Source organism: Myxocyprinus asiaticus, chromosome 12 (genome assembly GCF_019703515.2).
Source record: "Myxocyprinus asiaticus isolate MX2 ecotype Aquarium Trade chromosome 12, UBuf_Myxa_2, whole genome shotgun sequence".
NCBI classification, from domain to species: domain Eukaryota; kingdom Metazoa; phylum Chordata; class Actinopteri; order Cypriniformes; family Catostomidae; genus Myxocyprinus; species Myxocyprinus asiaticus.
The window spans coordinates 28,145,846-28,290,024 of record NC_059355.1 but is presented as its reverse complement, the minus strand read 5'-3'; the positions used below and the strand labels follow the sequence as shown (position 1 = coordinate 28,290,024).

Below are 144,179 nucleotides of genomic sequence, written 5' to 3'. Positions count from 1 at the left end.
TTAGTCACTGTTGTGCTTTATGTGCTGTTATCCAGAGGATAGTGTGGTGATACAGGGGATAACTGAGCTTCCAGAGCTCCTAAACTATTCATGTTAATTTATCGCTCAGCTGAACACATTTACTGATTTATTTATTTATTTATCTTATGTAATGTTGCATTTAACCCCTGACTGACCCAGAGGCAGATCAGGTTAACCAGGTTCAACCCATGCATCTTATCACATGGCTTGTTGAGCGCATTGCCACGGAGACATAGCGCGTGTGGAGGCTTCACGCCACCCACCGCAGCATCAGCACTCAACTCACCACACGCCCCACCAAGAACGAACCACATTATAGCGACCACGAGGAGGTTACCCCATGTGACTCTACCCTCCCTAGCAACCGAGCCAATTTGGTTGCTTAGGAGACCTGGCAGGAGTCACTCAGCACACCCTGGATTCGAACTAGCGAACTCCAGGGGTGGTAGCCAGCATCTTTTACCACTGAGCTACCCAGGCCCCACACTATGTTGTTTTTAAGTTAGAATGCTTTATGGAGCACAAGTCATTACAGCAAAACTAAAGGTTAGGTAACCACGTACTAAATTAGCAAAGTGCAGTTACTCCATGTATTTGTTAACACAATAGTTAAAAGGAACTAACAATGAATAAACAATACTTTTACAGCATTTATTAATGTTAATTTCTACATATACTAATATACAATTTTATTATTAAAAGTGCAGTTTAACATCAGTTAATGCATTATGAACTAACATGAACAAACAATGAACGATGGTATATTTATAACTGAACATTAGCCAAGATTTATAAATGCTGTAAAAAATATTGTTCATTGTTAGTTCATGATACAAAATGCAGTAACAAATGTTAACGTATAGAACCTTACTGTACAGTGTTATTCAAAATGTTGACATGAGGCACACTAAACAGGAATTTTAGATTTTTAAAAAGGTTTCTCTATAACTCATTCTGCCTCTAGGTGCCTCTCTCTTGCAAATGTACACACACACACATTGATAATGATTAAAAAACCTGCTATTTTCAGGCACTGTGCAAAGGGTGAACGAGACACATACACAGTAACAAAGCCCACTGCACAAACACACACACACTCTAGACTTCTAGTGTGTTTGATTCACCTCTTGCACAGAGGCTCAGAATAGTAGCTTGTTTACATATGATCTCATTAAAAGGATTTCACACTTCAGCAGATTACTCAGGTGATGTGGGAGTTGTGTAATGTGGTCAACTATGTCTAGGGGTTAGATGAATTGCGCTCAGTTTACTGTAACACAAATACATGAATATAGATGTTCAAGTATGTATAAATAATACACAATTATATTTTTAATTATACTTTAATCAAACATTTAAATAAATTCTTATTTATTTGAAATAATAATAGAATAGAACAGAATAGAGAAATATTTAATATAATGTATTACTAATGAACATTTTAATAAAGGTTAATTATATTTTATTAAAGGGATAGTTCACCCAAAAATGAAAATTCTCTCATCACTTACTCACCTTCATGATATCCCAGATGTGTATGACTTTTTTTCTTCACTAGAACACATTTGAAGAAAAATAGAAACATATCTTAGCTCAGTAGATCCTCAAAATGCAAGTGAATGGTGATTCGGCTCCAAAATCACAGATTGTCAGCATAAATGTCATCCATACGAGTTAGCTGTTAAATTAATGTCTTCTAAAGCGACACAATCACTTTTGGTGTGAAAAAGATCAATATGTAAGTACTTTTTTTAACTCTAAATCATAGCTTCCGGTTAGAAATGTATGCCCGTGTGACGTAATCGCGTTGGCATGTGAAACACGCAAGAATTGACATGTGTGCGACACACATGGAAGAGTGGTGCTGTTTACAACTGAGTAGGAGGAACACTGTACAGAAGCTTCATTGGTTTTGGTTTAGATCTGTATTTATCTGATTCTTTACTCACAGTGGTGCATTTGTGTGCTAATCCTGGATGTCTCAACCAGAGGAGAACGTGAGATTATGTCCGCAACATGGCAACAAGAATACGTCACACGAGAGACAGCGTGATCTCCACCCTCTTGTATAGCTTACCGGAAGCGTTGGATTATAGTTAAAAAGTACTTAAATATTGATATTTTTTTCACTCCAAAATCGATCATATCACTTTAGAAGACATTAATTTAACTACTGAAGTCATATCGATGACGTTTATGCTTACTATCTGTGAGTTTTGGAGCTTCAAATGTCGAATCACCATCTTGCACTTGCATTTTAAAGACCTAGAGAGCTAAGATATTTTTCTATATTTCTTCAAATGAGTCCTGGTGGAGAAAGTCATACACACCTGGGATATCATGAGGGTGAGTAAATGATGAGAGAATTTTCATTTTGGGGTGAACTATCCCTTTAAAGGGATTGTTAAATCAACATAGAAAATTCTGTCATCATTTACTCACCCACATGTTGTTCCAGACCCATATGACTTTACTTTCTTCCACTGAGAGCCTCAAGTCACCATTCACTTTTGTTGCCTTTTCATTTTCTCCATGCAATGAAAGTGAATGGTAACTGAGGCTACCAGTCCCCCAGAATGCCTTACATCTTAAATTTTTGTTACACAGAAGAAAGAGGACATTTGGAATAACATGAGATTGATTAAATAATGACAATTTTCATTCTTGGGTGAACTATCCCTTTAAGAATATCAGAAAAATTCAGTAAAAAAAAAAATTAACTACCTAGAATGTACCTGGAACATTAAATCTGATTCAATTTGACATGAATGTATGTTATGCTGTCTGTGCTGAGTTTATGTGCTTTTGTGTGTAATTTAGGTATACAAAAGGAGAATTGGACATTGCCTACATCACCTCACGAATTATCGGTGAGTAAACAGCCTATACAACTTAGAAAAAGTACTATGGCAGAACCATGGCACTTTGATAAAGCCTGTGCCATGGCACTGACTTATAATCATCTTCATTAACCATAGTATTTACAAGGCACTTCAAAGTACTTCAAAAATACCATGACACTACCATGATGCATGTCAAAAGACTAGGGTAGTACCATGGTACCATATTCAAAAATGCATGGTAGTAGCATGGTACTCTTTGGTCCTTTTATGCTAGTGTAATTACTGTTATACACATGCAGAAAGATTTACATATAGTGTGTAATTAAGCAGTCAGTCAGTTTTAAGTTCATTCAGTTTTAATACAATTTAAAGTGTAGTATATCAGAAACTACTAACATTGTGTTTGTGTTTCTGCTATATGCACTAAAATGCACTGATATGTTGGTCACAAACTTGCTGAAAAGAGCTTTCAAGATCCTCTCCTAATTGTCTGTTTCCACTCCCCTTTCATTTTGTCAGTGATGTCCTATCCTGCTGAGGTAGTGGAGATGGGCTACAGGAACCACACCGAGGATATCCGCTCCTTTCTGGATTCAAGTCATGCTGACCACTACACTGTTTTCAACCTGTCACAGAAGAACTATCGGGGGGCAAAGTTTGCCAACAGAGTGAGTGCAATAAACTTGATTTCCTGACTTACCGTACTTTCAGTTCACCTTGCAAACCTAGTGCAAGTTTTCTCGGTAGTGCATGAACATATTTTGAAGTCACCCTAGTGTCAGAGTGAGTCTAAAAAACACATCTCTAAACATCAGTGTAGCATACTTATTTCTGACCAGAAATTATACTGGTGGCTATGGTGACTCATCTGGCCTCCTTTCATTAAATAAAGAACATTGCTTTTCTCATGTAATAAAATAACTCCAAAGATTAACTGCAGTACTCAGATATTTTCAGCTCATAGTTTGTTTGCTGTTGTTGTTAGAAAGTATGTATAGTTTCATTTACTTAAGTGTATTATTTTTAATAACAAAATGCCAGCAACATTGATATACTAGATTTTTAACAAGCCAGTGTGAATGGTACTTACCTTTGCAAAACTCGTTGCTATGATGCTAGGGTGTTTGGCCATGATGTTGCTATGTGGTTGCTATGGTGATCTGGGTGGTTGCCAGGGCATTGCTAGAATGTTTCGAAGGTGTTCTGGGTGGTTGCTTAGTATGCCAAGAGCACACCCCCAAGCTGATATGATATTCTGGAGAAAAAAAAAAAAAAGAAGAAAAAAAAGAAATAAAATATATATACTTAACCCAGATATGACTCTGGTCCCTGCTTCAAAGTCTTCAAAGGGATTTTTATTTATTTATTTATTTATGCCTGTTTTATTATTCACACCAGCCGAAAATCATGAGTCTGATCACTTAAAAAAAGTAATTGTTCACCACTCTTCAACAAGTGTTTTGAGGTGTCATTCATGCCCTTAGGACGTACTGAATGTTAATACTAAGGGTTGGGGGTTTGTTCAAATCCTTTAGTTTGCCAATTGCCTTAGCAAGCACCACTAAATATTTATTCTGAAGGTTTGGCTTTATTATAAATAAAGTATTTATATTATTGTGTATATATGCTTTGAATGGTTTTTGAAGTATTGTTCATACATGGTTCCTTCACTGTTGTAGGAATATATTGTTGTCTCTGTTATCTCAAAATTTTGCCACACTGTTGTCATACAATTTTCCAAACATGTTTAATTTTATCCATGGTTATCCATTTCCTTCCTCTTTTTCCTCACCTTACACTTATTCTGTGCTTTCTCTTTTTCTGTCTCATTCCTGTTTGTAATCTTCTTCCTCGCAGCGATTGACTCTTCTCGTTCATCTGTAGGTTTCTGAATGCAATTGGCCATCCAGACAGGCCCCGAGTCTACACAACCTGTTTGCCGTGTGTAAAAACATGTACAACTGGCTCAAGCAAAACCCCAAGAATGTGTGTGTGATCACATGCTCGGTATGAAGGCGTAACTCACTCCATACTTTTATTTATTCTTCACTCTTTTTCATATCACTCTATTTACAGTCAATTCTCATATATAATATTCTCAAAGCCTTTTTACAGTTTGTCCAATTTATAATTAAAAGTCAAGCATAGAAATTTTTTATTTTTATATAAAAAGTCCATACCACACTAAACGAACAAACATGCATTTCAGTGTGGTCATGGAGAGTTACCAGTAGCCTTCAGTCTTGTTCTATCAGGAAGACTTGCAGACTTGAGTAAAGTTTTAGATTACATTTATTTGATGAATATAAAACAGGAATGTAATGCCTCTCTTTGGTGTAAGCCTCGTCTGGCGGTCCGAAGAAGTTGTACTCGGAACCATCAGATCCTGCCAGAGATAGGAGGCAGGGGCGAGGAGCTTACCCCCATGCAGGACGGGACTCAACTGGTGGCGGTGGGGTGATGGAGGTTGCCATGTTAGCACACTGAAACAGCAATGTGATAGATTGTGAGCAGACATATAAAGCGATGGCGTACATGTGATTGCTAGGAGTTACCTAGCTAATGGTGCGATGATGTACAGCTGCTCGTCTTCCCGCTAGAACTTCGCTGCGCTTACATTTCTAATTTAGCCTTGACTGTTAAATCAGATTATTTACACTGCCAAGAAAGTTTCTGCTTTCCTGCAGGTTAATGATGATTTAATGTAAAAATACAACTTAAAAAAATGTGAATAAACTCACACAGAAAAAAATAAAAAATAATTCCAGACATTGTTAGCTACCTGTAATTAAAACTAGACATGTGATATTGGCCTGTTTTGGAACCCTTTAGCTTTAAGTCTGTGAAGTGTTTGACTGTTAATATTTACAGTTTGTTGCTGTTTTGCAAACTTTATATAATAACTTTATATTTGTAAATAATTTATCATTCTTTTCTAGGGTATGTATTGTCCAAATCTGTCCAAAAACCTGCTTTATTTGCCTCTCTTTTAGGATGGTAGAGCTCCATCAGGCGTGCTGGTCTGTGCCATGTTCTGTTTCTGCCACCTCTTTGCCAACCCGGTGCAAGCCATGCAACTTCTCGGTGCCAAGAGGCCTGGTTCTGGCCTGTGGCCCTCACACAGGAGGTATGGCCAATCAGCTTGTAGCTCTGAAAAGATTAAGGAAAACTATGTTGCTGCTATAAATGCTTAACTACTGTTTTGTCTTTCATACACCCCCAGCATTCTATTTGCACTTAAAATTCACATTATCCAATATCACATGGACATTTTATTAGAAGTCATTGTAATCATTAGTGATGTTTTTTTTTTTTTTTTTTAGAACTTCAACTTTTAAAACACGTCTTGAGGCACTTGCGTTTTGTTCAATCTATTGCACTGCTTCTAGTTTTTTTATTTTCTTTATTTTAGAATGTATTCGGTCTGAACAGCCCCTTGCCATGGTTTTTTCTTTCCATTGTCGCCTTTGACTTGCTCACTAGAACGTTTGTGGTGTAATTCTTTGTAAAGCTTCAGTGTAACAATATGTATTGTGGAAAGCATTATACAAATAAATTGAACAATAATGGTAGATGATAAACAAACTTTCAATTAAAAGTTGCTCAGTTCAAGTTCAGATCAAGTTCAGCATTAATAGATACCGAGCTTTTGGAAGCCTTTTGTACATTTTTAATTAATGTAACAGATTGCTTTGTGTGACTTGCAGACCCGCTTTTTCTAGGCAGTTTTGAAATGTCCATTTCTCTTCACGAGGGTTGTAAATGGAAGGAATGAAACCTCATTTTTCATCAAAACATATAGTATGTCTCTAGCCATCAAATAAGTTAATCCTTATGGAGAAAAAATGCTAATAGCCAAATATGCTTGTGTGTATGTTTGATTATTCAGGTACATAGGTTATGTGTGCAGTATGGTCTCAGAGAAGCCTACGGTACCACACTCCAAACCGCTAGTCATTAAAGCTGTCACAATGAGTCCTGTTCCTTGCTTCAACAAACAGCGCAGTGGCTGTCGGCCTTTTTGTGACGTACTTATTGGCGAGACCAAGATTTTTTCTACAGCTCAGGATTACGAAAGAATGAGGTAGGCTGTATTTAGTGTCTTACTATCTGCTGGTCAACTACGCTGGTTGACAAGCAATTTTTGCTGGTCTGGTGCTGGTCTACCAGCCAGATTAGCACCAAACCAGCACAAACCAGCCTGGACCAGCAAGGAAATTCATGCTTTTCTAAGTGTAACAGCTTTGAGTATCTCTTTATATTGTATAAGTTGCTCCTCTTCTCTGTGATCATAGGGAACACAGGATTCAGGAGGGTAAAGTGGTTTTTCCTGTGGGAGTAAGTGTCCAAGGAGACGTTGTGATTTCTGTCTATCATATGCGCTCACATGCACTACAAGCTAAGGTAGGAGACCAATAACCAACTTTACTATTTTAATTTGAAGCTTCTGTAGAGTGCGAAACTGTAAAATGGGCATGATTTCATTTCATTAACATTCATTACATTAATGCATTCATCAGACGCTTTTATCCAAAGCAACAGTGCATTGAAGAATGACATTTTATGTGTTCCCTTGGAAACACGCTCATGACATTGATATTGCAAGTGTCATACTCGAGCTACATGCTCTACCAGTTAAGTGTGATGAAGTTTTAAAGTTCTTGGCAAGATCTAAGCTGAGTAAAGTTAATTAGCAAACCTGCTCTCATAGTGAAACGTGACTCTATATATATTTTTGCAAAACTTGCTATGTGTCTCCAGGTACAATTCCCAGCAGTTTCCATGTGAAATGTTCACTAGAGGCGCAACAACAACTGTGTGTTTTACTCAAATCATGACTTTAATGGCTGATTATGACTTTATAAATACTTATTTAACTCAAGCCCTTCTATTTTATGATATTGACACACTTTTACTCTTTTGCATCTTTTGAAATAAATCTTAACGCTTGTATTACAGACCCACCTACAAATATACACTTATTCCAAGATGAGTAGTTTATGCTGTAGCTCACCTGATAGGGCACTTGACTTTGAGTTGAAGGACCATGGTTCTAGACCTGCTATGAACTCAAGCTGACATGTGACACAACAGAGTCATAAAAGCGGCACAAAATTAGGTGGTTTCTTCAGAAAATATACCTTATCATTTTGCTTATGCATTTTAAAACACCACTGGTTAGGTTTCAGCATTGATTAGGTAAGGATGTGTTTTTTAACATTTCATTTATATTTGAAAACACTAATGGTTAGGTTAAGGCGTTGATTTGGTAAGGATGTCTTTTTTAAATGTCTCATTTATATTTTTAAAACATTATTGGTTAGGTTCAGGCAAAAGTTTTAGGTTAGGGAGGTATGTTTTAAAAACATCCATCTAAAATCCACCTTAAAACCTCATCTGAATACGACACGATTTTACTCGCTTTTGGCGCCCCCAGCTGGATATTTCACTGGAAAACTGCAGCCAAACATGATATACAGCATGTTAATTTTGAATTGCAAAAATGTTGTCATGTTCACATAAATTTCATGAGATCAGGCTGTAATTAGCAACTGAATGGTTGTAAATCTTCAGCAAGAACAGTGTGTTGTAACATAATACAGTGGTTGTTTCAACATTGTGTTTAAATACTGGTGTGCCTGCAGGTAACAAACACCCAGATATTTCAGATTCAGTTCCATACCGGATTCATTGTCCCTGGCACCACAGTCTTAAAGTTTCTGAAGTAAGTGTGTCTTTCTACTGCTTTCGTAAGCATCACATTTCAGCAGAGTAACATATGGAGCATTTTATCAAGATTTTGAGTAGTTGACATGAAATGGCAGGCAGCGATAGCCGTGCCCTGCAATTTGGCCTGTCCACACTGAATGTGAAACTGATGTGGGATGCAACACAATCACAGCCAATCAGAGCATATTTGATGTTTAATATACAGCTATGTGGAGCAGAATTTTAGACCAATGAGATTTCATAGTGGGCGGGGCTACCTTGCTTGACTCTGAAGAAATAGAAACCATGTGATCAAAAAATGCCCTGTTGCTTTTTGCTTTATTGCGTCACACCTGGCTAGGACACGGTGTAAAATTAAAAAAATACTTTAAACCACAAATTAGTTATTTTCAATTTTCAAGTGATTGAAAATTATTCCGTAATTTATTGACAAAATTAATTTGTCACACCACAGGATTATGTGAACAGCAAACAAGCTCAAAGGTGACTAAAAATAGGTGAAAAACTTGGAATTGGTGTCCTGTTACAGCAACTAAAACACACACTTTCACCTCATTTGTTCATCTTAATTTTAACCATAAATATGAAAAAAAAAAAAAAAAAAAGTTTTTGAACATGTTATGGACATAATTTATAAACTACAAACTACCCGTTTATCACAGTATGAGTCTATACTGCTCTTTTCAGCTTTGCACTGAAGTCTGTGTGTGTGTGTGTGTGTGTGTGTGTGTTCAGGACAGAGCTGGATGCATGTGATTCTCCAGAGAAATACCCCCAGCTGTTTCAAGTGCTGTTAGACATTGAGGTGGAAAGCACAGAGAAACAGAAAGATCTCACCCCACCGTGGGAGCAGTTCCCCACCAAAGACCTGAGCCCCAATGTGCTTTTCTCCTGCCATCAAGAACACCAGGATGCACTTGCTGTTGCAGGTAAAATACACAAATTTGTTACTGATACAAAAAAGTAGGGTTTTAGCACCAATCAATTCTGTGATTTAAAAAAAAAAAAAAACTAAGTAGGTTTAATAAGCAGGCTTAAAGTTCTACCTCCAGGTTTTTTCAAGCCCACAGTCAGCGCAGCCTTAAAGTAACATTCCGGGTTCAATAAATGTGAAGCTCATTCAAGAGCATTTGTGGCATAATGTTGATTACCACAAAAAGTAATTTCCACTCGTCCCTACTTTTCTTTAAAAAAAAAAAAAAGTGAAAATCTAGGTTACAGTGAGCACTTACAATAAGTGAATGTGGCCAAGTTTTGGCGGGTTTAAAGGCAGAAATTTGAAGCTTATAATTTTATAAAAGCACTTGCATTCATTGTTCTGTTAAAACTCATGTATTTTTGAGCTGTAAATTGTTTAAGTTTGAATTTTTACAGTCATTTTAGGGTTTTAGGGTTTGTTGACATTATATCGTCATGGCAACAAAGTTTTTAAAATTAGCTATATCTTTACACAGAAAAGATTAGCAAGTGATTTTATCACACTTAAATCATGTTTGCATGCATATTGTTTATGTCTTGTGGCTATACTTTTAAAACAGTGAGTATTTTAACATTCAAAAATTGGCCCCAATCCACTTCCTTTGTAAGTGCCTCACTTTAAAAGATTTTTCCTTTTATTTTTTTTTATGAAAAGGAGCTGCAAGTCAAAATTAGTTTTTGTGGTAATCAACATTATGCCACAAGTGCTGTTGATTGAGCTTAACTTTTATTGAACCCGGAATATTCCTTTAAGCTGGTGTCACACTTACCGACTGTTTTGCATAGATCACACACTCTTCCGTCGGAGTTATGACATACTTGCCAATTCAGAATGGTGGAGGGGTTACAGACATAATGACTTCCCTCGACTCTCTCTCTCCAATTCCCTGTCACATGGAGCTTGCTGAAATAACAACAGGAATACCGTGTGAACAAATACAATTGTAACAGAGTGATTTAGAATGCGATTTATGGAGTAACTTTACCTTGTGAATGTGTGTGATTATGTTTTTATCCCCTTGGAGCTTGCTGTAGAAAGTGTATGTTCATATGTAGCTTTGAGTGAGTAAAAGATTTATATTCAACAAAAACAGACTTTTCTGCATCCGCTTTCTGATTTTATTATTCATTTTAGTGCAGGAGAACCCCAATAAAATGTTTGTCGACAATCTCTATAATAAGTGGTTGTGAGAGTGATCGCTGATGAAAGCGTTCAGATCAGCATGATGTCTTGTCAGTTCTTCAGTAAAAGAAGCCCATTGTTCACTTGACGAGACCACAAGAGCCCAGCGACAGAATGATTTTTTCAAACAAGTTTGATCTGCTTTTCCATTTGTCGGAGCCATTAATTCAGCAGGGAGTCCTGTTGGTCAAGGGATTAACAACCTCCCGCTGGCAGATGCTAATAAGAGGTCCCTCTCCCTCCCTCTGGCAGGCTATTATGTTAATGAAGCTTATGCCCGAAAATAACTTGAAAAATTGCCTAGTGTGATACCGGCTTTAGCTGCTACAACAGGCAACATACCTCATCAAACCACACTTACCGAGAACAGGCAGCACATATAGACCCCATTTCCACCTGGTATTAAGATGCGTTTCGGGTGATCCGATCACATGTGGTCAGGTGAGACACATCGCTGTTTACACCTGGTCATTTAAATGCGTCTTCTGTGACTACTTGTGATCAGTTTGGAGGGGTGGGACGTCAATACGTCAATCACTGTGTCAGTGTGTCAGTGTGTCAGTGTGTTCCTGCATGATAAACCGCAACAAAATCAGAAAAGACAAAGAAAATGAAAATATAATCTAGCACAAATGCAACATTTCGAGCAGAATTGCCCATTTTTTATTAATTAACCTGAGCTGCAGATAGTCATGCTTCTCATATGTGTCCCTGCATGTTGATATCAGACACACTGAAGAAAATTTGTGAAGTTCTCATGCTTGTGTATATATCCGCTTTTTTAAATGTTTCCGATTGGTTGTTTTTTCCTTTTTAAAACAGTTTCAACTCTTGTTTTAGTGCAGTGGTTGATTGACAGGTGAGGGAAGGCGCTTCGCTGCTGCCGGGACGCATTTAGGACGGTGTTACAACCCCAAGCTCGTCTAGGGGTGTTGGGGAGTGTCATTAAATGACATTAACAAATATTTGATGTGCTGGATAACAAATGACACTTACAAGAGGAAATATAGTGTTTACATAAGTGATTTATTATACAGGTGCTATGTGCAAGGTGAGCAAGTGGTAAGTGGAATGAAAATATAGATATACTGTATGTACAATATTTACAATACCTGATAATACCAGGACACAGGAAGGGGGGAGAGAAATGGACGCGAGTGGTGCCAAACAAACGAAATAAGCAAAAATCCACTAACTATTTGTAAACCTCTAAACTGACTAGAAATAAAAAGAAAAGATCTTCAGCATCCAAGACACCCTAATTAAACTACTCTTGATAGCCAAAACATACAGAGGGTGGCACTCACTCCTAACCTAGTGTTTTTATGCAGTCATAGAAATACCTACGTTTGCCCAATGTACGTCACATGACCTTCTTACCTGTCCGTTTTCCCTAGTATCACGCTGACAAACAAAATGATGAAATCAAGGAACCATGAAGTATGAAAACCAATAGGGAAAAACAAAACAGAGATGTACAAACTCAAACAAGATCACAAATTGGGTAGGTTAAGTACAGACGATCGAACAACGTATAACAGTCAAAAACTCTCTCTCACAACTTCCTCTAACTTTCCAACTCCAAGCTTCCTTCTCAAACCCAAAACTTCCTCCTGAATGTGTTTGTGGTGGGCTTTATATAGGCGGTGGTCTGTGGTGATTGGCGGCGATGATGATGACGTCATCGGGGATTCCAGCGGGAACAACCAGTGGAAGGTCTCTGTATGGTGACAGAACAAGACACACAGATAATGGCAAATAGCTACACACACACACACACACACACAGAGATGTAACAGACGGATTAGTGTTTACACCTCAAATGTGATGCGTTCGGATGCGTTTTTGACCACATACGTTTTTGACCCCGTTTAGACTTGTATTTAGCGCTGACCACATAAGATCCGATCACAGAAACGCATCTTAATATCAGGTGGAAACGGAGTCATAGAGTAAGGAGCTGTTCGAAAACAGCAATACAAAGCGCAACACAATGGAACATAACAAGGGTCTCAAGACACTTTTTACAAAGATGAACTAATTGTAACTTGACACAGCATGTGAACAGTGTGGTGCTCATGGCACGAGACACTGAAAAAAAGGTTGATGCTATTTGCACCCTTGTGCAAATAATGGTATATGCTATTTACACCCAAGTGCAAACAGTGGCAGATATTATTTGCACCACAACCCTGGTGCAAATAATGGTAGATACTAATTGCACCCTGGTGCACATAGTGTCAAATACTATTTGCACCCATATTTAAATACTAACATACAGTATGGGCATCACTGCAGTGTGTTTATTGAGTTAATTTAGAGTCCCAGAGACAAACTACATAACCCCTACCCCTAAACCTAACCTTAACCTTACCTTTAGAAAAAAATAACCTTGGTTTTACTACATTAACCATGGTTTCACCATGGTATTTTTTTGTAAATTTACAGTAGCCATAAAATTAACCATGGTTACTATATTAGCACCATATTACTGTACTAACACCATGGTTAATTGCATTAAATCTTGGTTTCTACCAAAAAACATGGTTACTACAATATTACTAAAGTAGGCTAATACAGTGATGCAATGTACACACAAGTGATGACGAGCCATGGGAACAAGTGCGATCAACAGACCCCGCCTCCGGATCAAACCCTTCTCTGCACTCCGCGACATTCATGTGAGCAAATCACTGCGATGAAATCAACATTTATATGAATTTTTATCTATTATATTAGGTAGTATTAGAGGAAATATTAAGAGTGGAAACAGGAAATCGGATGGGAAAAAGAACCGCGGTTGCTAGGACAACAGTACACATTCACACACGTCTTTACACCCCACGCCACTGCAGCGACACCTGTTGGTTAGTTAGTCATATATTTCTGTGGTTGCACCAGACTATTGGGGTGCAAATAGCTGCACTGTGTGGCAGATGCTATTTACAACGGGGTGCAAATAGACACTCCGAAAAAGAAAGCAATACAACGGTTAAAGACTGCATGCCATTGCAAAGTCTGCATGCCCATAAAGACCAAAAATTGCAAAATATTGCAGATGGAGAGATAGGCCCCCAAGTCTTCAGCCATTATAGGCTTATGTTCAATGATATGAAAATAAAACACACAATATATGAATTTCTAAAGCCACTTTTTGTAATATCAATCTAATGCTTTTGTGTGTCACAATAATACACTAATGAATTATCTTCATTTAGTGCCTTTTTCAGTAGATTTTGATATATGTAATTAATCACGATTCATTTAATGAATTAATTGGCAAATAGATGTAATTAAATGGATTAACATTTTGAATTGATTAACAGCCCCTCAAAAAAAGTCAAATGATTTCATTTTTGCTTTTTTAAAAGCTTTAGAAGATCATCATTTTAAATGTTTCTTTCTTTAGTATGAAGAAAAGACACTTGCTGTTTTCTCTTGTGTCATCATTGCATTAATTCTGAAGATGCTGCAGAGGGTGACAGGATGGCCCTGAGGAGTTTGCTCACCATTCATAGCTCTGTAGTTTGTTCCTTTAGTGAGCCATTTGAGTCAACTCATTAGTCACTCCGTGGCATTTTGTTGAGTTTCTGTTCACCATTAAACTAAACACCATCTGTTTAATGTACTTTTCATTCTCTGCTGAAAAGATGAAATGGAGGGCTTGGACTTGGAAGGTAAGACACAGTGTAGGAGGCCTGTGAGAGTGCACACTAAATAGTGGAATGTAAGATTTATAGTTGACTAGTGGATTTAGGCAATAATTTGATGTGTAGTTGAAATCTTGGTCATTTTAGTGGCATAGATGTGTTTATTATTGAACTGCAGCCACATTCATTTATTTTTGCTTTTGTTAAGAAAAAGATTTGAAAACAAATATTCCATGGTCAGATTTACTGGTATAGTTGTTGTGTAAAGCTGACGGCTGAGTAAATCTTTTATTTGGGGAAATTAGGCTTTTAGGCACTTTTGTAATGACTTTTTTTCTTATATGAATAGTTTCATCAAAAATGGAAATTGTGTCATCATTTAATCACCCTCAAGTCATTCCAAACCTGCATGATTTGCTTTCTTCAATGGAAAACAAAAAGAGGTGTTTAGAAAACATTGCATTTTCCATACAATGAAAGCATTCGGTAAGCAGAGGCTGTCAAGTAGTCCATAAGTATTCGGAAGGCATACCATTTCTTTTTGTAAGTAATAGTCTTAAATTGATGTTGTCATTCATTAAAAATCCTCCTCTCTGCCTTTTCTCTCAAATCTAATTCATACTTTATTGAACATAATATTCAAACTTGCCGTGTTGCATTCAATAACATGATACACCAGATTCAATGGTGTTCGGTATTATTGATGGAAAACCTGGCATGACATGCCAAGATTGACTATGTACATGTGCAAATGAGATTTGAGAGCTTCGTTGGATGGGAGATTTTCAGTGGCTTCAGGAGACTTGAAATATAGCGCACAATGGTGCTTCTCTGGTGATCTTTAGATTTAAAGGTCTTAACCATTTCCCCGGTCTGTCCTTTAGATCCAGCCCAGGGCCATGGGGGTTGTGGAGGCAGAGTGGGTCCGAATGAAGAGAGTGAACCCTCGGACGATGATATGCTCTCCCTGTCTAGCCAGCAGAGCAACACAAGCAATGAGAAATCAAAAGCAGCTAAGAAGCTGGAACTCCAATCTTCAGTGGCCCTTCCTCCTCCAGCAGCAGAAGAAGTGGATCTGCTGGGACTGGACAGGGATCCAGCTCAGCCTCCTTCATCCTCCCCACACCCTCCCTCCACCAGCACAACCACAGACCTGTTGGGGGATCTGTTCGGAGCTCCGCCCACACAACAGCCGGCCAGCGGCTCCTCCTCTGCTCAGTCAACCCCGCGGAGATCTGCACCCTCTTCATCACCCTGTCCATCACCTCGAACTGGAGGCAGTAAGCACTAGGGTTCACAACATACCAATATTAGTGAAATTTCATGATTATTCCGAATATGATTTTGATACTACCCATAGCCTACTAGCAAATTTCTGGTAACACTCTACACTCTACACAATGGTGGTGTCCATTAACATTTGTTACTACAGTAGTAACTACATTAGTTACCATGAACTAACAAAGAACTAACAAAGAACAATACTTATATCAGAAAGACTTGAGATTCTTGGAATAAATGCGAATAAAAGGATACCTATATCATTTGGTGTAAGCCTCGTCCTATGGTTCTGCACTCCGATGCTTGCTTGAACCATCAGATCCTGCCGGAGTGATGATGGCAGCGGAGCGGAGTTTACCCCCATCCAGGACAGGACCTAAACTGGTGGAGATGGGGTTGAATGGGGGTGTGAAAACACGGAAGTATGTGAACAAAGAGAGGCAGCTGGCAGGTTTATAAAGCGGAAGCTGTATTGTGATTGGATGAGATGCCTGATAGAATGAATCTTGAGATCTTTCTGCTAGAACTGCGCTTGCACTTAATGTTAATTGCAACATATGCATTTTTTTAATTAAAAGTTATACAGTATGTTAAGATTAATGCATTATGAACTAACAAACTAACAATAAACAATTGTATAGGGTATTCATAAATTAACATTAACCTATATTAATACATGTTTTAAACATATTGTTCCTTGTTAGTTTATGATACCTAATGCATTTACTAATGTTAACATATAGAACCTTACTGTAAAGTGTTAAAAAATATCTTAATTAAGTAAACATTGGTACAAGTTTCTAAACAATTATTCTAGACAATTAAGTAATTGGCCAGTATTAAAATAGGAACAAAGAAATTAAGGCATCTAACAGCAGTATGAAGTATTAAAGCAAACTTTCAGAAATTCAAAAAACTACTCTTCTGGATGATTATTAGATAATACATAAATATTTTAAAGTTAATACATTATACTTTATAGCTACGAAAGTGATTCAGACACTCGGTCAGTATTGTTGTTTGATAAATATAAATTACATAATAGGTCTATTAGGTGACATTCTGATAAATAATATTGGATATTTTGACACATATCTGATTTTCTGCCTGTTTACATTGATTTAAGACATAACCAACTGTTTAAATTAATACTTGGCCTAAACAGGCATTATTTTTTATCAAATTTTAAAATGTATTTGACCATTCAGAACCGGAAGCACTCTTCAAAGCGTACACACACACACATAGAAAGCAGCCACCTGTCAGTGAGACAGCACATGGGTGCAGAAATCAGGTACTTGGTAGGTAGTACTCAGTACTATTGATACTGCTTGAAGACTGGTCTAAGATTGGTCTACTGGTAACAAATAGGGCTGCAACTAATGATTATTTTGATAATTGATTAATCTAACGATTATTAGAATGATTATTCAACTATGCGGCGATTATTGCAACGATTAATCATTAGCTCTTAACCGATTATTCAGCTTGTGCTCGACTTAAATGGTTGTATTAAACATGCTTACTAACAATAAAGAGGACAAAATCATATTTTAAAAATATCTCTAAATGACATTCACTGAATTAAAGGAAAAAAATACTTTTTGTTAAGTTTAATTCAGTAAAGAAATTCACTGCAAAAAACCCTATTGTTATCAAGTGTTTTTGTCTTGTTTTCCATTTAAAATTGTCTAAAAATCCTTAACACAAGATACATTTATTTGAGAAGCAACATATAAGATATTTAGACTTGCTTTAAGAGAATTTATCATAAATATAAGTGTATTTTGTATATAAGTGTATTTATTTCACTTGTTATACTTCTGCGAGTGCAGTAAAGACAAAATACACTTATATTCAAGATCTATTCTCTAAAAGCAAGTCTAAATATCTTATATGCTGCTTCTCAGGTGAATACATCTTTTTTTAAAGGATTTTTAGGTATTTTAAATATTTGTATTTTCAATATTATATTCAACATTCTCAGATAACAATTTTTTTTCTTCTGCAGTATAGCTGCCAAAGTAAATGTATGATGTTTCAAAGGAGTTTTAGATATTTATATTGGAAAACAAGCCAAAAAAACAAAACAAATCAAAAACGTATTTTGTTGCAGTGTATAATGGGGCGAAGACCTCTCTCACCTTTCTGTTCACTTCAATCCATTTTTAACTCACAAAATCAAAGTCTCTCTTATTAATAAAGCTGCGTATTGTCAATTTTCTTCACAATATGAAATTCACAGTGACATATATTATGACTCATTAAGTCGCGAGCCATCACGTTATAATCTAGCTGCATTAAGCGTGTGTGCTCGAGGGATGTGCATCAGCCGGGTGCATTTCAATTTGCCCCCCTTAGATTGGGACATTCGCACAACTCACAGAAGAGGTGCTGACCGTACAGAGAAATGCCATTTTCAGAGTTTGTAGTTATTTATATGATCTGCTTCCTTATTATTTGAAAATTAATAAAGCTTTAACGCATTAAATATAACTGCATTTAAGATGTAACGTTGGGGTGTTTCCTTTAAAGAGCTCCGGCTCCGCTTATTTCACAACGAGAGTGCTTCTGTATTTACATATTTTGTATTTTTGTATAATAATTCCCTCATACTTCTGCTGTTTGGAAAGTTTAGAGTGCATCTGGACTGTGAGCTGTGTCAGTCAGGCGCAAACTATTAATTCTTCATCTATTTAATTCTTCAGCTTTTGACCCGTTTGGGTCTGGGCCCGCTCCTTCCCCAAAGCCGCAGGACTTCATGGGGGCTTTCCTGGGTCCAGGTAATGGGCAGCCAGACCCCTTCCTGCATGCTGCACGATCTCCATCTCCTACAATGCAGACCATGGGCATGGGTAAGGCATGTGCCTCTGCCACTCAGTGCTGCCAGTGTGTGGGCAACATCACCATAACAACCAGCGAGCCCTTTTGTGTTAAATCCTCCAGAAAGTGACAACAAAAAAAGAAAGCCTTGCATATTTTCCTCTATTAAATGTCTAGTAAACATAGTAAATATGCAGACTGTAGGTGTTTTGGAGAGAGTGTAATTGATATTGGTCCTTGAGGTTGAGCATTTGTTTTAAGTACAGTGAGTGTGGTCTGTAACAGCATGTGCGCTGTAAAGGAGAGCTGAAACCCAGTATTATGTATCTGGGAATATGTGAGGCAGATTGACATCAATACTAAATGCAAACAAAATTTTACACAGAATCACATCTGTTTCCACTAAGGAGCTAATCCTGTCATACAGGGCCATCGGTATGTTCTATTGATAAAGGCAATACAGTCTGGTTTATCTTAAAGGAACAGTTCAGCCAAAAATGTAAAAATAAGTCATAATTTACCCACACTGATGTTGTTATAAACCTTTATGACTTTATTTGATTCTTCCATTTGAATTTTGGTTTGTTTCTTACAAAAAGTTATCACATGGCTTCAGAAGACTAATGAACAAATATGGAATCATACTGACTGCATTTATGCCACTTTTATGTTACTTTTGCATCTGTTGTGAAGCTTAAAAGCTTCAGTTCATGTTAATTGTAATTGCAAGGAAAAGAGCCACCAGCAAAGTCTTCAAAAGTCTCATTTGTGTTAGGGATGTGCACAGATATTCAGTTAACCATTCGACGCGGCACTATTCGAATATCAGAATCACTGTTTTGTTATTCTAATGTGCAATACAGGTCTGCAACCTGACGAGCTCGACAAACCAAAAAGTGACTTTAGAAATTAATATATTGTGTGTTTTATTTTCATATCATTGAAGACTTTGCAGTCTTTGACCGTTGTATCGCTGTTTTTCAGTGTCTTGTGCCATGAGTACAACATTTTTCGCATGCCGTGTCAAGTTACAATTAGTTTTCCGGCCGGGTTTGGTCAGTTTTTCAAGAATAGAGCAAGTTTCGGGCTGTTCAAGCATGCTTTTGTGAGCATCTGCTCTGTTTTTCTATTATTGATCAGTGGTACTGACACGTGCTGGACGGACGTACATTGTGCTGGCTGAATCTCACTTTTTTCTTTCAGTGCCTCATTTTTAGACACAGAGTAAAGTTAAAAAGACTTTAATTTTTATAAATGCATCTCGAAAACACCTGCGTTGTTTCATTTGTTGCGCTGTGTTCTGAAGAAGAGTAGCCTACTTTAAATGACTGTTACACCATTTATCATGATTCCAGTTTGTTTTTCACCTAGCAACGTTTCAGCGTATGATAAACGGTAAGACAGTATTTTTCTCCTTTTGCTCTGGTGTGCATATTTAGTACAGTAATTAGACAAGTTCAGTGTAATTTGATTTTAAACCATTTAAAAATCGAAGCACCCTGAAGAGGCTATTTAACCGCATTAGTGGGACTCCACACACATGACAATACTGGCATTTGCGTCCTCACGGAAATGTGAACCTGCATGGGCAGAGCACATATACAGGTAGTGACAGTTTGATTATTTTTGTTTGACTTTAATGCGAGATTTTATCATTTGAAGGTGTATGCATTGTGTTATTTAGACTCATAGCTCACTATGCACTTTATTTGCTGCTGTTCTGAGTAGTGTTTGAGGAAATTCCATTACAATAAACATCCTTTATTCCCGCGTCCTGACTCCAGACGAAAAAGCGATTAACCGTTCATGAAACCACGCACTTAACCGAATTTTAAAAATGGTAACCGTGCACATCCCTAGTTTGTGTTCCACGTAAGGAAGAAAGTCACAGGGGTTTGGAACGATATGAGGACAGTGACAGAATTTTCAATTTTGGCTGATCTATTCCATTTCATTTCAGATGTAGTCATTTTTCTTTGGTGTTTGTAGTAGTTTGCATGCCTATGTAAACAGCATGTGATGTTGTATGCATTTTTTATTTTATTTAAACTAACCAATATTGGCTGCACGCAGATCAGGTCTTTATATAGCAAATCCCTGTGTATGATTGTGAAACATTCCACATGTGCCTAGAAACTGAGTAAGCAAACAGTTTTAACTCTGGATGACCTGCTTTGAAACTGCACTATTAGAACATAAAAAGCTGATACTTGTCTGGAACACTTGCAGTGTTTTTCTTCCAAGCAGTTTGCAGGAAGAGCTGAAAAGAGCACTGCATACCAAATACTGCAGATTATTACAATCTGTTACTCAGATATTAGATACAAGAAACTACAGAAGCTGATTTAACGGATTTGAGAAAGATGAATGTTACTATTATATAATAATATGTTCTTACACATTTCTTGTTTGATTGAAATATATGTTACAGAACCACATTGTTTACACTCTTTGGGGGAAATCAGCCAAAAAAATTGCACACTTCAGCTTGAACATTCTCAAAGTTTTTTCTGTATTATGAGCATGCTAAAATTTTGTCTTAAACCAAACTTAAGCATGCAATGAGTCCTGCAAGATAAATATGTTCACTCCACAGGCCGCAGTTCACCCGTGCCACCTACTACACCCACTGTCAACATCCAACAGCAGAACTCTATAGGAGCTTGGGAATGGAACAAACCAGCACCTGCAGGCAAGTGCAGTTAGAAATACAATATACTGTACACGTTATAGGGCCTTCTGGTGGACACTTATGCAATTGCATTTAAAAAAATAAATAAATGACTCACTCCTGATCTGCCATCTGGACTGCAGTGGTGAGCTCAAATAGCTCATAATTATTCACGTCTTTTGAAAATTATATAACTGCCATTGTGGTTTTTAAATCAGAAGAACTGGATACTTTTTTATTTTCAGAAAGGGATAGTTCACCCAAAAAGTTTTGAATACCTTTGTTCTCCCTCATGTTGTTCCAAACCTATATGACTTTCTTTCTTCTGTGAAACACAAAAGGAGATGTTAGACAGTATGTTAGTCGCAGTGACCGTTCACTTCCATTGCATCTTTTTTCCATACAATGAAAGTGAATGGTGACTGAGGCAAACATTTTGCTTAACATTGCCTTTTGTTTCATAAAAAAGGGGGTTTGGAACAACATGAGGGTGAGTAAATGATGACAGAATTTTCATTTTTGTATGAACTATCCATTTAACAGCTTTTATCATCATAAAAAAACATATTTATTTAATTCCAATGAAATAAATTAAGTTAGAACTTGGAGGTAATGATTTGTCTTATCAGTTGGAGGTTTGGGGATGGGAAGTAAATCCACCAGCACCAGTCCAACCAGCTCAGTTCATAGCACTCCCACCCACCAGCTGAAACCCAACACCCTTGACCCCTTCGCTGATCTAGCCAACCTAGGAGGCAGTCTGGGAGGTAAAGGAGAAAAACCTAATTTTTTTAGAGTCTTGTTTTGGTGCACTTATCATGAATTCAGTCTTATAATGTCTATGTGTGCATCAAAATTGCATTGGTTCAGGTTCAGGATTCTCCAGCAAGCCCACCACACCTACTGGTACAGGAGGAGCTTTACCGCCCATGGGCTCCCCCCAGCGTCCGGCTCCCTCCCCCCAGCACACTACCTCTGCAGGGTGGCACCCCAGCACTGGCTTCCCCTCATGGCAGGCTGGAGGTGGGGGTCCATGGCAGCCTCAGGCCCAGGGTGCACACCACCAGACTCCACCCAAAGCACCAGGACCATCTATGCCCCACACCTCACCACAGAACAGACCCAACTACAATGTCAGCTTCTCCACCATGGGCGGGTCATCGCTGGGGAGCACTGGGGCAAAAGCACAGCCTAACTTGGGTAACAGTACCTTAGGACACAGCCCTCTTGTGACTCAATTGTACAATCTGGTCTAGCATATTTTAACTAGGTTCTTTTTATGTTGTTTGGATGTGTTCTTTGAAAAAACAAAAACAAAACAAAAAAACACTAGGGCCCTGATTTTTTAAAGGTTTGCGTATATAAAAACATGTGCAAAATTGATAGCTGTGAGGATTCTGTCTTTTAAATGTGCAAAATGGCACATCTTTGAAATTTTTGCTTGTTTCCTTGAAATGAATATGCAATTAAGAGGCATGCCTCCAAATCCGCAAATTAAAGGGCAGTGTTGATGCAAATTAAGAAAATTAGCACCCGTTATTTGGGGTCTTAATAAATCAGAGCCTATGTGTGCTAAGGCTTCAACTAACGATTATTTTGATAATTGATTAATCTAACGATTATTAGAACGATTATTTGACTATTCTGCGATTATTACAACGATTAATCATTAGCTCTTAACTGATTGTTCAGCTTGGGCCCTGACTTAAAAGGTTGTATTAAACATGCTTACTAACAATAAAGAGGACAAACTCATCTTTTAAAAATATCTTTAAATGACATTCACTGAATTAAAGGAAAAAAATACTTTTTATTAAGTTTAATTCAGTAAAGAAATTCACTGCAAAAATCCTATTGTTATCAAATGTTTTTGTCTTGTTTTCCATTTAAAATTGTCTAAAAATCCTTAAAACAAGATACATTTACTTGAGAAGCAACATATAAGGTTTAAGACTTGCTTTAAGAGAATGTCTCTCAAATATAAGTGTATTTTGTAAATAAGTGCATTTTTTACACTTGGTTATACTTCTGCAAGTGCAGTAAAGACAATATACTTATATTCTATTCTATAAGATCTATTCTAGCAAGTCTGAATATCTTATATGCTGCTTCTCAGGTGAATGCATATTTTTTTTTAAAGGATTTTTAGATATTTTCAATATTTATATTTTTAATATTAAATTCAACATTCTCAGATAACAATTTTTTCTTCTGCATTATAGCTGCTAAAGAAAATGTACATTGTTTTATAGGAGTTTTAGATATTTATATTGGAAAACAAATCAAAAATGTATTTTGTTGCAGTGTATAAAGGGGCGAAGACCTCTCTCACCTTTCTGTTCACTTCAATCCATCTTTAACTCACAAAAAAACTAACTCTCTCTGATTAATAAAGCTGCGAATTGCAAATTTTCTTCATGATAAGAAATTCAGAGTGACATAGAGTTGTGCTCAAAAGTTTGCATACACTTGCAGAAATTGAGAAATTTTGGCATTGATTTTGAAAATATGACTGATCATGTAAAAAAACTCTTTTATTTAAGGATAGTGATCATATGAAGCCATTTATTATCACATTGTTGTTTGGCTCCTTTTTAAATCATAATGATAACAGAAATCACCCAAATGGCCCTGATCAAAAGTTTACATACCCTTGAATGTTTGGCCTTGTTACAGACACACAAGGTGACACACACAGGTTTAAATGGCAATTAAAGTTTAATTTCCCAAACCTGTGGCTTTTAAAATTGCAATTAGTGTCTGTGTATAAATAGTCAATGAGTTGGTTAGCTCTCACGTGGATGCACTGAACAGGCTAGATACTGAGCCATGGGGAGCAGAAAAGAACTGTCAAAAGACCTGCGTAACAAGGTAATGGAACTTTATAAAGATGGAAAAGGATATAAAAAGATATCCAAAGCCTTGAAAATGCCAGTCAGTACTGTTCAATCACTTATTAAGAAGTGGGAAATTGATACCAAGCCAAGGTCAGGTAGACCAAGAAAGATTTCAGCCACAACTGCCAGAAGAATTGTTCGGGATACAAAGAAAAACCCACAGGTAACCTCAGGAGAAATACAGGCTGCTCTGGAAAAAGATGGTGTGGTTGTTTCAAGGAGTACAATACGGCGATACTTGAACAAAAATTAGCTGCATGGTCGAGTTGCCAGAAAGAAGCCTTTACTGCGCCAATGCCACAAAAAAGCCCAGTTACAATATGCCCGACAACACCTTGACACGCCTCACAGCTTCTGGCACACTGTAATTTGGAGTGACGAGACCAAAATAGAGCTTTATGATCACAACCATAAGCGCTATGTTTGGAGAGGGGTCAACAAGGCCTATAGTGAAAAGAATACCATCCCCACTGTGAAGCATAGTGGTGGCTCACTGATGTTTTGGGGGTGTGTGAGCTCTAAAGGGATGGGGAAAATCTTGTGAAAATTGATGGCAAAATGAATGCAGCATGTTATCAAAAAATACTGGCAGACAATTTGCATTCTTCTGCACGAAAGCTACGCATGGGACACTCTTGGACTTTCCAGCACGACAATGACCCTAAGCACAAGGCCAAGTTGACCCTCCAGTGGTTACAGCAGAAAAAGGAGAAGGTTCTGGAGTGGCCATCACAGTCTCCTGACCTTAATATCATCGAGCCACTCTGGTAGATCTCAAACGCGCGGTTCATGCAAGACGACCAAAGACTTTGCTTGACCTGGAGGCATTTTGCCAAGACGAATGGGCAGCTATACCACCTGCAAGAATTTGGGGCCTCATAGACAACTATTACAAAAGACTGCACGCTGTCATTGATGCTAAAGGGGGCAATACACAGTATTAAGAACTAAGGGTATGCAGACTTTTGAACAGGGGTCATTTCATTTTTTTTTTTATTGTTGCCATGTTTTGTTTTATGATTGTGCCATTCTGTTATAACCTACAGTTGAATATGAATCCCTTAAGAAATAAAAGAAATGTGTTTTGCCTGCTCACTCATGTTTTCTTTAAAAATGGTACATATATTACCAATTCTCCAAGGGTATGCAAACTTTTGAGTACAGCTGTATATTATGATTTATTAAGTCGCGAGCCATCACGTTATAATCTAGCTGCATTAAGTGTGCGTGCTCGAGGGATGAGCATCCCCGCGCCAGAGTGTGCATCAGCCGGTGCATTTCAATCTGTCCCCCTTAGATTGGGACATTCGAGCAACTCATAGAAGAGGTGCTGACCGCACAGAGAAATGCCAATTCTGGAGTTTGTAGTTATTTACTTATTATTTGAAATTTAATAAAGCTATAACACATTAAATATAACTGCATTAAGATGTAACGCCGGGGTATTTCCTTTAAAGAGCTCCGGCTCTGCATATTCCACAACGAGAGTGCTTCTGTGTTTACTTATTTTGTATTTTTATATAATAATTCCCTCATACTTTGCAATCTACATCACCTGAAGCTGTTTGGAAGGTTTAGAGTGCATCTGGACTGTGAGCTGTGTAATTCTTCCTTTCCTCAGTCAGGCATGAACTGCAGTGCTCCTCTCGCGTGTCATCATTAGAGTTTAATGTGATCTCATGTTACGTTAAATGAAGTCAAATGACTGTTCGACAACGAAAATGTTTGTCGGCAATTTTTTATTGTCGCCATTGTCGATAATGTCGACTAATCGTTTCAGCCCTAATGTGTGCGATTATTAAAGGAATAGTTCACCCAAAAATAAAAATGTTCTTATCATTTACTCATCATCATGCCATCCCAGATGTGTATGACATTCTTTCTTCTGCAGAACACAAACAAAGATTTTTAGAAGAATATGAAACAGATCAATATTTAAGTCCTTTTTCACTATCAATCTCCACTTTCACTTTCACTTTCACATTCTTTCACATTTTGAAAGTGGAGATTTATGGTTTTATCATATTGCTTCTGAAGATATGAATTTATCTACTGGAGTCTTATGGATTATTTCTATGTGGCCTTTATGTGATTTTTGGTGCTTCAAAGTTCTGGTCACCATTTACTTGCATTGTGAGGACCAGCAGAGCTGAGATATTCTTTGTTTGTGTTCTGCAGAAGAAAGAAAGTCATACACATCTGGGATGGCATGGGGGTGAGTAAATAATAAGAGAATTTTCATTTTTGGGTGAACTATCCCTTTAAATACAGAATTTTCTCACCTTTTCTGATTGGACCATACCATTATTTTAAATAAAATCAACCCTCACCTCTCCATTCTTAAATACAATATTATTAAATAAATAAATAAGAATGACAGTTAAAATGATAGTTAAAACAAATGAAAAATACTACAATAAATAGAACAGATAAAAACATTTGCAAAAAAACTAAACAGAAAAGATATCCTTAAATATCTAAAATGAGTGGTTCCCACAGGTGCGCTCTTCCAACTGGTTACGCTCATTCGCTAAAAACAGGAAATCTAAAATTGCAAAACCCCAATAAATATTGCAATGATGAGTAAAACAAGAAAGACGTCCTTTAGACACATTAAAATCCCATGATGGAGACTGACTCACAGGCTCTCCATCACATACATTTATCTTGACAGCAGTATGTAACTTGTTCAGTTGAAACTGGCTCTTAATACATTTGAATATTTAATATAGTTATTTAAGTCAAATATTATTATTTAACCACTATTGTAAATAGCAACTAATAATTTATAATAATATCATTTGTTGAAGTCATCGGTGTAATTTTAACAACCTGGTCTCATAGAATCACATTACTATACTTACATTTGTGCACAATTATTTTATTGTGGCTTATTGTACGCATTGCAGCAGATTCCTGGTGAAATAAAACACTAGAGTTGCTACAACGACTTCTAATAACTTTCACACAAATCACCAGTAAAAGGAAAGATTATCAGTTCATAAACACTCAATGCTATCATAACACTCAATGCTATCTTATCCTCACACAATGCTATTTCATATGATATCCTCCTCATATAATGCCGCATAATAATCTTATGGCGCATGAATTGTCAGGCAATGCATTTTAATACGTAACCACGACATTTACAAGCTTGTTCCAGTGTGATCAAATTGCGTGCTAGCTCAATTGATAGAGCGGTGCTCTTGTGATGCAAAGACCCCTGAAAGTGTCATAGGAGCACCACACAATGATGTGGTTGCTTCAGCAATTGCATTTTCATCTCACGTTTGCTTTTATGACACTATTGGTTAGGTTTAATTTTAGGGTAGGGAGGTAGGTTTTGTTTATTTAACTCTATTAACTTTAAAAACCTCATCAGTGTGGGAGAACATTGAATTCACTTTTATCACCACACAGTGGACATTTCACCTTGGAAATGCCACGATACATTTAATGAACCATGTAACATCATTGTGCAAAAAAGTTGCTATCGTCATGTAATTTTCATGTGATCAGGCAGAAGTATAACCTTCTCATAAGTATCACACTGGAGTATTCTTATTCTATTCAACGTAAATAACTCTGTTTTGCTGCATGTAGTTCCCAGCCAATAATTAAAGCATGTTAATTGATTAAAACAGCTTCCTTTTTCTTGATTCTTCCAGGAACCAGGCCAAAAGTTTCCAATGCTAACTTTGATGACCTACTCTCCGGCCAGGGCTTTGCTGGCACTAAAGAGAAGAAAGGGCCAAAAACCATAGCAGAAATGAGAAAAGAGGAGATGGCGAAAGAGATGGACCCAGAAAAACTCAAGGTGAAAAACAAAGGATCAATGATATCTATAAAATAACCTGCACAAAGAAATACAAGCTGATACCTATATATATTTACTACAAAGCTGAATACCTGATTCTGACTAGTCAATTGTAGCACCTATAATGACTGCAAAACTGTAGAAGTGACCTTTATTCCAGCCATTCTGGGTTTCTTACATAGCTGAGCTGAATGCATGCCTCTCATACCACTCTGTGGTTCTTACATATAATTTAAACCCAAAACAATATTGAGTTCAAATAAAAATGTCCATTAATTTATTTATTTGGTAAGTAGCTATGTAACAAGTGGCATAATGTACAGTCAGCCAGTCATAACTGCAAAATAAACCCCATCATGTCTGGATACATGTCCTAATCACCCTGTTGGGGTTTTGTGATGATGACCAGCTGACTGTACATTATATCTTATATTATGCAGTCTTTAAAGATTTTGTTGTGGTCCTAGTCTCAATCACTTTACCTTTAATGGGATAGTTCAACCAAAAATGACAGTTCTTTAATAATTTACTCACCCCCATGTCATCCCAGATGTGTATGACTTTCTTTCTTCTGCAGAACACAAATGAAGATTTTTAGAAGAACATCTCAGCTCTGTTGTCCCTCACAATGCAAGTGAATGGTGACCAGAACTCAGAATTTCCAAAAAGCACATAAAGGCATCATAAAAGTAATACATATCACTCTGGTGGTTATGTCCATGTCTTCAGAAGCAATATGATAGGTGTGGGTGAGAAACAGATCAATATTTAAATCCTTTTTTACAATAAATCTCCACCTTTGACCAGCTCCGAACAGTAGTTGGCTGAATGTGAAAGTGAAAGTCACTTCCACACCAGAATGTGAAAGTGAAAGTGTAAGTGTAGATTTAAAGTAAAAAAGGACTTAAATATTGATCTGTTTCTCACCCACACTTATCATATTGATTCAGAAGATATGGATTTAACCACTGGAGTCATATGAATTACTTTTAGGTGGCCCTGATGCCCTTTTTGGACCTTCTGAGTTCTAGTCATTATTCATTTGCATTGAATGGACCTACAGAGCTGAAATATTCTTCTAAAAATCTTAATTTGTGTTCTGCAGAAGAAAGAAAGTCATACACATCTTGGATGGCATGAGGGTGAGTAAATGATGAGAATTTTTGGGTGAACTACTGTATCCCTTTAAAAATTATGTCTGTTATATATGACAGATCCTGGATTGGATTGAAGGGAAGGAGAGGAACATCAGAGCATTGCTTTCCACCATGCACACAGTCCTGTGGGAAGGGGAGACGCGCTGGAAACCTGTAGGCATGGCTGACCTTGTCACACCAGAGCAGGTGAAGAAGGTCTACCGCAAAGCTGCACTGGTAGTACACCCTGACAAGGTGAGAGATGTATTTGTTTATTCCTCATACTTTAGAGCACTGAAGGAAAACATACAATTTTCAGGAAACAATATATTACAGATTGCATAGGGCAGTGGAGGAGGGAGGATACTGAATTTTTTGCATTGGCTTTGGTGGTACCATGGTACAGTGATGGTATAATATGTTAATACCATAATACTTTGACATATACCATGGTACTGAATGATTGCAATAATCATTTACCATGGTATTTACGTGTTACTCCAAGGCACTTCAAAGAATGTCCAAAACATCATGGTAATACCATGGTACCATATCTCAAAAAACACAATAATGCCATGGTACTTTTTTGTTAGTGCATCACTAGTATGTTTTATGAAAAAAATCAGTTTGAAGATTTTCAAAGACAAAATGTGTGTTTTCTCTCTCTTCCCTATCTACAGGCTACTGGACAGCCCTACGAACAATATGCCAAGATGATTTTTATGGAACTAAATGATGCCTGGTCAGAATTTGAAAGCCAAGGACAGAAAGCGCTATACTAAGACTTAAAACCCAGAAACTGTTCTAAAGAGGCCCTGATTTTCAGTATATGATCACAACCAGTCAGAGATTCTTGCCCAGATCATCCTGCAACCCAGCATAGTCCTTGCACCCTTGTCATCACTCCCACCTCTGCTTCACAGAGACTTCAGAGCCTACATCTACAATATAGTTGTGTGTCTCTTTTTTGATTCATGTATCAGAACCGATCATTCTCTAGGCCAACATAACTACTGTTTTGAGAAGACTGCTATAGGAAAAAGTAACATTCAGGATTGTTTTAGAGCTCTTTACAACCTTTACTCTTTGTGTCCTAGGACTTTAACACCAACATAAAGTCAAGACCCTGTCTTTAAACAGCTGTGAAATACACTACAAGGACAAATGTATGTGGATCCCCAAACACCACACCCATTTATGCTTATTGAACAATTACTGTAATTTCAAAACCATTGGTTTGAGTTGGTCAAAACTAACAGCTTCCACTCTTTTGGAAAGGCTTTCCACTAGGTTGGAACATGGCTGAGGGAATGTGCTCTTATTCAGACACAAGAGCATCCGTGAGGTCAAGCACTGATGTTGGGCGATGGGGCCTGGCTCGCAGTTGCTGTTCCAATTCATCCCAAGGGTGTTCAGTGGGTTTCAGGTTTGGGCTTTTGTGCAGGCCAGTCATGTTCTTCCACACCAGACTCAGTAAACCACTTCTCTATGCTGGAAGCACACAGTTCTCTAAAATGTCACTGTATGCCTAAGCTATAAGATGCATCTTTACTGGAATTAAGAGGCCTAGCTAAACCCGTTATTTGAAAGGGGGTGTTCACTTTCCACATACTTTTGGCCATGAAGTGCATATCTACGAAGATTCTCAGTCATCCAGGTCTTGTAGAAATTATTCTGCAGCATCTAAATGAGTTTTCCATTCATCTAAATGCTGGGAAATCTACAGTGTTAGAGCTACTTGGATGAGAGGTATACTGTCTTTAACAAATGGAAAAATATGTCCAGATACTCCAGAATAATTTCTCCAAGACAGCTGAGAAATATTAGAAAATGCAAGTAGGAATCAGAGAGCTAAGGCTCTGTGGTTTCCCAGTCAGTCAGGGGCCAGAGGTTTAGGCCAATATGAACAAATAAAAGAACACTCCAACAAAAACCTGCAACAACTGAAAGAAAAGTTGTATCATGTCACATAACTTCTTTCAGAAGCTAAGCATTCACCGGCAACTGTGGTGAGCTTTAAATTACATTTGTTGCTGGGGGGCAAAAGCACAATAAGTGTGAGAGATTTGTATCGGAAATTGGAAGTTTTCTCATGCAGCTACTTCTATCACCTTACTGTGTAAACTGTGTTTTTGGGGATTATCAGACTGCATTTGGTGAAACATTGAACTTGACCTGTAAAAATTTAGTAGATAGACAATAATTTTATTCTTTTGTTTTTTACGGATCTGTCTGTATATGTTGCACTATAGCATACTGTTTACAATCATAAAGACTTAAAAATATTGTTTATTCATGACACTATTCCATTAAAAAAAGATATAAAAATAAATAGTATATGTACCTCAAAGTAAATATGACAAGGTTCTGATTTAAGCTATACATTGAGATCTTAACCTGATGTTGTACATTGCTTAACTGGTTTACAGTGCCCTGATGAACTTATCACAGTTGTAAGGCATATTAAGTTAGTTTTGATTACAGAAAATATATTTTTGTGCAAGTGCTTAGCAGTTATTATGATTCCAAAACAGACTATGTTTACTTTAAGTTGTTTTTCAAATGGAAGGATTGTGTTTATGAAGGGTGAATACAGGTAAAGTTGGACCCTAACACAAAACTATTTTATCTAGCTAAAGGTCAGCATGAAACTATACTGAGGAAAAGGGAAGAATTATTAAATACAAAAACTTGAACATCCCACTTTACCTGTATTCACTATATCTCTGATTATGTGTGTTAATAAGACTGTTCTTCTGATAAGGAATGTGATTGTATGGAAAATTGGAATCCGGTATCGGAAAGTATGTTCAATTCCCATTGTTTCATTTCTATTGGTGTCCTTTAAACAAACATATCATCAAAGTGGACCATAACATGAATATTTTCATAAACTGATTTTACAGTTCCAATTCTAGCATGAGTACTGCATGTTGACTGTAAGTGGTACAAAGCCAGACGAGGTTTCAAGAATGCGTTCCATTTCAAATTTGTATCCCCTTCTCTCGCATACTTCACTCCATCTCGTCACTGCTTACATTGCGCGAGTGTCCACTACTGGAGGAAGACGTGCAATGGGTTTAACTGGAACACCCTTAACCCTTGATCTCTTGGAGCATGTTGAAGGCTATGTCAATTTGTGGAATTATTTTGTGATTTTTGCACCTGAGAAAACAATGTTTTTAGAGCTTGATTTCAGTGGCTTGTGTATAAATGTTTAATTTTTTTTTATTTGAATGAATTGTTAGAAAGGATTAATCACGATTTACACAAACAAAAATGTGAACATAACAATGAACACATAAGCTTTAACAGTGTGATAAACAGTTTAAGGTAGCTACAAGTATTATGCTGTTAAATCTCAATATAACTTTTCTAAACTGATTAATTGACCTAACTTCACTTCCATCATACATTAGAGTCATGTGAGGATGGGGTTTATGAAGTGCAATCTGCTGTCACATCACAATTGAGTTGCATTGTAGGATATGGAGCTGCCTGAAGCATACATCAGAGTAGACTCGCTCCCTCAGTCAAAATCGAGGGGTTGAGGGTCTGTCAACAGAAACTACCCTTGCTCACTTAACAAAGTGGAACGGACTTCCAAAATGGCAGCAGAGATTCCCCCGAGGGGAAGTGCTTAGGGGAGTTAGCGAGTGGATGTTAAAAGTGAAGTGGAACACAGCCCTAGAATGCACAGCCACTAATCTGCCCTTTTTCTTCACAATATATTTGCACTTGAATGGCATTAGAGAAATACAGCATACTCGTGCTGTAACTTGCAGTACTTGTCGTTCATTTCATCCATGATTCGCCTTCCTCTTTTAGCACTTTTGATCATGCAGTTTAGAACAGTCTTCTCTGTCTTACATTTTACCATCAATTACCTTTCCCTTTCATACAATCCAGTTATAAGGACTTGAATGCACACAATGGATAAACATTGTTTTGATTATCTCAGATTAGCAAAAAACTGGTGCCCTATCAATGGAACTTTTCCACCCCCTCTTGTGGACTGAGCTGTTTATCTTTAATCTAAGGATATCATAAAGCTAACCACTACATACAGTAATGAAAGTGTGGTGTTCTTAATAATTCTGTTCTTTGTAAGGAAGTGATAAGGTTCGGATACAGCTCTGTGGTTGTCTGCTGTATCAGAATTATTGTGAGACAAATTTGTTTTCTGTCTTGTTTTCTGTTCCTTTTCTCCGTATGGAGCTGTACATATGATTATGTGCATTGCACAAATAAATGGGAAACAAAATGTATTCAACAGAGTCTCTTTTTTAAAGAGACATTTTAAAGCAAGCTTTGTTTGTGACGTAAGTTGATCAAATGTAAAATCTGTCAAACTTCTTATACAGTAACTGAACTTTATGTAGAAATAAACCAAGTGGTGTGTCATCATCACTCTTAAAAGCCTGTGAAGCATGATGCGTATTACAAAATGTCTAAGTTTACAGTGTTACACATAAGCAGTTAAGAATTTTATGAAATAACTGACTAATATTGCCATTGCCAGTCATTGTATCCCCTTTTATTGGCTGATTCATTGGGCCTGTCCTGTCCTCTCTGGCACATGTGTTCGCATTCACCTTTATCATGCAATGATCTTTGATTATTTGATCTTTGAAATAATAGGATGATCATTTGAAGAACAGTGTTCGGGGCCCCTAACCCTTTGTCCTAAGCTTCGATGGTTTGATTATAGAGAAGAAACTTGTGAAACTTGTTTCCCTCTGGCTAAACAGCATAAATACAATGCCAATAATATAGTTTGCGTCCATTGTAATCTGGGACGCTTACCATTCCAAATGAAGGACTTCACTATGCTATCAAATTGCTTGAAATAGGAGAGGGGGTCATCTACAGGGAGCGACTGTTGCAGGTAGTTGAAATATGGAATACAATTAATTTTAAAAACATTAACCTTCCCAATCATAGATAAATGTAATGAAGCCCACCTGCCCACATCGCTCGAAAACCTTTTTATTAAGGGGTCAAAATTAACTTACTCTTAAAATTATTAATCACACAAATTTGCTGGGAATAAAATGCCCAAATACTTAATGCCCTGTTTGGGCCACTGGAAGGCACCCGGCTGAAAAGCTGTTACTGGTCAGTACAATGTCAGAACCAAAGCTTTGGGTTTAGACCAATTGACTATGTTGAGAACTTAGAAATGGAATTAATAATACTATGGAGGCAAGGCACAGATCTAGTGGGGTCGGAGACGAATAATAAAATATCATCTGCATAAAGCTTATGCGCCATACCTCGCGCCACCACCCTTGGAAAATCATCTTTCTTTCTTATCGCGGCTGCTAATGGAGCAACAAGATTAAAGTTAATCTAGATTTACTGTGACATTTCAGTTGTAAGGGCACACATCAGACCTGTATAGTCTGCTGTTAGAACTGTACTGTATATTTGGCTGGGAATTGTTATATTTGGACAACAATTGGACTTTTAGAAATTCTGATCATAACATCTATACACTTTTTTCACAACATTTCTGTAAAACCGTTCAATGAGAGTGCTACGGCATTGTTTATAAATCTTTTTTTTTTTTTTTTTTAACCCAGTGTAATGCTCCAGACTGCCTATATAAACAAAACAGTGATTCTTAGCCAGAATAAGCTGCAGTGTGGACCAAATATTTTGCTGTTTAGATAAAGTTCTGGCTATGTGAGGGGGAAGGGGCTCATGAGTTATGATTAATCTTACTGGAATGCAAGGACCAGGGCATACCCTGTGATTAGAGCGAGTGCCCACAGGATGTCAGCAATACTGTGATCATCTCCTCTTTTCGACAATATACAACACTAGTTATAAAAGTCTTTTGGTGGGACAAATATATGTAGCATAATGAAACAACTTTTAGTTTAGGAGGATCAAGTTCTGAATAAAACATGCATACTGCTATGAAAAGCACTCTAGGGTGCTATAAACATGTAAGGATATTACAATCCAGCATAATGCACTACATTATTACAATCTTTTTTATTGCAGACAGAGTATGAAATGTCCGGTTTTTATTTATAGAAATTATGTGTTTTCACATCATAGACAAAGTTCATCAACTGGCCCATTATGAGAAGTGGGGTCATTCCTCAGTAGGCCCATAACAAAGAAGCTCTTGTGTGAGCATTGGCCTTAAAACAAGGGAACTCTGAGTCATCCCCATGTAAGTGGCTGTAATGGGGTGAAATTCAGCTCCATTCATGATCTGCAGCTCAAGACCACTTCTCTACCTTGTTATCTTTATAGGGCACACCTGTCCTTTGCTTTTCTCAGCACTTGGTTCAGTGTGTAGTGTCCTTCGCTGTGTTTTGTTTCTACTTTCTGCTTCTGAGTCTAGTTCTAAGTGTTTACATATACTGATCTCTGTTCTTGATAACTGTTTTTTTTTTTTTTTTTTTTTTGGCCTGCAGTTTCTAGATAATGTTAAAATGCCCCTTTTGGCCCTTGTTTGACTATGATATTGTTCTTGCTACATGAATTACAACACAGCACTTGAGTTTTTCTCTGTTTGTCCTGTCCATTACAATGATGGAATATAATATTTTATTAAAATCCTTAAAAGTGCACTGAGTATTTTTTCCCCATCATTTTAAAAAGGTTTTACCCCTAAAAATTAATAGAAACATTTTTACATGTTCACTTACGATTAAGCATAACTTGTATTCTTTTCATTATCTGACACTTTCCTCACAGAATAAATTAATCAAGTCTGACTGCAAAGTGCATTTCTACAATGGTGAACAAAAACGATTGCTTTTGTATTCACACCACTGGGTGTCAATATAAGTCCAAGATGACTGCCAGGGCAACATAAAACATTACTGACTGCACCTTTAACATGTTTATGTCTGTTTTCTATACTCTTCAAACTATTTTGAAATTACTTCTTTTCAAAACTTTTCATAAATGCAGAGGAAAGCTTTTGTTGTACACACTGATGTGCACTCCATCTCTTACCTAATGGCCGGTGGTTATGTAAATAAAGCTCACACCTAAAAATCAGAGAGGTAGAATAAATGGTGCAAAAATGGCTCAGATGATTTTCTGACATTTATTGCCTGATTTTCCAGTTGCAAAAGAGCATTTGATTCCCTGCTCATTTCTGTGATAATAACAAATCTCAGAAGTACAGCATAACAGAGTTTGAACAAGATGTCAAAACATTTTAATCATCATGCACCTGCACTATTGTGCACCTGCAAAACTGACATGTGCTTGCATGGGTGTTCATATGGAAATGTGTTGTTATTGTGAAGGTTAATGTCAGAACTTCATCATAGATGAGAATATGTAACTATCTGTGTCCTCCATTAAACCTATTGTTCAGTCCTATAAGTTGGCATTGCAGTCTCATTCATGTCAGTGAACTGTGTGGATGAAGTTTTAACAAGGCCAGAGATGAGTCAGACCAGAATAACTTTATGAGAGACAGTAAAATGAAATCTGCTTAGTGCAAAGTGGAAAATGATTTTATGTTCCATCAGAAACATGAATACAGCAGATGTCAGGTTGGCACATAGGGACCATCGTTGTGGCAGTAGCAAAAACAAATCTTTTTTGTAATTAACATTTTTTATTAAATCTTATATTAACAAGAAACACAAACACAAACACACACATACACACACACACACACACACACACACATATACATATATATATATATATATATATATATATATATATATATATATATATATATATATATATATATATATATACACACACACACACACACACACAACATTTAAACCCCCCCAACCCCGCCTCCCCAAAAAACAATCCTGTGGTCACACATAAGTAAATATATACATATATATATATATATATATATAGATAGATAGATAGATAGATAGATAGATAGATAGATATACATACATACATACATACATACATACAGACATACATATTCACACATAATAATCATACTCACTTAAAAACTATACTACAGTATTCTCTCCACACCCCACCCGAGAGCCCCCCCCAAAATTCCAAATACCTGCCCCATTTCCGGACAAACAAATCTAAATCACCCCATATTCTCAATGACACCTCCTCACAAGCCGCTACCCTCCCCATCTCTGTGCACCACTCCGGATATGGGGGCGCACCAGCTGACCTCCAACCCTTCAGAATAACCTGCCTGGCGATCATCACACAGGTCAGAACCCAGTTCTCAATATGGCCATCCCCCACATTGATGACCGCCCCATCGCCCAGAGCACAAAGTCTGGGGCAAAACGAAACTGGAGTGCCCACCACGTCACACACAAAATTCTGAACCTTCGACTAGAATTTCTGGATCTCGACACACCACCAAAAAAAATGGGCCATGTCTCCATACTCCGATTGGCATCTCCAGCAGGTGGGTGTGTCTTTAAGACCAAGCCTAGGGGTTCACATGACACCATGTAAGAGGCAGACGTGTGAGACATGAGCTCTGCGAACTTAAGCTAGTTTTTTAATTATTTTCATGTTGTGATCCGGTGAGATTCGATACACCCAGTTACATATTTGCTCTTTGAGGTAAACATGGCAAAGAAGTCAAAATCCTCAGACTCTGGAGACATTAAAAGACACTTACGTGTTCGAGCTGAGGCCTCTGACGGGACTGCGAGCTCAGCGTCAACTGTCCAACATCTCGGTGATGCTGACGAAGGTTGTTGCTGACTTGGAGGATCTCGCTGTAATACATCGATCGATTACGGCAATGGAAACAAAATTCTCTGAGTTGTTTACAAGAGTGACAGAAGTTGAAAAACTAATCGATTATCTTGAGTCATCGGAAAGGGAGTTATCCGCTAATCCGCCCGCGTCCAAAACAGATTTGGAATTAATTTTGGAAAAACTGGAATATTTCGAAAATATGAGCCGAAGGAATAACATACGAATTGTTGGAATTCCTGAGCATGAAGAGGGCAGAGATATGGTGAAATTCCTAGACGAGCTTTTCCTGAGTCTGCTCGACATAATAGGCCACAAGCTGAAAATCGAGCGAGCTCACAGAGTCCCTGCTCGGAGATCTGTTGAGGGAGACAGGCCTTGATCCATTCAGGCGAGGAGTAAAGGGAAGCTTTCTTGGAAGAACCATAATATTTTCTTGTTCCCGGACTTTGCGAATTCGACAAGAGAGAAACGTGATCGGTTCAGGGAATGCAAGAAACTCTTACACCAACAGAAGATAGCTTTTGCATTGATGTTCCCGGCCAAACTGGGAATTGAAACGAAGAATGGTCGCAAAGTATTTACATGTCCAAAACAGGCACTCTCCTTCATAAATACATTGGAGTAAGCCATTTGATGTTTCTTATATTAGTGGACTGCCTCGTGGTTGAGAACTCTATTATCTGAGAAAGCTGGGTGCCATTTTTGTTTCTTTTTTCGCTGGCTCCGCCTAGCAGCTGGATTTTGTTTTATGGCATGACTCCAAGAAACGTTTGCATTGACGGAAGATTTTTTTTATACTGAAGTTCCCGGCCAGATCGAGAATGGACACTACGGATGACCGCAAAATATCTACACGCTCACATAAAGGACGTCTTTTATAAAGTTGACGGGCTCAGTAAGTTATGGTGTTTTTTTTTGTTTTTTTTTTGCACGGCCTCCGAGTTAGTTTGGCTCTTGATCATCCGAGGAACCAGGATGCCGGTTTTGTTTTTCGTGCTGGCTCCGCCTAGCGGCTGGAGCTTGTTTTGTGGAATTACACTACTTCGGGACAGTTGTGGTTAAATCTGTTCGTTCTTTGTGCTTATGCCTCCTAGTTAAATGATTACCTCATCTGCTGCACTCATAACAGCCGGCTCACTGAACAATTGTTTGTCTGTCCGAGGAAACTGAACGGCTTTATATCAGCTGGAATTTATTTTGTGGAGGAACACACCTTCGAGACAGTTCTGTCAATGAATTTACATGTTTTTTCTGTTATTCTGCCTGTTGGCTGGGGTCTGTTTTACAAAGTATTTTCTGTTAATTTTGCCTCACAAAATTTTTGCAGAAACACCAGACTTGAATAATCTGATGGCAGAGTTGTCGCAGGGGTTCTCGCATGCGTACATGGACTCTTTGAGTTTAGAGGGATTGTCGCCGGTTGGCGCTGTCGTGCGCGGGGTTAATGCGTACGTTTTTCTTTTTTCTGTTTGTTTTGTTTGGGGGGAAGTTTGGGGTTTGATTGATGCGTTAATGGGGAATGTGGTCTGTGTAATCTTGTTTTTGACACACTCATTTTTTTATTTTTTATTATATCAATATGTCAAATGTTAATATGAATAAGTTGTCTCTCTCCACATGAATGTGAATGGGTTGGGGCACCCTATAAAAAGAAGGAAGATTATTTCTTTTCTTAAACGTAAGAAATATGATATTGTGTTTCTTCAAGAAACACATCTTTCCCCACAGGAAGCTGAAAAATTTGGTAAGATATGGGGTGGACTTGTTTTCTTTAGTGCTGGTTCAAGTAAGAGCAGGGGAGTCATTACAATGATAAATAAGCATCTACAATTCAAATGTCTCAAACATATTAAAGATAAATTAGGAAGAGTCATTGTTGTTTTAGGAGAAATTCAGGGGCAAAGGCTGATTTTGGCCCAAACTCCACTTTCTGAGACAAAATAGTATTATATCTATATTTCAATCGGGTCAATTCTCTGAGGCCATCAGATGACATACGGCGCTTCAGCTCTGCCTCTGCACTTTTAATATTTCCTTCCAACTCCACGAGTTCTCGTGCTTTGGATTTTTTGATGAATGAGGCATACTGTATGATCCGACCCCTAAGAACCACCTTAAGTGCCTCCCAAGCCATGCCCACAGATGATACTAAGGACCAGTTGGTCTCCATATAAACATTGATTTCAGTCATTAACATTTGTTGGAAATCAGGATTTTGCAAAAGGGATACATTAAGGCGCCAACTATATGATTTATTTTTCTCTATATGTGGCAACATCTCTAAACTCACTAGGGCGTGATCTGAGACTAAGATGTTTCCAATTGAGCAATCAACAACAGATGAAATGAGGGATTTGGATATGAAAAAAAATCTATTCTAGAATAAATCTTATGGACTGATTTTTTACCAGATGGGTTCAAAAGTCTCCAAATATCTGTAAGACTATTTACACATCCTGTGAAGCGTCAATGTTGCTCTAGGGGGCTTACACACTTTTGCTTCACTATGATCAAGGACTGAGTCCATCAAAAGACTAAAGTCTCCTCCCAAAATTATATCATGAGGGGTGCCAGTGGCTTGCAACATCCCTTCAAGATCTATAAAAAAAACCTGATCATCAGCGTTAGGTGCGTAAATATTAGCCAAAATCAGACTTTGCCCCTGAATTTCTGCTAAAACAATAATGATTCTCCCTAATTTATCATTAAACTGTTTGAGACATTTGAATTGTAAATGTTTATTTATCAATATAATGACTCCCTTGCTCTTACTTGAGCCAGCACTAAAGAAAAAATGTCCACCCCATATCTTCCCAAATTTTTCAGCTTCCTGCGGGGAAAGATGCGTTTCTTGAAGAAACACTATATCATATTTCTTACGTTTAAGAAAAGAAATAACCTTCCTTCTTTTTATGGGGTGCCCCAACCCATTCACATTCCATGTGGAGAGAGATAGTACACTCATAATAACATTTGACATTTTGATATAATAGAAAAAATAAATTGTGTGCCAAAAACAAAATTATGAAGACCACATTTCAACATTAATGCAATAATAAAACCCTGAACTTCCCCCCGAACAAAACAAACAGAAAAAAGAAAAACGTGCGCATTAACCCCGCGCATGACAGTGCCAACTGTCAATCCCTTTAAACTCAAAGAGTCCATGTACGCCTCCCGCGAGAGCCCATGTGACAACTTTGCCATCGGATTGCTCAATTTTGCCTCACAAATTTGTAAGGCAAAATTACATAACATCAAATATTTTGTAAAACAAACCCCAGCCAATAGGCAGAATAAACACAAAGAATGTGTAGACTCATTCACAGAACTGTCTCGAAGGTGTGTTCCTTCACAAAACAAATTCCAGCTGATATAAAGCCATTAATTTTCCTCGGACAGACAAACAAATCTTCAGTGAGCCAGCTGATGAGTGCAGCAGATGATGTAATCATTCCAATGTCCCACAAAAATACTCCACAAATCATACTCCAACCAACAGGAGGCATAAGCACAAGGAACTGACAGATTCATCCATAACTGTCCCGAAGTAATGTTATTTAACAAAACAAGCTCCAACCGCTAGGCAGAACCAGCACAAAAGGAAACGAAACACGCATCACGGTTCCTCGGATGGTCAAGAGTCAATTCACTCGGAGGCCGCATAAAAGTATATCCCATGATTTACACAGTCCGCCAATTTTATAAAAGACATCCTTTGTGTGGGCATGTAGATATTTTACGGTCATCTGTAGTGTTTATTCTCAATCTGCCCGGGAACTTCATTGTAAAAGTGATCTTCCGTCAATGCAAAAGTTTATTTAAAACAAAATAAAACAAACTCCAGCCGCTTGGCGGAACCAATGCAAAAAGAAACAAAAATGGTGCCCAGCTTCCTCCGAAAGCCAGAGTATGTACAGTGAGTCAATCCACTCACACAAGAAAAACACCCAATGGTTACTCACCCAATGTTTCAATAAAAGACATTGCCTGATTGGGACATATAAATACTTTGCTGCCGTCCTTGGTGTTTATTCTCAGTCTGGCCTGAAACATCAGAGCAAAAGTGATCTTCCACTGATGTAAGAGTTTCTTGTATTACTTAAACCGATCGGGTTTCTCTCTTGTCAAGTTCGCAAAGTCCGGGAACAAGAAAATATTGTAGTTCTTCCAAGAAAGCTTTCCTTTGCTCCTCGCCTGGCGCAACATGAGATCTTTATCGGATGATCTAAAAAATTTGGCCAGAATCGATCGGGGCCTGTCTCCCTCAGCGGATCTGCGAGCCGGGACTCTGTGAGCTCGATCGATTTCCAGCTTGTGGCCTGTTATGTTGAGCAGACTCGGGAAAAGCTTGTCTAGGAATTTCACCATATCTCTGCCCTCCTCATGCTCAGGAATTCCAACAATTCGACTGTTATTCCCATGGCTTCTATTCTCAAGATCTTCAAGCTTGTCAAGAACACGTTCCAAATCAACTTTGGTCACGGGCAGATTAGCGGCCAATTCCCTCTCTGATGACTTCAAATAATCGACTCGTCTCTTAACATCCGTCACTCTTGCGACTAACTCAGAGAATTTTTTTCCATCGCCGTAATCGATGGACATATTACAGCGAGAGCCTCCAAGTCTGCAAGTACCTTCATCAACATCACCAACATGTTGGACAGTTGATGCTGGATTCCCTCTCCCGCCGCGCCATCCAAATTGAGTCCCCGGTCCACAGGCCTGTCTGGGCTTTCATCTTGAACACATAAGTGTCTTTTAATGTCTCCAGAGCCCGAGGATTTTGACTTCTTTGCCATGTTTACCTCAAACAGCAAATGTGTAACTGGGTGTATCGAATTTCACCGGATTATATCATGAAAATAATAAAAAAAATTAGCAAAGTGCGCAGAGCCGTCTCTCACATGTCTGCCCTTCGCATGGCGTCACCAGGAACCCCTGCAAAAACAAATCTTGAGAAAGTTGTGCCACTTGTGCAGATTCAAACCTATACTGTAAAAAGTTGTAGCCTGCAATTGTTACCTGAAGGAGCTATTTCTACATCATCTTACCCTTAAAGTTTGTTTAACACTGTAAAAAAGGCTACATGATGTATTTGTGACATTAAGGAGCTATTTCAAAACTTCAAATTGTTTGTTGTTGGTGTAACTTAATTCAAGTAGACTTAGTCCTATTAAATAATATTTTTGACTTGAATAAAACCAGTTAATTTAGATTTACCAAATTTTGTAGGTTACCTGACTTTTTTTGTTTTGTTTTTTCAATTAACATTACATGTGTATTAGTACACATTTACACACAAATACAAACAATTTAGAAAATAAAAATCGTGTTTATAAGCTAATACTACATTATATTACTTCAATTACTATTATTAATAATAATAAAAAGTAAAAATATATCTTGCAAAAGTAAATGTTTTAAAGCTCTTCTTTCAAACAAACACACACACACACACATGTTGGTATTTGTGGTTTACGAGGGCTCCCCATCGCCATAATGTATTTTATATTGTACAAACTATATATTCTATCCCCTAAACCTAACCCTTCCCCTGAACCTAACCCTCACAGAAAACTTTCTGAATTTTTACATTAAAAAACAAACAAACAACATTTAGTATGTTTTTTAAGCCTTTTGGTGTATGAGGACACTTGACATGTAGTTTCAAGTACCCCACAGCACATTATTTTCATACAGTTTGTGAATGTAGCTGATATTGAACACACTTTTGAATTTGATCCAGGAAAACTAAAAATAGGTACAGTAGTTCTAAATCCTCTCTTCCTGTTAAACACATTAAGGATACATACTGCAGCTGCTGCGGAAACTAGTTTTAACAGTAAATAATAAATAGTTTGGGGAAAGTTTATTGGAAATGTCTCATCAGAGCCAAAATAACAGGTGTATGGATTTTACACAGTAGCTTTTATTTGGCTATTTAGTCTGTGCCTAAAGAATAGACAACTTTGACATTTAAAGATTACCTGATAGGGGCTGAACGGTGCAATGTTGTGAAATATTGCATAGGAGAAGAGTTTTATTCAGTGCTATTTTCAAAACAAAGGGATAGTTCACGTTAAATTAAAATTCTGTCATTATTTACTCACCCATATGTTGTTCTAAACCTGTATGACCTTTTTCACAAGAACCCCCCCTTACAGAAAGTTGCAGAGCAACCCATGGAAGCAGATCTGTCTTTCTTTAGTTTCAGGTTGACCTAGCCAAGCGCACACACACACACACACACAGAGCATGTATTTTCCAGTGGATGATCACTCTTAAAACGTAGTGTTTGTTGCCTAGCAAATTTCACAGTAGTTCTTTCCCTAAGTCAGATACACATACATTTACATGCACACATAAACATACTAATAGTTGATTGGTGTGTATTTCTGGCACTACCTCTCAGAATAGCCACATGTTTGCCTGGAGACCCACTGGGAGGGAGAGATGGGGTCTACAAATTTACTGGAACAAAAGCAAGCTCTTTTACTTTCCCACAAACATTTAGTGATTGGTTCACTTTTTGAGTCCACAGGCTTCATACAAACTTACCAGGTGAGTTCTTCAACTCTTTAGACAAATGGGAAGCATTTAGCTTTTGATTCAGACAGGATTGTTTTTGAGTTAGCAAGTTCTGCTAACACATCTGCTGTATTTTGCTAAGGTGTATCATTCAATTCTTCAGAAGCAGGACTCAAAGAAAGTTGGTGAATGTAAACGTATATTGGGAAGATGCAATCCCTCATGGAAAATTAATTTAAGAATTTATTGGATTTAGTTTTGGCTAACAGATCCAACCATACTGTACATATGTAGCTTTGACTGGGCTGTCCATTTATTCACTGATCCATTGCTTCAGTCCTTCAAACAATTCATTGAGCCAAACTGAAGCCCAGTTTACTGAGACTCATGTTATGTCATATGTTTGCTCAGTGGTTTCCTGCTCTTTGCTCTTTATGTCCTGTGAGAGCTGAGTATTTTTTTGTCGTCCTCTAACGACAGAAAAAGCGTGCCACAAAGACCGTGAGAGAGCCCTCCTGAGCTACTGATCTGGTGCTTGGTGCTTCAGAGCAGACTGTTCAAAATTATACCTAATTTAGAGGCCGGTAAAAGCACATTGTGCTGTCAACACTAACATGCTGATAAGTGCTGTTTTTTGGGAGCTATGATGACTTGAGGTATCACTAAATCATTGTGTAAGGTTGTTGTTCAGTTTCTCCTTCCAGGCTGGTTTAGACTGGTTAGTACTGAACTGGCTGCTGGACAAACCAGCAATGGGGATATCAGCACACTAGCATCCCATGCTGAAGACCAGCATTCAAAACTCAACATACAATAGTTGCAGGAAAAACTATGTTAAACCTTTTACCTGGATTTACCTGGATTTCTGCATAAATTGGTCATAAAATATTATCTGAACTTCAAGTAAGTCACAACAAAAGACAAAAACAGTCCGCCTAAACTAATAACACACAAACAATGATGCCGTTTACACCTGGTATTAAGATGCATTTCGGTGATCCAATCACAAGTGGCAAGCACTAATTACAGGTCTAAACAGGGTATAAAATATTTTGTGATCGAATCACAGAAAACACATATGGAGGTAATCAAAACACGTGACCACGTCGCATTTGAGGTGTAAACACTAATCCATCCTAATTGCGTCCCAGACAGCAGTGAAGCACAACCCCTCACCTGTCAATCAACCATTGTGCTAAAACAAGAGTTTAAACTTTGTAAGTTATGAGTGGCTTTGAAAGTAAATAACCATCTGATTGGAAAATTTGATAAAGAATATGCATGCACAAGCACGAGAACTTCATGGATTCTCTTAAGTGTGCCTAATGTTAATTTGCAGGGACACAGCTTACAGGCACACACATCTGAAGCACAGCCAACACAGGCACTGCACTAAACAATGGTTAATTTTGCTCTAAATGTTGCTTTTGTGCTTAGATTAAATTTCAACTTCATCTGGGAGAAACAGCATGCCGGATTTGTTCACAAATGAATGAGCGACAACAACCGCTGGCAACTAGATGTGGCCGTGTCCAGTGACTTCAGAAAGTTGAGAAAAGTTTAACTTGATGCAAATAAAGAGCAACTTTGAGGCAGCTACTACCAATAGGAGGGAAAATTGTGTCAGTGGAGCTCACGTCATCCATCTCCTGTGATATAATGTTGTCAAGTGTTTACAATAGTTCACTTCCACGCTGCGTCAAGCTGATGCCATGGGAAACACGAATTCGGTCATGATGTATGAAGCCCTATATAATCAACAGGTAATTAATATAATTTTTTATGCGGCTTCCCGCATTGCAACGGGCCATAGAAAACAACAGCGCTTCATCGAAGCTCACCATTTTCTCGCCATGAGACGCTATCCCCCGTCGATCCAGTTCTACGGCCACGCCAGTCAGACATGCTCGTAAGAGCTTGCATTCAGCCAAGCTTGGCAGTCATTTTCTGGCGAATAGTGCGCAAAAACCACGCACTTCACAGTCTGCTACCATTAGGAAATGCTGGATAAGAGGATTCGTTGTTAGATGGTAGAGAAGATGGACCCATTTTTCCCCTATTGTCTCTTTCTGTGTCGTTGTGAGAGGGCGCACATGGATGATGCAGTTTAGAGATGCAGTCCTTTCAAAGTCATGCACGGATGTTGCCGAGCCCTGTTACCATGGAGACATACCCGTTTTATGGAGTCAGGCATTTCGTTGGGACAGGTTTGTCACCGCGAGGTGATTACCAAAAATGCCTCCTCCGTGGGTTGGTGTGCTGTTTACGAAGGTCATGCAGCCTATGGAATTTGGACGGGTCAGTGGCTAAAATGGCATATACATGTAAATTTATGAAGATATTGGCAGTGTGGTTGGCAATGAGATGTTTCCTTCTGGAGATTCAAAGCAGACATGTCCTCATCTGGACAAGCCAACAGAATAGTATACTATATGGTATAGATAATATATACAGTATGTTATGGTAAAAGCTCATATTTTATTGGTCAGGGCATTTCATTTCCTGGCAAAGAAAAAAAATTGACACACTTTGTGTTAGCAAAGTGTCAATTTGCCAACAGAAAGTTGGCGCTGAACTTTGCAGATTTTGTTGGCATGCGATTCGGCTCCTGGTGTGAATGGCTTGTTAGGAACCCATTGCTTCAGTTTAAAATGTTGATCACGGTGAGAAATCTATAAGATCTATACAGAGCTGAAATATCCTTCTAAAAATCTTTATGTTCTGTGGAAGAAAGTCATACACATCTGGGATGGCATGATGGTGAGTAAATGATAAAGAATTTTAATTTTTGGGTGAACTATCCCTATCCAGCCACCAGTGGGGGATAGACGGTTAGTGTTGTGAGCACATTGATCAAGGTTGTCAGCGATGTTTGAGTGCAAGGAAACTCTGGCCTGGCCTATAAATTTAGGGTAATGCCAGAAACCGGTCTAGCTTTTATACAGTTTTTTAAATGTAACCTCCATTTTATGTACACTCTTAAACACTATTTATTTGCACATTTTGCTCCTCTACATATTAAAACAACGTTTTGGAACTTCATTCGTTCTCCATGGTGTGATTGTCCTTGTGTCTACCTTGGTCCCATAAGAATTTACAGACATAATATTTTTATTTGCATTTCTGTTTACAAACAGTAGCCTGAATGTGCTGCGGTGGTAGATATGGAGTCCTTCAGCATTTGTGAAATCCTTTGTGAAAAGATCAAATCTCCCAAAAGAACCCAGAAGTGTTGGAGCCAAGTGTTTGTTTGTAAACAGTAACTTCTATCTTTAATCTATTGGTTGAGCCAATGTTGCTGTGTCAGGCTGCATGGGCTGCTTAAACAAACAATGAGAAAAGAGGAATGTTTTGATAGCACACAACCACATTTAAATCAACCTTCAAATGGCTTTCTTATAGTTAACTCTACAATGTAAATCACACAACAGTTTTTACTGTGTATGAATTCTCTGTAAGGAACCAGTCTAAGCTTGGACAGCACAAGTTCATGCTTTCTATGACAAAGAGTTATCAGGATTTATTTTTATTTTATTTTTATTTATTTTTTTTTATAGTTTTTTCATTTTCTAGTTTGTCACAGAGGAGAATGGCTGGTATGATTATCTTTGCATGGTGCTCTTCACTGCATTAACACTAATGACTTCAGCACAAAAGCAGTGGACAGGGTGAAAGGCCATTTGTGCAGGATGTGATTGTTTTGTTGACGGGTCATCCAGTGATTGTTCAGCTGTTCCAGGAACATGCATGCTGCTTTATTCTAATGATCAATTAGCAATAGCAAATCAGTGCAATGTGCTCTCCATCCATTCAAGTGACAGTATAATCCAGTATGTGGCTATATTACTGTGTGTGCCATAATGGTCAAGCTGTCAGCCCATGTGTGGGGTGGAGCTCTAGTCAGGATCCCGTCTGAGCAGACCCAATACATTTCAACAACAGATAGTCACTGTTAAACATTAAAGCAATAAGCCACTCTAGGATGTTAATTAGATTTATTTTACCATGGGTAAGGGGTGTTCTCAGGCACTATGCAAAAAGTTTTTGATTGACCTGATTGTGGCTGTTTAGTTGCTAATCAACATAGCATCTTGGCACAGTAATAAGAAAAGTATGTTTAAAGGTACGATGGCTTCGAATGTGACAATTAAAATCAGAATTTATAGTGAGAACTATCCATTTAATATGCCTCTAATACCACACAACTCTTACTAGCAATAGCAAGAAGCTACACGTCCTTTGATATGTCCCACTCAACTTCCTGTTAAAATTGGAAATAGGTCAACACAGGAAGGAAAACTGCACTCACAAGCCATATTTTGGGGTCTTTAAGTTTCTCCAATGTCAGGATCCTTTCCAGCTGTTTAAGAAGTTCCATTAAATTGCCAACTCTTTGTTTTTCACTCCTGTCATATGATTTTAAAGCAGATTATGCTACACTAACTAATTTAATAACTGTGGTGCACTTTCAGGCAAAAAAATAGATTGCTCACACTTTTTTTTTTTTTGTATATAAATGTTGTCCCCCGTAGTGTAGGGTTCCCCCCATACACACAGTGTCAAGATCTCAAACTCATTCTGTGAGTAATCGCCCACTCGTGCCTCACACACCATTAGTTTTTTAATCTGTCTAAAACCTGAGCAGGTCATTCAGAAAAATGGAGCTGTGCTGCACATGAATGAGTCAAACAGGCCCTGCATTCCCCTGCCTGTCAGATGAATGGTGCTCACTTAAAACTGAATGCAAAGGGCATTATACAATGCAAACACACACGCACACATTCCCTTGTCATGCATAATGTAGGATTACGAGGGTGAATCCAATATTTGATGTTAGTTTATCAAGCCTGAAATTCATAACTTGCAATATGATTTAATCTTGTTTTATATGATGGAAGATCAATACTGCATTTAAGGCATTTTGCATACGCTTTTAGAGTTTACTTAATGAGACTGTTGGGATCAACAGATGGGAAGCATGCAATTTAGAACGTTATCATCTAGGAAAATGCATGTTTCCTGATGCACTTAACTTTATTTTTAAGACATGCTTCATGCTCTTACCCCTTTTTTTTTTCCACATATGAGACATGAACAACCTATGGGTAACAATTCTGAATGTTATCTGCTATGAAAAGATGTGCTTCCTCAGACACAATTTAGCAGGGATGGTCCACTTCTCTTAAAGTGAATGGGAGAAATGGGAAAGCCCAAAGACCAACGGATGTAGAAAAGGAAGTCGCGCCTTACAGGTGTGGCGAGCAGGGCGGGGCCTCGCTCTGCCCCGCCCTGCTCACCACAATAGGTAAAAGAGCCAATCACCTTTTAGAAACAGACATAGCCTGCAAATCAACTCGAGAATGCACATGAGCATTAGCCAATATGTTCTTTGATCATAATCTTGACTAACCCTTTTGGAAGTTTCTGCCTTTCCCCATTCAAGTTGATAGGAGATGTAATTGTATGCCACTTGTTTACATAGAAAAATAGAGGCCCAGCCTGCCCGAGAGCGTTCCAAAGACGGCTGCAGAGTGGACTGACTTGCTTTGAAAGACTCTTTGGCTTCCTGTATAAATACAAACAACAAGTGCTAACTAGTACAAATAAATCTAGTACAGATGCAATAAACAAAAACAACAAGTTAGGGGGAAGAAATGAAATTACTTTAATGTTAAAATACTTTCTCCTATCCCAGCTTAATATGCAAAGACAAGAATATGTAGGTTGATGTCCCCGAAAAGTTTAAATACAGTGGCTCTCTTAAACAAACATTGCTCTGTCATCAGATATGATGAAGAGCGCTGGACTGCTTCATAATAAAAATAAAATAAAAGTGCTGTTTTAATACAATTATATAAACAAATGCAGTGGCTTCTGAGTAAATCACAGAGACAGACTGCCTAACAATTTGCTAACAAACAAGGTCAGATGGTAGGGCTTCTGTTTTGTGTTTCAAGAAAAAGGCTCTGGTATAAACACATCTGGGAAAGTTTATATGCACAAGACATGATGCAATCTATTCAGTTGGTCAGTTAAAAAGTGACTTGTATGTGTATAATTAGTCCACCCGGTCAATGCCAGTGCTGCAAGAAATAATTCACAAGACAAGAAAAATTTGTGTTGTGACCGAAACGCTTAACCTTGAAAAAGTTCAATGTTTATCAAAGTGCTTTTACAATATTTATGGATTTCACAATGGATAATTGGTGTTTTTTGTCATGACGTGATGTGGAGTGCCAAAAACCCTCTTTCCCATGGTAAAAGCACTGTAACAGTTATGGACTGTTATGCTTTTATAAAATTGTGGCAATAGAAATATGATAAAAGATGCCCATATTCAATAAGCAATCCAATTTATTATTAATTATAGTCAGAATAAACAATGCTGTGGTGATGTGGGTGTGGCTGAGTGACGTCTGTGGAGAGCAAGGCTGGGAGAGGAAGAACGGTAAGTATTGACACCTGTTGGAATCACCTCTAACAGCTGTTTTGTGTTGCAGTGAGAGCTGGAGGGGGATAAGTGGGCAGTCCAAACCGCCGGAAGTGAGAGAGAGAGATGAACGCAGCTGAGTTCGTGTTGTGTGTTCAGGTTGTGCTGAAAAGCAAAAACTTTGTGTTACACTGAAAAGTGTTGTTAATAAAAGACAGCATGGATTGTTCACCTGGCTCCCACTTCCTCCTTCACGAAGAGAGTTAAAGAACTTGTCACAGTGGTGCCGAAACCCGGGAATTAGGAGGAATAAAATGCCAACATGGAGTCCTCGCCGCTGACCGAAGTATTCAAGACCCTCGCCAGCATCCACCAAGCCCAACATCAGTCTCTGCTTGAGCTGCGTCTGGAACAGGATCAGTGGTTCCAGGCACTCTTCCAGGCTAAAGCAGAGGACCGGCAGGTGCTACGGAGCTTGGTACACCAGGAGGGATCTTCCGCCATGACCCCAGAACAACCTATGTCTGTATCGCACATCACGCTGATGAAGATGGGACCTCAAGACAACCCGGAGGCATTTCTTGAGCTCTTCGAGCGGACAGCGGGAGCATGGAACTAGCCCAGCACTCAGTAGGCAGCCCGCCTCATGCCGCTGTTGTCCGGGGAAGCCCAACTCGTAGCCCACCAACTTACTGAAAGGGACAGCAGAGTGGGTCCAGTGCCACCGACCGGCAGTCCAGCTGGCTGAGGACCATATGGCGGTGTATTTGGGGGCCGGTGAGCCCCCTTCTTCTCTCTCTCTCCTCCCTCCCCCTATCCTTCCTCTCATCCTGTTCCTATTCCACGGAAACGTGGAATTCTGACCCCAAACCCGGTTCCCTGGTCCCGTGGGCTGCTCTCCCCCACAGGCTGGTAAATCCACTGCTGTGGGTGTGGGCATGAAGTCTGGGCCGGTCTGCTGGAGCTGCATGGAACCTGGACATTTCCAGGACCGATGCCCCGTGACAGAGGTGGAGACATTGGTCCGGATCTCTGACGCACCACAGGCCGTCCCCAATCGAGCAGGAGTGTACTGGATACCTGTGAGAATTAAGAGGGGTACATACCAATCCTTGGTGGATTCAGGTTGTAATCAAGCCTCCATACACCAAAGCTTGGTTCAATCCAAAGCTTTGGATACAAGCCATCGGGTGAAGGTAAGGTGTGTGCACAGAGATATTCAAAATTACCCTGTAGTGATGGTCATTATTCAGTTTAGGGGACAAAAAACATAGTGTCAAGGCTGCGGTTAGTCTTCGCCTCTCCCATCCACTAATCTTGGGTACGAATTGGCCGGCATTACAAATGTATTAAGGAGAATGTGTGTGGATGGGTCCTGCAACAAAACGTTTCGGTGTGTGGTGTGTGATTCGCTGGCTGGGGAGGCAGTGCCAGGGCCATCTACGTCAGTTCCACGTCAGGAGGACATAAGGGAGGGGGAAGTCTTGGCTTCCCCAGCCCTTAGAGGATTTCCGGCAGGGGATTTCCTTCTGGAGCAGATGCAAGACGAGACCCTTTGGCACGCCTTTGATCAAGTGAAAGTGATTGATGGTCAATGCCTCCAGACATTGCACTCGCATATCCGTATTTTATAAATTATCAAGGATCGGTTGTATCAAGTATCGCAGGACACTCAGACAAAGAAGGATACAACCCAATTAATAATATCGCGGAGCTGTCGGGAAATGTTAATCCAGACGGCTCATTATAATCTAATGGCGGGTCACTTAGGGCAGGAAAAGACACTGAACCATCTAATGGCCCGTTTCTAATGGCCGGGCATTCACGGTGATGTTCGCAGGTGGTGTGCGGCATGCCGTGATTGCCAGCTGGTGAATCCGCCAGCCACCCCTAGAGTGCCATTACGCCCCCTTCCATTAATCGAGGTCTTTTAACAATAGTTAAAAGTAAATATTAAAATTAAAAGTATTGTCTTGTTAAACATATATACATTTTCACAGTTAACTATACGGTTAATCATACTTTTACTTCTAAAAATATTATTTAAAATATTTTACTGTAAAATGTATTGTCTTGTTAAATAAAATATAATTTTTCACTGTACACAATAAGGTATATACCAGTTGACAAATTACTGTAACTGTTAAGGCTGTAACTGTAATTACTGTTTTATAATGTAGCATTTTTACATTATTTTTCTGTTAAAATTATAATAATTTTTTATAGTATAGAATGTGCTGTCTCCGGTGTGCTTTTACCAGACTGATCTCACAGTGAAATCGGAAACAGTTGGTAGACTTTTCCTCAGCTAAATTCGATCTGTACTTACTGAAATTTGAAACACTGCCCACAGTGGCAAAAGCAGTAAGTGTTCTTGGGCGTATTGGGCACGTGCAAGTTTCATTTTCCTGGTGTAATGTTCACAGAGGGGCGCCACAAGCGAGTTGTTTTCAGATAAAAAGGCAGTAATATTTTATAAACTGCACCCCCCAACCCAACCCAACCCAACCCCCAAACCTAAACCTAACTATCAGTGGAGTAAAGATGTAATGTTGGGGGGGAAAGTGCAACCTCCGAATTGCCATTGTCACTGATTATGCGGACGCTATTACTTCCTGGATTCAACGCAGGATCTAAACCCGGGTCTGCTATGCTGCTGACGCACCATGCTTCCAGTTGTGCTACAAGGGATGGAAAACACATTGGAGCCAGTTGTCAGTGAGTCAGCATATTGTGGCCGATCCTAGGGTACAGGAACTTTCTGAAACAACATGCCGACTTCACGTTTGATCATGTTGCCGTTTACAGTCATTTTACAATGGCTTTGAACATGGCTCACCCAATCTGATTACAGAGTTGGAACTATCCATTTTATTAATGGAATTTAATTTCCAGTCCTTCACAGAACTCAATTATTAAAATCGTTTTCAAATCTAATCTTAAAAATAGCAACAAAACAAAGACTAACTTTGTCTAACTTTTAAGCACTGTAATCTGTTGCTCTTTGGCTGTGGGTGAAAGAGGGGTTGGTGATTCAGACGTGTTTGTTTCAGAGTCCTTGTCGTCAGTCTTCATCACTTCAGTATACTGAATGCCTCAAAGGCAACACAATAAGCAGACTGATGCAGTTTGTGTGGTAATGTGAGCATGTTAGCCAGGGGAACAGTGGGGGAGAGAGAAATTTGTAGGGCCAGTAGGCTCACACTAATCTTACAGACATCATACAAGGAGACTATGCACTTCCTGGGTGGCTAATTTAGCATATTTCGTGTTGTATGTTGCACATACCCATGATCTTCTCTACCTCTCTTTGAGGCTGAGGCCAACGGGCCAATCCCAAGCTGAAAACAGTTAATATGACTTCAACTTAACACTCTGTGTAGGGATGCTGTGTTGATACGGTTTACTATTAACTAACCGCGATTATAAATGTCACGGTTAAAAATTTTAAATGCTTTATTTACACGTGGCAAAAATATTATATATAATGTATAAATATATAATATAAAAGAGTTTTTCGTAAGATTTTGTAAGCCTAAATGTGAAAACTCTTGTGCCTGTGTGGGTACTGGAGCTGTTGCTATGGTTACAGATGGTGGCTGCGTGGTGCTTTAATGGCCAGGTGTTGCAGACTGAACATGAACTTTCAATTCACATGAAACTGAAACTTAAACACACGAATTCCAAAATATAACAGAGGAATTCGATCTACCAGACTTACAGTATATCCATCAAAAACGCGACTTAAATTGGCTGTTTGGCAGCATTTAAATGACTAACTGAAGATGACAGATGTAAAACAAGCAGACAGAAGTCCTAGAAAGACACACATTCTACAAATGGGACAGGATGCTCCACTAGTCATCCAACAACAAATTAGTAAGTTAACTATTTTTAGCTGTGGTGATTTTAAACTGATGAATTAAAGATGCCACTTTTTGTAATGTTTAAGAGTGCATTTGTGTGTAGTTACTATCAGCAAGTAAACTTTGAAAAGTTGCGTCTTAAATCGTCCTAATTATTTAAAACATTGCTTCTGTAGCCCACAAATTCATCACGTTCAACAATAAATGTCAATTTCAATCATTGTCGGACTTTAAATTGCCTGCTGTTAGCAATGTTCCTGTTGTTACGCATAGTCCACAGATTTATTTGTAAGGTGTTGTGGACAGCATTTTTATAGAGTCTATTGCGATTCTTTATGTTGGGGTGTCTGACAGACAACAGATTGCTTTAATAAACTGATGCAGAAGAAAAAACTGTTGAATGCTGTGAACTATATGTTGTGCACCCACAATAATCGTACATGTACACGTTTGAAGCACTCTGGTTACATTAGCACATCACTGAGCTCGGGATGTGCACAAGCGGTGTCATGCCCTAGATTGGAGCATCTCTTATTACCTCATATTTTGTCCTTATCGTTAACCTGATCGGTTAACCGCAATTTTTTTCTCTAACCATCTAACCATCAAAAACTCACACGTGGCATCCCTAACTCTGTTTATCAAATTGAATTTCCCTAATGACAGTGCTGAACATGTCCATTACCTCAATCCTTATAAGCATACAAAGCACCAGTAGGGGTAAAATATTTCTGTAGGCTCTCACTCGGATATCACTCGACTAGTGATGGGTCGTTCGCGAACGACTCAGCTCTAAGAGCCGGCTCTTGTAGGTGAACGTGGGGAGCTGGCTCGCATATCAGAAGAGCCGAATCTATTTATAAAAAAATTAAGATATGAATAATCAAAAGATTTAAATGAATAGAATTAACGAATTCAAAGAATGAAAAAAGAAATAAAATAATATAGGCCTAAATGCTCAAGCGCACACACATTCGTTCTGACTGTCTGCTCAGACTAACAGCCTCACCTGTTGTTCCTGTCAATCAGACACGCAGTGCCAACCAATGAACCAAAGATGCATGAGGGAGGGCAGAGCCAACTTATTATGTTGTTCAGATTGTATTCATTTTGAATTGTTACATTTATATGCACTTTGTTTATATACATTAAAAAAGTTATACTTTAAATGCACATGTGTAATAGCATCCTTCTTTTTTACATTTATTTCAATTTGTGGGATGCTGCAGTTTTGCAAATTGTTATTTATTTTTCTTTGATATGGTGCAATATTCTATTATGCTGTTCAGATTGTATTTGTTTTGAATGGTTAGATTTACATGCACTTTGTTTATATACATTAAAAAGTTATACTTTAAATGCAAATGCAAACCAATGCATTTTTAAATACATTGTGGTTAAGGTAGAGCATGATTTCATTTAATAATTTAATTAGAATTGTTTTAACACCAATCATAGTAAAATTATCGCAAACTGTTTGACTTGAAAAAATAAAAAAAACATTTTTAAAGAGCCGTTTGGGAGCCAAAAGATCCGGCTCTTTTTGGTGAGCTGAGCCGAATGAGACAGCTCACTAAAAAAGAGCCGGAATGCCCATCACTACACTCGACCTGCCACTGTCACACAAGGCTGAATTCGGCTACTTGACCTCACACCAGTTATATCAATTCAAAATGTTTTTGAATGTGAAAAATAAGTGAAAAAATAAGTAGGAAGACCAATCAAAATTCATTTTAAAATGCGCCAGCCCATGATTTACTGTATATTACATCCATTACGTATATAGAATAAAACTTGCATTATGTAGAATGTAACTTTTTATTTTGTTATTAACACAGAATGTATACACTGTTCTCCAGGCTTTGCGTCAATTCAAAAATATGGAGGATACTGTATGTGATGTACAGGTGCATCTCAATAAATTAGAATGTCGTGGAAAAGTTAATTTATTTCAGTAATTCAACTCAAATTGTGAAACTCGTGTATTAAATAAATTCAATGCACACAGACTGAAGTAGTTTAAGTCTTTGGTTCTTTTAATTGTGATGATTTTGGCTCACATTTAACAAAAACCCACCAATTCACTATCTCAAAAAATTAGAATACATCATAAGACCAATAAAAAAAAAATTTTTAGTGAATTGTTAGCCTTCTGGAAAGTATGTTCATTTACTGTATATGTACTCAATACTTGGTAGGGGCTCCTTTTGCTTTAATTACTGCCTCAGTTCGGCGTGGCATGGAGGTGATCAGTTTGTGGAACTGCTGAGGTGGTATGGAAGCCCAGGTTTCTTTGACAGTGGCCTTCAGCTCATCTGCATTTTTTGGTTTCTTGTTTCTCATTTTCCTCTTGACAATACCCCATAGATTCTCTAGTTTGCTGAGTTTGCTGGCCAGTCAAGCACACCAACACCATGGTCATTTAACCAACTTTTGGTGCTTTTGGCAGTGTGGGCAGGTGACAAATCCTGCTGGAAAATGAAATCAGCATCTTTAAAAAGCTGGTCAGCAGAAGGAAGCATGAAGTGCTTCAAAATTTCTTGGTAAACGGGTGCAGTGACTTTGCTTTTCAAAAAACACAATGGACCAACACCAGCAGATGACATTGCACCCCAAATCATCACAGACTGTGGAAACTTAACACTGGACTTCAAGCAACTTGGGCTATGAGCTTCTCCACCCTTCCTCCAGACTCTAGGACCTTGGTTTCCAAATGAAATACAAAACTTGCTCTCATCTGAAAAGAGGACTTTGGAACACTGGGCAACAGTCCAGTTCTTCTTCTCCTTAGCCCAGGTAAGACGCCTCTGACGTTGTCTGTGGGTCAGGAGTGGCTTAACAAGAAGAATACAACAACTGTAGCCAAATTCCTTGACACGTCTGTGTGTGGTGGCTCTTGATGCCTTGACCCCAGCCTCAGTCCATTCCTTGTGAAGTTCACCCAAATTCTTGAATCGATTTTGCTTGACAATCCTCACAAGGGTGCGGTTCTCTTTGTTGGTTGTGCATCTTTTTCTTCCACACTTTTTTCTTCCACTCAACTTTCTGTTAACATGCTTGGATACAGCACTCTGTGAACAGCCAGCTTCTTTGGCAATGAATGTTTGTGGCTTACCCTCCTTGTGAAGGGTGTCAATGATTGCCTTCTGGACAACTGTCAGATCAGCAGTCTTCCCCATGATTGTGTAGCCTAGTGAACCAAACTGAGAGACCATTTTGAAGGCTCAGGAAACCTTTGCAGGTGTTTTGAGTTGATTAGCTGATTGGCATGTCACCATATTCTAATTTTTTGAGATAGTGATATTGGTGGGTTTTTGTTAAATGTGAGCCAAAATCATCACAATTAAAAGAACCAAAGACTTAAACTACTTCAGTCTGTGTGCATTGAATTTATTTAATACACGAGTTTCACAATTTGAGTTGAATTACTGAAATAAATGAACTTTTCCACGACATTCTAATTTATTGAGACGCACCTGTATTTATCATATTTCTAATATATTTGTGTGGGTGTTGGGGGGATGGGGGGGAGTGGTGGATGTCATCGTGGGTTAATATACTTTTGACAATGTCCTGTCCAGTGCATTTTAAGTGTGATTCAAACTTCCACTGAAACCACTACTCAAAGTTCAGCTGCCTCTCCGTCACACACACACTTTAAGAACGTGCAAGACGTAAGCTCCTGATTTTGCGTCAGATCTAGGTGAGAGCTGGATGTGACATTAACTGATCGCGTCTGAGAGCTGGCTTTGACGTTTACTGATCGCGTCTAAGAGCTGGCTGTGACATTTACTGATCACGTCTGAGAGCTGGCTGTGATGTTTACTGATCGCGTCTGAGAGCTGGCTGTGACATTTTCCTGATCACGTCTGAGAGCTGGCTGTGACGGTTATGGATCATGTCTGAGAGCTGGCTGTGACATTTATTGATCGTGTCTGAGAGCTGGCTTTGACGTTTACTGATCGTGTCTGAGAGCTGGCTGTGACATTTTCCTGATCACGTCTGAGAGCTGGCTGTGAAATTTACTGATCGTGTCTGAGAGCTGGCTGTGAGGTTAACTGATCGCCTCTGAGAGCTGGCTGTGACGTTAACTGATCACCTCTGAGAGCTGGCTGTGACGTTTACTGATCACGTCTGAGAGATGCTTGTGACATTTACTGATCGTGTCTGAGAGCTGGCTGTGAAATTTACTGATCGTGTCTGAGAGCTGGCTGTGACGTTAACTGATCACGTGTGAGAGCTGGCTGTGAGGTTAACTGATTGCCTCTGAGAGCTGGCTGTGACGTTAACTGATCGCCTCTGAGAGCTGGCTGTGACGTTTACTGATCACGTCTGAGAGATGCTTGTGACATTTACTGATCGTGTCTGAGAGCTGGCTGTGAAATTTACTGATCGTGTCTGAGAGCTGGCTGTGACGTTAACTGATCGCGTGTGAGAGCTGGCTGTGAGGTTAACTGATTGCCTCTGAGAGCTGGCTGTGACGTTAACTGATCGCCTCTGAGAGCTGGCTGTGACGTTTACTGATCACGTCTGAGAGATGCTTGTGACATTTACTGATCGTGTCTGAGAGCTGGCTGTGAAATTTACTGATCGTGTCTGAGAGCTGGCTGTGACGTTAACTGATCACCTCTGAGAGCTGGCTGTAACGTTAACTGATCTCATCTGAGAGCTGGCTGTGACATTTACTGATCGCGTCTGAGAGCTGGCTGTGATGTTTACTGATCGCGTCTGAGAGCTGGCTGTGACATTTTCCTGATCACGTCTGAGAGCTGGCTGTGACATTTACTGATCATGTCTGAGAGCTGGCTGTGACGGTTATAGATGGCGTCTGAGTGCTGGCTGTTACATTTACTGATCGCGTCTGAGAGCTGCTTGTAACATTTACTGATCGCGTCTGAGAGCTGGCTTTGACATTTACTGATCGCGTCTTTGAGCTGGCTGTGACATTTTCCTGATCACGTCTGAGAGCTGGCTGTGACGTTTACTGATCACGTCTGAGAGATGCTTGTGACATTTACTGATCGTGTCTGAGAGCTGGCTGTGACATTTACTGATCGTGTCTGAGAGCTGGCTGTGACGTTAACTGATCATGTGTGAGAGCTGGCTGTGAGGTTATCTGATTGCCTCTGAGAGCTGGCTGTGACGTTAACTGATCGCCTCTGAGAGCCGGCTGTGACGTTAACTGATTGCCTCTGAGAGCTCGCTGTAACGTTAACTGATCGGGTCTGAGAGCTGGCTGTGACGTTAACTGATCGCGTCTGAGAGCTGGCTGTGGCATTGATGGATCTAGGTGAGAGCTGTGTTTTGCTTTGACGGATCTAGGTGATAAGTTCCTTCAGCGCTATCCAGCATCAACGCTACTGGACTGGGAGGTTCGTTTACTGGTATCATTTAAAAAGTCTAACCCTAACCCTTTAACCCCACTGTATCCATATTAATTTCTTTAACTCATTATAAATTATAACTAAACTAATCTTTGTGAAGTAAACAAAAAAAGTTCACCCCAAAAAATAAAAATCTTTAATTATTTACTCCCCCAAATGCCATCCCAGATGTGTCTGACTTTCTTTGTTCTGCTGAACACATACAAAGATATTAGAAGAATCTGTCAGATCTGTAAGTCCATAGAATGCAAGTCATTACAGTACAAAACCTTTAAGCTCCAAAAAGCACATAAAGGCAGCACTCTTTATCTTGACATTAGCAGTGTCCTTGCTGGTCTTTCCTGTATATTGCAATTGCAAGATTTTTAGTGAAAAAGGAGTTACATTTTTGTCTGTTCTCACCCAAAAAACCGGTCTAATTTAAAAAAAAAGAAGTTATTAATTATTCATTGTACTTCATTGAGAAATATTCAATAAAGTACAAATTGTGACAACTAGCCCCAGTGTTCTCTATAAAGAACGTGTTAGGTCTGAACATATACCTAAATATACCTGTGTATATTTAAAGAGTGTTCTATGAGATGGTTTGATTTGTTTTTGTAAGATGCTCTTCGGGGGAAAAGGTAGAGAATGAAAATGTAATTATTTATGTTTTTTAACCAATCACAAAATGACACAACCTTAGCAGTTTCTGATTTCAAGAAGACTTAGGTTTTTTTTTTCTTTCTCTTTTTCTTACCTTTTTGGCACAGACCACTCTTAAATTTGCTCACTTCTGGGAAATGAGTATCAGAACTGACTGAAGTCAGCCAACTATCATCCAGTGGTCAGGAAAAAAGCCTCTGTAAAGCACGTGTCATGAATTTATAAATCGTACACATTGTACACATTATCTGCACATTATATCAATATCTGATCACACTCACTCACTCACTCACTCTCTCACACACACACACACACACACACACACATTAAGGCAGGTGCATGATCAAAAATGCACAAAATTCATTATAATAAAGGAGAAAACGGCACACTGCTATAAATGCTCCCATGTAATTTAATAGAAAAGAAAATGCTTTGACCACTTGGGTCTTCGTCAGGCAGTGATATAAATCACACAAACATTTTTTGAGGGCAGCTCTGGATTTCTTCTCACATGTTTTCATCAGAACCAGTTGCAGCTTGGAAAAGCATTAGCACACATTGAACCATAGACTGACAACTGCACCACTGAACAAAGAGTTTAAGACTAGCCCTTTACCTTCTATGACGTAAACAGAGTGATTAACCTTTAGGCTAGAGGAAATTTCCTTTGTTAAGAAGACAGCATTACTTATTGTCTCCTGTGGCCCCTAAACAAAATCTGATTATTGATTTGACGACATACATAAGGACCAACCCTCTACAGACACATTGGAGAAAGAATTGCCATTGGCAAGTACATTTTTGCTTTTTCATGTCATGTCAGACTTTTGACATGACATGAAAGCGACATTCAACTGAAAACTGAAAAAGATACCGTGCAAATCTGGATGGGGTTGTCTCACATATATAGTATTCATATACTGTATATAGTGTTGTCAAAAGTACCGGTACTTCAGTGCCAAGTCGATACTAAAATAAAAAAAGATGTTATGATGCCAGTGTTTCTGCAGTACCGGAAGTACCGAGCACCGACACTATCTGAGTTCAGTAAAGTTGGAAATATATTCACAGATTCGAACTTCCCAGATCAATAACTCATAAGCAAAACGTTGTTAAAACACAAACAATGCCTCTTTCCAAACGTAGTAAGGTAGACAATGAGCTACAACCTAATTTTCATCAAAACGAGCTGTCCTCCGAACTGTACAAATAACATTGGTCTCTATGTGCAGCCGGCTATGAGACGAGTGCGCAGGGACCGTCTACAATGTGCAACACCGAAAAGCGATACTACAAACATATTCAATAACTTCACTCTTACAAAGTGTAGTGTCACTCAGGGGCACCTGCATGATTTAATCTGAGGGTATGCTCAGAAATCTGCCTATTAAACCTTATATCTAGGGGGGTCCGGGGGCATGCTCCCCCATGAGATTTTTTTGTTGTTGTTGTAAAAAACAACACCAAATCATTCAATTCTGGTGAGTTTGAGATAAGCATTTGTTTTATTTTCTTGAGTATTGGCTAAAGCATTTCTTCTAGTAACCGTTCAGACAGACATGTTTTCGCGCTACAAAAGCAAAACGTACCACTTTTTAACTTGACACAGCGTCTAAAAATGCAGCGCTCCCATGAGAGATGCTAAAAACACAGCGAAACGTGACGCAGTTGTCAAAAGACATCCATCTAGCGAATGTTTATATGGAAAATTATTGAAAATCAGCACGAGCGGATGCAAAAACATGTTCAGTTTGAACAGTCCCTTGTTCACATGACATAGCACTAGCTTAAGTTTCTTAAAGTTACCTCTCAAAAAGACAGAATTTTGTTTCAGTTGACTGTTGTTACATTTACACTGTATCCAGCACTGTTTGTCCTCTGTAATCATAAATATCCCGATACTGTTTTACTGTGTGAGAAACCGCTCCAAATGATTCAGTGAGAGAGTGGTTCGAACGAATTATACTGAATCACGAATCGATTCAGACTGTTTTGCAAGCCTGTTTGGCCAATTCACTGAAAAGAACTGACTCAAAAGAATGATTCATTCACACATTGGGCATTACTAGTTCTTTTAAAAAGCTAACAGAAATACGGGACACATTTCATGATTGGTGAAATATTCTGAGAGTAAATATTTCTCAGTTCAGTCGGAGCGCTCATGGTACGCACAGTGCGTACGGCCGTACAGCTGCAGGCGCCACTGGTGTCACTAAAACCACTTCGTACATCAGTGGTCTCCTCTTGGTTATACTACAGCACTTAGGAAAAATGTGCTTTTGCATAATTTTGGGGAATTTTTATTTAGAAAATTATTCAATAACTTTACTCCTATACAGTGTACTACCATCAAAATCACTTCACACATCAGTGGTCTCCTGTTGGTTATACTACAACACTTAGTAAGGGGAAAAAAAGGCTTTTGCATAATTCTGGGGAATTTTTATTAGGAACATTTTTAAATAACTTTATTCTTATACAGTGTAGTGTCACCAAAATCACTTCACATATCAGTGGTCTCCTGTTGGTTATACTACAACACTTAGTTAGGAAAAAAAGGCTTTTGCATAATTTTGGGGAGTTTTTATAAGGACAAATATTCAATAACTTTCCTCTTATACAGTATAGTGTCACCAAAATCACTTCACACATCAGTGGTCTCCTGTTGGTTATACTACAGTACTTAGTTTGGGGAAAAGGCTTTTGCATAATTTTAGGGAATTTTTATTAGTAAAAATATTCAATAACTTTACTCTTAAGCAGTGTAGTTTTTAATGGTCTTAATGTTTTTTAAGATAAAGTGTAGTGGCACCAAATTCACATCAAACACCAGGAGACCCCTGATGGTTATACGAAACCACCTAGTTTTTAAAGATTTTTTGCTTAATTTTGCTTAATTTTAACCAGAATCTCTTTAGCATTGAAATCATGTAAGAAGGTGTCCTATTTGCTTTCCACAAACTAGAACATTGGTTTAGGCTTCTTTCATGAATTGACATACAGACTCAAACACACAATCCATCTTATATTTACTCAACTGCTTCTCTGAGAAGTATGAAAGTTTGGTTTAGGAGCCCTTCCCAGTGGTCAGTAATTGAAAAGTGGGGTTCACTCTGAACAGTTTATTGTTGCATTACAATCCCAAAATAAAATATATTTTAGGAAATTATTTGTGGACCTCCATTTGTTTTTATGACCAATAAGTGAAAAGATATACAATCATTTTTGACAGGTGTTGTCCAATTCTCTTTGTGGTGAGGATTCCAAGATACATTGGTATGAAGTATAATGTGATTTGGTCAAACTAGTGCAACTGTGGACCTATGCCATTTTGTATGGTGTATTTGCAGTGGTGTAGTAGTGTCTGAAGAGGTGGGCATACTGTGAATTTATGGAAGACCCATATATACATATATTTACGTTTAGCAGGGAAATAAATTTACAGTGCAAATTATGGTTACTCCAGGGATGCTTGTGCATCAGACGCTGGAAATGTCCTGTCCCTACTGAAACAGAAAATATTATTGGTTAGGAAAAATGAACGTTCTGATTGGTGGATCAGCTTAGTCGGACTGTCTTGCCCGTGCCATCAGTTGCGCTCCCGCAGCCCCGTGCACGTTTAGAGAGAATCTTTGTACACTTTAAAAACAATATACAGTATATATACAATTCACTCAACGGTGCTGTGGCATCGCATTAGTAGATTTAAAAAGTTCAGGGTCAAAAGCCTACTCGTTGTTCTGGCGGCCATATGTATCATCACTTATTTCACGTGGGCATACGCAAAATCCTAAGAAAGATACAGTTGAAGTCAGAAGTTTACATACACTGTAGCCAAATGCATTTAAACTCAGTTTTTCAAGTCCTGACATTTAATCATAGAAAACATTGTCTGTCTTAGGTCAGTTAGGATCACTACTTTATTTTAAGAATGTGAAATGTCAGGATAATAATAGAAATAATTATTTATTTCAGCTTTTATTTCTTTCATCACATTCCCAGTGGGTAAGAAGTTTACATACACTTTGTTAGTATTTGTTAGCATTGCATTTAAATAATTTAACTTGGGTCAAACTTCCACAAGCTTCTCATAATAAGTTGTTGGAATTTTGGCCCATTCCTCCAGACAGAACTGGTGTAACTGAGTCTGTAGGCCTCCTTGCTCACACACACTTTTTCAGTTCTGCCCACAAATTTTCTAGCAGATTGAGGTCAGGGCTTTGTGATGGCCACTCCATTACCTTTACTTTGTTGTCCTTAAGCCATTTTGTCACAACTTTGGATGTATGCTTGGGATCATTGTCCATTTGGAAGACACGTTTGCGACCGAGCTTTAACTTCCTGGGTGATGTCTTGTGATGTTGCTTCAATATATCCACATAATTTTCCTTCCACATGATGCCATCTATTTTGTGAAGTGCACCAATCCCTCCTGCAGCAAAGCACCCCCACAACATGATGCTGCCACCCCCATGCTTCACGGTTGGGATGGTGTTATTTAGCTTGCAAGCCTCACCCTTTTTCCTCCAAACATAATGATGGACATTATGGCCAAAAAGTTACATTTTTGTTTCATCAGACCATAGGAAATTTCTCCAAAAGATCTTAGATCTTTGTCCTCATGTACACAAACTGTAATCTGGCTTTTTATGGCGGTTTTGGAGCATTGGCTTCTTCCTTGCTGAGCAACCTTTCAGGTTATGTCGATAAAGGACTCGTTTTACTGTGGATATAGATACTTGTCTACCTGTTTCCTCCAGCATCTTCACAGGGTCCTTTGCTGTTGTTCTGGGATTGATTTGCACTTTTCGAATCAAATGTTCATCCCTAGGAGACAGAATGTGTCTCTTTCCTGAGCAGTATGATGGCTGCGTGGTCCCATGGTGTTTATACTTGCGTACAATTGTTTGTACAGATGAACGTGGTACCTTAAGGCATTTGGAAATTGCTCCCAAGGATGAACCATTTTTTTTTTTTCTGAGGTCTTGGCTAATTTCTTTTGATTTTCCCATGATGTCAAGCAAAGAAGCACTGAGTTTGAAGGTAGGCCTTAAAACACATCCACAGGTACACCTCCAATTGACTCCAATTAGCCTATCAGAAGCTAATTGGCTGATTGCCTAAAGGCTTTACATCATTTTCTGGAATTTTCCAAGCTGCTTAAAAGCACAGTTAACTTAGTGAATGTAAACTTCTGACCCACTGGAATTGTGATATAGTCAATTAAAAGTGAAACAATCTGTCTGTAAACAATTGTTGGAACAATTACATTTAGCAGATGCTTTTATCCAAAGCAACTTACAGTGCCCTTATTACAGGGACAATCTCCCTGGAGCAACCTGGAGTTAAGTGCCTTGCTCAAGGACACAATGGTGGTGGCTGTGTGGATTGAACCAACAACCTTCTGCTTAATAGTTCAGTGCTTTAGTCCACTACGCCACCACCACTCCACAAGTCTATAACTACACTCTACAACAATTACTCGTAAGTAGGTGTAAGTAGATGTCCTAAACAACTTGCCAAAACAATAGTTTGCTAATATGAAATCTGTGGAGTGGTTTAAAAATGAGTTATAATGACTTCAACCTAAGTGTATGTAAACTTCTGGCTTCAACTGTAGGTGAGCCTATGGCATATGCCTGCGTATGCCCTAGACTACACTACTGTGTATTTGTCTTGAATAAAAATATAGTATCACACACATCAAGAGAAGAGCGATCAAAACTAGTTCACTCATTTAATATGGACAGATGTTTATTTCAGTTGGCACAAATTTTGCAGCACAGCATTTTTAATCCTAATAAAAATTTCCTAAAATTATGCAAAAGCCTTTTTTCCCTAGCTAAGTGTTGTAGTATAACCAACAGCAGAGCACTGATGTGTGAAGTGATTTTGGTGACCCTACACTGCATAAGAGTAAAGTTATTGAGTATTTTTCCCAATAAAAATTCCCCCAAATTATGCAAAAGCACATTTCTACAAACTAAGTGTTGTAGTATAACCAACAGGAGACCACTGATGTGTGAAGTGATTTTGGTGACACTACACTGCATAAGAGGAAAGTTTTTGAATATTTTTCCCAATAAAAATTCCCCCAAATTATGCAAAAGCACATTTCTCCAAACTAAGTATCATAGTATAACCAACAGGAGACCACTGATGTGTGAACTAAATTTGATCTCCTGGGATTTTCACACAAAACAGTCTCTAGAATTTACTCAGAATGGTGCCACAAACAAAAAACATACAGTGAGTGGCAGTTCTGCAGATGGAAACGCCTTGTTGATGAGAGAGGTCAACAGAGAATGGCCAGAATGGTTCGAACTGACAAAGTCTACAGTAACTCAGATAACCACTCTGTACAATTGTGGTGAGAAGAATAGCGGGCTGGCACTGTTTTGGTGGCACAAAGGGGACTTACACAATATTAGGCAGGTGGTATAAATGTTGTGGCTGATCGGTGTATATATATATATATATATATATATATATATATATTATATACATATTTATATACATATGTATAGCGCTAAAATGGTACTGTCTCTAAGAATAGCAGCAGTTTAGCGAGATTCACAGAAGTGTTTTACCACATCTGTACTATGTGTGATTATAATTTATCTTTATTTTTATTTTTTGATCAACAACTGATAACAGAAAAGATATTAAAAGAGACATTATAAATGAAAATGGATTGCGTGAATCTCATCTTTGGATGCACATTACATGGAACGAGTCAAACCAAACTTTAACTCTCTGTAGCTATTGAAATCCAACAGATGCTTTACACTGGTCTGAAGAGCCATATGTGTTAAAACAGAAAATGTTGTGAAAACAGTCTGTTGAACAGTTTAACAAAAAGCAGAGTTGAAGTGAGTGAAATCTGAACATTTAGCCAGCGGCTAATGACAGACATTTTTTAGTCGCATTGATTGAAATTTGATGGCACATGCAAGGGATTTAAAGGGTTGAGGACATACTTTTGCATGTATTTTTTCTCACAAAACTGCGATGGAGGCTTAAAATATATTTATTTTATTTATTTACTCATTTATTTTTTGTTCCACAGTGACTGGACTTTTTTCAGTGGTGCTTTTGGTCAGTAAATACTTTAAGTTTAGTTCACACAAAAAGGAAAATTCTGTCATCATTTACTCTCATGTTGTTCCAAACCTCTATGACTTCTTCTTTCATGGAACACAAAAGGAGAAAATATTTCAAGCTTCAAAAAGGATGCAAAAGTATCAAAAAAGTGGTCCACACGACTTGTGTGTTGTATTCCAAATCTTCAGAAGTCATACGAAAGCTTTGTGTGCAGAACAGGCTGAGAATTAAGTCATTATTCACTGATAATCCTCCCCTATAGTGAGCTGTTAACTGCTGTGACCAAAGCACTGAGTTAATGAATAAAACTTGAACCGATTTAATCATTCAGACTGGTTTTGTGAACTGGATCTACAACCAATACAATGAAAAGTCTTGACCAAAAAAAATAAATAATAATAATTCAGATATCCTTCAGAAATCAGATGAGCACGGGGAGAGCGGCTTAAAAGAGCCACACCGCCAGCAGTCGGAGTGAGAGAGAAACAAGTGTGCAGCATTGTCAAACTGTTTCCATTACATGTTGAAGCTATTGAGTGTTTGTTTATTTTTGAGAGTAAATTATTGAACTGAGTGAAAACCCTGAAAGAGTGTATCTGCTGCACAGAAGAGAATAAAACACCTACCTGAACCAGGAAAGCTTGCTTCTTGCCTCCTCCTTCCATTGAGAAGTGTTACACTGGTGCCGAAACCTGGGATTAGTTCGAAGGTGGACGGAAGTCGCCCCGTAAGCCAGGAGGCTTGTTGCCGGCAGTTGTTGAGCCACGAGCTGGGCTTCCCCGGACAACAGCGGAATAAGTGGGCTGCCCACTGGCCGAGCGGCCAGCCCCAGATCTCGGCGGTGTGTTCAAAGAAGTGGAGGAACGCCTCGGGGTTGTCCGCCGTCCCCATCTTCTGTAACGCAGGCGGGGGCAATGGCGTTTGGATGTCCGGGGTCACGGCTGGGGGCACCTCCTGGCTGAGGAGGCTCCGGATCGCCTGCCGGTCCTCTGCTTGAGCGCGTAGGAGTTCCACAAACCGGTGATCCTGATCTTGCCGGAGCTCAAGCAGGGTTTGCTGGTGGTTCCGATGTAAGCCAGCGAGAGCTTGGAGGATCTCAGCCAACTGGGAGGACTCTACCGGGGCGTACAAACCTCATTCACCACCACATCGAGACCGAGCCAGGGGTCGTGGTACGTAGCCGCCCCTACCGATTACCCGAACACCAGAAGAAAATCGTTCGGGAAGAATTGGATGCAATGATCGAAACGTCTTCTCCACACCGTTTGGTTTACACCAGTTTGTGACACTTCCGTTCAGTTTGTTTGGAGCCCCGGCTACGTTTCAGCGGCTCATGGACCAAATCCTCAGACCGCATTCAGCTTACACCGCTGCCTATTTAGATGACATCATCATTTACAGCAATGATTGGCAGCGGCACTTGCAACATCTGAGGGCGGTTCTGAGATCGCTGCGCCGAGTGGGACTCACAGCAAAGCCAAAGAAGTGCGCGGTTGGGTGGGTGGAGGTACGGTATCTGGGGTTCCACTTGGGCCACGGGCAGGTGCGTCCCCAAATTGACAAGACAGCAGCGACTGCGACCTGCCCGAGACCCAAGACCAAAAAGGGGGTGAGACAGTTCCTGGGGCTGGCCGCTCGGCCAGTGGGCGGCCCGACTTATTCCGCTGTTGTCCGGGGAAGCCCAGCTCGCGGCTCAACAACTGCCGGCAACAAGCCTCCTGGCTTACGGGGCGACTTCCGTCCATCTTCGAACTAATCCCGGGTTTCGGCACCAGTGTAACACTTCTCAATGGAAGGAGGAGGCAAGAAGCAAGGTTTCCTGGTTCAGGTAGTCGTTTTATTCTCTTCTGTGCAGCAGATACACTCTTTCAGGGTTTTCACTCAGTTCAATAATTCACTCTCAAAAATAAACAAACTTCTTCACAAACACTCAGTAGCTTCAACATGTAATGGAAACAGTTTGACAATGCTGCACACTTGTTTCTCTCTCACTCCGACTGCTGGCGGTGTGGCTCTTTTAAGCCGCTCTCCCCGTGCTCACTGAAATTAGAGACAGGTGTTAGACATAATTTAGCTCAGGTGTAAGCGCCCTTACCGCTTTCTCTCTCTCCGGAGAGATGCTTGACCACGCCTCCGCTGCCACATTCTCCTTTTGTGTTCCAAAAAAGTTATATGGGTTCTGAAAGACATGAGGGTGAGTAAATAATGACAGAATTTTTATTTAAGGGTGAACCATTCCTTTAATGTCTCACTGTGATTAATCCAAGTCCTCACACAGATTCATTCATACAAGCCCCATCGAGGAACATGGCACAAGCCCAGCAACAATAGGGTGGAACACTAGCATATAGACCTTCCATAAACGCCCTCTCGTATGATTTCAAGGGGAAAAAATTGTTGTCCATGATTGGCACCCTTGTAGACATAAAAGGAAGAAAGGATCACGTATTACTTAGTTGCCCATCATTTCGCAGAAGTTGTTTTTCCAAAGGGGCCTACAGATCACCAATTGAAAGGGTTGGCACCCTGCAGCATCTTGGTGTTATTAGTGCATTGCTCAAGGACCCGATAACAACACAGCAAGAGGTATTAACAGGCTTTGCATTTGCAGTCTGGATCCTTAAGCATTAGGCTTCCAGCACCACTTCTTTCTCACAATATGTACATAATTGGAATCAAGCCTTATCCTGTGTTTATGCTGAGTTTCTTTCATGGAAGTCCTCTATTTCAGACAGAAAAGTCAAAATTTTGCCTTTGGTATAGGATTATCAGTAAATGCCAAATATGACGCCAGTTCACCAGTCATTCTTCAGTAATTTTTAGCTGAATGAAAATTAAGGTAAAATAAAATGATTCCTAAAATAAGTCACAGTGAAACATGTATGAATGCCATTTCATTAGATAAAATATAAAACCAAGTGGTATCTGCAAACTAACTTAATTTTCCTATTTATATTTTGCCATTACTTTTAACCAAGTGGTTCAAAGGCAATTTTTAGTGGGTGGATGTATGAAGTTCATAGTCAAGTTCACAATGGTGCCCTAGCAGAGTATCACACCGGATGAAGAAAGTGCCTAAATAATTCTTAATTTTGAACATTATCTATTATTTTATCATTTGAAAACCTAACACACAAACACACAAACAAACAAACAAACAAACAAATAAATTATAAACAGTCTGCAAATTACAGGAAACACTTCTGTACTCAATTACTGGAAACACTGCAACTCATCACAAATCTATAAAATAGTCTGACATAATATCACTATATCAAAAATGTAGCAAACATCCTCCTCCTGATCTCCACTGAAAACCCTTTGCATTCAGTGATGAGCCAAATGCTTTTATGAGTTAGCTCATCAGAGGGGGTTAATTGGAATGGTGACTTACATCTCAAATATGTGTCAGTTTTGTCTGGGAACAATGGCTTCATGTTCAGAATTAATCGTCTAAATCTGTTAACTGACCTTTTCAGGGCTTGCAGATCACACACTGCATTGCAAGAAGGAGATGCAAAGTTCAAAGTGTTTAAATTGGTTTCACAGATAATGCGCGACGTGTGCATTAGCGTTATGGTGTTGAGAAGGTTGATATCTAGTAAGAGGCATAAAAACATACCGAAAAAAGAAAACTTTGGGCATTAAAAAACAAGATGATCTGTATAAATCCTCAGATTGACCAAAGAGTCATTATTATATTCCTTCCATTATTATCTTCCTGTTATCAAATTATCTTCCTTTGTCCTTCGCCAAGAATACCCAATATTATATTATGTAACAGCCCTTGGTATGTCCACCACATGCAAGGGTTGGAATATATGATGCTTAGCAAACTCATTAAGGCAACTATACTTCCAATTAGTTAGTCCATAAATCGCACAGTTTTCCTCATAATAGATATCTCAATTCTGAGAAAATAAGGGCCCTTGCACAGTGAATGGTGCCTGCATCGGGTGCCAAAGGATTGTTTCTGTCATTGGTTGTAAATCTCCTTTAGCCTTACACTATTTTACACACTGTAAAATTCTCCTTCACCAATTGCATTCATTTCTTCCCAAGAAGGAACAAATCTCTGACAGAGCCCTCTCTGTTTACAAGGGCTTTGCTTTAATGTCCAATCATATATCACAGCCATGCATGAACATCTCTGAAGGTGGTTCTTGGAATAAAGGAGCAATTGACCTCCTTTATTTCCAAAACTAGACATCCAAATCTAGTGTTGGATAAATTTGTGATGAGTTAAAACATATGAATATTTCATCAATGCTGCATGTGGGAAATCTCTTTGGGATATGACATAGTGAGTGAATGACATCATGTGTTTAACCCTCCAGTATGATTGTGGGAGATAATGTCATTGACATCTTGCAATATTGTAACTAAAGGAATGTATAGTGCATGCCTTAATGTGAGCTTTTTTGTTTTCAACCATATGAAACATAAAATATTCTTACGTTTTTCATGACATCTTTAATTCTTTGATAGAACATTAAGTATAACTGTATCGAAAGTGTTACATACAGTAATGTAGTGATGTTCGTTAATGTTCTTAATGAAAACTATTATTACAGCATGCATTTTTTTTTCAGATTAGGTTTTATCAGTGGTTTCAGATGTTTTTTTTTTTTTTGAAGGTTTCATTTTATAACAATGACTGTATATCAGTGCAACAGTTGCTATGCAGTAATAATGCAGACTTTGCCATGCTGTGACTCATTCCAAATGTCTCCCTTGCTGTCTTGTCTATAATGCTCCTCTGCCCTCGCCATTCAGACTGAGCAAGGCCTCCCAGGCATTAGTGATTTATCCATAGCTCATGCTATGCATGACTAGTCTCATTCTTAAGGGCATTGGGATAGCATCAATCCCCCTACTCTCAATGTACACTCACTCTCTTTGAGATTCATGCAAACATGTCAGCACATACCCACACAGTGAGAAATCAGTTCTGCAGTCACTATTAACTGCACAAACACATGTTCCCCAAGGGGAGTCTATGTGGAAAACAAAATGAATTGTTTAAATGCTGTAAACAAACATGCATCTAATTGCACTGCATTACAGTTAATTTTATTCATGTATGCTGCAAATGTAGATGAAAATGGGACAACCTTTATACAGCTAATTATTTAAAGCCAGAAGCTTTTTACACCAAGTGCAAATAAAAATAGATGCTAGTTGCACTAAGTGCAAATAGTGTTAGGTAGCAACAAAAAGCATAAACAAACATGTGTCTAATTGCCCTGCATTGCACTGATTTTTTTTTTTTTTTTTTTACATCACTAAAAAATGATAAAGCTTTACCATAAGGTTGTATTTGTTACAATAGTAAATGCATCAGGTATCATGAACTAACAACGATCAATATTTTTACAGCATTTATTATTCCTGGTTAATGTTAATTTATGAATTAACATACAGTTGTTCATTGTTAGTTCATGTTAGTTCAGAATGCATTAACTAATGCTAACATTTACAACTTTTCATTTTAGAAAGTATTAGTATATTTTGAAATCAACATTAACCTTAACTAAATGAACATAAAAATAAAAAAATGCTGTAAAATTATTGCATTGCAAAGATATTAAGCATTAACTAATGTAGTTAAAGGAATATTCCGGGTTCAATTCAAGTTAAGCTCAATAGACACGATCTGTGGCATGATGATGATTACCATAAAAACTCATTTCGACTTGTCACACCTTTTCTTTAAAAAAAGCACAAATCTGGGATACATGGGGGCAAAAACCACTTAAAGGGATAGTTCAACCAAAAATTAAAATTCTCTTATCATTTACTCACCCTCATACCATCCCATATGTTTATGACTTTCTCTCTTCTGCAGAACACAAACAAAGATTTTTAGTAGAATATTTCAGCTCTGCAGGTCCATACAATGCAAGTGAATGGTGATCAGACCTTTGTAACTCCAAAAATCACATAAAGCAAACATAAAAGTAATCCATATGACTCTAGTGTTTAAATCCATATCTTCAGAAGCGATATAATAGGTGTGGGTGAGAAACAGAATAATATTTAAGACCTTTTTTACTATAAATCTCCCCTTTAACTTTACTTTCAGATGTAAAAGTGAAAGTGAAAGTCATATGGATAACATCTGTGTTTCCTTTATGTAATTTTTGGAGCTACAAAGGTCTGATCACCATTCACTTGTATTGTATGGACCTGCAGAGCTGAAATATTTCACTAAAAATCTTTGTTTGTGTTCTGCTGAAGATAGAAAGGCATACACATCTGGGATGGCATGAGGGTGAGTAAATGATAAGATAATTTTCATTTTTGGGCAAACTATCCCTTTAAAATGGAAGTGAACAGAGCAAATCCACAAATGTCAGAATACACTTTCAAAAGTATAGCCACAAGATGCGTGCTAATCTGACTTTAGTCTGATAAAATCACTAACTAACCTTTTCTGTGTAAAGTTATATCCAATTTTACAACTTCGTTGCCATGACGACCTAATATCGTAAACCCTAAAACAAATGAAAAATAAATGATGATTTAAACAACTTTACAGCTCAAATAATGCACAAGTTTTAACAGAAAAATGAATGCAAGTGCTTTTATAAAGTTATAAGCTTCACAATTCTGCCTTTTAAACCCTCCAACCATTGTAAGTACCCCACTGAAACCTAATTTTCTTTTCTTTTTTTTTTTTTTTAAGAAAAGGAGGTACAAATTGACATTATTTTTGTGGTAATCAACAGTATGCCACAAACGCTGTTGATTAAGCTTAACTTATATTAAATACAACCTTATTGTATTGTTATAAAACAAACAAACAAACAAAAATACTATTGGTGATCTGTGATGACCGTAAAGCTTGAAAATCATTGTTAGATCATCCCCCTATATGTTATAGTAATTTGCCACAGCTACATTATGGTCTAATCACCATAATGTCCCCTGTATTTTTGATCAAATCACATCATTTTTTTCTTGTTTGTTTCTATGGTAATGTATTTTAAAGTCTGGCTTTGATAAGCATGGGCGTGCACATCTGATTTGCATCCCGCTGGCAGTGTCCAAACTGCTGTGAGCTGCTGAGGGAGATAAATGGTGTTCTTGCTCTGTCACAGCATGAGAGGGGTAGCATAGTGCATGTTGTGCTTTTAAATAGTAATTGTGAGCACTGGCTGTAGCAGCATTGTGTTTACAGGGCTGGAAAAGGTTGATAAACATTTGGGCCTCTGAGCATCAGTGTTAACCTCTGTGCTGCTTTGGTGTAGTTATTTGTATGTCAAATAGAAAATGCTTTTGTGTACATTACAGTAAACAGCAGAATAGCTTGTGGGTTCAACATCATCCAAGGTCTACCAGATGTCAGAGGCAGAAATGAAAAGATTGCTGTTGTTATAATATTTAGGTTTAATATAATAGTGAGTTTATATAATGCTATGATAAGAGAGACATAGAAGTAAGTGTTATTAAATGTTTAATAGGTCAATAAATAGTGAGATATCGGATTAAGCATTATTAAATGTTCAATGAAGTCTAAATCTTATTTTAAAATTAACTTCTGTGGAGAGAGATAAAGAGATGTGTACTAAATTTAACTTCAACTCAGATGGTTGCTTGCTTACATCGTGTAAGAGCATGGCAGGTGAGGAAAGCATCATGTCACGTGGGGGGCATCCTCGCGCTGAGTTTAGAGGATGACAGCACGATGAGGTCATGCGGATGACGTAATGTTGCTAAACTGCAACATTACAAGTGAAGTCATACAGCGCGCCACCGTTTTCAAGATGACGTCATTTAGAATGAGCCCAGATTATTCAATTGCTGTTTATTTATTTTGGAAGCACTCTTAGGGGCCGTTCACACCAAACGCGTACTTTTGTCTAAAACAAGGTAGACGGACCACAACGAATGGAACGCAGGTGTCTCGAGACGCCTTTTTGAAAGCTGGCGTTCTTTTTAAACTGACAACGCGTCTAAAACGCGGCGCTCGAGACAAGACACGACGTAACGATAAAAGACGTTCGCCTAGCGCATGCGTTGCCATAAAAAAGAAGAACAGAAATAGAAAAACTGCGCCGACAGAAGCAGAAACGCATTATTATGAGATTGTAGGGTGAGTGTGAAATTTCAACTCAGCAAATTAAACATTTTCATGAGAAATTTGTCCTTGTGTAGCTACTAAGTATTAACAATTCAATAATAGGGTATAAAGAAATAACCCAAATGTTCAACAACATTCTCAGTAGTTTGAAAAGTGGGCTATTTTTATTTATTTATTTATTTTACAATGAAAAGGTAAATTCTTAGTTTATATAATGGGATAAATATGTACTTATATATAAGAAGTTAAGTTCATGTTTACATTTATAAAACAAGTGCATACCTTTTTTTTTTTTGTTTTTTTTGTTGCATACCTTCTTTCCTTGCCAAAAATGAAACAATGACGATGATGATGGTGTGACGCAACAAGCTCAGTAGATCGATGCCACTCCCTCCTCCAGGAAATTCAGCACATCAGCAGTGCTTCAGTTGAAGATGAGGATTCCACATCAAAGCTCTGAAAACTCACGCTGATGATTTCAGAAGTCACACGCCTCTGCTCTTTTGCATTCGCCTCTACAGACATTACATTAAAGGACGAAGAGCTGAACTTTTCACTGGATCGGGAACTTTGTCCTAGTTTCTGGGTGGAGAATTAAGACACGTAAGACTTTGCCAACACATTTCAAGCAGATTCACGGACAGTGTGCGATCCCAGGTGTGATATTCTGCACATGATCACAAGCAGCAGGAATAGCAGTAAGACTGTCCTGGACTTTTAGCAAGTCAGTATTCCGCTCGCGATATTTGAATCATATTCCTTTCCACAGCGAGTTTTTGTTTGTTTGTTTATTTAGTTATTTGATTGTTTGTTATTTTGTTTATGACGGGCTTTTGTATTGTACAAACCTGCATGATCGTTTGTCTCCAATATAATGTGCCAAATTTATTTACACGTAGACGCAATGTCTTGGTCTTTCTTCCAGAGTTAACTATCAGAGTAACGCTATTCTCATTCTTAGGGGCCGTTCACACCGAACACATACTTGTTGTTAAGTTGAAGCTGAGATCTTTTACTGAGATGGCACCATCCGCGTTTTTACCATAGGAGAGAGCGTAACCAGATCCCTTCTAATAATGGAGCTTGCAAGCTTAGCATATAATAGCATAACGCGGCGGACCCATCGACATCTGTGGCTGTACACTTGCGAGGAGAGTAGAGGCCGTTTTTTTGAATGGATGTCTGTGAAGGAGATGCTTCAGTGTGCTGAATAAACTGCTTTTGTGAGGAAATAGCTAATCAATTAATGCATTGACCGCCTGTCCGCTAATCTTCAACATGTTTAACTCAAAACAATCCTTTTGGAATTAACTATGAAGACACATACGTTTTTTGCGACAGGTAGGTGTCAGCTTACTGCTCTCATTTGTGTGTTATTCGCAAACGGTGACTTACTGCCATAATCTTACCCCCCCCCCCCCCCATTGCTTGAACGTATTACAAAACATGCCTCAATAAACAGCAACTTAATACAGTATTAAGAAATCCAAGTAGCAGCAAAACATATACTAAATAAATAAATTATAGCTTTAAAAAAAATAAAAAAAAAAAAAAATACAACAACTAAGGGAAGGGAAAAGAAGACAAAAGAAACCTACACAAGGGGGTTAATCATCAAAATACACCTCCAAAAGATTACACAACTTTAGGGCATTTTTGTTATGCATACGTTTTAACGATTTGTAGAAGACTTAAAAAAATCTACATTTATGTATATAATAATTGGCCAAAACCACAATATTATTAATAAAAAATTCAGCATCAGAATTCACTATCGTAACCATAGACATACAGGCTAGTTGACCGTTACCAGATACTATTTATATTTTTATTATTATTATTATTCATTTAAAAGACTTTGCTGTTAAGCTCTCTCCTATGATAGAACGGCGGAGGTTTCAGTTTCAGTAATTAAAAGAATCTCTGGCATAATGGTCATCTAGCGTTTTACGACAGCAAATCACCGTTTGCGGATACCATACAAATGAATGGTAAGAGCCGTAAACTGACATAGGTCTACATGTCACAAAATTGCCAGTGACAGTGTCTTCTCTTATTAAGCAACAATTTTATCAGAGTAAACTCCACATACAGTGGGTAATTCCAAAAGAATTTTTTTAGTGTAAAAAATATCAGTTAATTAAGTAATGAGCTGTTTCCTCACAAAAACAGTTTACGGCCTGTGGTCTCCTTGCCAGTGTACCGTCCATAGTATGTCTGGGGCCGCCGCGTTATGCATTTTATTGCTAATCTTGTAGGCGCTCGTTGTAGAGGGGCTCTGCTTGAAGTTCTCTTTAACTTGACACGACGTCTAAAAAACGTGACGCCGCTGCGAGATGCTGAAAAAATAAGTCAAATAAAACCGCATACTACCGCATGTTTACATAGGAAAAAGACAGCGTGGAAATTTGTTTTGGGGGCCTGAGGGCCCCATGCGCTTGGCTAAACCGACATCTTTAACCGTTGCTGGACTTTTCAGTGTTTTTCAGAGTCTCGCGCAGCAGCACCGTATTTATAGTCAACTTTTAAAAATGATTCTCGAGATACCTGCGTTCTGTTTTATTCGCTTCGCTGCGTCTAGGTTTTATTTTTTATTTATTTATTTATTTATTTATTTATTTATTTAGCCCAAGAACGCGTTTGGTCTGAACAGCCCAAGAGTGCTTGGCTTTCCCCCTTCTGTATCTGGAGAAATCTCAGGCTCCTTGATGTCAGTGTAGTAAGGAGGTAATTAATAAAAAAAAAAAAAAAAAAAACAAACAAAAAAAAATTGTGGGACTGGTGGAGAACATCAAAAGAGGAATTTAGCCCAAGGAGTGGGATTTCAGTTAAATAAATGATGTTGTTTAATACCATTATGCCTATGAGCAAGAATCTAGGTTGCTACAGGAGATGCTATCCCGGTATTAAGTAAACTTGCTTTTAATAAACGCATGAGCCTAATGATTTATTAGGGTTAAAATATACTTTCCCCCTCCTTTATTTTCCAGTTCTGTGCCAATTAATGCTCAAATGATCATGTAGGGTAGAACATAAGACCATGATTAACAGCATCTGGGCAATGTTTATCATGGCTTCACTAGATAATCAAAGTTTGTTTCTGCTCAAATAGTCAAACTATTGAGCTATCAGCTTTGAACTAGATTGGTACATGCTGCGTTAATAGTCATTTTGGTGAGCATTTGGTGTTATGTTGTTGATTCAAAATGGAACATCATCAAAGTTGTTTTGATATTTGAAACGAGGCTACATGAATGTATGATTTATTATCATAAGAGCCTTTCTGGAAAAAGGCTCAACTGGAGTGAATGGCCACTTGCCTGTTTCCCTCTATATTCATGTCTGATCTGTTTTTGTGTTTGATTATCTTATATGATGTTTGGTTCAGCAGCTGTCCACAATGCTCGAGGTGTCTCTGACAGATGGTGTGGAAAGCATTGCATTATGGGACCTGTAGTGGTGTACAGTATTTGCTGAATGCAGGGCAATGAAGCATGAGGTCTGATATACTGTACCTCTTAGTTCTCATGCATTGACCTCATATGGAGGGTGTCCTGATGAGTAGTTTTGCTCATTAGGGCACTTATCTGGCTGACACATTGTCACAGCATTGTGGAAATCTGAAACAGGTTTTAGATTTCGTAATATCATACAGAGTAAAATGCCAGGAAATTCTGTCTACACATGGGTGTTGCTGCCGTTGACAGGTTTGTGCAGGTATATAAACTAAACAATGTTGTGCATTGTGTATTTAACCTAGCATTTGAAGAAACCCAGAGGCACTGCTCACAGAAAAGAAAAGTCACAAATAAGATCTCCTTAACGTCTCAGTTGTTTCTCATAGACAGCCGGGAGATTAAAAACTGTTGCTTAAGTCTGCTGTTGCTTCTCAGAATTTTCTCCTGAGAATCAGACATCAGTAATCTCACACCTGTCTACAATCAAAAGTCAGCAATTTCAAAATGAACTCAAACACTTCTCTTCAAATTCTTCCTTGCTGGATTTTTAAATTACCGGAGCTTTGCTAATCACATTAATTTTATAGCTCTGAAGAATTTCTGTATATTAAAATGGTCTCATCTGTAACTTTTTCTTATTTGTTCTAAGGGATTTTATGAGAAACAGCTGAGAAAAAAATGATAATACATAACTGAGAACTCCCTTATGTCTCCATGAGCAATGAAAGAGCAATCTCTGAGCAGTAAAATTTTCAGCTCAGTGAGGAAATAAAGATAAAATGCTTTAAATTTGGTTCATCAAGGTGAAAACAGTGAAGCAGTCATGCTTTTCATTGACTTGAGCAAGAAATGTGATTTGTCTCCTTAGGGAGAGGAAGCCACTGTATTGAAAGAACAAAAGCTAATGTGATCGAGCAGAGTAATTCATTCCGAAACTGGTGTCATATTACTGCCTGATGTCATATTACTGCCAAAAAGTTTTTGTCCTTGCTCTGATAAAACCCTCTGTGCTGTATTGTTTATTTTCCATCAAGTGAGTCAGAAATGAGTTCTGTTAAGGCTAAGAGAGTAAAACTATAGTCCACATTCTTCTTCAGTATACTCATTCAGACTCAGTGTTCAATCAAAATTGTCTGTCTGAGAAGTTTTCCACACAGATGTTCTGCTCATCGCCATTTCTTTTCTGTTCTCTCTTTTACTCTCTCTTTCTCTCTGTCTGTGTCACTTTTTTCTCTTCTCATCGCAGAAAGATCTACTTCATCAACAAGAGAAATGATGTTCAGAATCAAGTGAAATGATGTAAGTGTCTCTAATTGGATTTTAATGATTGCCTTCAATTTGAGCATGGCTGCTTATGGCAAGCAGTAGACTATTAACTCTGTGTATTATTAATTACCTGTTTAGTGGTTAATGAATTGTTAATGAGAGGTAATTTTCCATTGCTGTAATTTAGTTTAGTTATTTTGAACTGTTCATGTGATCATGTGCACCTTTCATATTGCTCTTTGAGAAATAGAGTTTGTTGACACTTTCTCCTAATAATCTTTGTTAAACTCATAGGTTAGTTGTTGATAGTAAATAATCTTAGAAAGTTGACATGTCCAATGGTGTGACATGCTATACTCTTAACTAAAACTATTTTATGCATGCAGCTGTTATTAGCTCAAATTAATTTAGAGACTTAAAAATGGTTCAAACTTAAAAGAAAGAAGTAAGATGACATGTTACAGAACCTAAGATATGCACTTTCCCTTATACATTCATACTGTATACTGTACATTTACATCTAAAATTGTGATTAACAAATGTTAACCTAAAAATGTCCTTTTTGTGCTAAAATCTAAATAACTGGTTTTATTCAAGTAAGTAATTATATTTTACAAAAATGACAGTTCTCTCATCATTTACTCACCCTCATGCCATCCCAGATGTGTATGATGTTCTTTCATCTGCTGAACACAAACAAAGATTTTTAGAAGAATTTCTCAGCACAATGCAAGTGAATGGGTGCCAAAATTTTGAACCTCCAAAATCCACATAAGGGCAATTTAAAAGTACTCTAGATGACTCCAGTGATTAAATCGATATCTTCTGAAGTGGTATGATAGGTGTGGGTGAGAAACAGATAAATATTTAAGTTTTTTCTTCTTCTTGTTCTTTTTTTTTATTTCTTTTTTTAAATTTTTTTTTATAAATTCTCCTCCCTGCTCAGTCAATCTCCACTTCACTTTCACTTTCTAATTCTTCTTCTTCTGTTTTTTTTTGGTGATTTACATTCTTCGTGCATATCGCCCCCTACTGGGCAGGGGGAATAATTTATGATAAAAAATGACTTAGCCCAAAGAATGACACCTTTCATTACATGTCTGAAGATATGGATTTAACCACTAGAGTCGTATGGATTACTTTTATGCTCCCTTTAATTAGATTTTGGAGCTTCAAAATGTTGGCACCCATCTACTTGCATTGTGAGGACCTACAGAGCTGAAATATTCTTCTGAAAATCTTACTTTCTGTTCTGCAGAAGAAAGACAGTCATACACATCTGGGATGCTAGGAGGGTGAGCAAATCATGAGAGAATTTTCATTTTGGGGTGAACTATCCCTTTAACATCACTGAATCAACCTGAATTTAGTAGGCTTTTAAAATAGGTTTCCATTTTTAAGAGTTAGATCAGATAGAAATAGCACTTTAAGGTAAGAATCGCAGGTTGCCACTTTTTACAGTGCATACCCAGGTACAGGTTCATATTTAATATATTTTTGGCACAAATCGCATTATTCACGTATACAGTATATCACATATATTTAGAGGTACATCATACTTTATGCACCTTTCTCTGATCAGTAGTGATTCTAATGTCTGATGATCAATACTGATTTCATTCCTAGACAAATTAAGCATTCTTAAACTATAAACAGTGCATTTGAATCAAGATATCATTTTAAACGAGTCTCTGCAGCATATATGAGTAATCCGAAGAAGAACACTGTCACGCTGCATGAACTCAAAGATTTGACCATCCCACGGTGGAAGAAGATAGTGAGTCATATCCATATTGAACCATTTTACAGATGCTCTCTCTTTCCCCCAGGTCTTTATTTATCAGGCTTGCGCTTCTTGTGAATTTCATTACCATTTCACAAGGTGAGTGGGTTCTCCATTTCCCTACTTTGCTGAACTTTATGAAGGTAAAATTGTGCCTAAATGATTTGCATGCGCAGAGTAGATTTGTGAAAGCGTAAATCAAATTGCAAGCGTAAAAATAAATTGCATGCGCACAGAAAGTTTTGCAAAGGTGTAAATCATGTTGCAAGCGTAAGAAAAAAATATTAGCAATACTTTAATGCTTTGCATAAGTCTAATTCATGTGTTGTGAATCTGTAATTGCGTATTAACACAAAGTAAATTTGGTTTGTATTCTTCTGAATTTTGGCACTGTTTTTCCACCTAAACATGGCCAAAAACATTGCAAACCTGCAATCAGAGATATGCAAGCAAAGAAAGGGTGTCACGAACAGCAAAACAAATTGACCGCGTATATTTCAGTTTAATAAAAGAGAGGAGAGATACCCAGAGGAACGGTGCTGAGCCATATGAAGAACAAGCGGTCTGTCACATTATTAAACCAATCAGGTCAGAGTAAACGGGTCAAGGTAAACCTAATTTGATTGGTTACTAGAAGCAGGTAGACCCGCCTTCCCCCTTGTGCTTGCAAAACTTTTTTCAGTGAGAAATTCGTGCCAAAAGTGTGAGCGAGTGCAACAAAAGGAAGACGGAACAGTGTATATCGGATTATTTCTGGAAATATTTATGCCACAACACAAGTCATTTACACATTTGCAGTAGTTTATTTTACATACAGACTGATTCTATGCAGTCAATCCATTTTGCTGTTCATGACACCCTTTCTTTGCTTGAATATCGCTGATTGCAGGTTTGCAATGTTTTTGGCCATGTTTAGGTGCAAAAACAGTGCCAAACGTGTAAGCGTAAAAAAAAAAAAAAAAGAAGTCAGAAGAATGCACACCAAATTTACTTTGTGTTTATATGAAATCACAGATTCACAACACATGAATTACACTTATACAAAGCATTAAAATATTGCTAATATTCTTTTCTTACGCTTGCAATTTGATTTACCCTTTCTCAAATCTTACTCTGCACATGCAAATCGTTTAGGCACTATTTTAAGTTCATAGAACTTACTCTTCATCTTTTTGATCTAATTCAGCGTGTCGTAACCTGACCAACAATCCAGCATTTTTTCATTGTTTTCCATTTCCCATTTGCTGCCGAGGCAACAACCTAAAAAGTGTCCTGGACACCCACCAGCTGTCAGCAATCCCTCTGCCCACCTCAGAGATGCATTAGTGTGGGATATGGTTAAGCGCACATAGAGCAGTAGGCTGATGAATGAGATTAGGATAAACAGATGGGGAGAGAAAGTAAGAGAGAGAGGAGAGAGGTGATTACACCCACATCATGAATCAGATACATAAACTTTTAATGATCAGCAAGGGGCTTCACATATAAACAGATGCTCTACAGACCTGCAGGGTAACAGCGTTTTAACTGGTAACTGAATTGTAAAAGGGGTCATATCATAATTTTAAACACTTTCTCTGGGTCTGCTCATACACCAGCTGCAGGTTTTCTGTCAAGTCCAATGTAGCTTTTAATTCAGTAACGGGGAAGGGGTATATAGTGTGACAGTTAAAATTATTATATGTGATTCTTATAATAGAATCTAGTTGCTCGATTTCCAGAGGATGAGCTTAAATAGTGGTGCTCTTGACTAAGGGATACTGGATGTAGTATATTTCTGAGATTCAGAGAAACACCATAGTGGGATGTGTTCCTCTATATAGGCTATTCAGATCAGTAGTTTATTACAATTAATATGTCAATAAAAATTATTGAAAATAAAAGTATTATTTTTTAATAGCAGGATATAAGGAAAAACAAATTCCTTACCGGACAGGGGGTTCAGGGTGCAAATGGCCAGTGAAGGAAATCACGATGGTGTTGCAGCACCATGATTTGTCTTTTGCTGAATGCTTATAGATATAAAAATATATAATTTTATCAAATAAGTTGTTAAAATTAAAATAATGAATTAAATTCATTGTGCGCTTTGTGTTGAAATAAAATGCATTGAAATGCTGTTGATCCAAAAAAAAAAAAAAAAAAAGTATTAATCAAAAAAGGTAATATGATTTTTCAGCAATTCTACATATTTATGTATGGAAGCAAAAGGTTACTAGCTGATGTGACAGCCATGCATAGTGTTTTATACTTGAACGAGCAGCTTTCAGATGAACATTGCACTTCCTAGAATTGATTCTGTCAATGGATGTTTCACAAAGGGCATAAGAATCTAGACCTGCTTAGTCCCCCCCCCCCCCCAACATGAGGTATTGAATTATTCTTGAATAAGTTTCTATATGTTCATTTTTGGCCATAAGACAAGGCTTTAGGAAAAAAATATATATAGGTTAGGATCTTGTACAGTATATATTAGGATATTGTTTTAAAACACATAAAAGCACGTCACTCACATCGAGATCCATATGTTGCAGTTCTTGCCGCTTTGAGTCCCGCTGATGGTGAGGGTGGTGTTTATGAAGACCTTAAGTGGAAGGCTCAGCTATGCTGTGGGCTGCCCTTAGCTCAGACAGTGGGCAGTGAGCTTACTACTGTCACCAGTGGTCTTTCCGAAATCCCACCCACAAAACAGTGTCAACTGCTAGATGCTACAAACCCGGAACCTTCAAGTAAATCGCAAACCCTTTCTGGTAAAACCATTCTTGCTGATAATACAATGATCAAGTCATCAGTTTATTTGAAGTTTCAGCTTCCCTGCATGCTCTTATTTATTATGAGGGGTTATCACATTAACACTTACATTTTCAGGCTGAAGTAGGATTATATAAGTGCTCTTTTAGAAAAAAAAAAAAAAAATGGGAAGTATTATGTCTAGAACATTGTCAACATTGGCCACATAGCCACTGCAAAGTTTTAAGAGCGACAACCCCAAAATAGTAACTTCCGAAATTTCGGGAGTGTTTGCAAACAAGAAATATGGCATTTAAGCCGTTCAGCGTTAATTATTTCTGACCAAAGTAATATTAGCGACTAGAGACATGTTGACTTCCAGCAATTTTTAGTAAACTGCCATCAACAGATGCTCTGCCTTTATGTTTGTTAAACTGCTGCTTTTAAACAGCATGCTCTGTGTAAGACATATACTTCTGTCTCTGAGTTTTGCTTGCAGCACTCCAGGAGAAGAAAGACATCTTAGATGCAATTTTAAGAACATTAATAACAACTAGTTGTGTAATTTAATTCTGTACACTGCAAGGATTTAACAAAAAAAATTTTGTCACTACCTAAGTTTTCGAGAGTGAATTCTCACAAATAACTGAACAATATGTACGTTGTCATTGTTGTAAGCAATGTGTCAGTTTATCCAGATATAAATTTTTTTTAGTATTTCACTAATACAGGCCAGTAAGAAAATGAAATGCGATTTATCAATTAGTCTTGCCATTGCTGTTTTGAGACTTCTTGACATTCTTAAATACAATGGATTGTTTTCATAACTCAGGGCTGTTTTATTTATATTTGCATAAATTAATGTTGTTAATTGGGTGGAGAGGTCTTGTAAACTTTGGCGCAAAAATGCACCGAAAGAGACTGTGTAGTGAAAGAAGGTGAACAATGTGGGTGAGAATTCACTCCTCCAGGCAAGTATCGGGTGCTATAATGCATTAATTCTCATTACTTTCTCCTCTCTAAGGTAGGCCTCAGGACAATAATTAAATATTAATAAATGTATGGCATTAAATTTGAAAATGAATAATCCTTTTAAAGTGCAAAATGGCTATTTAGAAAGACAAGGAGTTTGATGCTTTTATTTTCTCTGTCCTAACATTATGAAGCATTCATACAGTAAAGCAGAAGCAATAGTGAAAGCATCAAGGAATAGTTTACAAAAATGAAAATTCTGTCATAACTTACTGACCCTCATATCATTCCTTGTCATGTGAGAAGCTCATTCACTGCGGCTTGTACTGTATGTTCATTCAAGAACTTGCATTGTTTAGGGCAAAAAAACCTGCAAGTTCTCGCATGAACACGTGTCACTGTGAACAAGCATCTCTCACACACTCGTGATTGTGCAATGGATGTGCAATCTTTTTTTACATTTTTTAAAATAAATTTCTGGTTATCTCTCACCAAAACTTTATGCCTTCAGAAGACTTGACACATAAATCGCACTACTTTTAATGACACCTTTGGGTAATTTTTAAGCTTTAAAGTGAGGCACTATCGACTGACATTGTATTGAAAAGACATTATTTAAACATCTCCTTTTAAGTTCCTCAAACATTCTTGTGTGAACTATCCCTTTTTAAGAATTTAATCTTTCTTGAATCTCAACCAGACTCTTGGATGTTACCATACTACCCTTTTGCTTGATTTAAAGAATGGTGTTTGTTTCTTTCACATTATCTGCAGACCATTTAATGAAACTGTGTTCTTACAGGAATAATTTGTTAGAAATAGAGGCTTGTAATTGCAATAGGCTGTGAAGAATGACACTAACAAGTCAATGCAATCTGTTTTCAGGACACTGTTTAGAAATTCTGTGCTGGTTCGAAAGTGATCAGGCAAATATGATTTGTAATGCAAAGAGCCACAGAGCAGCAGTTCCAGTCACTGAAAGTCTGGTCACTGTTAGCCCACAACAATTAGTGTAAGTCTCCTCTCTTCATTCACCTCTTCACTGCACATTAAATGGCTGCTGGTGCATTGCTGGTCCCATTTGTGCTTAAATAGGATTGGCTTGGTGGGATTGGGGTGTTTGAATGCCTGATGCCCATGCAAATAATGCATGTCGTCTCTATACTGTTAATGGCTTACCTTTTTTCCCTCAATTTCTATGCCTCTGTCTCAGTAATACAGTGCAAAATAAAACAATTCATAAAACAAAATGGCAAATCCAAAAAACTAAAGAAATCAGAAAACACAATGCCAAATCCTGAAATACAACGCCAAATCCTGAAGCACAACGGCAAGTCAGAAAACACAACAGCAAACAGAAAACTCAACAGCCCAACTTCTCACCTGTTGGCTGTGTGGATGACACCTAATCCTTTCTTCTTGATTGGTTCACTGATTATTTTAAAATCCATGGGGAAAGCTGACTGACTGAAAAACTTAATCATTTGGAGTGGTTTCTCACTCAGTAAAACAGTAATGGGACACTTAAGAACACAGAGCAAAAAGAGCAAGCGGGATAAAGTTAGTTTGAGGTACAATATTCACCTACGTTGAAGACATAAGGGACCGTCTAAAAGTCCACAAACTATGATAAAACATTGGTGCCTTCCAAGCATACATTCAGTTGACTTGCATGTTCTAATTTAAAGGGGTCATCATGACATGCCTTTTTTTATTATTATTATTTTGTGCCTTAAACTGTAAAAAATGTCCTCTTAGATTTACAGTAAAATTCTGGCAGCAATTTCACCAGCAATTTACTGCATATATACAGCACACCTAATGTAAAGCTCAAATGCAGCTTTTTACTGTATCAAATTCTGGCAGCTGCTGTTTTTTTAAAGTAATTTACAGTACTGTTCTACAGTACTATGTTGTTACTTCAGTTCCCAGCATGCACTGCGGCATGAAGAAATTACATGAATTTCTTTTACTATTTACTGGTTTATTTTGCTGTTGTTGTTGTTGCAGTTTTAGTTACTTGTTTTTTAAGGGTCAGATTTTACTTTTTATCTAAAATTATGATTGTTAATTGGCACCATTGTTGAGTTTTGTATGCTGAGTGTTAATATCTGTGTGTCTAGTTGACAATTGACAAGTTAACCATTAACAGTAGACACGTAGTATGAAAATCTGCATTGCAGAACTCTCTTTGAATGCTTATAATTAAATTACTTATGTATTGTATAATGACATAATGCTATTGCCTCATTTAGTGGCATTTGCAAGTTATGATCAGGCTAATAGTCTGACCGTAAGTTCAGCTTTTGTCCTTCCCAAGTAACAGTGCACATGATTGTATATAACTACAGCACATTAACACTGGCTGGAAGAACATTAAGTAAAAAAAAGAAGAAAGATCATCCCAGTCCAAGGGAACACCAATCACCAAAATGGTGACTTTAAACAAAACAACTATTTAGGATAGATAAAAAAAACTCTAAATAGTGATAAGAACTCTATTAATTCTGAATTAAAACTTCTGTACATGTCTTCATAAAACCCTGATGCATTACCCAAGCATAAAGTACTTATTCAAACGCAAGGCCTGATCTGTATTTCACAATTTTAGGATCCCACAATGCAGTGCAATACTGTTATTTTACATTTATACTGTATTTTTTAATATAAATTTTAAAAAAGGTTTAATTGTACTTTTTTAATTGCATTTAGACTAGTGAAGAATGAGTGTGACAGGGTTGGATCCAGTAATGTATTTATGTGTCAACAACATGAACATTGTCAGTAAGCCACAGATCTATACTACACTTTGGGTTTTAAAATATATGTTTCAAAATGTCACTAGCTTTCACCAAGATGGCACTAGGATTTTTAATGTTCATCTTCCCAAAATGCTTTGCAAATAACAGGATTTACTGTTAAACTAGTCACTTCACAATGAGCCTGCTCTTTATCTCCCAGAATGCAATTCTTTTTACAGCAAACTGTTGTATTTAAGAATTACAGTAGATTGCTGTTAGAATGCAGCCGCAAATTTACAGAATTTTCAAAGTGTATTTTAATATGTTTCTTGAGGTTCACTTATAATAAAAGTTTATTGCACAAAAAAACAGTCCCTACCCTCATTCTGACCATCTGTTAGAAACGCTCGGTTTTGAAGCTACTTTCCTATAAGACTTGATAGTAAACGGACAATATTATGATTGACTCGTGACTGACTAGTCAATGTTTTGTCTGACTTTTCGTTTTCTGTTTTCTGTCGTGCTGTTGTGTTTTCTGACATTCCGTTGTGTTTTCTGATTTGTTCTTTTGTTTCCTGATTTGGTGTTGTTTTCTGATTTGTTCTTTTGTTTTCGGATTTACCGTTGTGTTTTATGATTTGTTGTTGTGTCTCTGAATTGTTATTTTGTTTTCAGATTTGCTGTTGTGTTTGTAGATTTGTTGTTTTGTTTTGTTTTGTTTTGCTGTACTTTTCATTTCTCATTTACTTAAGAATGACTAATGTGGAAAATCTCTTCTCTATGTATAGATCCTGGCTTTGAGATTATTTCCCACATGATTTGACTGTATTGATCCCACACTTAGGACACCATATTATAATAGCTTTTATTTTTTTATTTCTGTACTGTATACAGTCCCTATTAGTTATATGTGTACTAACAAATGTCAAATGAAATGAAACTACTAAATGAAACAACTTTTTTCTCATTGCAGTTTAGAGATGGGTATACTCTCAAATGAAACAAAGCATACTGCTCAGTGTGCTGGGGAAGAGACTGCCACGTGCTCTACTTCTCTTCATGGCAATGAAGAAACTGTGTCACTATTCATCAGTATATCTGTGAATGGGACTTCTGTGCTCTCACCAAAGATGCTAATCAACACATTTAATCTACGTAAGTCTGTCTGGCTGGCTGGCTGTCTGTCTGTCTGTCTGGCTGGTTGGCTGGCTATGATGTTCTCTGTAATATCATTAAGTGAAAGTGCTTTATGTTGCATAACGTCTTTTCACTGAACAGGAAGTTAGTTGAAGAATGTTTCTGACGCGGAGGCTTTGGCTGGGCTTCCTCCTTCGGGTATGGTCGCCCAGTTTCAGGCTGACGCGGAGATGACGGACATGCTTTCCCGGGCAGCTGTGAGCGTCGGGCTAGAGTGGAACCCTCCATTCTCCCCTGAACCCTCGCAGCTCGATGATTGGTTCCTGGGCCCAGAGCGCCGCTCACGGCCGTGCCCCGCCCTGGTCTCTTTCTTCCTGGAAGTGCATGAGGAGCTGACAAGATCGTGGGGGGCACCTTTTACTACCCGATCCCGATCTTTCAGCTCCCCTGCTCTCACTACCCTCGATGGTAGGGCGGCCAAGGGGTATTCGGTGATTCCCCCAGGTGGATAAGGCGCTTGTGGTGCACTTGTGCCTGCAGAGCGCCACCACCTGGCGTGGGCGCCCGAAGCTCCTGTCCAGGGCCTGTAGGTTTACATCATCTCTGACGGCTAAGGCCTACGGTGCCGCTGGACAAGCAGCCTCCGCCCTGCACGCCATGGCTCTCCTGCAGATACACCAAGCCAAGGCACTAAAAGAGCTGCACAAGGATAGTTCTGACCTGGGATTGATGCAGGAACTGCGCTCGGCGACCGACCTTGCTCTCTGGGCGACAAAGGTAACGGCGCGGTCTCTCGGGCAGGCGATGTCCACCCTGGTGGTCCAGGAGCGCCACCTTTGGCTCAACTGGTCAAGATGAGTGAGGCTGACAAGGCACGGTTCCTTGACACCCCCATTTCCCAGGTTGGCCTGTTCGGCGACACCGTCGAGGACTTTGCTTAGCAGTTCTCAACGGTGAAGCAGCAGACGGAGGCTATTCATCACATCCTGCCCCGGCGCAGCTCAAGACCCCGCACCCCGTCTGCTCATCGCCAAGGGCATTCTCCTGCAGCAACAGCACCGGCTCTGCCGCAGCCGGCCCCCGTGGCCTGGCCCGGCGTGGAGCCCACCGCAGGAAGCAGATGCCACACATCTCACGGCCGGCCGCCAAGAACACAAGGAAGGCTTCGAAGCACCCCTGAGATGGGCGACTCAGGGATGAGGAGACCCGCTTCTATTGAGCTGGTAGACAGACCACTTCATCCACCGGTGGAGGGCCGGGAGGAGAATCTTTTGTTTCATTTTTCGCCGCATGCCCAATAGGCTGCGGTACCCAAAACTTCAACAAAAGAGTGGTTTTCTTGTTCCTTGGGTCACATGTCAGGTGCGCACAGCTGTCGTCACGACCGCCATCCACTGTCCCATTTCGGCATGTTCGGTGCTCCAGCGGCGGACCCCTGCCCCTGTGCTCCGCCTGACGCGTGGCTCGCGTTTCCAACCCGTTTTACAGCCCCTACTTCATCGGACCGAAGAAAGGTGGTGGGTTGTGGCCAATCTTGGACCTGCGAGTACAGAACCGGGCCTTGCACAGACTCCCGTTCAAGATGCTGACGCAAAAACGTATTTTAGCAAGTGTCCGGCATCAAGATTGGTTCGCGGCAGTAGACCTGAAGGATGCGTACTTCCACGTCTCGGTCTTACCTTGACACAGACCCTTCCTGTGGTTTGCGATGGATGCCTCCAAGACGGGCTGGGGCGCCGTATGCAACGGGCACACAGCCGCCGGCACCTGGAATGGCCCGCAGCTGCGTTGGCACATCAACTGCCTTGAGTTGTTGGCAGTATTACTCGCCCTGCTGAGGTTCCGACCGTTGTTCCAGGGCAAGCATGTGTTGGTCCGGACGGACGACATGGCGATGGTAGCGTACATCAACCGTCAAGACAGTCTACGCTCCCGTTGCAAGTCACAACTCGCCCGCCGTCTCCTCCTCTGGAGTCAGCAGTGCCTCAAGTCGCTGCGAGCCACTCACATCCTGGGCGACCTCAACACCGCAACAGACACGCTGTCACAACAGGTTACGCTCAGGGGAGAGTGGAGATTCCACCCCCAGGTGGTCCAGCTAATTTGGAGTCGATTCGGTCAAGCACAGGTAGACCGGTTTGCGAATCCTCCCACTGCCCACTTTGGTACGCCCTGATGAGGCACCCCTCGTTATAGATGCGCTGGCACACAGCTGGCCCCCGGGATTACGCAAATATGCGTTTCCCCCAGTGAGCCTTCTTGCACAGACCCTGTGCAAGGATGGGACGTGGAACACCTAAGTGGCCTACCACCCGCGGTGGTAGACAGGATCACTCAGGCTAGGGCTCCCTCTACGAGGCGCCTGTATGTCTTGAAGTGGCGTCTGTTTGCTAAGTGGTGTTCATCCCGACTCGAAGACCCCCAGAGATGTGCAGTCGGATCGGTGCTTGCCTTCCTGCAGGATACCTTAAAGGTGTATGTGGCTGCCATTTCGGCACATCACGATACAGTGGATGGTAAGTATTTGGGGAAGCACGACTTGATCATCAGGTTCCTGAGAGGCGTTAGGAGGTTGAATCCCTCCAGACTGCGCCTCATCCCCCTGTGGGACCTCTTTGTAGTCCTTCGGGGTCTATGGGGAGCTCCCTTTGAGCCCCTGGAGTCAGTTGAGCTTAAGGCACTCTCTTTGAAGACTACCCTCCTGACTGTTCTCACTTCCATCAAGAGGGTTAGGGACCTGCAGGCATTCTCTGTCAGCGAATCCTGCCTGGAGTTCGGTCCGGGTTACTCTCACATGATCCTGAGACCCCGACCGGGCTATGTGCCCAAGGTTCCCACGACCCCTTTTAGGGATCAGGTGCTGAACCTGCAAGCGCTGCCCCAGCTTTGGCGTTGCTGTGTCCGGTGCGTGCTTTACGCATCTATTTGGATCGTATGCAGAGCTTTAGAAGCGCTGTCTCCAAACAGAGGATCGCCCACTGGGTCGTTGACGCCATCGTGATGGCATATCACGCTCAGGATGTGCCACCCCCCATGGGGTTACGAGCCCACTCTACTAGGAGTGTAGCAGCCTCCTTGGCCCTGACCAGTGGCGCCTCTTTGGCAGACATCTGCAGAGCAGTGGGCTGGGCAACACCCAACACCTTTGCGAGGTTCTACAATCTCCGGGTTGAGCCGGTTTCATCCCGTGTATTGTCAGGAACGAGCAGGTAAGTTCCGGGACAGCTGGCCGGATGTACCGCTTGCGCATAGTGCCTTTCCCCTCCCTTGAGGTGAAGAAGTGCGCTGTTGACCCCCAGTCGTGTTCACAAGCTGTGATCCCTGGATGACATTCCTCCTTAGCCCTGTGGCAGACGAGTTTGCGGAGAAACTCACTGCCAGCCCAGTATGTGTGCTAATTAGGCCCTGTGCTGGGGTAGGTGCTCCACATGTGCTGGTTCCCTGTAGGTGACCCCATGTGATATCTTCTGCAAAATCGCTTCCCTGTCGGTAAACTGCGTCTTCATTGGGCAGAGACCCCTCTGCCCTGGTCACCATGTTTGTAGAAACTCCTCCCCCCTAGGGTAGGAACTACCATGCGACTTCTCCACATGACATACTTCCGACAAGACTCGGTAAGACCACGTGATGTATTTCCATTCAAAATACCCCTCCCTTCTCTGGGCGGGGTGTGGTCTCCGCGGTGTCTTACTCTTGAGAGTGACACCCCCCCGACGTAGACATTTATGGCCCCCAGTCGGTTAACAAATTCCACTCTTTTTGGGGAGAAAATAGAGGAAAAGAGGCCATGGCTGGGCTAGCCTGTCCCTATTTATTGGGCAGTCGACTTGTTCCCAAAGGACCATTTGATGCTCATAAGAGCGTTGGGGGAGGTTACGTGATGGCCTGGTGCATTGACTATGAGGCACACAGCGGTCTGCCCATCTCGCACCGCCAGTCCACGTAAGTTCAGCTAGTTGTGGTGTTTTGTATAGGGACCCCTAGTGTCACTACATCGACACAACATTGAGTGAGTGACAGATAGGGAACGTCGTGGTTACTTTCGTAACCTCCGTTCCCTGATGGAGGGAACGAGACATTGTGTCCCTCTTGCCACAACACTGAACTACCCACTGAAATGGCCGGACCCTGTCTCGGCTCCTCAGCACAAAACTTGAATGAGTGGTTGCATACCAGCTCCTTTTATACCCGTATGTCCGGGGAATGGCATGCAAATTCCACTCGCCAATTCCCACTGGCCTTTTTTCAAAAAGCATAGGTGTTTGGGGCTCCCAAGAGTGACCCCTAGTGTCACTACATCGACACAACGTCTTGTTACCTCCATCAGGGAATGGAGGTTACGAAAGTAACCAGGACGTTTTCATGATGAGTGACCAAATGACTGAGTATATACTGTAGCTTGTAACACACTGAAAAAGTGATATTTTTTACTTTATTCACACTTTTAAGTTGTTAGAATATACTTAAGTGAAATTAATTTTCACAGTCACCTGTAAATGCATGATTGTAGCCTAAATGTTACTATGAAACACATGGACTGTTAAACACAAGCTCTTGGTGGCAGGTACCAGCGTGAAGGGTATTTTATTAGGGTGTGTTTGTTCTGTGTAACTGTGGGTTGATAGATACAAATTTGAGTGGCAAGCGGTTTTTCAGTCAGGCAGTGGATTACAATGAAATTTCACTGAGGTATGGTTACATGGTTTGTTAGAGGGCGAAACCTTATCAAACAGTTACACTGTAAAGGAATAGAAATTTAAATTCTCACATCATTTACTCACCCTTGTGCAATCTCAAACTTGTATGACTTGCTTTCTTCTGCAGAACACAAACAAAGAAGAATGTGTCATGAAATGTTTTTTGTTTTTGTCCATACAATGTAATTTAATGGGGCAAAGGCAGCATAAAAGTAATCCATAAGACTCGAGTGGTTTAATCCATATTTTCTGAAGCAATACAATCACTTTTGAGCACTTGCATGTTCACGCAATAAGGAAGTCAAGCTTTTTGGTGAATAGGGACTGAATTTTTGTTTTATTTTCTTATCCAAAGTGATTAGATCACGTCAGAAGATATGGATTAAACCACTGGAGTCGTAACAATGCCTTTATGTCTTTTTGGAGCTTGAACGTTTTGGATCTCGTTGCCAAAAACACCTCATGTGTCCTTCAAAGAAACAAAACAAAACAAACAAAAAAAATCATTGTTTTCCACAGAAGTTCAAAAAGACATTCGAGTTTGAGATGGCATAAGGGTGAGTAACTGTTGAGAGAACTATCCTTTCTGGGTGAATTATCCCTTTAGGTTTATTTTAAACAAGTTGTCCTGACATTTTCTTATCCTTCTTTTCTCTGAAGTGCATTGAATGCTTACTGAGAAGAAGAAAATTAGTCGATCATTAAATGAATAAAAAGTCCAGTCAATGTAGGCCCATTTGACAGTAGTCATTTACTCATAGCAGATTGTGTGTCAGTGTGCTTGAGATAATGCCTTTTAATAAGGACTGCCTCAGCTGATTGGTTATAATGGTATCGCTATTGCTTTGACTTTTTCACTGTTGAGGGCATTTTGCTATAGACAGATTTGAATAATTTCTATGGAACAAAAAATACCTTGAATATAGGAACTAAAATATACTACAAAAAGCATAATACCATGGTTTTATGTTGGAATGATTTTAATGTGAAGTGTGTAATTTTTTCAATGTTAAAATACATGTCTTAGCTTAAAATGCAAAAACAACTGTACAAGTAAGCCATTTGTAGTTTGATTTCCTCAAAAAGTGTAAATATGCTCTGTGGCCCTTTCAAATTTTCGGCTTCTTGTGAAAACGCATAAAAAATTCTAACAGACATTCAGTGCTCAGTCTTGATTCCCGTTCAATTGATCTTTCACAACTGATCTATTGTTCTTTTTTTCAGTTGTCACACAGTCATTATTTGCTTGTAAAAATAATGGATTTAATATTACATTATATAGACTGACCAACCAACTGACTAAATTAAAAGAGCACTTTTTCCCTGGCCTTCGAAATTGTGATAGCTTATATTGAACCATAAAAGCTATGCTGTATGCTTTTTATTGAAGAATCATAATAATTTTGATATAGGTTATTCTTACCAAATAAGAATCTTGACCATGATAACATAGTAGACTAATACAACCAAAGGCGGTGCCGGTGACCTGCCATAAAGACAATAATGTTAACGGTATTCCAGAATCTTAAATGGCTTGTGTAAGGATCACGTGATAGAACATGAATTTGTTAGTTTTGTGAGTTGAGATGTGCAGTTTCATGATCGTTTCTGTGTTATGTGTGCAGGGGCTGCAGCTACAGCAATTATGGAAGTTCTTTATATGATTAATCAGTATCGCTGATTGTTAATGTTTAAGAGTGATAATTAGGCAGTCATGTGCATAAAATTGATGTTGTTGGATTAATATATTGAATGTCATTTTCAGTGCTTTGTTCATTTTTATTCCTAGCATCATTACCAGATTGCATGTGGCTGGTTTAAGAAGCCCTCATGACAGTGGTTTAATATTTTGTGATTTGCTGTCTTTTTACAGGAAAACCAGATCCGCCAGTAAATCTGCATTGCAATGTAACAGCTGAGGGTCAAGTGATACTTCGATGGAACGGTACACAAACTGACAGTGATACAGTAAACTATGAGGTCCGATACTCATCCAACTCTTCACTTCATCATTGGGAGGTATTCAGCCTCATTTGTTTGGTGTGATAGTATGAATGTGATTCTCAAGTGTTGTAGTTGTATTACGCAGTAATGTTTGTGAGGTTTACACAGAAATTGCGCCCATAGAATTCCACAGAAGGCTCAGCAGAATTGGAACACCCGTCATGCACAAAATTCTACAACCCAACCCCCCCACTCCAACCCTTGCTTGTTTTAAGAGTTATAAATATATGTACATTTCAGAAACAAATAAGAGTGCAGTACTCTTACCTTTGTTAACTACGGAGCCCCTTAGAGAACATGGTGGGAATTATTTTTCTGAAAAACTTTTTCATGCCTTTGCAATAAGTTTTGCGCTATCTCACAATAAGTTTTGCATTTCCCCGCTATTAGTTTTGCTTGCCCTAACAATATTTTTGTGTTCCCTCTGAATACATTTACCATAGTTTTACTATAGTAGTAATGTAGTCTATAGTAAGCATAGTTTTTAATCGAAATATTATAGTAACTATGACTGTAGTATGCTAACCAAGGTTTTGTTTTTGCGGAAACCATGATTTTACTATAGTAATATTGTAGAAACTATGAAAAGTAACCATGTTTTTTTGGTGGAAACCATGGTTTTAATACAGTATACTGTATCCATATAGTAACCATGGTTTCACTTTAGATTAACCATGGTTAATCTTGTGGTTACTATGGCTTTACTACAAATACCATATTAGTAGTAAAACCATAGGAAATACAAAATTATGATTTTTATTACCATAGTTTTTGTTTTCCTGTAATATTGCTATGGATATCTATTAACTGATGATTCTTGATATATCGATTTCTACATGTACTAAAACTGTTTGTTTTTTTTTACATTTAAAGTTACTTTAAAGGGGTCATGAACTGCCTTTTTTATTTTGCACTGTTCTCTGAGGTCCACTTATAATGTTATCAAGATTTTTACATCGAAAAACATCATAATTTAGAAGTAATTGGCTATTTTCTGTCCTGTTTTGACCCCCTCATCGTAACACACCGTTTGAATAGGCGTGGCGGATTGTAGACTCGGCAGTAAACGCCCACTGGTGATGATTGGCTAACAGTTTTGCATATTTAAAAAACCTTTGCTTTTATGATTAGGTCCCAAAGTTCCAAAGGACAGCTGTGTGCCCACCGATGTAAACTTCTGCATGTACAGGTGCATCTCAATAAATTAGAATGTCGTGGAAAAGTTCATTTATTTCAGTAATTCAACTCAAATTGTGAAACTCGTGTATTAAATAAATTCAGTGCACACAGACTGAAATAGTTTAAGTCATTGGTTCTTTTAATTGTGATGATTTTTGCTCACATTTAACAAAAACCCACCAATTCACTATCTCAAAAAATTAGAATACATCATAAGACCAATAAAAAAAACATTTTTAGTGAATTGTTGGCCTTCTGGAAAGTATGTTCATTTAACGTATATGTACTCAATACTTGGTAGGGGCTCCTTTTGCTTTAATTACTGCCTCAATTCGGCGTGGCATGGAGGTGATCAGTTTGTGGCACTGCTGAGGTGGTATGGAAGCCCAGGTTTCTTTGACAGTGGCCTTCAGCTCATCTGCATTTTTTGGTCTCTTGTTTCTCATTTTCCTCTTGACAATACCCCATAGATTCTCTATGGGGTTCAGGTCTGGTGAGTTTGCTGGCCAGTCAAGCACACCAACACCATGGTCGTTTAACCAACTTTTGGTGCTTTTGGCAGTGTGGGCAGGTGCCAAATCCTGCTGGAAAATGAAATCAGCATCTTTAAAAAGCTGGTCAGCAGAAGGAAGCATGAAGTGCTCCAAAATTTCTTGGTAAACGGGTGCAGTGACTTTGGTTTTCAAAAAACACAATGGACCAACACCAGCAGATGACATTGCACCCCAAATCATCACAGACTGTGGAAACTTAACACTGGACTTCAAGCAACTTGGGCTATGAGCTTCTCCACCCTTCCTCCAGACTCTAGGACCTTGGTTTCCAAATGAAATACAAAACTTGCTCTCATCTGAAAAGAGGACTTTGGAACACTGGGCAACAGTCCAGTTCTTCTTCTCCTTAGCCCAGGTAAGACGCCTCTGACGTTGTCTGTGGTTCAGGAGTGGCTTAACAAGAGGAATACGACAACTGTAGCCAAATTCCTTGACACGTCTGTGTGTGGTGGCTCTTGATGCCTTGACCCCAGCCTCAGTCCATTCCTTGTGAAGTTCACCCAAATTCTTGAATCGATTTTGCTTGACAATCCTCATAAGGCTGCGGTTCTCTCGGTTGGTTATGCATCTTTTTCTTCCACACTTTTTCCTTCCACTCAACTTTCTGTTAACATGCTTGGATACAGCACTCTGTGAACAGCCAGCTTCTTTGGCAATGAATGTTTGTGGCTTACCCTCCTTGTGAAGGGTGTCAATGATTGTCTTCTGGACAACTGTCAGATCAGCAGTCTTCCCCATGATTGTGTAGCCTAGTGAACCAAACTGAGAGACCATTTTGAAGGCTCAGGAAACCTTTGCAGGTGTTTTGAGTTGATTAGCTGATTGGCATGTCACCATATTCTAATTTTTTGAGATAGTGAATTGGTGGGTTTTTGTTAAATGTGAGCCAAAATCATCACAATTAAAAGAACCAAAGACTTAAACTACTTCAGTCTGTGTGCATTGAATTTATTTAATACACGAGTTTCACAATTTGAGTTGAATTACTGAAATAAATGAACTTTTCCACGACATTCTAATTTATTGAGATGCACCTGTATGTTTGACAGCCTACATCCTTCATAGATGGAAGCTGCTGTGATTTAGATTAGTAAAGCAAAAATACTCAGTACATATCAAACGATCTGTAATAACAGACAAAGCAATAGTGACCACGTAATAAAAACAGTTACTCACACTTGTATGGTGCGACATTACTGTCGGATCCAATATAGTCGGCACAGCATCGTCTTTTAGTTTCAATCTTTCTGAAAATCCTGCATCGAATTTTGCCTTGTTTGTAAATGAATCTGCAGTAAAATGAAGTGAACAAAGGACCAAGTTCTTACTGACATGGTCTGGAACTTCATTAAAAATAAAATTCATTCACTCTTTCCTAATGTTGGGATCAGAAGGAAGGCAGTGCAAATACTGTGTTTTTCCACAACTTGGCAATGCACAGCATCTTGTTGTCTTTGGAGCCATCTTTATCGTTTGGTTTCTGCGTAGACCTGCGTTTGCCTCTCTCGTTATTTACGTACTACATGCGTGAATTGGTGGGCGGGGCTAAACAGGCAGTGATATAGAAGCAGGCATTGATCTTCTTCTGTGGAGGCGGTGTTTAGTCCCACTTTTACGTAAGTGGCACATTCCACATCCTGTCGTTTTGGCAGATTGGCTTCAATATAAGCTGTTTTTAGACTAACGAGAAAGTTTTGAGTTCTGAAACTTATAGGATGTTTTTATAGTACAATGACCTCTTATATGTCAAAAGATCAAGGGAATTTTGATTTCTCAGTTCATGACCCCTTTAAAGGAATAGTCCGGGTTCAATACAAGTTAAGCTCAATCAACAGCACTCATGGCATAATATTTTCGACTCATCCCTCCTTTAAAAAAAGAGCAAAAATCAAGGTTACAGTGAGGTAATTACAAAGGAAGTGGGGGCCAATTTTTGGAGAGTTTAAAGGCAGAAATTGTCACGATACGCCAAAGCGTAAAGTGAGGGAAGGTTCCAAATGCAGGAAGCAAGTGTAATAGGCTTTATTTAAAAAAATAAGGAATATAAACAAAACCTCTCACAAGGGAGGGAATCTGAAAATACAAAAACAAAACCAACAAGAAAGAAAACTAAAACAAAAACTGTCACAGGAGAGAACAAACAGAAAGCAAAACATAAACCGAATGAAGACAGGACTGAACAGGAACTGACTGACTATGACTGACACAAAAACAATCTGCACAAGACTGAAAATGAGAAGGGTTTAAAAAGGGAAAAAGGAGATAGGAGACAGGTGCCGCCGATCTGTTAATGAGCAGCGTGAACCAGCTTATTGTGCTGCTGAGTGGCACCTGTGGGAGACACGAAGGAGTGAGAAAACACCGCACATGTACAAACATAACCAATGGGCAGAGGAGGCTGTCATGATCCCGCCACAACAAGATTAAACTAAGACTAATGTAGCGAGGTCAGGTGGCTCCAAGACAGGAGCAAGGTCAGTGTCAGCGACCACAGGAGAGAGCTCAAAGTTGGCGGTGAACACCAGAAGCATTGGAGACCTTGAAAAGGCCTCCATGGCCAAGGAAACTGGCAACAGGGAAACAACCTCCATGGCTGGGGAAACTGGCAACGGGGAAACAACCTCTGTGGACGGGGAAACTGGCAACAGGGAAACAACCTCTGTGGCTGGCGAAACTGGCAACAGGGAAACAACCTCCGTGTCCGGGGAAACTGGCAACAGGGAAACGGCCTCCTTGGCCATGAGCGCTGACAACGACTGGGGAATGGCCTCCAAAGCTCCTTTCTATAAACACCAATGGGGTAACCGAGCTGAGAGCAGAAACTGAGAACCTGGGTGGTGTCTGGAGCTGGGTTCGAAAGAATGCCCATGTTGCCTCTGTCAAAATGTGGCCAGATTGTTTCGATACGCCAAAGCGTGAAGTGATGGAAGGAACCAAATGCAGGAGGCAAGTGTAATAGGCTGTATTTAAAAAGTAAAGAATATAAACAAAACCTCTCAAAAGGGAAGGAAACTGAAAATACAAAACCAACAAGAAAGAAAACTAAAACAAAAACTCTCACAGGAGAGAACAAAAAGAAAGCAAAACATAAACCTACTGAAGACAGGACTGAACAGGAACTTACTGACTATGACTGACACAAAAACAGTCTGGCACAAGACTGAAAACAAGAAGGGTTTAAAAAGGGAAAAGGAGAAAGGAGACAGGTGCTGCGATCTATTAACCAGCACTGCTGAGCGGCACCTGTGGGAGACACGAAGGAGAGAGAAAACACAAGCACATGTACAAACAACCAATGGGTGGAGGAGACTGTCATGATCCCACCACAACAAGAATAAACTAAGACTAAAGTAGCAGGATCATGACAGAAATGTGAAGCTTATAATTTTATAAAAGCATTTACATTAATTCTTCTGTTAAAACTTGTGGATTGTTTGAGCTGTAAATTTGTTTAAATCGCCATTTTTACAGTCATTTTAGGGTTTGTCGACATTGTCATGGCACCAAAATTGGCTATAACATTACACAGAAACTGTTAGTAAGCGATTTTATCATACTAAAATCATGTTAACATGCATAATATTTGGACTTGAAGAAGTTGTTGCGGTCAAACTAATCAAAATAATTTGGCTTCTGGTGCGTAGAGCCAAAAAGAGTGAGTCAAATATTAAAGTTGCTAACCGCACACTGAATTGAAAAACAGACTGAAAAGGGTCTAGCAAAAAGATATAACTTTATTAAATTTGCATTCTAAAAAAATTTGCCAAGTGAGTTAAAAGCCAGTCTGGCTTTTAACTCACTTGGCAAATTTTTTTAGGATGCAAATTTAATAAAGTTATATCTTCATGCATAATGTTTACATCTTGTGACTATACTTTTCAAGTTAAAGTTTCAAGTTTTATTGTCATTCCAGCCAATATACAAGTATACAGTGGAATGAAATGGCGATTTACCAGGTCTGCAGTGCACAATTACAGACAAAACAAGGCACACTTCACAAACATAATAAACAAGAGCTTAAGAAACAAACACTATGAGCAATATAAATCTATATATACATTTGTACGTATACATATATACAGGCTGAAAGTAGTGCAAACTTTTTTTTTCTTTTCTTTTTTCAGTCAGGTTTAAGTTCTTGTCCTGGAGGTGGTAAGATGTGTCAGGGTGTTGAGGAGCCTGACAGCCTGAGGGAAAAAGCTTTTGCAGAGTCTTTGTGTTTTGGCCCATATGCAACGATATCTCTTTTGAGATGGTAGCAGGTCAAAGAGTGTGTGGGAGGGGTCCACTATGATGCTGTGGGCCTTGTGCAGACAGCGTTTTTGGTACATGTTTGTTATGGATGGGAGTGAAAGTCGGATGACTTTTTCCACTGTTTTCACAATGCGTTGAAGGGCCTTGCGATCTGAAGCATTGCGGTTTCCAAACCAGACGGTGATGCAGGTTGTTAGAATGATTGTTAAATACTCACTGTTTTAAAACTGAGTATTTTAACATTCAAAAATTGGCCCCCATTCACTTATTTTTAAGAGTCTAAATACATTTTTGTGGTAATCAATATTATGCCACTAATGCTGTCGATTGAGCTTTACTTGTACTGAAACTGGAATATTCCTTTAACATTAGTTTATGTACTTGTACTAAGAACTTAACATGAACTAACAATGTATAATGGAACATTTAGATTAATAAATGCAGTAAAAAATATTGTCCATTGTTTGTATATAATACCTAATACATTTACTGTTAAACGTATAGAACCTTATTGTGTAGTTAACAACACATTTTACCGCAGATTTCCCCCATAATCAGCACAGACATTGTTTTCTTCTAGTTTCTTTATTGTATATAGTGTCTAGTCTGGCAAAGTGATTTATCCAACACATTGATTGAAATGAGTCTGTGTGAACTATGGTCCTTTTAGGTGATGAAAGTCACAGGTCGTTCATGGATGCCTCTGAATGAGCTCAGTTCTGGGATCAGATACATGGTTCAAGTGCGCTGCCAAAACCAATTAAACTACTGGAGTGAATGGAGCCAGACTTTCTCTTTCATACTGGATGGTAAGGATTCTGTAGTATAGAAGAATTTTACCTCTACCCTGAAAGCTTTAAATGAATAGTTTACCCAAAAAGTATAATTCTGTTATAATTTTACCTGTATGACTTACTTTTTTCTGCTGAACACAAAATGAGATGTTTTAATGACTATTGTGGTTCATCGTTTCAATACAGTGCCTACTTTAAAATACTTTAAAGCTTAAAATAGGACCCAAAAGTATCATAAAATTAATCCATGTGACTTGTGCATCATGTTTCAAGTCTTTTAAAGACATAAGGGAGAAACAACCCCAAATTCAAGTCATTTTTCAGTGCAAACCTTGAAGTCTATTGTGCGTTCATAAGCGCTATGAGAGAAGCTTGTTCACAGTGACTTGTGTGTTCACGTGAGAACTTATTTGTTGTTTAGTCCTAAAAATAGTGTTTAAATAAGTTCTCACATTAACTTGTATGCCTTCAGAAGACTTGGAATATGACACACGAGTTGCATGGACTACTTTTATGAAAATCTTGCATCCTTTGTTGTGTTGAAAAGACGGACCGAATATTAATTTAAATATCAAAAGAAAGAAAGTCATATGGTTTGCAAAGTTTAAATTATGTGTAAATTATGACAGATTTTTATTTTTGGGTGAACTGTTCCTTTAAATACTACTTACCTTTTTGCTCTGTGTACATGTGTTTGAGCTATTTGAATTAATTGAGTTCTGTCAATTTTGTAAAAGTTAAATATGACCTCCCCCAATTTGGACGGCTAATCAGGTATAGGAAAATATTAGAAAATGGGTAAATATATGCAAATATGATATTTGTGAAAGGGTACTTAAAATGATCCAGCCTAATCTGCTCATGTTCCATTTACATCCCATCACCTGTTCTCAAGAATAGAGAGTACAGGTCAACTGATTTACCCTAACATCATTCAGAAACAGTCTGGCAGCCTGAAAACACACGTCTGGCTTTTGCTGTACGTCAATGCAAGAGAGTGCTTTTGCTTTTCCAGTTGTATTCAGGTTGTTTTACTAAGCCTCCACTTTAAAATCATATGTTTAATAATTACATGCATGTCTACTCACTGCTACTCTGTACAGTACTTTGACTCTGAGCATATTTCTTTGAAACGTTTTCCCAAAAAAAGTACCAATAAGTAATTATCCTTAGAGCTTTTCATTATTAATTGTTATGCTAAACAGTCAGTTTTTTATGATTTTGTACTGGAGCTTTTATATGTCTGTGACAGGTCTCAGGTCAATCACAAGGAAAATGAGGAAGCGGGAACCAGCTCACACTCTTTAGCGTCGTTTATTTCAGGTCACATTCCAGTGCACACACCAACACAAAACACTCTGTCACTCAATGATAACACAAAAGTAATTCTCCTCTTTAACATAGACAGCATTGTCTTAGAACTCTGGCTCATCTCCCCCCCAACTGCGGCTCTGGCTGCTCCTTTATCTCCCTCCAGCTCTCACTGTAACACAAAACAGGGTTCAGAGATAATTTTCCCCAGATGTCAATCCTTACCACTCTCTTCTCCCAAACTCACTCTCCATTCACAAATAGGCACTCGACCACGCCCTCACCACCACATACACCCCCCCCCCCCATTTTTGTAGTGGAAATCCGCCACAGCCATCTATGCCCCCGGCCTGTGGACCACCTCGAACTCGAAGGGTCAGGACCACCCACTTGACGGCCAGACACTCCTTCTCGATGGTGCTGTACTTCGCCTCCCTCACTGAGAGTTTCCTGCAGATGTACAGCACTGGGTGCTCCTCTCCCACATCCACCTGGGACAACACGGCCCCCAACCCCCCCATCCGATGCATCGGTCTGTAAAACCAAAGGAAGAGAGAAATCAGGAGAGTGTAACAGCGGCCCACCACAGAGTGCAGCTTTCACTTGCGTGAACGCCTGCTGACACGGCTTCATCCACTGGACCAGATCTGGTGCCCCCTTTTCAGTCAGATCAGTCAGCGGGCTGGTGACGGTCGAATAGTTAGGCACAAACCTACGCTAATAGTCTGCTACCCCCAGGAACTGTCTCACCTCCTTTTTGGTCTTAGGTCTCGGGCAGGCTGCAATCGCTGCGGTCTTATCAATTTGTGTGATCCACACAAATTGACCCTCAATAAAGTTTTAAATTCTGGCCAATTCGTACCCAAAATTAGTTGATGGGTGAGGCGAGGACTAACTGAAGCCTCAACACTATGCTTTTTTCCCTGAAATTTAATTATGACCATTACTAAAGGGTAATCTTGAACATCCCCGTGTACACACCTTACCTTCACCCTTTGGCCTGTACCCAAAGCCTCGGATTGAACCAAGCTTTGGTGAATGGCTGTTTGATTACAACCTGAATCCGCCAAGGCTTGGTATGTATCCCCCTTAATACTCACAGGTATACGGTGCACTCCTGCTTGATTAAAGGGCGGCCTGTGGTGCGGTGGGGATCCAGACCAATGTCCCCACCTCCATCGTGGGGCATCAGTCCTGGAAGTGCCCAGGTTCCCCACAGCTCCAGTAGACTGGCCCAGACTTCACGGCCACACCAGCGGCAGCGGATTCACCAACCTGGAGAAGAGAACAGAGAGAGATGGGGGAAACCGGTGGGTTGAAAGATCCCTGGCCCTGGGAATGGGTTTAGGGGGCACACCTTACCATTTCCAGGGAGTCAGAACTGGATGAGGACAAGAAGAAGGGGAGGAGGGAGAAGGGGAGAGAGAGAGAGAGAGAGAGAGAAAAGAGGGCTCGTCGGCCTCCTGACCCACTGTCAAGTGGTCCTCAGCCAGCTGGACGGCGTCATCCAGCGATGCCGGGCAGTGGCACTAGACACATTCCGCCATCTCTTTCGGTTGCCGGGTGATAAACTGCTCCAGCACCACCAGATCGACTACTGTCATGGCATTGCGTTCTGCTGCCAGCAACCACCACAGGCAGGAGTCACGGAGCTGCTGAGCAAAGGAAAATGGAAGGCCGAGCTCTCCAAACGTCAAGAGACCGGAAATTCTGGCGGTGAGGTTCGGGACTGCGATGTCCTGCTGCAGGAAAGCTCATCTCAGGCTCTCGTAGTCCAGGAGGTCTGTCACTGAAAGCTGTTTGGCCGCGAGTTGGGCTTCCCCGGTAAGTGGCAAGAGGCGGACCGCCCACTGGTTGTTGGGCCATCCCCAGAATTCAGCCCCACTGTGACAGGTCTCAGGTCAATCTCAGGGAAACTGAGGAAGCGGGAACCAGCTCACACTCTTTAGTGTCATTTATTACAGGTCACATTCCAGCGCACACACCAACACAAAACACTCTGTCGCTCAGTGATAAACACAAAAGTAATTCTCCTCTTTAACATAGTCAGCATCATCTCAGAACTCTGGCTCCTCTCTCCCCCCACTGCGGCTGTGGCTGCTCTTTTATCTCTCTACAGCTCTAACTGTAACACAAAACAGGTGTCAGAGATAATTTCCCCGAGGTGTCAATCCTTAACACTCTCGTCTCCCGAACTCGCTCTCCATTCACAAACTGGCGCTCGACCACACCCCCACCACCACAATGTAATTTCTTAGTAAGCCAAGGTTAGACATTGCATTGGTTTAAAAATCAAACCAAAATCATTTTCATACACTTAAGAACTCAACATTGGCCCCAATCATCAAAAAAATGTGGTCACAAGATATCAAATAAAGGGCACTTTTATTTCTTGTGTGCTTTATATAAGTTTGCTTGTGTGCTTCGTTGGCATATTGCAAACTTTTCCTCTAGTGCAATTGGTTAGACACACCCATATTTAAATGAGGCTTTTGTGTGTGGTCATTGTACCAAATGTTAGCCATGCCGCTGACTTACACTTCACAATAAATACCATTTTATATGATTAGTTTATTTGATTTGATATAATCTATATGGGCCTTTATGAAAAAAATGTATACAGCATAATAACAATAAAAAAAAAAAATTCCTGGCAATATAGATTTATAATGTAAATATACATTTCTGTAATTTACATTTATATCCAGTTATGTAAGATGAATATTATTTATAGTAGGCCTATATTCATTTATATGATGATATTATAACATTTATAGTGCTTGGCGTACCTAATTACAACACTGCTGAACTGATTTAAGAATGATTGCAGAGTGGAGGACGATGTGACATGAACACACAAAGACAAAAAATCTGTACAATTAACACGTTCATGCCATTGCATCATGCATTTACCTAAAAGAAACCTGAATTTCAAATTGAGTTTCTTATGTCCAAAATCCATTGTTTACAGGTCTATTGCGTTAGCTATAGTATACATGCAATACACTATTAATTATTGTACATTTAAATAAAACATTTAAAGAATTACATGCATCTGACTACTGTGATTTATTTGTGAAAGGTCCTATAATGGCATCCAAGCAACTTTTATGACTCTGAGGCTTAAGCTTCTGTATTCAGATGTGCACCACACTCACATCACCTCACAGTGATTTAGCAATATGAATTGATAAGCATTTTGAGAAGCTTGGAATCTTCTAATCTCTCTCTCTTACACAAACTCCCACGGTAGAATAGAGTTTCATTTGTAAGCTGAATACTGACACTGTTCAGGTGGGTGTTTCTTTATTGTGTCTTCTCCTGCTTTTGAATGCCCACACAAAAGCAGTATACATGAGCAATGTAGGAGACGGCCAAATAATACCAATAAAGTGCAGTAACCACACCCAGGCATTGTTTTCAATCAATGCTGCACTTAACAGTGAATAGGTCGCTCAGTCTGCATATTAGTTAAAGTTTCAGCTTTTTCAGCTTGATTTAACATCATGACAGCCTCAACACCCTGTCTACACTGGGCGCATCCATTGCCGTGCTGCGCCACTACGGCTTGAGGCTGTATACACGGGATGCGTCAGATACTCATTATTGTGCATGTTCCTTAGTGCTTTTCAAGGTAGTTCATGCACTGATTGCTGATATGCTGGGTTATATGTTGGGTTGTAGTATATTTTCAAAATCCATGTTGCACAAGTCACCATGCCAACCAAATTGAAGGCTGTAGGTTGCTCACTAGCATTATAATAAACATCAGTCTCACTGCTCCAAGGGAAAAATAAATGACTCTACAAACTGATTTGAAGTGGTGGTTGATCAGTTTTGGTTTTATAATTGTCGATGCTGATGCCAGTATCTAGGGTGCAGGGTGACCAATGGCAACCTGTATGGCTGATATACACATGCAGACATTTGTTTGTCTGAAATGTGAAGTTATGCACTAAACCTCAGCTTTACAGTTTTCTTCATCTTTCCCTTCTCCTCAAAGTTAGTTACATTCCTGCTGAGGTCTTTACCATACCTGGGTCGGAAGTAACTGTTTACGCCATCTTCCACAACCGCAGCTGGAGTGCCAGCAAAGCTGTGTGGATGCTGAATGGGCAGGTAGAGATTCCAGAAAGCCAGTATAAGGTCATCAATGAGCAGGTTAGCGCAGTCACACTGAAGGCGGACCAGCCAGGATTTCATACCTTGATGTGCTGCTACTCATTAGGAAAGGGGATCAAAGGCAGCATTGCCTATGCCAAAATTTATACAGAAGGTAAGGACATCTCTAACCATACAGTTAATGTTGCACTCACAAATTTTTTGTTTATGTTGAGCTGGCAGAGTTGCTTTGAACTTACTCTGACTCCTAACGACGTGAATACAGCATAATGTAAAAGCAGTTTTCATTTTCCAGTGCCATTGTAGAAATTGCATATTTGCAGTTAGGCTGCTTATGTGATCTTAACATGTCAGCCAACATGAGGCGACCTAGCTGTATTAGGCCACTGATAAGACTAAGTCTTCATCACATGTAAGTGTTTATGATTAAACCAGGTCTGAAGATTTAACGCATTAATTTAGCGTGATTAATTATATTAAAAAATAACGCGTTAAAAAAATTGACACAATTAATCAAGCCCCCTGTCTCGTACGTAAATTCCTTAATAAAAGTACAGATTTTTCTCAAATATGAGCAGTTCAAACTTGTAATACATCTGTTTTTACGAGCCACATCAATAGGTGGCAGCACGCCTCAACAAACCTCATAAGCAGCGCAGTCACAGAATTAGTGATGGGAAGATATGATTATTTTACTGACTTGGATCTTTGAGTCTCGTTCAGAAAAATGAACAAATCTTTATTCAAGTCATTTCGTTAATTTGAGCAGAATTAAATTAAAATGTTACATTTTCAATAGCCAAATCTCCCCAACGTGTCTACTTAGGCAAACTTTGATTATAGTCCCAATAAGGAAAAAATTATAATGCAGCCGAGGACAAATTATGAGAAACAGAAAGATTAGTTCACCTCTGGAATCTTCTGGTCCGAGTCCTTCGTTCTTTTGTCACGTGACAGCCAAAACAACGAACTACTCGGACCAGATGACTCGAGGTGAACTATCATTTCTGTTTCCTGTGTGAGCAATGCATAGCGAATACGGCTGTCACGTGACAAAAGAACGAACGACTCGGACCAGAAGACTCGAGAGGTGAACTAATCATTTCTGTTTCCTGTGTGAGCAATGCATAGCGAATACGGCTGTCACGTGACAAAAGAACGAACGACTCGGACCAGAAGACTCGAGAGGTGAACTAATCATTCCTGTTTCCTGTGTGAGCAATGCATAGCGTATAAGGCTGTCACGTGACAAAAGAACGAATGACTCGGACCAAAAGAGTCGAAAGGTGAACAAATCATTTCTGTTTCCTGTACATCGCAATGAACAAATCGTTCATGAACGATCCATCACTACACAGAATGAGAACCGCTTTCTTAGCACAACAGAATACAGGAATCTTGAGATGCGATTTTCAAAGTTTCCAGTACTTTTAACTTGACACAGCAGCCTAGAAATGCGTCGTTTATGATGCTAAATACCAGTGACGCTCCAAACGTGTCCGTTTGAGGCATGTGCATAGAGCGAAAACTAAAAATAGCGCAGATGGAGTACAAGATCATGGAATGTGAGAACTGCAAAACAGATTGCTGTCAACTGGCTTGTGCAATGAAATGAGAATATTTTGTATTGTCTAATCAATGCTTTATTCATCTGCCACAAAAATGCACTTTATTTCAAACTGAATTTCAATTCGTACTATATATTTATTATAGGCACTACATATTATATTTATAAATATTTGAATTTGCATTATTTATATGAATTATCTTTATTTGGGGGCCTTTCTCAGCAGATAATGATGTATGCGATTAATTGCAATTAGTTTGAGTAATTAATCGGCATGTCATGTAATTAATTTGATTACATTTTTTATCAATTGACAGCCCTAGGTTAAACATTATTTTATTCAAAAGTACTATTAATTTCTCTGTGTGCAAAACATTTTAATGAAGAAATAATTTAATGAAACATTGCTGCTTGTTTGAAAAGCTGGCCAAACATTTGGCCCCAGACAACATTTGTGCAAATCTCATTAGTCTTGGTGTCTAATTTCAAATAAAAATATGAAGTGTCTCTTTGTTTTTAGGGATGTTTAATGCAAATATTACCTGCCAAAGCAAGAATTCAAAGGTCGACACCATGACTTGTGAATGGAATAAGAGTCCTTGGGCAATGGTCAGATTCCTTTACAGGTATGCACACTTAATTTTTCATCAGTTTGCTATAGACCTTATTCACGCTAGCGCCATATTTGATTTTTAATGGGAATGACAATGAGGCTGTGAGGGATAGACTTACTATCTTTTCAATGGCACAAATGGTATAAAGCTGTATAAAGCTCCTAGATCACATCTGATTTTCCACAACTCATGTTGTCCTGAGTTTTTTATATACTGGATGTTCTTGGACAGATATTTTATCAATGTTTTGTCCGTGGAATGACACAAAAACACTTTAAACTGCAGTACAGCCCATTGAAGAGACTGTAAGTCTATCCCTCAAAGCCTCGTCATTCCCATTAAAAATAAAAGATGGCACTAGCATGAATAAGGTCTATTGCAGACAGGTTGTTTGTTCTACAGATGACATTGTGAAGATCCTAATTTGTTATATTTTTTTGATAGACAATATAAATCAATGTGTGAAGATATACCAAAGATTGAGGATGGTGAAGAGTCCATGTCTTTGATAAAGGAAGGCATAGGACCAGGAGACCACAGAGAGTGCACTTTAAGCAACCTTAGCCTGTTCTCATGCTACAAAATGTGGGTGGAGGTGGAAGGTGGGCGTGGCAAAGTGAGGTCATTTCCTGTCTATGTTGCACCCATTGACTATGGTGAGTTCCAAGGTTTTCCATCAGTATTCTGTTGACTTTAGATCACATACCTTGTCATTCTATTCACCTTGAAAAGCAGGCAAACTTTTTATTTTATTTAGATTTTATTTAGTTATTTTAATTTGTCTTTTCAAGTTAGTTTTTCAAGTTGTCTTTTCAAGTTAGTTAGATATATATTTTAATTTTAGTATTTTAGTTGGCTTTGAAGTTGAGTTAACTAATATAAATGCTGTATAGTGTAATCACTATCTAGTGTCATTTTCATGTTTAATGAAGGTTATATTTTAATTTTTAATTTTTATTTTAGTTGGTTTTGGAGCCATGAAAATGTATTTAAGTTTAGTTTTGGTTCTTGTAATAATGTTAGTTTTTATTCATATTTAAGTTAACGAATATTTAGTTTTTGTTTTATTTTGTGTTAAGGATAATGACACCGTTGAAAAGTATAACAAAGTTAGGCGAATTTCCCTCTTGTGTTTTTTCCAGTGAAACCATCGCCTCCCACAATATTGAAAGCAATCACTTTACCCAATAAAACCTTAAGTCTGTGGTGGAGACGCCCCTCTTTACCAGTCTATGACATGCAGTATGAGCTGCGTTTCGTGGCTTTGCGTGGGAAGGCTGATATGCAATGGGAGGTAGGAAGAAGATTCTGAAAGCTTGGGTGTCAGGTGGTCAATAAAACCAGGATACCTGCATAATATATATTTGAGTGTAAATGCATAGTTCAGTCACAATCAAAGATGAATATGATAAAGTTCATCGATCGAAGCTAAATGTCCCCCTTATGTGCAGTTATATGCCCACACAACCAGGGGTGGAAAGAGTACTGAAAAATAATACTCAAGTAAAAGTACTGTTACTTCTTAAAAAATTTAGTTTGAGTAGAGTAAAAGTACCTGTCCTAAAAACTACACAAGTAAGAGTAAAAGAGTAGCTCATTTAAAAGTACTCATGAGTATTGAGTACTGAGTTGCGAAAGCTATGCCCCTTTAAAATAAAAACTCTATGCTGCAATTTAAAAATGTATCACACATACCGTAATTTACATTCCCTTTTATGGCTGTTTGCCAGAAAGAATAAAAAATGTAGGTATTTTATAGGTGTTTGTGACTGACAACTTTTAAAATACGTAACTTATGTATGATAAATGCTACATGAATCTGAGTCCCAAAAAAATAAAAGGGAGACATGATTACAGAAATGAAAAGATGAAAAAGTTATTTTCAGTACACTGATCACCATTTTAAATCATAATGTATGAAACAATTTCATTAAAATCAGTTTATGTGTAATGTCTAAATTTCACTTAATGTTGACAGAGAGAGTTACTGTTGCGCATAAAACATAACAATGCAAGGAATGCAAAAAAAAAAAAAAACCCTACTTAAAAAAGCAGGGTCACTTGGTGCGTCATGTCCCACACAATAGAGGGGGTAGAGCATTTGTTTGGTACAGGGGCCACATCAGGCTTTAAAGGAATAATTCACACTATAATGAAAATTCTCTCATCATTTAGTCACCCTTATGCCATCCTGGATGTGTATGACTTTCTTTCTTCAGCAGAACACAAGTTAAGATGTTTAAAAGAATTTCTCAGCTCTATTGGTTCATAAAATGCAAGTGAATGGGTGCCAAAATTTTGAAGTTCCAAAAATCACATAAGTCAGCATAAAAGTAGCCTAATCTATGTGACTCCAGTGGTTAAATCCATGTCTTCAGAAGAGATATGATAGGTTGGGTGAGAAACAGATCAATATTTAAGTCAATTTTTACTATAAATTCTCCTCCCTCCTCGGTCAATCTCCACTTTAACTTTCACTTTCTTCTTTTGTTTTTGGTGATTCACATTCTTCATGCATATCGCCATCTACTGGGCAGGGAGAAGAATTTCTAGAATAAATGGACTTCAGTGTTGATCTGTTTCTCACCCAAACCTATCATATCTCTTCTGAAGACTTGGATTTAACCACTGGAGTCATATGGATTACATTTGTGCTGCCTTTATGAGCTTTTTGGTGTGTCAAAATTTTGGCATCCATTCACTTATATTGTATGGACCTACAGAGCTGAAATATTCTTGTAAAAATCTTAATTTGTGTTCTGCTGAAGAAAGAAAGTCATACACATCTGGGATGGCATGAGGGTGAGTAAATGATAAGAGAATTTTCATTTTTTAGTGAACTATTTCTTTAAGTAGCACATGGGGGGCCACATTGTCCTCCTTTTGAGATACAATATTACACATTAATTTAGTTCTTGTATCTTTTAAGCCCAGAAATAGTTGTGTTCTCATTCTAATGCATGATGCACAATTTTCTGAAGTTTGTGACTGTTGGAATGTTCTGCCTGAAGTATTGCTCTACAAAGGTTGATACTTTTCTATTAGGCATTAGAAAAAGCATGATAAAGGCTAAGCATAATTATAAATTATTTTATCATCTCTACTTTCCTGGTAATTTATTATACAAATGAACACACTCTCTACATCAGGGGTCAGAATTATTAAAAAAACTAACAATATTATAAAAAAATATTGTTATTAAAAATGTCACTGTTTTATTCTATTACATTAATACTTTTAAAGATACTCAAGTTATTCAGCCAAAAGTAGTGAGTGGTTTTCTCATTTCCTTGTTATTGTTGTTTGATTAATAGCCTTTATATGACATAGCCTACTAGACAGTGCTCAGTTCGGTTACATGTACACTTCAAGTCCAACATTTTGATGCAAATACGCTTTTTGTCCCAATGTTTACGTTCACTTTAGACCAAACCGACTGCGTTTACAGTAATGCCTCACCGAGATGGGCATTGGTGGAATTATAAAGTGTATTTGACCATTAAGGCGCGTACCCGCATTAGCGCACAAACATTAGCCATCTGTCAATCAAACAGCATGCAGCTACAGACGTCAGGAAATAAAAAGTCAATCTTTTATATTTTATTTAGATCAACCAACCAGTGGTTGTCTTGCTATCGCGATCGATGTAATGAACACCCCTGGTCTAGATGCAGAACATAGACTAAGTAAAGAAAATTATTCAAATGTTTATCATCAATATCGAGGTCATCTCTCTCTCTTTCAGATAAACATCAAGATTGTTTTATCGCCCAGCCCTATTGATAACTTTGCCTTAATCTCTCACATCAACCCAATAATCTCAGTGATAGATAGCTAAAATACAGGCTACATTATAGACACAGAATCTAGTAAGCAGAAATATGAAATTTACCTCAATATGTTTCTTTAAATTAGAGGCAGGATTAATGCAGATATCTGGCTTGAGCAAGTGAAACTCACATGACACAATCAAACAATTGGCCTTTTTCACTGCGAAAAGCCCTTTCAGGTGCGGCCATGATGTTCAGGTGTTGAAATGTGTTTGAGGCATCCTTCACATCCATAACAGTTGGCGCTGATCTACAGCTGCCATTCAAGTTTTTTTTTACGTGTGATTTGATTTGACGGGAGTCTCGAGACTCTCCCTAGCCAAACATGTTGATGGATAAAAATAAAATCAGGACAGGGAAGTAGTGGACACAGACAGTGGGAAAATGGCGCATTAAAAGTACAGTTACAGCACTTCAAATGTATTCAAGTAAAAGTATAAAATTTTTAAACTACTTAAAAAAAGTACAATTCCTGGGAAAAACTACTTAATTACAGTAACGTGAGTATTTGTAATTCGTTACTTTACACCCCTGCATACAACATCTTCGCTTTTCTACTTCAGTTTTATTTCTAATTAATTTTTTCCCTTGTACACTTTAGAGGAATGATGGTACTTTGTACTCAACAGGGTTGCAATTTTCTGTAGCATTTACGAATGAGTGTTATGTCCCTTACAGGTTATCGGTCCTCTATTAGAACTGCAAGCAGAGATTCTGCTTGAGCAGTCCTGTGTTCGGTATAAGGTACAAGTGCGCTGTAGAAGACTCAATGGCTCTGGATACTGGAGTGACTGGAGCAAGAGTCACACTTCCATTGTTTACAACAGAAAAGGTAATGTTATCAATTTTTATGTTAATATTTATCATTTATGTTAAGATATACACAGTGCTGGGTAGTAATGTATTACATGTAATCTGGATTATGTAATCAGATTATGACAATCAAGTACTTGTTATTGGATTAAATTATATTTTAAAATACTCGTAATCAGTCAGAATACAGTTCCTTTTTTAAGGATTACATGATTTCATGTTAATTAGGCAATGGCAGTAAATTGTTCATAATTTATTGATCACCATAATTTTTCCCTTTTTTAAATTTTAAAATTTTTCACTATAAATCAGCCTACCTAACATATATATTCAGTAACTCTTTGAGTGTGAGGACACACACCTGGCCCTGAATCGGGCTAGTCAGCCGGGAGGGGGATAAAGACGAGCCGGAGGCACCAGTTCAAGAGAGAGAGAGAGCCACATGTGGCCGCTGTGTGTGTGTCCGTGTTTGTGTTTAAATTGATTTAAATAAATTTATGACATTAAAACTAACGTTGACTGTTCAGCCGTTTCCCGCCTCCTCCTTGCCCACCTTACCCTGTTACATTGGTGCCGAAACCCAGGAGGGAGGTGGTGGGAACCGGCTGAACAGCAAAGTAAATTTAACTCAAAACATAACATAAAAGTGCTTTGCAGCAAACAAAACAAAGACACACACACGCAACACGTCTCTCTCTCTCGAACTGGCGTCCCGGCCCCTCCATATCTCTCTCCCGCTGATTAGACAACTCAGCGCTAGGCGTGCGTCATCATGGCCCGGCCACGACCTCCTCCGTGTCACATTCATATTTCATAATTTACATGCACATGCATGGTTAGTGCACATTTAAACAATTTCATAAGGAGCTGTTTTAGTGAAGCTCTTTTTGTTATAAATAAAGATTGGAATATATTTTCCTTCCTCTTTGTATGTTTATGTTAAAATTGTACAAGAATATCCTGCTCAAATGCAAGTGACATCAAATAAAAGAGTTAGGTTGCACAGAACCGGGCCTTGCACAGATTCCGTTCAAGATGCTGACGCAAAAACACATTTTAGTGAGCACTCTCGGGATGTGTTGTGTGTGCACAGGGACCTGGTGCTCACGCACCTCAGCCGACTGTGGCTTCGGGTCAACTGGGAAAAGAGCAAGCTCTCCCTGGTTCAGAGCATCTCTTTTCTTGGCTTGGAGTTGGACTCAGTCTCGATGACGGCGCGCCTCACGAACGAGCGCGCACAGTCAGTGCTGAACTGTCTGAAGGCATTCAGACAGAAAACAGCGGTTCCACTGAAACTTTTTCAGAGGCTCCTGGGGCATATGGCATCCTCAGCGGTGGCCACACCACTTGGGTTGATGCATATGAGACCACTTCAGCATTGGCTTCAGACTTGAGTCCCAAGATGGGCATGGCGCCGTGGGATACATCGCGTGGTCGTCACGCCGATCTGTCGCCAATTGTTCAGCCCTTGGACCGACCTTGCATTTCTACGGGCAGGGGTTCCGCTAGAGCAGGGATCCAGGCACATCGTGGTTAAGACGGACGCCTCCAAGATGGGCTGGGGCTCCGTATGCAACGGGCACACAGCCGCCAGCTCCTGGACTGGCCTGTGGCTGCGTTGGCACATCAACTGCCTCGAGTTGTTGGCAGTACTGCTCACCCTGAGGAGGTTCCGGCTGTTGATCCAGGGCAAGCACCTCACGCTCCTCGCGACAGCCCAGCCCCCCCCCCAGCGAATTCCCCTGAGGAAGGACCTTCTTTCCCAGGGATGGGGCACCATCTGGAACCCGCAACCAGACCTCTGGAATCTCCACATCTGGCCCTTGGACGGGACGTGGAAGACCTAAGTGGCCTACCACCTGCGGTGGTAGACATGATTACTCAGGCTAGGGAACCCTCTACGAGGCGCCTGTATGCCTTGAAGTGGCGTCTGTTCGCTAAGTGGTGTTCTTCCTGATGCAAAGACCCCCAGAGATGCGCAATCGGATCGGTGCTTTCCTTCCTGCAGGAGAACCTGGAGGGGCGGCTGTCCCCCTCCACCTTGTGTATGTGGCCACCATTTCAGCACATCACGATGCAGTGGGTGGTAAGTATTTGGGGAAGCACAACTTGATCAGATTCCTGAGAGGCACTAGGAGGTTGAATCCCTCCAGACTGCGCCTCATCCCCTCGTGGGACCTCTCTGTAGTCCTTCGGGGTCTACGGGGACTCCCTTTGAGCCCCTGGAGTCAGTTGAGCTTAAGGCACTCTCTTTGAAGACTGCCCTCCTGACTGTTCTCACTTCCATCAAGAGGGTAGGGGACCTGCAGGCGTTCTCTGTCAGCGAATCGTGCCTGGAGTGCGGTCCGGGTTACTCACGTGATCGAGCCCACTCTACTAGGAGTGTAGCGGCCTCCTGGGCCCTGACCAGTGGCGCCTCTTTGGCAGACACCTGCAGAGCAGCGGGCTGGGCAACACCCAACACCTTTATGAGGTTCTACAATCTCCGGGTTGAGCCGGTTTTGTCCCGTGTATTGTCAGGTATGTGCAGGTAAGTTCTGGGACAGCTGGCTGGGTGTACCACTTGCGTATAGCGCCTTTCCCCTCCCTTGAGGTGAAGACATGCGCTTTTGACTCCCAGTCGTGTTCACAAGCTGTGATCCCTGGATGACTTTCCTCCTTAGCCCTGTGGCAGATGAGCCAGCCCAGTATGTGTGCTAATTAGGCCTTGTACTGGGGTGGGTGCTCCACATGTGCTGGTTCCCCGTAGGTGACCCCATATGATATCTTCCGCTAAATCGTTTCCCTGTCGGTAAACTGTGTCTTCCTTAGGCAGAGGCCCCTCTGCCCCCGGTCACGATGTTTGTAGAAACTCCTCCCCCCTCGGGTAGGACCTACCATGCGACTTCTCCACATGACATACTTCCGACAAGAATCGATAAGACCATGTGACATATTTCCACTCAAAATACCCTCCCCTTCTCTGGGTGGGGTGTGTTCTCCGCGGTGTCTTCCCCTTGGGAGTGAACCCCCCCACGACGTAGACAGTTATGGCCCCCAGTCGGTTAACAAATTCCACTCTTTTTGGGGAGAAAAAAAGAGGCCACGGCTGGGCTAGCCTGTCCCTATTTGTTGGGCAGTTGACTTGTTCCCGAAGGACCATTCGACACTCAGAGCACTGGGGGAGGTTATGTGACGGCCTGGTGCGCTGGCTACGAGGCACACAGCGGTCTGCCTGTCTCGCACCGCCAGTCCACATAACACAGTTCAGCTAGCTGTGGCGTTTTGTATAGGGACCCCTAATGTCACTATATCGACACAACGTCGAGTGAGTGACAGATAGGGAAAGTCATGGTTACTTCCATAACCTCCGTTCCCCGATGGAGGGAACGAGACGTTGTGTCCCTCTTGCCACAACACTGAACTACCCGCTGAAATGGCCGGGACCTTGTCTCGGCTCCTCAGCACAAAACCTGAATGAGTGGTTGCAAACCAGCTCCTTTTATACCAGGGAGTGGCATGCAAATTCCACTCGCCAATTCCCACTGGCCTTTTTTCAAAAAGCAGAGGTGTTTGGGGCTCCCAAGAGTGACCCCTAGTGTCACTACATCGATACAACGTCGAGTGATTGACAGATAGGGAACCTGCTCTCCCAGTCTTAACCGTTTTCAACAGATTCAGAGTTATGATAATTTCCAGTGATTCATGCACAATGCATCACACAGTGGCCCTAAAAAGTGTTAGTACAGTTATGCCACAATTACAAATTTATGCATTTTTGATTGCATTAGTTTAAATATCATATATCATAAAATATATAATAAAGTGGCATTTGCACAAAAATGATGCTAGACCTTTTCTGTTGGTGCAACTTAATTTGTCAGGTGTATTTAGTCTGATTATATAAAATTTTTGACTTGAATGAAACCAGTTAATTTAAGTGACCAAATGAATTTTTTTATGTGACCCGACAAAAAAAACATTTCAGTGTAATTTCACATTCCTTTTTTTAATTACATTTAACAAACTGATTTCAAGGTACATTTCTGGTGTGTATATGAAGTCATTTCCCTTAATGATTACAGAGGTGCCCTTGCAGTGTAACTAGAGGTGTAGTTCAAGTCTAGAGTTTGATGACCTGGGGCCAGTTGCATAAACATAGCCATTAACTTAAGACTGTGTCTGACAATTTGTTTGACTAGCTTAAGACAACATAGAAAGCCTGTTGCATAAAACAACCTCACAGTTGTCTTCAGTAAGACAGTCTAATTCACATTACAGTTTTCATTTGCTGAAAATATTTGCTTATTAGAGGACTACAGTGCTTCAAAATTAATTCTAATGAACAAATGTAGTGATTTTAACCCAAATAATAAAAAACACATGACATTTTGTTACCATTGTTGAAGTCAAAGTCTTCTACAAAGTCTCTACTGAAGCCCCTTCTATCCCTCAGCTGAAGCCCCCATTGGCTCAGCTGACAGTTATTTTCCATGGCAAACAAAAGTTTGCCTAGGGGTCTGCTGTCTTACATTTTGGTCTTAAATTAGACTGATCTAAGTTTTTATGCAACTGACTGAAAAAATGAAGACCAACATTTTAGACGACTAACTAGTAAGACTAGTCTAAAACAGTTTTATGCAACCGGCCCCAGGGCTGCGTTTCCAAAAGCATCGCAAGCATAAGTTGATCGTAGAGACCATTGGCACCAATGGTTTCTACGATCTACTTAGGCTTATGGTGCTTTTGGGAAACGCAGCCCAGACTTTTTAGTGTGGCTATTTGGGACCACAATATACTTTATATATATATACACACTGTATTTTAAAGATAATTTTGTAAAAATCCAAATAACTTTACAGATCTTTATTGTAAAGTGTTTAAACAATGTTTTCCATGCTTGTTCAATGAACCATAAACAATTAATGAACATGCACCTGTGGAACGGTCGTTAAGACACTAACAACTTACAGACGGTAGGCAATTAAGGTCACAGTTATAAAAACTTAGGACACTAAAGAGACCTTTCTACTGACTCTGAAAAACACCAAAGGAAATATGCCCAGGGTCCTTGCTCATCTGCGTGAACGTGACTTAGGCATGCTTCATGGAGGCATGAGGACTGCAGATTGGGCCAGGGCAATAAATTGCAATGTCCGTCCTGTGAGACGCCTAAGACAGTGCTACAGGGAGACAGGAAGGACAGCTGATCGGCCTCGCAGTGGCAGACCACGTGTAACAAATCCTGCACAGGATCGGTACATCTGAAAATCACACCTGCGGGACAGGTACAGGATGGCAACAACAACTGCTCGAGTTACACCAGGAACGCACAATCCCTCCATCAGTGCTCAGACTGTCCGCAGTAGGCTGAGAGAGGCTGGACTGATGGCTTGTAGGCCTGTTGTAAGGCAGGTCCTTACCAGACATCACAGGCAAGTTGCCTATGGGCACAAACCCACCTTTGCTGAACCAGACAGGACTGGCAAAAAGTGCTCTTCATTGATGAGTCGCGGTTTTGTCTCACCAGGGGTGATGGTCAGACTCGCGTTTATCGTCGAAGGAATGAGCATTACACCAAGACCTGTACTCTGAAGCGGGATTGATTTGGAGGTGGAGGGTCCATCATGGTCTGGGGCGGTGTGTCACAGCATCATCGGACTGAGCTTGTTGTCATTGCAGGCAATCTCAACATTGTGTGTTACAGGGAAGACATCCTCCTCCCTCATGTGGTACCCTTCCTGCAGGCTCATCCTGTCATGACCCTCCAGCATGACAATGCCACCAGCCATACTGCTCGTTCTCTGCATGATTTCCTGCAAGACAGGAATGTCAGTGTTCTGCCATGGCCAGCGAAGAGCCTGGATCTCAATCCCTTTGAGCACATCTGGGACCTGTTGGATCGGAGGGTGAGGGCTAGGGCCATTCCCACCAGAAATATCTGGGAACTTGCAAGTGCCTTGGTGGAAGTGTGGGGTAACAACTCACAGCAAGAACTGGCAAATCTGGTTCAGTCCATGAGAAGGAGATGCACTGCAGTACCTAATGCAGCTGGTGGCCACACCAGATACTGACTGTTACTTTTGATTTTGACCCAATATTTGGTGTGACCACCTTTGCCTTCAAAACAGCACCAATTGTCCTAGGTACACCTGGATACAGTTTTTCTTGGTTGTTGGCAGATAGGATGTTCCAAGCTTCTTGGAGAATTCACCACAGTTCTTCTATCATTTTCGGCTGTCTCAATTGCTTCTGTCTCTTCTTGTAATCCCAGACTGACTCAGTATTTAGTGGGGGGCTCTGTGGGGACCATGCCATCTGTTGCAGGGCTCCGTTATTCTATTCTATTCTATTTGCAAAAGAAATGTTAGGGAGTCTTAAATGTATATTTCTTATTGACACACTAAAGCTGAAAATATAAATAACCATGCACAGCATCAGCCACATCATTAAAACCACTGACAGGTGAAGTGAATAACATCGATTATCTTGTTACAGTGGCACCTGTCAAGGGGTGGGATATATTAGGCAGTAAGTTAACAGTCAGTTCTTGAATTTCATGTGTTGGAAGCAGGAAAAATGGGCAAGCTTAAGGATCTGAGCGACTTTGAGAAGGGCCAAATTGTGATGGCTATATGACTGGGTCAGAGCATCCCCAAAACGGCAGGTCTTGTGGGGTGTTCCCGGTATGCAGTGGTTAGTACCTACCAAAAGTGGTCCAAGGAAGGACAACAGGTGAACCGGCGACAGGGTCATGGGCGCCCAAGGCTCACTGATGCGTCTGGGGAGCGAAGGCTGTCCTGTCTGGTCCGAAGAGCTTCTGTAGCACAAGTTGCTGAAAAACTTAATGCTGGCCATATTAGAAAGGTGTCAGAACACACAGTGCATCGCAGCTTGCTGGACTGCGTAGCTGCAGATCGGTCAGAGTGCCCATGCTGACCCCTGTACACCACTGAAAGCGCCTACAATGGGCACGTAAGCATCAGAATTGGAGCAATGGAAGAAGGTGGTCTGGTCTGATGAATCACATTTTCTTTTAGATCATGTAGATGGCCGGGTGCGTGTGTATCGTTTACCTGGGGAAGAGATGGCAGCAGAATGCACCATGGGAAGAAGGTAGGCCGTCAGAGGCAGTGTGATGCTCTGGGCAATGTTCTGCTGGGAAATCTTGGGTCCTGGCATTCATGTGGATGTTACTTTGACATGTACCACCTACCTAAAGATTACTGCAGACCACGTACACCCCTTCATGGCAGCGGTATTTCCTGATGACAGTGGCCTCTTTCAGCAGGATAATGCGCCCTGCCACACTGCAAAAATTGTCCAGGAATGGTTTGAGCAACATGACAAAGTGTTCAAGGTGTTGATTGGCCTCCAAATTCCCCAGATCTCAATCCGATTGAGCATCTGTGGGATGTGCTGGACCGATCCATAGAGGCCCCTCGACGGGTGTGTGCACAGTGGCAAGTGCTTAGAGCTTCAAATAAGCTCATAAATTAAACTTGCCAAAACCCACTTCTGTATCAATTCATATAATTTATAATAAGCACAGTAGTGTGATGGTGTGTACTCGTAAATTAACATTTGTGCTATTGTGCTATAAAACACCTTTCAAAACTTAAACATATTATAAATGCATACATCTGCAAATCATTTTAAACTCCTTTTACAATCACTTTTTGGATGGTTAAAACAAAACTCATGTTCTTTCTTAATTTCAGTTTTGCAACTAAAGTGCTTGTTCACCCAAAAGTTAATATTCTGCCATTAAGTACTCTCATTGATGTTGTTCCAAACTTGTATAAATTTTTTATTTTTGTTTTTTTTGTGGAACACAAAAGGACATATTAGATTACAGAAGTTCCATGTTTGAGATCTTCGTCACCATTCACTACATCTTTTTTTTTTTCATCGTACAATGAAATGAAGGTGACTGAGGATGTCAGTCCCTAACTTCTGTAATCTAATATGTCCTTTTGTGTTCCACAAAAAAGACAAAAAAAAATTAATACAAGTTTAACATCTCCTTTTATGTTCCGTGGAAGAAAGAATGTAATGAGGATGAGAGAATCTTTATTTTTAGGTGAACTCTCCCTTTAAGCATTGTTTGGTGGAACAATTTTGAGGGGTTGGACATAAACTGTTGTGTAAAATGATAACTGTTTGGTATGTAATTTCAGCACCAGAGATGGGACCAGACTTCTGGCGCATTATTCAAGAGGATCCTGAAAGGAACGCGACAAATGTCACATTGATCTTCAAGGTTGGTCAAGATGCTGTGCATGATTTAAAGACTGAAAGGGATAGTTCACCCAAAATAAAATTCTGTCATCATATCCTCACACTTTTATGTTGTTACAAACCTGTGTGACTTCTTTTATTTTTGGAACACAACAGGAGATGTAAAGAAGAATTATAGCTGCAGTCACTGTTCACTTTCATTGCATCTTTTCTCCATACAATGAAAGTGAATGGTGACATTTAGGTGAACTGTCCCTTAAATATATGTGAAAATTCGATAAAAAGAAGTACAACAGTATCTCAATGTGCATTTGTCCTTAAACAACCCTCGCAAACTTACAGACCACTTATTAACGCAACACATTATATATCTAAAAAAACTTGAGTTTGATTTAAAAAGTCTGCTTTCTTTGAGATTTAATGTTTTTCACCATACTTTTTGTAGCCTGCTCCAGCAGGAGATCCATACAGTTGTGTGGAGGGACTCTTGATTGTGCACCAAGCCTCAGGGGGAGCCGTGTGGTCGAATGAAACAACCTTGGTTTCATTTCACTCATTCCAGTGGAAGGAGGATGCACACACAGTCACTGTAATGTCTCGCAATGCTCTGGGCATATCTACACGGAATAGCAACATGACACTGTTGCATCAACCAAAACGTGAGCTGACATGCTTTACACACTTCCTGTCAGTCACACATCTTTCACATTCACCCAAGCTTCTTCAGCATTTTCAGTCCCCATTAGATTTTTCTTTTTAATTTAATATATATATATATATATATATATATATATAAAATTAAAAAGAAAAATATATATATAAGGGCTGTAATTACATGGCATCGATTAAGGCCCCCAAATAAACAAAATTCATATAAATAATGCATAATAATTTAAATAAATATAATATGAAGGGCCTATAATAAATATATAATAAGGAATGAAATTCAGTTAAATAAATTGCATTATTGTGTCAGATGAATAAAGCATTGATTAGACAATACAAAAAGTGGCTTAAGAACTCAATATATTGTTTGTTTTATTCTCATATCATTGAACAAGCCAGCTGACAGCCATTCATTTTGCAGTTGAGTTTATCAATGTGTCCAGTTCTCACAGTACGCGTTCTTGAGTTCTGTCTGCGCAGTTTTTAATTGTCACTCTATGTAATTTTGCGTGCCTCAGACGGACACGTTTGGAGCATCTCACTGGTTTTCAGCATCATAAATACCACATTTTTAGGATGGTTTGTCAAGTTAAAGTAGTGGAAACTTTGAAAAGCATGTCTCAAGATTCCTGTATTCTGTTACTGTGCTTCCTCCTAAGTGAGTGGTTCTCATTCTGTGGCTGCATTGCTTGTGAGGTTTGTTGAGGCATGCTGTTACCTAAAAACAGATGTACTACAAGCTTGGATTGCTCATATGCTCGTTAATGCATTATTATTATATAATTAATTGCACTAAATTAACGTGTATATATATATATATATATTGTATTTTGTAAGCAAAATATGTTTCCATTTTTGTATATTTTTGTTGATGGCATTCTCTATTTTATTTTACCCAGATCTTATTTTACTCTCTAATTGCTTTGATTGAAGCTTTGTGTTGTTTTGATGGAGAATAGTTTGTTTCTCTCAAAATAGTACACTCTTTCTTCAAAAGGTTTTGATGAGATATTAGATGTATCCTCATATGTGTGCAATCACAATACTCTATTCCACATAGCAATGATAAAACTTATCCTTTGAGTTAATAGTGGCTTTCTTTTTTTTTTTTTTTTTTTTAGGACGATGTGTACGTTCATTCAGTGTGGTGGCAAATGCAAGCTGTGTTTATCTCTCGTGGACCCTACTATCTGATCAACCAATGCCTAACTCATTTGTCATAGAATGGTTAGACCTGAACAAAGACACTGAACAGGACAGGTCTCTAACTGAAAGAATACAGTGGGTCAGAGTGCAGTCCACCTCAAGGGATCTCTCTCTTTGCCGTATGCTATGTACCTTTATTTTTATCCAAACATTTTCATATCAGCAAATGACAAATTGAAAGCTAATTGAAATCACCTCCTTACAAATGATCAGTGAGAGAATATTTTTTTGTTATACAGGACGTTTTTACGGCTCAGAGGAGTTCACCTTGTATCCCATGTTTGTGGATGGTGAGTGGGAGCCGGTACGATGCACAGGTGGGCCTGATAACATTGATATCAGCTCATGCAGTCATTGCATAATGTGCTCTAATAGTTGACATAGATGCACAGAGATATTTGGAGTCATGTTTAACATTTTTAAAATGCAATGTAATCTAGAATGTAATTTTACGTAGGCTCTTTTTGAACAGATGGCACTTTAAAAATATTAAGTAATAAGTTTATTGAAATGAAATGTATGGAAATCAAGTTACAAGTACAAACTGCATAAATGTTTCATCAGGTACCCCCCCCAAAAAATGTGCTGATATAAAAACATCTAATTTAGCTGATTTTATTTGAGTCAAAAATAATGGTAAATATGACTGAACCAATCTTTCTGTGGTATGTTAGGCCAACAAAAGTAAATGTTAAGGGTTTGATCATGTACTGTAGAAATAACTGCATGTTACAACTTTTTTATGTATTTTTTTAGGTCAAGTTTAACTTCAGTGTCTTGTTTTGTCATGCAGCTACTAGGGGAGACCCTGCAGCGTACATGCTCCTAATGATCATTGCATTCCTGTCAGTGGTGCTGTTCGTCACTCTGATGATCTCCCAAAACCAGTAAGGCCTGCAACCATCTTCTTATAGTCATGATAAATATGGTTACTGTATTACGTTATGGGAGTCTAGAGAGGAGCAAGCACAAAGTGAAACCGTTCTTTGAGAGTAATGGATAAATCTCAAGAGGAACCAAGGAAAAAAGGGATCCTTTTTTGGATGGCCCTTGGAAAAGTTTTTCCATTGGTCACTTTTTGACCAATGAATTTCCATGACTTTTCCATGACCTTACTGACATCACTATGGCTTGAAAACAAGTTTTACTCTAAACAAGAGCAGTATTTAGCTGATTAAATTTTTTTGAGCTGAACATATCTAGATTTGTTTTTTATATTCACTATAAAATGTTCTATGACTCAAGATTTTACACATTTTTATGACTTTCCTATCCTGATTTTTTTGTTGTTGTTATTAACCATTTTTATTTTGATCCATTCATAAAACAAACAAACACAACATAAAATACGGAATCAATTATATACATTAAACCCCTCCCCCCGAACAGGGTGCCCCAGCCGACTTCCATCCCCTGAGGATGATCCGTCTGCCGATCAAAACTCCGGCTAGGACCCAACTTTTTAAATGTCTGTCCCCAATATTAATGACTGCCCCAGATACAGAGTCTGGGGCAAAATGAAAATTGAGTGTCCAATACGTCACATATAAAGCTCTGAACCCTCAACCAAAATTCTTGGATCTTAACACATCCCCAAAAAATATGGGTTGTGTCCCCGTCTTCTGATTGGCATCGCCAGCAGGTGGGTGTGTCTTTAAGACCAAGCCTATACAATCTAGAGGGGGTCCAACAGAATCGATGTAAAATCTTAAATTGCATCAGACGCATCTTTAGATGTAGACTTGATGTTTTTTAGAATCCTAGCCCACACTCCCTCCTCCAATACCAAGTTTAAATCTTTCTCCCATAATCTCTTGAGAGAAGTTGAAGCTCCGTCCCCCAGACTCTGAATTAACAGGGAGTAATACACTGATGCCTCGTGACCTTTTCCAAAAGCAGTAATCACCGCTTCCAGAGTATCTGCCAGTTAAGTGTATGCTACTCCCAAAAATAGTACAGAGCAGGTGGCACAGTTGTAAATACCTAAAGAACTGAGATATGGGAATCCTAAAATGTTGAACCATATTTTCAAAGGAACTCAACCCTCCACTCTCATATAGGTCACCGAGCGTATTAACCTCCCTCACAATCCACTCTGACCAGCAGAATGGGGACTTATTAATACATAATTTTGGGTTCAGCCATATGCTTGAGGCAACATTTAAATAAATGTCTGAATTAAACACTCTGGACACTTTTGTCCATACCGCATGCAAATGCGAGATAACAAGGTGTAACTTAACTTCTCCGGTTAGTTTAGTAGAAAGGCTTTGCAATGGCAAAGTAGGGGCAAGAACTTCCTGTTCAATACAGTACCAGAGAGGAGCTCTCTCAGGTGGAAGCAACCAATGAGCCAATGAGACCAAATGCATAATAATAAAACAAAATCTTGGGTAGGCCTAGCCCACCTTTGTCAATCGGCCTATGTAACTTATTGAAATGTATCTGGGACGCTTACCATTCCAAATGAAGGACTTCGCTATGCTATCAAATTGCTTGAAATAAGAGAGGGGGACATCTACAGGGAGAGATTGTAGCAGGTAGATGAATTTTGGAATACAATTAATTTTAATAACATTAACCTTCCCAATCATAGATAAATGTAATGAAGCCCACCTGCCCACATCGCTCAAACCTTTTTATTAAGGGGTCAAAATTAACTCTAACTAAATCACAAAAATTTGCTGGAAATAAAATGCCCAAATACTGTGGCCCTGTTTGGGCCACTGGAAGGCGCCCGGCTGAAAATGCGTTACTGGGCAGTACGCTGTCAGAGCCAAAGCTTCGGATTTAGACCAATTGACTCTGTATCCTGAGAACTTAGAAAATGAATTAATAATTCTGTGGAGGCAAGGCATAGATCTAGTGGGGTCGGAGATGAATAATAAAGTATCATCTGCATAAAGCAAAAGCTTATGTGCCATACCTCCCGGCACCACCCCTGGAAAATCATCTTCCTTTCTTATCGCGGCTGCTAATGGTTTCAGGGCAAGACAAAACAATAATGGGGAAAGAGGGCAACCCAGCCTGGTGCCCCTATCCAGAGTAAAAGAATCTGAAATTAATCTATTTGTTTGAACCGCTGCTACCGGGTGTCTATAAAGTAACTTAATCCATCCAATAAAAGTATTCCCAAATCTTTTTCCAAAATTTTAAAAAGATAATCCCATTCTACCATATCAAACGCCTTTTCGACGTCAAGTGAGTTGGCAGCGACCGGAGTCTGATCATTCGCCACTGACCACATGATATTGATGAAACGCCTAATGTTATCAGAAGAGCTGCAGCCCCAAATAAACCCCACCTGATCTATATGTAAAAGAGATGTCATAACTTTACTTAATCGGTTAGCCCAAATTTTTGACAATATTTTTTACGTCTAGCTGGATCAGGGAAATTGGATGGTAACTCTTACACTCGCTTGGATCTTTGTCCTTTTTAAGAATCAGACAGATTTGTATTTGTGTCATGGTTGGTGGAAGCTTTCCAGTCTTTAATGAATCCGTTTAAACTTCTAACAAAAGTGGAGCCAGTTCTGTAGCATAAGATCTAAAAAATTCAGCGGCAAAGCCATCTGGCCCCGGAGACTTGCCTGTAGGCAAGGCCTTAATTACCTCGCAAAGCTCTCCAAGTTTATCTCAGAATCGAGATAATTTTTTGCTCAGTCGTCAGTTTAGGGAGATCTAATGGTTCCACAAAGTTTCTAATATCTTCGTCAGTAGACGAAGACGTGAAACTATAGAGATCAAGATAGAGTACTTTAAAAGCATTATTAATATAATGGCTGAGGTAAATATTTCACAACCAGCAGATTTCACTGAGGGAATGGTAGAAAAAGACATTCTCTGCTTTATATATCTAGCCAAAAGCTTCCCTGCTTTGTCCCCAGACTCAAAATATGACTGTCTTGCCCCGAAAAGCCAAAACTCCACCTTCCGCAACAAAATAGTATTATCTGTATTTCAATCAGGTCAATTCTCTAAAGCCATCAGATGACATTCTGCGCTTCAGCTCTGCCTCGGCACTTTTAATATTCCCTTCCAACTCCACTGCTTTGGATTTTTTGATGAATGAGGCATACTTTATAATCTGACCCCTAAGAACCGCCTTAAGTGCCTCCCAAGCCACGCCCACAGAGGATACTCAGCACCAGTTGGTCTCCATATAAACATTGATTTCAGCCTTTAACATTTGTTGGAATTCAGGATTTTGCAAAAGGGATACATTAAATTGCCAACTATATGATTTCTTTTTCTCCATATGTGGCAACCCCTCTAAAGTCACCAGGGCGTGATCTGAGACTAAGATGGTTCCAATTGAGCAATCAACAACAGATGAAATTAGGGACTAAAAATCAAACTTTGCCCCTGAATTTCTGCTAAAATAATAATGACTCTTCCTAATTTATCTTTAATCTGTTTGAGACATTCGAATTGTAGATGCTTACTTATCAGTGTAATGACTCCCCTGCTCTTACTTAAGCCAGCACTAAAGAAAACATGTCCACCCCATATCTTCCCAAATTGTTCAGCTTCCTGCGGGGAAAGATGTGTTTCTTGAAGAAACACTATATCATATTTCTTATGTTTAATAAGAGAAATAACATTCACATTCCATGTGGAGAGAGACAATCCACTCATACTAACATTTGACATTTTGACATATTAAAAAATCTAGACTGGGTCAAAAATAAAATTATAAAGACCATATTCCAACATTAGTGCAACAATCAAACCCCAAACTTTGCCATCGGATTGCTCAAGTCCGGTGTTTCTATACAAATTTTGTAAAACAGAATTACACAACAGAAGATAATCTATAAAACAAACTCCAGCCAATAGGCGGAATAAACACAAAGAATGTGTAGATTCATCCACATAACTGTCCTGAGGGTGTGTTCCTCCGCAAAACAAACTCCAGCCGCTAGTGGAACCAGCACACACACACACACACACACACACAAAAGTCCGTTCAGGTTCCTTAGACAGTCAAACAAATGTTCAGTGAGCCGGCCCATTCGACTGCTACATGAGTGATCAAATTATCCAATCACTCCAATGTCCTGCAAGAAATATTCCACAAAACAAACTCTAAATAATAGGAGGCATAAGCACAAAGAATGCGCAGATTCATCCATAACACTGTCCCGAAGGAGTGCTGCTACACAAAACAAACTCCAGCCGCTAGGCGGAACCAGCACAAAAAGAAACAAAAAAGGCGCTCAGCTTCCTCGGATGATCAAGTGGATATTCAGTGAGTCGGTCCACTTGGCTGCAATGTGAGTACCAAAAAATAACTTACTCAGTCCATTGACTTTATGAAGGACATCGCTTGCTGGGGACATGTAAATACTTTTCGGCCATCCTTAGCATCTTTTCTCAATTTGGCTGGGAACATCAGTGTAAAAGCGACCTTCCGTTGATGTAAGAGTTTCTTGCATTCCTTGAATCAATCACGTTTCTTTCATCGAATTCGCAAAGTTTGGGAACAAGAAAATGCTGTGGTTCTTCCAAGAAAGCCTTCCTTTACTCCTCGCCTCGCATAATACAAGATCTTTATTGGATGATCTCAGAAATTTGGCCAGAATTGATCGGGCCTGTCTCCCTCAGTGGATCGTGAGCTGGAACACTTTGAGCTCATTCGATTTCCAGCTTATGGCCTGTTATGTCGAGCAGGCTCGGAAAGAGCCCGTCCAGGAATTTCACCATATCCCGACCTTCTTCGACCTCAGGAATTTCAACAATTCGGATGTTATTCCGCCAGTTACAGTTCTCCAAGTCCTCCAACTTCTCCCAGATGCGCTCCAAATCTACCTTGGTCTCTAGTGGATTAGCAGCTAATTCCCTCTCCTATGACTCCAGATAATCGATCTGTTTCTCGATATCCCCCACTCTTGTAACCACCTCAGTGAATTTCATCTCCATGGCAGAGATTGATCGATGTATTACAGCAAGATCCTCCATGTCAGCAACGACCTTCGTAAGCATTGCCGACACGTTCAACAATTCTTGATGAATTTCCTTCACTTCTTCGGCCAATTTGGCTTCCGGGCTTGCGACCTGATCAGGGGCGTCATCTTGAGCACGTAAGTGTCTTTTAGGGGGCTTTCACACTGGGCACGTTTGCTGCGGTCCGTTTCCGAGTGCGATTGTTCCCGGTGCCCCCCACAGCGTTGGTCTGGTTTCACACTGATTTGATTCTATCGAACCCCGGTCCATTTACGTTCATCTAATGTCATCACAAACACGCATGGAGAACACAACATGACTCCTCATATTTTGGTGCCATTATGCACAGCAGAGTGAACGACAACTGCGTATATGTGCTCTTCATGGCGTAACTCATCAGATGTCCAGGGGAAGGCGGCTTGCTGCTACTCACAAACTGTGTTTTTTGAGGAGACAGATGATTGCAAGGAATTCATTTGCATCTTTGTTTACACTGCACGCTTATTCACGCTCGTGTCCAAGGTGAAGTTATCGCCACTGTCATCTCCTATTGTACCCTATATTTATAACCTATAGTAGTATTTGTATATAGTATTTATAAGGTGTATAGATAGATAGATAGATAGATAGATGTCGTCACCGGCTAAAATGCATGCGCAGGTTACTTCCTGAATGAGTGTGCACCCGAGTCCGAGTTGCTTTCTCATTCACGCGAATCGCACTACAGTTCCATTGCAACCGAACTCAGACCACCTCCTACAGGTAGTCTCGGGTCCGGTACCATGGTGCGCTCCCCAGTCCGCATGACCGCTTTCAGATTACCAATTTTTCATGTGAACCGTTTTGAACTAAATTGCCAGTGTGAAAGCACCCTTTATGCCTCCAGGGCCTGAGGATTTTGAATTCTTTGACATATTGTCTTCCTAGAACAGTTAAGGATCAGGGTGTATCGAATCTCACCGGTTTATGACATAAAAGTATTAAAATTAGCAAAATACGCAGAGCTCGCTGTTCACACGTCCGAACCTCACATGGCGTCACGTGACTCCTATTCCTGCAAACAATTTTAAAGTTGCAGTTCTTTTTTGAACTTGTTCTCATGGACTTACACCGACACCTAGTGGTATGGATACAGCATCATTCAAACACAATAGTTACCCATAATTAATTTAATCCATGAGTTTAAGTGTCCAATAACAGGGAGGTTACTGAGATTAAGCGAGTACTATAGGATTGGGTTAGTCATGTGATCCTACCATGGCAGCCCCCATGAGGGGACCCTCTTCATGTATAATAAAACAGCTTTTATTAAATGAGTGCACCTTTCAAATTCTATGATGTTTCCACTTTCCAAGTTTCCCCATGACTGTACGAACCCTGTTTGAAAAATACTGTATAGTGATAATATTTAGTGATTTTATAAAAAGAAAAAAACTAAATAAAATGTAGCTAAATAAATAAATATGTCAACTTTACAGTGCGCATAAGGAATGTACATATAGTACATAAATCACAATAACGATAATTAGCCGTTTGCTTGAGGGTAGATATTTCACATGATCCTCAATGAAATAACTAAGTAATAGTATTCATCTGCTTAGATTGATTACATGGTAATTCATGATAATACTTGCCTATGTGAACCACAAAAAGGGACATACCTATCAAACTTGTTTAAGGAGTGGCAGCAGTGCAAGTATTGTTAATTTTAATAAACAAGTTGCAACATTGCTTTTCTTTTAGTGTTTGATTGTAAAATACCAAAGAATACTATATAAACATGTTTTAATTTCTATTCTGCTTAAATCTGGGCTGCGTTTACCTTGTCATTCACGCTCTTCAGCTAACAAATGAGCACTAGAAAGGCTTGTTTAAAGCCCGACTGCCATAGGAAGTTGTCAGTAATTACGGTGGTACAGTATAAGAGCTATTGTGCTAATGCTTTACAGTTCCAAGTACCATAAATTGTGTGGGTGATAATATCAGGATGCACTATAAACTCACAAAAAACATAATAGAAAGACAAAATGGTTAAAAAATGTGTTTATTTTTAAAGAAATTTGAAAGAATTTTAAGTTAATCCCACAATCTGTACCTTGCAGGATGAGAAAACTGATGTGGAAGGACGTTCCAAATCCCAACAACTGCTCTTGGGCCAAGGGAATGGACTTCAGACAGGTCAGTGTGTATGGCCTTTATAAAAAAATAAATAAATAAATAAAAAAGCTAAAAATGTTCTCCTTTGAAATCTGCTGTCATACAGTATAAGCATATCAATATTTAGTGTTCCTGCCTTGACATTAGGGGCTACAGAGATTGCATTATATGCATTTGAGAAATGGATGTGACCGTCAGAGTGCACATACACTTTTGATTAAACAAATTAAATTAATAAACGAAGCCATAAAGCATTCTTTAAATTTCATTATTTGTCCAACAATTAGGTTCTGATACTATAAATCTGAAAAAGAAGGTGATCAGTGAGAGGCGTAAAGTGTGTAGTTTCTGCACCATTACCAGCACCCAACAGAATAGCAAATAAAATGCCTATGTTCAAAAAAAGTTTCAAACACTCCCCACTTCATTAGTTGGACAAACATAATAAATACAGTCCTGCTCAAAATTCTCCCCATTGTTGTTATGGCCGGCCCAGTCAGGCTGCTCAACTAAATGTTTGCAATTTCATTTGGTGCCACTAGTGCCACAAAAATTACACACTTTATCTTTAATGCTGAGACAAAACAGTTAGAACATTGTCAAAATCTGTCTATCGCTCCTTTGCAGATTGACACCATGGAGAACTTGTTCCCTCACCCAGAAGGTCTCACTGCCTGTCCACTACTGCTGGTTTCTGAGAGCATATGTGAGGTGGAGATAATTGAAAAACCTCATCCTCCTACACTTGAACATGAAAAAGACAATGAAGTTCTCCTTTACAACTCCGAAGACACTGAAAGGACAACCACCAGCTCTCCCCTTCTGGGGGACTCCTCAGAACCTCTATCTTTGGAGGCCTCCAGTTCTGCTGCTACTCCAGAAACATCAGGCCAGTCTTCAGTGACGTACTCAAACATTCTCCTCTCTGATCAGCCTGGGCTCCTTCGAAAGCAGCAAGAGAGCCTGAGCGGTTCCAGCGACGAAGGCAACTTCTCCGCCAACAACTCAGACATTTCTGGCTCGTTCCCTGGAGGATTCTGGGACCGGGAGAACCATGCTGGCTCTGACAGCGCCAATCCTCGCCATTCCAGCTCCTACAACTCTGTGGAAGAGTTCTCGGAAACATCAGAACAAGAGGATGACGCCTCAGAAAGCACAGGCGGAGCCAAAGACCTCTACTACCTTGACATGAATGAAGAGGAGAAGGACGTGGAGGAAAAGGAAAAGGAAGAGACAGAGTTTAATGAGGAAGCACAGACTGGATGGGAGAAGAATGAAGATTTCCCATTCTGCAAAGAGGAAATAGTTATGGGAGTGAATCCCAGGCCTCTTTTGGAGTGCAAAAATTCAACGGCCAGTGATTCGAATGCTGCATCTCACAGTATTCCTCTTTATCTGCCTCAATTTCAAACTGAATGCATTAATCCGCCCTGATATAAGGAGAACAGCTCCCCTAGTGGTCTTACAGGATGATGTTCTTGATCTTTGATCTGGAGGTCAAATACTGTATGAAGATGCCTCACTGACTTTCCACCCTCAGACTGTACCTGTCAACATTTACCACCTTGCCCTGACCTTTTCATGCATTCTGGGGAAAAACGGCCAAACCAATTTAATGGGTCTCCAATTGCCATCCCAATGTTACATGCCCTATTTCAAATGACATTTATGATCGATTTGACTAATTCCTTATTTGTGTATTATACCTTTGAGGGATTACAGTCAGATTCTCCAGGTTCAGTTGTTAAAGGCATTCACAGATAAACTCTGAATGTCTCACTGATGGGTTGATGATAAGCCTGTAATTACTGGAACTTGCTGCTTTCCACTCTTTATTAAATCTTTCATAAGCATTTGAAGGCTGAAGTAAAATCTTGCACAGACCACACTTACTGGAATGTAGTGCTTTAACAAGAAGAGTTTGAAGGACATTCTTTTTTTCTCCCAGTGTGGCATCGAAAACACTGGTTACAGTCATGGTTTAGTGGCTGTCTGCACATTATAGGTGCTTCATAAACTGCAGTTTAATGTCCAGTTTAAGTGGTATCCATTAAGATATCTGCTTTGTGAAGAAATAGCTTCTCATGTCTGCATTTGCATTGGGCTTAATCATTCAATATGAATGTGTATTTTGTCAGTGAGGTCTGTGTTCTTTTAAAAACTCAAATATTTTGAGCATAAAATGTCATCTATTTTCAGTGTCTGATATTTTCTAATGAAAAGATGTTTGAATGTAAGTGTCAGTGAATAAATCTGGCCATATATGTTGCAGAGTATCTGTAAGAATGTGTGTTCAACATACAAGTATTCCTTGTCTATTTTTCTGGTCCAAATAAACTATTTATGTGACTCTATATCCACCACATTATTTCTATTTTGGTTGTCATGTAGTTTTGAGGGAAAGGCTAATACAGTCTCTTACTCAAGAGCAATGATTATCTGTGCTCAGTTCCTGAAAAAGTATTACAAATGGGAGTAGTTCTCAAATTAACTTGGCCTATGTAACATTTATAGTGTTTTGTGCCAACAATTAGGCAATATTTTATATTAGACTGACAAATGCAAGAAAAAAAATATTTCAAATACTGTACATAAATATGAATAAATTGGGAGAAGTTGAAGTGAATTTCTCTTCTTATAAATATTATATAGTCTAGATCTATTTAGCAAATCACAAATTCCCCTCAATAATTAATTAATAATTCTGACATTACTCACCCTCATGTAGTATCAAAATCATATGTTGTTATTTTGTCTGTGCAGGACAATATTAGAAACTTTTGGCTCTTCTTGTCTGTACTTAATTGACAGTTAACAGTTTTATGTCTGTCAAGTAAAAAATAATAAATAAATAGATAATAAATAAGTAAATGAATGCATAAACAAACATTTATGTGTGCAGCACACCTTAATGTTTGTTTATTAATTAATTTATTTATAACTCTTAAAAAAAAAAAATAAATAAATAAAAAAAATTAAGTCTTCTTAAATAGCTTTGTGTGAAGAACCGACCCAAATTTAAGTCAATGTTTGCTGAAAATCTTGCATATTGGTGAGCCGTTAACTGGGGAACTAGATTATTTAGTGAGTTGAACTCTGAACATGAACTTTGATATTAATGAACAAATTTTCCTGTTGAGATGGTTCTTTTGATGAACCGTTAGATTCCTTCCTATTCAATGAGAGTTCAATTTGATAGGCCTATGTTTACAAGCACATTACTATGGTAAAAAAAATATATGGGGGCAATGCCATCTGTTGCAGGGCTCCCTGTTCTTCTAGACTATTCTATTTGCAAAAGGAATGTTTGGGAGTCTAAAATGTTTATTTCCTATGACACACTAAAGCTGAAGATATAAATAACCTTATAGACAAATGTTCTTGTGAAACATCTTATGTGCCTAAGACTTTTGCACATTACTGTATAATATATATAAGAAGTTAAAAGCAAGTTTTGGACAGTAGTCCCTGAGAACTGAACAAAGACACAGGTCGGTAAGCAACACATGCTAATAAACAAAGTGAACCTTTCATTGTCCATGTACAATGTGAGCAATGATTTCAAGTGCATCTTATAACATTAAATATCAATTTGTATTTGTTATTGTTTTAAAAAGTATTCTCGCCGTATTCTAACTGATATGCATAATTATTCTCCCAGTCGATGAACCCATAATGATGTGTTTCAAGCACGACCGACAGATGGCACTATACGATTGCATTTTAAATGCCAACATACGTACACCTGCCATAGCAGTGTTCAATTCATGTAATCAGACATGCACACTTTTCTGTGTTGAGTCTTTGCATGCCATGACTGACCTAATTACATAATATGTAAAAATATTAAATGTAATGTTTTTTTTTTGTTTTTGTTTTTTTTATATTTACATCTAAAGCAGCCATAAAGACAGAGCTTCCATAAAACCATTAGGGTACTTACCTGTTATTAGCATTACACATAATGCAGCATGCTTGATCATGCCTTATGCAACATTTAAGACGGTTAATTGTAATGTGTTCAGCTTCCAAATTTGAAAGGGGGATATTTCCTTAACATACCTCTTGAGATGAAAAAACTGACTCAATCCAATAATGGTTTAAACAACAGGTCAGACTGCAATCCTCATTTGATCTACTCTTTGACACTGCTCCTTAATCTACTTAAGACAGCTTTAATGATCTCATTTAAAACAGGTCAGCTTGTCATACACACTTTCCTATATCCTGCTTTATCCAGCTCAACAAATTTGGAGACTCCCTTGGCAGCTCTATGTGCAACATTAAATCTGATCCAGATCTGGGTCAGTCATCACCTAGCATCCCAGAGAGGGCTGTTTTTTCTCTGATTTGTACCATATTTGTATGGATGCAGGGAAACTTCTGGACTTTATATTAGTATTTTGAGACACTACTTTGATCTATCTGTATGTCTGGTGTGTCTTGCAGTAAGTTTTTATTTAAGCTGCACATTAGAAACACCATAAATAGTTTGACATTGTCCCTGATCTGTGCTTTGTGAATTATTTACCATCATTTCAAGTCCTCTAGAATAATAAGTAAAAAAGAGGGAAAAAAGAGAGATAGCCACTGGTGCTCATTTGAAAAATATATGTTAATTCATATCAATATTTATAAGAACCTACAAAAAAGGTGGCAAATCGATTTCTTCATTAACACCAGGTAACGTAGTGGCACGGTGTGTATATATCCAAAAAGTTTCTCGTTGAAGTTACCACCTCTTGAACATGGGATAGATTCCATTCCTGTTACTTGAAGGGAGCCATCACTGCAATGGCCTGCTTCCTTATAATGTTTTGCCATTGGATATACCAAATTGAATGATCCCACTCATGGTGGGGCAAATATACTGATGATGTCTTTTCGAACTTCATACTTTTCATGAATTTGTTAATGGTATCAACAATCATTTGAAACTGAGTTTGGAATACTCATTGAGCAAGATACATTTTATTGATTTGAAAATAATCTGATATCCTAATGGTGATTTACATACTTTGATTTTCAGAAAACCAACAGACCATAATACTGTCCTCAGAGCCAACCTCTTCCATCCGCCTTGGTTGACTGAAAATATACCATATGGCCAGTTTCAAAGATGTAAACGAATTTGTGATTTAGAGCATGATTTTGAAATTCAGTTGAATGATATGTTTCATAGATTCAAACAAGGGGGATATGACACACAGACTCTCACACGTGCCACTGAAAGAGTCAGATCTACTTCTGTTGCTCTCTAAACAAAACAATAGCACTCGAATAATCGGGTGCACTTAGGGTGTGTTCACACTTGGCAGGTTTGGTTTGATTAAAACGAACTCTGGTGCGATTACTCTGTTAGTGCGTTTAATTTGAACAAGTGTGAACGCTGCCATCCGAACCTTGGTGCGCACCAAACAAGCGGACCGAGACCGCCTGAATAGTGGGTCTCAGTCCACTTCCAAATGAACTCTGGTGCGGTTCGATTTATATATGAATGCAACATGGACCAAAGACGTCTAAACGGAACAAAAAACAGGAAGTAATTTGCCTTAAATACTGACCTCAAGCATACCTGGTTCTTCTCATCATAGGAGCTATGTTGCCCATTACAGTTCGGTACAGGCGTCGGAACCGCCGTCAGCCGTCTTTGCAGCATATCTTCGTTTGTGTGTGCAATGGAGGAATTCCTGGCACTGTTTTGACTCCTTTACACATTTTATTAGCTCTTTGTTTGTTCTCAGCTGGTAAAAATACCACCATATATACATATATAAACATAACGAGCACATTTTGCCCAGCAGCCAGCATTGTTTTGGATGTTCGGCAAGTTCCGTTAAAAATATACGTCATAAAAGCCGTCCAATCAGGTTGTGACTTTTTCCTGATGCCTTTGGTTTTGTATCGTTAGGTTAGGTGTTAAAAATGCCAGTGCGAACGCTAAGCGAACCAGGACTAAATGTATCATTTTCTTTTTTGGTCCGGACCAAGAGAACCGAACAACAAGTGTGAACACACCCTTAGTGACAGCCTATAGTCGTGAAGCAGCACAAATAAAACAAATCATTAAATCTAACTGGAATATTGTCAACAGTGATGGTGCTCTTCGTGCTGTCTTTCAGGAAATGCCATCTGTTAGTAACAGACGTGTACATACTATTAGGGATAAGGTTGTTCGTAGCTATCTTCCTGCTCCTGAAAAGAGAACATGGTTGAGGCCCTCAGCAGGCAATCATAGTTGTGGGGATTGCAATCACTGCAGTAACATGGTTAAAACAAAAACTTTTACTGATGTTTTCTCAAACAAAATACACCCAATTAAGTCTTTTATCAATTGTAATTCTTCCTATGTTGTCTATAAATTGGAGTGTGAATGTGTACATTTTTACATTGGTCGAACAAAAAGGACGCTTAAAATGAGAGTGGCCGAACACAAATATGCAATTCGAACTTCCAATTTGGTATATCCAATGGCAAAACATTATAAGGAAGTGGGCCATTGCAGTGATGGCTCCCTTAAAGTGACAGGATTAGAATCTATCCCATGTTCAATAAGAGGTGGTAATAGATTAAAACATCTACTTCAACAAGAAACTTCTTGGATATATACACACCGTGCCGCTACGTTAGTAATGGTGTTACTAATGAAATATATTTTACACCTTTTTTGTAGATTCTTATAAATATTGATATGAATTAACATATATGGATGTATGTATGTGTATGTGTGATGTGTGTGTGTTTGTAATTTTTGTTGTTGATGTTTTAAGTGTACTATCTGTTGGTTATTTTTTACTTCATCTGAATATTTGGCAACCTTACAGCTAGTTTGTGAGCCACTCCCACTAGTTGATCAGCTGTTGATGTTTTCACTGATGGCCAAGACTATATATTGTGCCTCTTTGTACTGGGGAATTGTACCTTGATGAAGGCTTTCTTAGTTGAAACATGCTGGTCATTTTAGATGTTGTAGCCCAGTTAAATAAAGGCTTTTTAATTCATACCATGTGAGTGCCTTGGAATTTTCTCCTCTAGAATAATATTTGCACAGAAAATCCCCAGCTGCCTGAAAATATATCAGCAATATACCAGATATCGACAAACCTCTCTAATCCAGGTGAAATCTCAGACTTGTCCATGTCCATAGAGCCTTTGAAGAGAATGAATGTATTGCAGGTATAGTTTCTGTTATGAAACTCGGGGGCCATACAGAGAAATGTAATGTGAATATCTCTGTCACTCACCTATAGTACATGTCATGGAATGTGTCAGAAATTAGGACCCAATTGCAGGAATGCAAAATAAAGATTTTATTAAATGAAAAAATACAAACAGGGAAAACAAACTCACAAGTGATAAAAACTGAAAAGCAAAACAATAGCAATCTTTTAAACTGAAAGACAAAATGATAAACCGGACTGAGGCTGAGCAAACGAAATACAGACTGAACAACAGGTGGAAAAAAAACGATCCGACAAACACAAGAGGAAAGGGAGCACAATGTATACAGGCAGAGCACATGAGCAGGTGAAGACAATAAACATAACAAGGACTAAACTAGGGGAGATTCCAGAGGGAACAGAGTTGGGAGAACACACGGCAAACATAAACATTTGGCTAGCCATGTGCTCATGCACAGTACACACTCACAAAACGAGTAACAGACAAAGACAACAGGACAGTCAGAGCGGGATCATGACAGCATCCCCTGAACGGTGGCCGCTGGGTAGGAGTCAGTCCAGATAGTGACCGCAGGGAACTGGACGTGGTCAGACTGAGCGGCAGCCACCGGTGACTGGACAGACTGGGCGGCAGCCTCTGACGACTGGACAGACTGAGCGGTGGCTGCTGGCGAGGGGTCAAAGTGGGCGAAGGCTGCTGGTGACTGGACATGCTCGTAGATGGCCACCGGGGTCTGGATAGGCTCGTCGACAGCCACAGGGGCCTGGACAGCAATGTACTCATATACAGTTAAACCTACAAAGACGAGAAACAGACAAAGACAACAGGACAGACAGAGCGAGATCATGACAGTACGTCCCTTTTTGTCATCTACTTATATGTCTTAACAGGAAAAATGTGGTGGTGGTGGTGGTGGTGTTGGTAGTAGAGTTAAAAAGGCAGAATATCTATTTAGGAACTATTCAAGTGGTTAAACTACTACATGAACAATAACTTAAATTTGTTGCAGTTGCTTCCTGTATATCACACATAGAAGTACAGCAACAGAACATGTTACTTAAAGGAAGATCTCAATTTAAATAAGCGACTTATACAGGTATACTGCATAAATATCCCAAGGCTGGAATACATCTCAAAAGATGGAAAGAGTATTCATGAACAAGATTTAGTCACATCTAACATTAAAGGAATAGTTCACCCAAAAATGAAAATTCTCTCATTTCTCAATTCATCATTTACTCACCCTCATGCCTTCCCAGATGTGTATGACTTTCTTTCTTCTGCTGAACACAAATATTTTTAGAAAAATTGGTCTATTCAATGCACGGGAATGGTGGCCAGAACTTTGAAGCTCCAAAAAGCATATAAAGGAGCATGAAAGTAATCCAAACGACTCCAGTGTTTTAATCTGTGTCTTCAGAAGAGATATTATAGATGTGGGTGAGCAACAGATCAATATTTAAGTACTTTTAAAGTATAAATTCTCCTCCCTGCACAGTAGGTGGCGAGAATGCAAATTGCCAAAAACAAAAGAAGAAGAATCTGGAAGTGAAAGTAAATGGAGACATTTATATATATATATATATATATTAAAAAAATGACTTAAATATTGGTCTGTTTCTTACCCACACCTATCATATCGCTTATGAAGACATGGATTTAACCACTGGAGTTCTATGGAGTTATTTTATGCTGCCTTTATATATTTTTTGATCTTCAAAGTTCTGGCCACCATTCACTCGCATTATTAGGACCAACAGATCTGAGATATTTAAAAAAAAAAAAAATCTTCTTTTGTGTTCTGCTGAAGAAATAAAGTCCTACACATCTGGGATGGCATGGCGGTGAGTAAATGATTAGGGAATTTTAATTTGTGGGTGAACTATTCCTTTAAAGGTGGTTATAACTGCTTAATGAGTTCAAATGTCTGCTTAGTTGGTTTTAATTGTTGTTAAATAGGTTAAATAACCTCACAGCTTAAGGACATACTTCACATGCTTGACAGCCCCACAGTAAAAATATTGGAAAGGAGATTTTATTACAAAAGTGTTGTGGATGATGGTGTACCTGCAGGCGATGTTTAATTGGAACTGTGGAGGGTATAATAAAATTAGAGGTTTATGTCATATCCATTTCAGTTCATCCCAGTGGTTGGAAGAATGTGGGTGCTTCTCAATTCCTAAATTGTGCATCCTCGTTTCCACGCTCCTCCGTCCTCGAGCCCGTGACCCGGAAAACGATCGTAGTCCACCATCATGAAGAGCCTACCAATTCTCTAAATTTACCGCAAAGATCGAGGACGGAGGAAGCTTATCGAGAATGCTTGAGCGAGGAAATATCGGAGCATCCTATGCAGAAGACGTACTGGTCGAAGTACCTGATGCACGTATAAATTATCCTCCCTTTTAATTCATGTTTCACTTTTGCGGTTTAAATAAACCATAATTGTCACATACTTCAACAGTATATCATGAATTATTTGGATTTATTATGAATATATTAATAAATACATTTTCAATAACATAAAGGCAAGCACGCCGAGGTACTGCAGCTGCACAAAAACACGCTCTGAAGAGAGGTACGAGTGATCAAGAACATTACATTCTTCAAACACGTCTTGCTTTGATTTCTCTCTCCTCGTTTCCTTTCCTTGCTTCCTTTCCTCATTTCCTAAGAGGGTGGAGCTAAGAATCGGGGAAAGGAAGCAAGGAAATGAAACGAGGATACACAATTTAACAAATGAAAAGCTACCCATATTTGTTGTGTTGGCAATGGATGTATCCTAGAAACATTTCACAATGGCAACAAAAATGGTAATTTAAAGGTTGTTTCCCCAAAGATTACAATTCTGTCATTATTTACTCACCCTCATATCGTTCCAAACTCGTATACTGTTATTTTTTTCAATGGAACACAAAGAAATGGTTCACGCTTTTTTTGCCATAACTTTATTATAAACATGTGCCTGTCAAGAGATTTCAAATAAAACATTTTTAAACTTACAAATAGATTTTTTTTCACATTATGACAGTTCATACATAGTGACCATGGGCTGTTAAGCTCCAAAAAGAACAAAAAGACAACAAAGTAGTCCATTGTTCGTAAGTCTGAAATCATACGATGGTTTGTGTAATGATGTATAAACAGAAATGTAAGTCATTATACTGCAATCGCAGCTGCAGCTCTCAAAAATAATTTGCCACT

The 144,179-nt window shown here is 39.2% G+C and overlaps 2 protein-coding genes across 15 annotated transcripts in view; both read left to right on the top strand.

Moving 5' to 3' along the window:
* LOC127449396 (putative tyrosine-protein phosphatase auxilin) overlaps nt 1–33,449 on the top strand; it is a 47,785-nt gene extending 14,336 nt beyond the window's left edge. For 3 of the 9 annotated variants that reach the window (XM_051712794.1, XM_051712795.1, XM_051712791.1), the window contains 17 exons: nt 2,842–2,891; nt 3,384–3,532; nt 4,749–4,871; nt 5,858–5,991; nt 6,754–6,948; nt 7,160–7,268; nt 8,510–8,589; nt 9,330–9,523; nt 14,406–14,432; nt 15,290–15,685; nt 18,395–18,541; nt 21,106–21,201; nt 21,810–21,947; nt 22,051–22,380; nt 27,749–27,897; nt 29,112–29,288; nt 29,714–33,449. In XM_051712794.1, coding sequence (XP_051568754.1) covers nt 2,842–2,891; nt 3,384–3,532; nt 4,749–4,871; nt 5,858–5,991; nt 6,754–6,948; nt 7,160–7,268; nt 8,510–8,589; nt 9,330–9,523; nt 14,406–14,432; nt 15,290–15,685; nt 18,395–18,541; nt 21,106–21,201; nt 21,810–21,947; nt 22,051–22,380; nt 27,749–27,897; nt 29,112–29,288; nt 29,714–29,815 — 2,596 coding nt within the window. In that variant the 3' untranslated portion in view covers nt 29,816–33,449. The remainder of the gene's footprint in view (nt 1–2,841; nt 2,892–3,383; nt 3,533–4,748; nt 4,872–5,857; nt 5,992–6,753; nt 6,949–7,159; nt 7,269–8,509; nt 8,590–9,329; nt 9,524–14,405; nt 14,433–15,289; nt 15,686–18,394; nt 18,542–21,105; nt 21,202–21,809; nt 21,948–22,050; nt 22,381–27,748; nt 27,898–29,111; nt 29,289–29,713) is intronic. The other 6 variants (XR_007898735.1, XR_007898734.1, XR_007898733.1 and 3 more) reach the window with 6 other exon arrangements.
* Nucleotides 33,450–44,231: 10,782 nt separating this feature from the next.
* On the top strand, nt 44,232–136,147 carry LOC127449395 (leptin receptor-like). Of its 6 annotated transcripts, none has more exons than XM_051712788.1 (20): nt 44,232–44,288; nt 80,475–80,527; nt 82,324–82,376; nt 84,812–85,027; nt 86,865–86,991; nt 89,694–89,875; nt 96,428–96,573; nt 103,216–103,354; nt 108,654–108,926; nt 110,860–110,965; nt 111,398–111,609; nt 112,096–112,247; nt 115,462–115,615; nt 123,756–123,838; nt 124,262–124,475; nt 125,604–125,807; nt 125,928–126,005; nt 126,482–126,575; nt 133,739–133,814; nt 134,421–136,147. In XM_051712788.1, the coding sequence occupies exons 2-20, from the start codon at nt 80,523–80,525 to the stop codon at nt 135,225–135,227; spliced, it is 3,321 nt and encodes a 1,106-aa protein (XP_051568748.1). In that variant the 5' UTR covers nt 44,232–44,288; nt 80,475–80,522; the 3' UTR covers nt 135,228–136,147. The 6 variants fall into 6 exon arrangements, with proteins under 6 accessions (XP_051568748.1, XP_051568749.1, XP_051568746.1 ...); XM_051712789.1 differs by lacking the exon at nt 44,232–44,288 and adding an exon at nt 76,099–76,494 and having other exon boundaries at nt 84,812–85,006; XM_051712786.1 differs by lacking the exon at nt 44,232–44,288 and adding an exon at nt 76,100–76,373.
* The last annotated feature ends 8,032 nt before the right edge of the window (nt 136,148–144,179 follow it).

What these genes read in the sequence shown, in the direction of transcription:
- LOC127449395 (XM_051712788.1), top strand. An exon ending in GTTAGCCCACAACAATTAGT is followed by an intron (nt 86,992 to 89,693) that starts GTAAGTCTCCTC and finishes TTCTCATTGCAG; the next exon opens with TTTAGAGATGGGTATACTCT. An exon ending in AATCAACACATTTAATCTAC is followed by an intron (nt 89,876 to 96,427) that starts GTAAGTCTGTCT and finishes GTCTTTTTACAG; the next exon opens with GAAAACCAGATCCGCCAGTA.